Source organism: Mauremys mutica, chromosome 7, assembly GCF_020497125.1.
Source record: "Mauremys mutica isolate MM-2020 ecotype Southern chromosome 7, ASM2049712v1, whole genome shotgun sequence".
NCBI lineage: Eukaryota > Metazoa > Chordata > Testudines > Geoemydidae > Mauremys > Mauremys mutica.
In genome coordinates, this window is record NC_059078.1 from 29,389,375 (window position 1) to 29,504,869 (window position 115,495).

The following is a 115,495-nucleotide window of genomic DNA, read 5'->3' on the forward strand; positions in this document are numbered from 1 at the left end:
TTCCAGCACAACACCCCCCAGCATCTCAGCTCTGCCCAGCCTCCAGGTGGAGTTTGAGACATTGACACCCTGTGTGACTGAGCTCCTGGACAGACAGTGAAGGAATTAAAGTGGTGGGAGAGGAGGGGGGACAGAAGTGCCCCTGGCATGGGTGGAAATAAGGGGGCTCTGGTGTAAGGGGAAGGCGGACAGCCAGACCCCTTGGCAGGGGGGGGGATAATGGGGGCCCCTGGTATGGGGGAGGGAGAGCAGACAGCCCCTGGCAAGGAGGAGCTTGGGGGAGGGGCAGGGAACCCGTGAACGAGAGGGGGATGGAGGGTGGCACCCTGGCAGCTGGGGACAGGGGAAGGAAGGATGCCGGGAATCCTGGTGGGGACGATGAGCTCGGCTGACACAAGCTGTGAAGTGGGCGCCCTGGTGGGTTTCACTGCGGTTTTCCCCCAAGGCGCCGTGCCCGGCTCTGTCTGTGGCTGGACACTGAGGCTCTGCGCCCAGCTCCCCGGCCCGGGGCGGCCTGCCTGTTGGGCGAGGGCCTTGCAGCAATGCCACAGCCTCAGGGACGGGCCTAGCACCCGGGGCAGAACCCAGTGGGAGGGAAATCAGGTCCAACTGGCGTGGCAGGCAGAGGGGGGATACTAGTGCCCCCTGCTGCTGCTGCTGCTTAGCACATCACAGGCAGCAGCAGCCTGCACTGAGTGGGGCACTGGCCTGGAGTCTGGCAGAAGGTGAGGCTTTTGGGGGGAAGTAGGGCTCCGGGGGGCGAGGAGGAGTGTGGGGATGGGGGAGGCAGCCAGACTGGAGGGATGGGCCCCACTGACTGCACGCAGCTGGCACAGGCTGTGAGGCCAGGTCCCCCTGGCCTGAGCACTGCCCCCCCTTTGGAGACAGACAAGTCATGAGTCATCGGCTGACTCCTAGCCGAAGGGCCCTGAGTCATCACTCCGCTGTCCTAGAGCCCAGCCCCAGACATGAGTTCAGAGCGGTTCTCTCGGGTATCCCAGTGCTCCCGGGACAGGGACTTTCATGCTCCCCAAAGCCCCCGTTACTCCGTCCCCGGGGCCCTTCTAATCCAAACAGTGCCCCACAGTGGCCCAGTTGGGATCCCTGGGGCCCATCTATCGGACACGTCCTCGGGTGCTCAGCTCTCTGAGGGCTAGGCCAGGCCCCCGCCCTCCTCCTCGGGATAAGGAAATATTTGGAGTCAGAGCCTTTCCCTCTGGGCTGTATCTGAACACTTCTATCGCCGGGCTGAGGAGTCTCTCATGAGCTACTGCGGGGCCTGGCACAAGGCAGGGATGCTGCCAGAAGGCTGGCCGAAGGCCTCAGCCCCCGCCAAGCCATGCCAGATGGATTCTAGGGCTGCCGGCGCGGACTTGGCTCACGACTGATACGTCCGTCCTCTTCGCTCCACAATGACGGGACTCTGCTGGGTCACGCAGCCTCTTGCACTTTTGTGACGCCGCCTGCCAAACTGCATCTACGTTGCATGCAAGCTCAGCTGGGGACAACCCGCAGCCCAGACTGGATGGGAACACTCCCACCCAGGGTTCCCCCCTCTCTCAACTGGGGAAGCACCCGGCTGCAGTTTGGCTAGGAGTCCCCTTCGCCCCAGCCCTTCCGACAGGAACTATATTGCTGGAGGCATCTGTGCTTGGTTGAGGAGCCCACCTGGACCATCACGTAGTTCAGGGCAAGAAGAGTTGCTCTGCTGGAACTCAGAGCAGGGCACAATGCAGCCATGTTCTCCAGACTGGCCATTCCAACCAGTCCGTTCCCATCACCACAGACAATATGACCATGCTGTAAACGAGCCGGGGAAGGGAGCTCCTCTCTTTCCCATCCCCTTGGCCACAACAGATGTCAATCCACCCACCCCGTTGCTTCCCAGAGTACTAGGACACAGCAAACAGGAGAGCGTGATAGTTCTCCTACTGGCACGCACACGGCCGAGGCAATAGTGGTTCCTAGATCCTCTTGGTTTGTCCACTTGTCGTCCCATCCCATTCCCTCTGCTGCCAGGGCTCCTCTCACAGAACAAGAGAAGGGCTCGTTCCCCCAAGCTGTCCTCTCTCCACCTGACCACTTGGTTCTCGGCTGGGTGTCGGAGCTAGAAAGAATAGGCAGTGCACAAACAGGGACACAAACTCTCTTGCTCAGCAGTAGAAAGGACTGCATAAGAATGGGCCACACTGGGGCAAACCAATGGTCCACCTAGCCCAGTAGCCTGTCTCTGATAGGGGCCAGTGCCAGATGTGTCAGTGGGAATGAAAAGAACAGAGCAATTATCAAGTGATCCATCCCCTGTTGCCTAGTCCAGCTTCTGGCAAACAGAGGGTTAGAGACACCCATGTGATGGGGCTGTGTCCCTGACCTTCTTGGCTAATAGCCACTGATAGACCTATCCTCCATGAACATACCTATTTCTTTTTTAACCCAGATATCCTTTTGGCCTTCACAACATCCCCGACAATGAGTTCCACAGGCTGATTCCACGAGGAAAGTGGGCAGCTCCGAGTGGAAAGGATCTGTGGCTTGGTGGGACCAGCTCAAGCTTGTACCAGGGCAGTCTTAGGTACCTGACAGCCTGGACTCTACGACTGCTGAAGAACTCGGGTCTCTGATGCTGCTCTCTCAGGGTGCCCTGGGCAGCGATCAGTGCCCCCCATCATGTAGACATTTTGTTGGTATTCTCCCACCATACCAACTCCCCATTTCCCTGAGAGTATTTCCACCTGGAGTGGAACCTGCCCCAGTCTGGGACCTCAGTGCAGTGTGAACAGGTCTGATGAAGTCACTCTTTGAACCATGCTCTTTTCTTCACTTACCCAGGAAAGCCCCCTGTCCTGACGCGATAACACTAGCAGGAATGGTGGGGGAACTAGGGGCTCTTACAGTTGACCCTCCTTATACAGTTTTGTTCCCAGACAAGGACTGGCTCAGGCCACACCCTAAGTTCATACCCAGAATTGTGTCTGAATCCCATCAGTCCAACTCACGCCATCCATTTACCCAAGTGTCACACCAGGGCCTACCCCTTTAAGGCCCAGGAGGCCTTGGGCCAGTCAGCCCTGTTCAGTTAGCTGCAGCCTGCTGTGTGTGGGACTTAAGAGGCAGGAAGCCCAGCAGAGCAGAGTGGAGTGTAAGGTGGTGGCGGCAGCGGCAAGGTGTCTGGGTGTGGCTGCTTGGGGAGGACCCCTCCTGGTGTGGGGGCAGATGGGAAGCATGGCTGGCCTGGAAGCTGAGCACAGCAGGTGGGTAGAAGTGTATGTGAATTAGAGGACAGATCCCTTGAGAAGGAAGGAGTGGGTCCAGTTGGGAACTGGGGCAAAGGCTCATTGGGGGTGGGGGGGTTGTTTTGGATGTTGAGTCCCAGAACAGGATGGATGTCTGTTAATGAGTTAGCTGGAAGGTCACATCACTGCAGCCTGTCATCCCTATGGCTGGAGAAGGCTGAAGATTGTTGTGGGGAAACTGAGGCAGAGTGTGCTGCCATGCAGGGCCTCGCTGTGAGGGGCTGCTCTGCGGTGGTGAGTCTTGGAATGCTGTGTGGTATCTGAAACATCACGCAAACGGGTGAGGCCAAGTTACACACGTCATGGGTTTGGAGCCCTTTAGCCTTTTCCCTCCAGACACAAAACCATGAGGCTCTCCCTGAGCCAATCTGCCTCGTTGGCTGGGGGAATGGGGTGCTATGGTCTGAGCTGCATCTGACGTGTTTTGAGGCTGTCACACAAGATCCCCCAAGCCCGGTTAGAGCTCATTTGACAAGGGCTCAAGGTGGGCTGCCTGAGGAGCTTTCCCGGAGCTGAGCCACCACATGGGGATCTATCTATACCCTTCCCAGGTACTTCAGATTGGGCAGGTGATTCTGCTGTCGGTGGCAGGCAGGGCTCGGAGCCCTGCTCGGGAGGCCCCTAGAACGCAGCATGCATTGGGACAAGCACTTGAGGAAGATAGGGCAGTTACCTGCAGTGGCAGGGATTCTTTGCAATGTGTTGTCCCTGTGTCTGTTCCACATCCTGTCCCCTTTCCCCTCTGCTGTGGAGCCAGCTGTCTGCTCTGGGAGCCCTGGTGGTGAAGGCACTGGTCCACTCCACCTCCTGTGGCCTCGAAACGGGGCATGGGGTAGTTGGGGTGCAGGTGCGGACCAGAGGGGCCCTGCTGGCAAAAATATCTGCTCTGGGAGGACTGTGGCACAGGGGCACCTCTAGTGGAATATGCCCGGGGCAGCACTTCTCAAAAGCCCACAGCTGCTGTCCAAGGAAGGAACCTTCCCATGGCTTCCCTAAGGTGCTGGGGGTAGGTACGGCAGCGCAGGAGCCAGTCAGCACACACACGTGGTCCGGCTGGAGCACTCCTAGTCTCGTTTCAGCACTAGGATACTTCCTGCCCCTGCTGAGGGTGCAGCTGTACCAGGATACAGGATAGCTGTACACAAGGGGAATAAGATAAGTGGGGTTAAAGCACCTTTATCCTGGGATAACAGGATCCACCTGAGGGGCTGTCCTGGGTTAACTGTATCACTACAAAATCAGACTCTGTGTGTGCCCCCACTCCCAACATTGTTCTACTGAGGAAATCCACTGTGTGAAGAGCAGGGCCTGGAGTGGTTTGGTGTCAGAAAGACATGGTCATGGTCTGTGCCCCTGAGCCAGCCGGTGGGAACCGGCACCCAATAGACATTAATTGAAATGTTAAATTCATCATTGAATCAACTGAATGGAGTCCAGGTGTAGTGCTGCGATAACGCCTGCAGGGGGCAACATCACTCCACCCGTATTCTTAATCAGTCAGATTGTAACTCAGTTATGAATTTGGAGTGTTGGGGGGACAGCCCAGGTCTGGGACAGCAGAGGCTGTGGGCTGGGATTGAGGGGCTCTGGAGGGAGCCTGGGGCTGGGATTGAGGGGCTCTGGCGGAGCCGAGGGGGGAGCCCGGGGCTGGGATTGAGGGGCTCTGGCGGAGCTGGGGCGGGGGCACGGGGCTGGGATTGAGGGGCTCTGGCGGAGCCAAGTGGGGAGCCCGGGGCTGGGATTGAGGGACTCTGGAGGAGCTGCGGGGGGAGCCCAGGGCTGGGATTGAGGGGCTCTGGTGGAGCCGAGGGTGGGGGAGCCAGGGGCTGGGATTGAGGGGCTCTGGCGGAGCCGAGGGGGGAGCCTGGGGCTGGGATTGAGGGGCTCTGGCGGAGCCAAGTGGGGAGCCCGGGGCTGGGATTGAGGGGCTCTGGCGGAGCCAAATGGGGAGCCCGGGGCTGGGATTGAGGGGCTCTGGAGGAGCCGAGGGGGGGGAGCCTGGGGCTGGGATTGAGGGGCTCTGGCAGAGCTGGGGGGGAGCCCGAGGCTGGGTTAGGGGCTCTGGAGGAGCCAGGGGGGGAGCCCGGGGCTGGGATTGAGGGGCTCTGGCGGAGCCAAATGGGGAGCCCGGGGCTGGGATTGAGGGGCTCTGGCGGAGCCGAGGGGGGAGCCCGGGGCTGGGATTGAGGGGCTCTGCTCTGGCGGAGCCGAGGGGGGAGCCCGGGGCTGGGATTGAGGGGCTCTGGAGGAGCCGGGGGGGAGCCCGGGGCTGGGATTGAGGGGCTCTGGTGGAGCCAAGTGGGGAGCCCGGGGCTGGGATTGAGGGGCTCTGGCGGAGCCAAGTGGGGAGCCCGGGGCTGGGATTGAGGGGCTCTGCTCTGGCGGAGCCGAGGGGGGAGCCCGGGGCTGGGATTGAGGGGCTCTGCTCTGGCAGAGCCGAGGGGGAGCCTGGGGCTGGGATTGAGGGGCTCTGGTGGAGCTGGGGGGGAGCCCAGGGCTGGGATACAGAGGGGCTGCAAGCTGGGCTGGAAGAGCATCGGCAGAGCTGTGCATTGGGCCAGGCTGCAGGATCTTTGGCAGCACCGGCTACAGCAGCTGACGCCCCGTGACTGGCCCAGTTCTATCCCTGGGCACTGACCCCTGTCCCCGTCCCACCCACCCTCGTGCTCCGGCCCCAATTCCCTGCCCTTGCGTCAGCCTGTCCATGGGCCAGCGGGGCCGGGAGCAGCTGGGGCTGCTGTGAGCTCATGTGGGGTGTGAGAGAGTGTGGAGCTCTTCCCCACCCCTGATTGCTGCACTCACCCTGCACCGTGGGGCCTTTCCCCTCTGGCACCAGCTCCCATCCAGCCCAAGCTGGGGGACGGAAGGGGGAACAGGACTGGCTGGCTGGTGGGGGGGTGGGGGGGGTGGGAAATGGCACATGGGGCCTTTGCCTTCTAGTTCATTTGCCCCATAAGAGGCAAGTTTGCCAGGTCACAGCCTGGTCCCTAGCAAGGCAGGATCTGCCCTCCACAGGGGCAGTAGCCACCCTTGTGCCTCCTGGAGTGGGGAGAGGGTGACTGAGGGGTGGGGATGGCTGTGGGGGTGTTGCTCTGAGCAGGTAAGACTAGGGCACGTTGGGTGGAGGGGGTTCCTGCAGGGTGGGGAGGGGGCACATTAGATTGAGGGAGGGGGTATGAGTATTAGGGGGTCTTCTGTGCAGTTAGGGATGTGGGGTTCCTGCAGATGTGCTGGGGGGGCAGGTTTCCTGCCAGTGGGGTATGTAGGCTGTGGGGGAAGATGCTCTGTGTATGTCTCTCCCCCACCAGGCTACGGGGAGGGGTGGGTGGTCTGGTGAGTGGCAGCCGTGTCGGGGAGGAACTCTGTGTCCTCCCCTCTCACTCCCTGCTTCTCTCATCCCTCGGTCCCACCACAACTTTGCCCCCGCCCAGGAGACAGCCCCCTACATCTGTGGGGAATGGGACACAGGTCCTTTCCCTCGGGGGGGGGGGGGTGAGCTGTTGTGGGACAGGATGGAAGGACTGTCTGGCTCGGGCCCGTAGGGTTTATTGCAGGGGTGGGGGGAGTCTCGGTTCCTGTCTCTGCTGTACCCCCCCCCCCCACTGTTTCAGCAAGCTCCTGGCAGCCCAGATGCTGGGTGCCTGTGTGGGAGGAGGAATCATGGGGTTGTGTCAGTGTCGCTGTGGGTCACTCAAGGACAGAGAGGGTTGGCCGGAAGCTGCCACCCTGTTCCTTCCTGTCTGTGACCCCCTGCCCACCCCTGAGCTATATTTATCCACTCTGGGAAGAGGTTGCTTGCTTTCCTTTCCTGCTGGGGCCACATTCCCTGGGAACTCGGGCCCCAGGGGGCTGGGAATCGAGCCTGGACCACGCTCTCCCAGCTGCTAAGCAGGGTCTGTCCCACACTGCACAGGGCTGAGGGACCAAACCACTGGACTGCAGGAAGAAAACGATGGGGCCTAGTACTTCAAGGGAACCAGGACTCCTGGGTTCTATGTCCTGGCTCTGGGAGGGGAGTGTGTCCAGTGGTTAGAGCAGGACTCCTGGGTTCCAGTCCCTGATCTGTAATATTAGACTCTATTTCACTCCCAGACAGCTCTGAAGGGGTCCATATAGAGGGGAGTCCCAGTTAGTGGCACCCAGTGTGTTCTGGGGTGCACTGACCCAGCTTGGGTTAGAGGAAGGGAGCTCCAGGCCCAGCAAAGCCTGGCACATGATCCCATTCTCGCTCTCACTGCTGCCGCCGCCGCCCCCCCATGGGCGCTCCAGCTGCTGAGCAGATCCAGATGTTGTTGTGGGTCCAGCCGGCTTGTGTCGGGTGGGGTGGGTGTGAGCAGGGAACGCGTGAGCCCATCACATTCCTGCTGTGATGACTCACTTTCCCTGGGGTGCTGGGGTGTCCTGAACCACCTCTCCCCTTAACACTCCACCCCTCCTAGAGCTGGGTTAGAACCCAGGAGTCCGGGCCAGGTCGGTGCTGGCTCTGTGCGGGAGAGGCAAGGCTGCGAGTGCCCCTCTCAGCTTGTCGGCTTGGTTAGCATGGCAACGCGTCTGAGTGTGACCAGATACAGGCAGGGAGGGGATGTTTAATGCACTGTTTGCTCATACACACCCGTGCATACACGTACACCAACATGGACACAGAGCCACTCACCGATACGCACTCTCACCTGCACTAGCCTGCCCAGTGCACTAGTTGTGGGGCACATGCTGTATCTCTTGCACGCCAACCCCGTGAAGGCTGGGAGCAGGTCTCTGGGCCTGGAGGTGCTGGGACAGCTGAGCAGAACCAGGGCTGGGTCATACAAGAACAGGGTACGTTCAAAGGGGACACACACACACGTTCAGCCTCCAGGTCTGCCTGGCTCCCAGGGGGAGTTTCCCCCAGGTCTCACCAAGGGCACTGGAACAATTTGTACAGTGGGGGAGCTGAGAGCCATTGAACCAAACTAAACCCTGGGTATGATGGAAACCGCTTCAAGCCAGGGGGTGCTGCAGCACCCCTAGTTCCAGCACCTCTGGGTCTCACCTGTAGCCACTCATAGGCCTCTTGCCCCCACCACACCGCCCTGCACCAGGGGCTCTCCTCTAAGAGGAGGGTAGATTGGAGTCAGCACCCCAAGAGAGAGAAAGCCCCCTATCCCATTCCCCATCCCCTGGGAGCCAGTCTTCCCCCCCCACACACGCAAATCCTGGGGTCAGATGGGAGCTGGCACCCCCTGGAGGGGAAAGGCCCCGATGTCCCATGCAAAGCTTGGCCCTGCTCTCCCGTCCCATCCTTTGGCTCTTTGCTCAGATACTTTCCTGGTGACGTGCAAGTCCTGGCCTGGCTCCTCCCAGACTGTCAAGCCTCAAATATTCCCCACTCCACCCCCCCCACCCGGAGATAGACAAGGGGGGGCTTCTCCAGGGCCTCCTTCTTCCTCCGACCACCACAGCTGCATCCTTCCCCCAGAGAAGGGACAGAGACAGGACAGAGGCAGGGTTGGGCTGCAGAGCTGGAGTGAGGGGCAGTGGGGGGGAGGCTGGGAGTCAGGGCTCCTGGGTTCTGTTCCAGCTCGGTTGGGCAACCCCCTGTGAGCAGCGTGTGGGCAGTGCTGGGGTGGGGTGAGCTGTTGGGGGACAGGATGGCTGCACGGCTGCTGGGCTCTGGGGCAGCAGTGGGGGCACGGTGCCACATGGCGCTCGTGCCCCCCTCTGGCTGCTGATGGCTCCACCAGGCGCCGGAGCGGGTCTCATAGGGCTGAGGCAGGAAATGGGTTTAGCAGGGAATGGGTCTTGCTCCTGGCAGAGCCAGCGCTTTCTCCTGAGCAGGGGCTCAACCCCCAGCTCAATGCTGCCCCTCAGTCCCAACCGCCAGCCCCCTGTTGCCCCAGCCCTGGGCTCCCCCACAGCTCTGCTGCCCCTCAGATATCCCACTATGACACGCTGATCTCTGAGAGACCCTACAAAAACAAAGCCTGACGGAGGGCTAGCGGAAGCGTCCTTAGCTCTGAGCTGAGGGGGTTAAACGCAGTCGAACAGGACGGTACAAAGTGGGAGCTGGCAGCGTGCCCAGCCCTTCCCAGCCTCACTTTGGGCTTCTCTTCCCCACGGTCAGCCCCCATCTCCCCTCCATGCATACTGTCACCTCCCCCAGTACCCACTGCACCCTTCCTCCCCCATAGCTGGTAATTTGCAGTCCCTATGATGGGATGGGGGCTGGACACTCATTAATCCCCCTCACCCTAAGGAGGCAGCGCCTGCTCCTGCCCCACCAGCGATCCTGTCGCTGAGACAAAAGATAGCCCCTCCCTGAGCCAAAGGGAACCCAGGAGTCCTGGCTCTCAGACTCAGGGCCGCCCAGAGGGGGGGGCAAGAGGGGCAATTTGCCCCAGGCCCCGAGCCCCACGGGGGCCCCCACCAGAGTTTTTCGGGGGCCCTGGAGCGGGGTCCCTCACTCGCTCCGGGGTGCCCGGCAAACTCTTGTGCGGCCGGACACAGGACCTTCTGCTGCTCCCGGTCTTCGCCGGCGGGGGGTCCTTCCGCTCCGGGGTGGAAGGACCCCCCGCCGGCGAATTACCGCCGAAGACGGAGCGGGACCCGCCGCCGAAGCGCAGCCCGGTCTTCGGCGGTAATTCGGCGGCGGGGGGCCCTTCCGTTCTGGGACCCGCCGCCGAAGTGCCCCGAAGACCCGCGGCGGGGCCCCCCCTCTGCCGAATTACCGCCGAAGACCAGGCTGCGCTTCGGCGGCGGGGGAGCCCCCGCTGCGGGTCTTCGGGGCACTTCAGCGGCGGGTCCAGGAACGGAAGGGCCCCCCGCCGCCGAAGACCCCGGGCCCCCGGAATCCTCTGGGCGGCCCTGCTCAGACTTTCCCCTCTAACGCACTAGACCCCACTCCCCTTCCAGAGCTGAGGATAAGGGAGGGGAGGGTAGAGCTGGGGTCACTCAGCTTCCCTTCTGTTGTGTCCAGGGCCTGTTTTCACACTCACTCCCACACGCCCTCACAGGCGTGAGCCAGCCCCTGATTCCCTCCCACGCCGCCTGCATCCCTCCTACCACCACAGCCCCCAGCTGGCTAGCCAAACTCTGACCGGTTGGGTGTGCCTCGCACACCCATCTGGGTGCACACCCACACTTGTGCACAGGCACTAACCCCCTGCACACTCAAACGGCACTGGCACACACACAGACATTTCCCTGCACCTGGCTGTGGACACTCACACTGCGCTCTCTCTCACACACACACGCTCTCCCACACCTGACTGTGCACACTCACACTACACTGACACACACGCACTCCCCCGCACCTGGCTGTGCACACTCACTGCACTCACACACACACTCCCCCTGCACCTGGCTGTGCACACTCACACTGCACTGACACACACACACTCCCCCTGCACCTGGCTGTGCACACTCACATCGAACCAGCCTGCTTTTCCCATCAGGCTCACACACAGAACCAGCACACACTCCCTATGAACTCACAAACACACACTCACCCTGTATGCTTCCCCAGCACTGGAGCTGAGCTGGGACAAGAGTGATGGGCACAGCAAGGGCTCCTGTACCCCCATACTCAGACAGCCCCTGGGGTCCCCCTCCCCCAGCTGTGCTGATGACCCTCAATCCCAACCCACACACCCCTGCTATCCCCACTCTGGGATCCTGTAAGATGAGCCTGTGCCTCCCCCATATCTCCGCTCTGTGGGGGAGGTGGCAGGAAGCTTGGGGGGGAGAGGGGGCTGTAGCTCCAGCCAAGACAAACAGACTGCCTGGGCTGCTCCTCTGCAGAAGCCTGAGGCCTGGGCCTGGCTGATTTCCAGGGACCATCCACTCTGTGGCACAGGGATGGGCCAGGCTACCCTACCTGGGTCTCTGCCTCAGGTGGGCAGCTCAGGGCTGGGGTAGCAGGGGGCTGTGGGTCAGGAGTGAGGGGCACTGGCAGAGCTAGAGGGCAGGACTGCGATATCCGGGGGCTCTGGGTCAGGACTGAGGGGCACTTGCCGAGCTGAGGGGGAGCCCAGGGCTGGGCTAGCAGGGGGCTGAAGGTCAGGAGTGAGGGGCATTGGCAGAGCTGGGCGGGAGGTTTCCCCAGTTCCTCTGTGCCTCTTTCTGGCTCCCACTGCTGAGCCATGGCTGGGACTCACTGGGTGGTCCCAGCACTTCCTTCCCCCCTTCAGCTCTGCCCCCTGCCCGACCTGGATCGCTGCTCCCCACCCCCACTGCCAGGCTTCTGCAGAGGAGCAGCCCAGGCAGTCTGTGGGTCCATGCAGTGGGGGAGGGGTACGGGGGGGCTGCAGGCTGGCTTATTGCACCCCTCAGCCAGGGGTCACGAGTGACTTGGGGGGAGCCAGGACACATGTTCAGAACAAGTCCTTGGGGACCACATGGGTCCTCAGGCTTCTGCACGTGTGTGAGATCTCTGCATGGGCACACTTACGGCCCTGCTCCTCCTGTCATGCCCACTTGCCCACACGGGCGTCCGCCCGGCCCCTCGTGCTCACGATGCACCCGCTCGCATGGGAATCCACCCGGCCCCTCATGCTCACAACACACCTACCCTCACAGGCCCGGCCCCTCGTGCTCATGACACACCTGCCATCACAGGCGTCTGCCCGGCCCCTTGTGCTCACGATGCACCCGCTCGCATGGGAATCCACCCGGCCCCTCATGCTCACGACACACTTACCCTCACAGGCCCGGCCCCTCGTGCTCATGACACACCTGCCATCACAGGCGTCTGCCCAGCCCCTCGTGCTCACGATGCACCCGCCCTCACAGGCATCCACCCGGCCCCTTGTGCTCATGACACACCCCCTCGCACCGGCGTCCGCCCGGCCCCTTCTGCACACGACGCACCCACCTGCACAGGCGTCTGCCCAGCTCCTTGTGCACACGATCCACCCGCCCTCATGGGCATCCACCCGGCTCCTCATGCTCACGACGCACCCGCTCGCACGGTCATCCGCCCAGCCCCTCGTGCTCATGACATGCCCGCACGGGCATCAACTTGGCCCCTTATGTTTCGATGAGGACATCCTCCCACACAGGTTTCTGCCTGGCCGCCGGGCAAGCATCTCCCCACCATGGTGGACAGGGACAGATCCTCTTTAAACCCGCCGCTGGTGAAGGACACCCCGTCCCCCAAGAGCAGAGCACCGGTATGGGTCACTCTCTGCAAGTGCTTGGGGGGGACCCTGCGGGTCTCGGAGGGGGAAAGATATGGGGTCACCACACGGGGGATGACAAGGATTAGGGGCAATGGGCTGGGGAGAACTGGGGGGAAAGGATTACAAGGCACCATAGAAAGGGTATCAAGGAATGGGGGCCTGTACTGAAGGAGGGTAGTGCTGTGGGGGGCCCTGGGGGCAGGTCTTGGGGCTGTGCTGGGTGAATGGTGGGGGCAGAGTGGGGGTGTCATGGTCGATGGGGGAGGCAGGGGACTGTAGGAGTGGATAGTGGGGCTGTGCCAGGCCAAGGGGGGGGGCTGTGCTGTGGGGGAGGCCAGGAGGGGTCTTTGGGACAATGGGGGGCCATGCTACAGGGGGAGAGGGGAGCCAGGCCGTGGAGGGGTCCCAGTCCCAACCACACAGCCCCATCTGCTCTTCATTAGGCCCCACAGAGCCGGGATTCTTCTGGCTTCTCCGCCCGTCTGGCTCTAATTAACCCTTCTCAACACTCCCCCCTCTCCCCGGCACATTCCTGTCCATCTTGGGGGGTGGGGGGCAAACGCAGGGAACTGGGGGAAACGGGGTGGGGGGACAGTATGTTGGGGTTCAACCTGCCTGCCCCCAAATACACCCCCCCATAAACATGCAGAGTCAGTCCTGCCCCCACCCCACAACTCTGCCTCTGCCAGTGCCCCCTAGGCCTGACCCACAGCCCCCTGCTATCCCAGGCCTGGGTCTGTCCCCCATGCAGGCTGTGTCAGGAGGGGGTACGTGTGAGGGTGCCATGTTGTCGGCACCTGAAGGCTGCAAACCCCCTTAGCTGACCATAGCTGGGGGATGCCGGCTCCCCCCAGCAGGGCCCAGGGCCTGTGCAGCTCCCTGATCCAGCCAGCAGGGGGCAGGGCAAGCACACACTTACACTAACACTTGCACAGACACACAATGCGCACACACACGCACACACCGCCTAGCCTGCTCACTGTCGCATTTATAGCGTTTGCTCAGCCCCGACCCAGGGAAATCCATGGGGGGAACCATCAGCAGGGGGGAGAGTGCATGAGCACATGTACAGCTCGGGAGTGAGGGTGTTCACCTTGGTGTGTGTGTGTGTGTGCTTGCACCAGTGTGTGTGTGTGTGTATGTGTGTGTGTGTGTGCATGTGTCTCGAGGGGGGAAAAGCATGTGTCTGTGTGCATGTGTGTTCACACTGGCATGTGTGCATGTTTGTATGTGCATGTCTGTCTGTGTGTGAATGCTCGCACCAGCGTGTGCACATGTCTCTCCAGGGTGGGGTGCACGTGTCTCTGGGGGTGTGTGGGCGCGTGTCTCTGGGTGTGTGGGTGCATGTTGGTATATTGCATGTGAGCGTGTCTCGGGGGGGGGCAGTGTGCGGAAATGTCTCTGGGTGTCCGTGTGTCTTGGCACGTGGGGGAGCTGGAGTTCAATTGGGCACAGACATTGGGAAACTCAATCAGCTGAAGGAGCCAAAATCTCCTTCGCTTCCCCCCTGCCCCTTTCCTCTCCCGGCCCCCCCCCATGCTCCCAGCACCCCTCCCATTCTGCCCCCCCCCAAGGTGCCTGGGGGCCATTGTTTGCCAAGTGTTTGCGTCAGGCCAGAGTCTGTTTCCAGTTTGTGCTAACAGGCCGGGCGGCTCTGGGGCAGGGAGCCCAGGAAACCTTCCTCCATCCGGCTGGGGTGGGGGGCTCCCTGGGCCTCCGCAGTATTAACCCTTCACTGCACAGTGGGCTGGGGCTGAGGAAGCCTAGGCCTGAGATAGCAGAGGGCTGTGGGTCAGGACTGGCAGAGGGGGAGGGGGTAGCCCAGGGCTGGGACAACAGGGCGTATTTCCCGCCTAAGAAGCTGTAGAACATTTAATCCATAGCCAGACTCAGTTTAAAATATTTACTAATGGTTTGTACACATTGTATACAGAGAAATCACTTCTCTGCCTCTGAGATGCAGCCACCTCTGGGGTGGCGCTTGGGGGCTGTTTACGCAGGGATGCCTCACCTGGCACTGAGATGAAGCCACTGCTGGGGCTGAGCATGGGGCAGGGATCCCTCACCCAGCGCAGAGATGCAGCCACCTCTGGAGTGAGGCGCAGCGACTGGGTAACTGCTCATTGCAGGATCCTTTAGGGCGGGAAGTGAGCCTCAACCTCTTCTCACAGCCTCCTGGAGGTCTCTCATCCACAGACCTGCCCCCGCTTAGTGTAAGAGCTGAAGACAGCCCAGCTTACCACAGGACAGGGGGGTGGGACGCTCCTGGCTTTAGTGAAGGGTTAAGTGGGGGAGCCATGTCCCAGCCCACCCCAGTGGGACACAGACTCTGGGGGACCATCGCTCACTTGGTGGGAAAGCCCCAGGGGAGAGCGGAGTTGGTACAGGGAGCTTCCTGCCACCAGGGGCTTTAATTACAGAGGCAACAGCAGATTCAAACATCCCTGCCTGCTCCCAGGGGGACCCATGAGTAGTGGCCTCCCCCGCACTCTAACCCACCAGCCCCCACTCCCCTCCCAGGGCTGGGATCGACTCAGGAGTCCTGGATGGCTAGGGGGCTGAGTGTGGGGCTCAGTAGCCAATGACCCCACAGATTTCGCACACAATGCCAATTCCAAGGTTTCCATCATGGAGTCAGGGGTTGACTCCCTCCCTCTCAGTAAAACTGTTTGGGAACAGAACCCAGGAGTCCTGACTCCCAGCCCCCACCCCAGTAAAGCTGTCCAGCTGCAGGCAGTGCGGGCTCCACCCCTTTATTGTGAGAGCAACACACGTTAAGAATGGAACAGCATCTGGAGGCCCCCTGAACCTCCACGCCCCCAGAGGCCCCCCACATTCTCTCCCTGAGACCACCCACAACCCCTATCCTGAGCCTCCCATGACTCCCCCTTCCCCTAGCTCCAGGCCCCCACTTCCCTCCCCTCTTGGCTCCGTGACCCCTAATTCCAGAGGTCTCTCAAGTCCTGCGGGCACTTCTCCATCCCTGTCAGTTTCTCGAAGCTTTTCTGGGGTGGGGGTAGCAATGGGTCCCATCAGAGGTTCCCCACTATCAGAGGGGGCCCTGGAGCAGTGGGGGCGGCTCCTGTGTCCATTTAGCAGAAGTCCAAGGAGCAAGATAAGGAGGAACCCAGCCCTGGAGATGGGAGGGGGGCGTGTCCCAGGCAGCGTGTAGGGGATCCATATCTCTGCCCTGGATCGTGGGGCCCTGTCCTAGTCCTAGTGCCAGCCCTGGGGTGAGGGTGATTCCATCTCCAGGACAGCCACTGCGCAATTCCAGGCTGATGGAGGCAGGACAGTTGTGGGGGGACCATGCTCCAGCTGGGGAGTTGGGAAATAAATGGGGGTCCATGTCCCAGCCAGGGGGTAGGGTGGCTGCAGGGCCCTTGCTCCAGTCAGGGCGTCGGCCTCCATGTCCCAGCCAGGGGCTACGGGGTGGCTCTAGGGTCTCAGCTGGGGAGGGTTGCAGGCCAGTCCTGGCATCCCAGCCAGGGGGTGTCATCTCCCGGCTGAGGAGGGGGCGAGTCCTGGTTCCTTTGTGTTCTGGGCCCCCACAGTCTCAGACGCTGGTCCGGCAGGTGGTCAGGTGGGCCCCTGCAGAGGGGTGGGGGGGGCCCTTGCCGCCCGCACTGGTGACCCAGCGGTAGCACTGTGTGACGCTGCGGCTCTTGGCTCTGGCGCCGCAGCGGGTGCAGTACACGATGCCCAATGCCATCATGATCACCAGGAAGACACAGAGGGGCACCAGCAGTGCCACCAGCAGCCACCGGTCATCCCGCTTCCTCCGTGCCCGCTCCCCACCTGGAGAGGTGCTGGGGTCTTCTGAAGGGGGCAGCGGCGCCCTGGCCCTGTCTGCCGCAGGGTCCCCCTCCCCCCCACTGTAGGGTGAGGCAGGAGCACCAGGGGACCTTGGAGATTTGGAGCTTGGGGGGCTGGGGCTGGGGGTTGGGGGGCCAATTGTGGGACTGATAGCGGGGCTGGTGTGAGGAACTGTGGGGGCATTGGTGGGCTCTGGGGGAGCAGTGGATGTGGGAGGGATCAGGATGGTGCTACTGGGGATGGGGGGGCCAGTGGTGGGGTCTGGGGGACCAGTGGTTGTGGAAGAGATTGGGGGGCTGGTGGTGGGGTCTGGGGGACCAGTGGTTGTGGAAGGGATTGGGGGGCTGGTGGTGGATGCTGGTGGGATAGTGGAGGGGCGAGGGGCTGAGTGGCCAGTGCTGGGGTCGGGGAACTCCTGGGTCAGGCTGAAAGGCTCATCCGTCCCCAAAACCTGCAGCACCTCCGCCCCCCACTCCTGTTGGTCCCTGAAGTGTGGGTAGAAGGTCTGCTGCCTGGTGGCCAGTGCGGGGGGCTCTGCCAGGGGGGCACAGCTGATGCCGTCAGCCTCCAGCTCGTAGCCCTCGGTGCAGTAGCACTCGAAGCCGCCCACGTAGTTGACGCACATCTGCTGGCAGACGCCAGGGATCTGGCACTCGTCGTTGTCGACACAGTGCTGCGGCGCCTCCTCGGCTGGGCTGAAGCCCAGGTGGCACAGGCACAGGTAGGAGCCCTCAGTGTTCTCGCACTGGTGCTCGCACGGGGCGGAGCTGCATTCATCCAGGTCGGCGCAGCCCCCGGCCCCGTCGTCCTCGTAGCCCAGCTGGCAGCGGCACTGGAAGCCGCCAGGGAAGTTGTCACACAGCTGCTCACATGGGTCCGTGGCACACTCATCCGTGTCCTCGCACGCGTGCCCGTCGCTGGCCAACCTGTAGCCCACGGGGCACAAGCACCGGTACCCTCCGTCCTCTCCAGTCACGCACTCAAACTGGCAGGGGTGGTTCTGGCAGCCATCGGCTGGGGCACAGGAGCGCCCGTCGGGCAGCAAGGCGTGGCCAGCGTGACACTCGCAGGAGTAGCTGGGACCCTCGTCCACGCACAGCTGCTGGCAGCCCCCATTGTCACCCTCGCACCAGTCCCCCTGCTCCTCCCCACACAGGGGCTCCTCCTTGGACCAGCCCACGGAGCCGTCGTCCCGCTGCATGCACAGCACCGAGACTGGGGCTGCGCTGCCACAGGCCACGGATGCCACCGTGCCGAAGGGGATGTGGCTCAGGGTGCTGCTGACCTGGCCGAAGGGCGTCGTATAGCTCACGGGCCCTGTCTCCTCCGTGGCCAGCCCATGGCACATGCCGGCAAAGCTGAAGCGGCACAAGAAGCCGTCCACGGGCAGGGTGCACGAACCCTCCAGCCACTGGAAATTCTCCTGCGTGGCCGGGCCATAGCTCAGCACAACGCAGCGCGAGGCCGAGCAAGCGGTGCCCCCAGCCGGCTCAGCCTGCGCCCAGTTGGTGTAGAGCGTGTCTTGGTCGCCGGTGGTCCAGGTGAAACCACGCAGTGGGCGCTGGGGGAAGCACTGGCGTGGCTGGCGCTGCAACCCGATCCAGAAGAGCCGCTGCTGCCCTGTACCTGGGCCCGTGGCCTGCAGAAGCTCTGCCACCTGGGCGGCCTCCTCATGGCGCTTGAGCGTGGCCAGGTTCCCGCCACGCTCCCGGCAGTTCCGCCAGGACTCCAGGAAGCTGCGGCGCTGGAAGAAGACAACGTAGCAGCCCTCAGGACCACAGGCAGCCTCGGGCCCCGGCCAGGCAGCCTCGGGCCCTGGCCAGGCGCCCCGCGCCGGCCCCACCAACCCAGTGAGGAGCAGCCAGAGACGCAGCATCGTCCTGGCGCCCACGGCTGCCTGCTCGGCTCTGTGCCTCCGCACGGAGCCCCTGCCCTTCTCTTCCCCTCGGCGGGGAGGGGCAGGATGGGACAGTGCCCGCCCCTGCCCTTGTAAGGCAAAGAATTGGTCCCAGGCCCAGGGAGAGGGGGAGACAAGCTGGGAGGGGCAGCTGGGGGGATCCTGGATGGCCTGACCCAGAGGATGGAGGCAGGGTATGTGTGTGTGAGACCTTCCCTTGTGTGCAGCTGGATGAGAAATGCAGATCCCACTCCTCTCCGAGAACTGGGATAGATCCCTGGAGTCCTGGCTCCCAGCCCCCCTGCTCTAACCACTAGACCCCACTCCCCTCCTAGGGCTGGGGATAGATCCCAGAGTCCTGTCTCCCAGCCCCCCTGCTCTAACCACTAGACCCCACTTTTCTCCTGGGGTTGGGGCTAGAACCCAGGAATCCAGACTCCCTGCCCCACCACCCTGCCTTCCTCTAGTAGTTGCTGAAAGGGACAGACAGTGAATCTGCAGAGAATGGGTGTGTACAGTGACCATATGCTGCGGCTCACACTGACACACACATACAAAGACACGTGCATATGCACACAACACACACACACACACTCTGCATACACTGCTACTCGGACCTAGTTCAGCCCTTTGTTCCAGAAACCTGGAGGCTGGAACACTGGGCTGGAATTTGGCTCCTCACTCCCCCCGCCCCCATGCCCTGCTGGGAGCGGGGAGAGGCTCAGTGTGAGTTTCCTCCCCGCCATCCTCTCCAGGCCCTCATGCTGCTCAGGGCGATTCCCACGGGGAGCTGGTCCCAGATTGGGGGAAGTCAGTGTGCACATGGGTGTGCATGCACAGGAGAGTGAGTGCACACAAAGGTGCACATTGCATGGGAGAGAGGGAGAGCGTGGGGGGACATAGACCAGAATTGTTCCTAGCCCTCACTTTCCCACATGTGTGAGTACCCCCATGTGCAGCTTAGTTTGACATGCATGCACATGTGCACACCCATGTGCACACTTGTGTGTTCATGCTGTGCACGCGTACACCAGGGCCGCCCAGAGGATTCTGGGGGCCTGGGGTCTTCAGCGGCGGGGGGCCCCCGCTTCGGCGGTAATTCGGAGGCAGAGGGTCATTCCGATCCGGGACCCGCCGCCGAAGTCCCCCGAAGACCCGTGGTGGGGGCCCCCTGCCTCCGAATTACCGCCGAAGCGGGATCCGCCGCCGAAGTGCAGCCAGGTATTCGGTGGTAATTCGGCGGCGGGGGGTTCCCGCCACGGGTCTTCGGGCACTTCGGAGGCAGGTCCCGGAACGGAAGGGCCCCCCGCCGCCGAATTACCGCCGAAAACCCGGCTGCACTTCCCAGAGCGGAAGGACCCCCCGCCGCCGAAGACCGGGAGCAGAAGAAGCTCCAGGGGCCCGGGCCCCGCGAGAGTTTTCCGGGGCCCCCAGAGCGAGTGAAGGACCCCGCTCCAGGGGCCCCAAAAAACTCTCCTGGGGGCCCCTGCGGGGCCCGGGGCAAATTGCCCCACTTGCCCCCCCCCGGGCGGCCCTGGCGTACACACACACACACAAGCTCTCCTGTGCAAGCTCAGTTTCTTGTGCCTTCTCACTTTCCCATGAAAGCATACCCCCGTGTGTACACATATTCCTGGGCATGCACACCTGTCTGTACACACACCCTCCCGTGCATGCATTTTCCTGTGCATGTGTATACATACCCTCCTGTTCATGCACGTGTTCCTTACTTCGTCATACACACATTGGGGTGACCATCGTCCCATTGCACACCTGCACATACACATGCATCCTCCCATGCTGCCACACGCCCGTGCCACCACATTGTCTTCGCTGCTCCCACACTCACAAATGTGTGTGCCATGCATGTGCATGCACACCTGAGCATTTGCACATGTGCACTCACTTGTGGGAACACCCCTGGGCATTTGCACATGTGCTGTTCCACGCACTCCTACCTGCTCACCCTGTCTGCTAAGCCAACTGGCAGTCCCTAGGGGGCTCCATTCCTGGGGAGGCCGAGGCCAGCAGCACAGGTTCGCTAGGCTCTGGAGCACCCCCTCCCCTCCCCCCCCCCATGGCCATGCGAGGGGACACAGGGAAGGGTCGGAGCTCTGCAATCCAGGAATCCCGGCCTGCAGCCTCGACTAGGGGGCAGGGATCCCAGCTGTCTCTGCTGTGAACCAGGTGTGCGTGTCGGGGTCGTGGTGTGCATCTCTGCACGGGGGGGTTGTGTGTGTTTGGCGGGCTTTGTGGCGGGTGTGTGTTGTGCATCTCCGGGGGGTTGTGTGTTTCGGTGTGTGTGGTGTGAGCCGAGCAGGGGAGGGTACAGTGGGCCCAGCCGCGGGGGCTGCAGGTCGGATGGAGACGCAGCGCGGAAATGCATGGAATTCCTTGTGTGTGGGAACGGGGAGCGGGGGGCGGGACGCGGGGCCTTTCCCCGCTAGGGGGCGCCAGGTCCGCTCCCCTCCAGCCCCAGCTGGGGGGAATGGCTGGGTCAGGGAGGTGGGGCACAGCCCCCCCCCCCCCCCCGCACACCGGCTCCGATCCAGCGCCCGCCGAGAGGTGAGTTTTCTGGGTCTCAGCCTTGTCCCTGTTGGGGCAGGAGCACCCGCCCCATAGATAGTAACCACACCCCGTGCTAGCGGCCCCACGGGGATCCCCGCGAGGGGCTGGGGGGCATCCCAGGCAGACGCTATGGGAGCTCTCCCGCCCCCACCCCCTGTTCTAATCACCCCCCCCCCCGGTTTCTGCTTAGTTGTTTTAAGAGATTCCAGAAACACTGGCCTGTGGCTGATGGAGCTGGGCCCCGCTGGAGCTGCTGGGGGAGACACTGACCCCCCCCCCCCCCGCCCGGCCCCAATCCCTGTGGGAAGGGAGGGAGGGGGCCAGCCCCTTCCCCATTTCCATCCCCTCTCTGGACTCTCCCAGGCCGGGGGGAGGCTCTGTACTGGGCGGGGGGGGGTGATTCTGCCCTGATTCCAGGCTCGGGGGTGGGCGGGGACAGGGGCTCCCCAGCTAAGGGGCCTCTGTGCTGGGATAGAGAGATCCTAGCGCAGTGATGTGGGTTGAGCACCACCTGGTGGCAATGTGAGGAACTAAGAGCCAAGGCTCCTGGCTTCTGTCCCCAGCTCCGAGAGGGCAGTGGGGTCTAACGGTCAGAGCTGGCAACCTCTGCACTCAGTGACTCCAGATTTACCACGGGGCAGACAGGGAGCTGTGCGTGTGAATCACCCCGGCCTAGTTAGTCTTGAAGGCCTGTGCTGCCCCCTGGCAGCCTGGGGCTGACACTGCCCAGGCCCTATGGTCCGTAAGGGCAGGCAGGATTCCTGTGTCGCAACAAGGATTATTCCTGGCATTTGTCGTCCCCATGGCCTTGCCACCCCAGGGCCTCACAGCCCCGACAGACCCCAGGGACCTGAGCCACAGCGCAGGACGGGGGGGACAGGACCAGTAATGCTCAGATTGATCCTTTAGACAAAGGGCCACACTGGGGGCTGGGTGAGCATCCCCCACAGCTGGGGATAGACCCCAGGAGCCCCAGCTCCTCTGCTCTAACCACCAGACCCCACTCCTCACCCAGAGCTCGATCGGGATAGACCCCAGGAGTCCCAGCTCCTCTGCTCTAACCACCAGACCCCACTCCCCACCCAGAGCTCGATCGGGATAGACCCCAGGAGTCCCAGCTCCTCTGCTCTAACCACCAGACCCCACTCCCCACCCAGAGCTCGATCGGGATAGACCCCAGGAGTCCCAGCTCCTCTGCTCTAACCACCAGACCCCACCCAGAGCTGGGGATAGACTCCAGGAGTCTATTTACACACATGAAATTCCCCCCTTCATCACAGGGGCCCTGTGTGCAGCGCAAGACAGGGGGAGCTGAGGGCCTGGGCACTTCCTACATAAATTGAGGTCCCCTCCACCAGTCACTTTCACCCCAGCCGCAGCAGGCATCTGTTGCCATGGCAACCCAATGGCTGTGGATGGCAGTAATCAGAAAAACATCCCTCTCTCCCCTCACCCCCAGTCACACACTTAAAAAGGTCCCCTTGGCCAGGAAACAATCATGGGGGGCTCAGGGTTCCAGATCTGGACATGCCCCCGTGCCCCACGCCTGGCAGCCCTAGGGACTCTGTGTCATCACAGCACCCCCCAGCCTAGAGCATCTCCCGTTATGTGTATGGAGGGAGCAGGGGAGCCACCCTGAGGCCTGACTCCTGCCCGCTCACGGTTACATCGCTGCTTGGCCCCACTAGGAACTGGGCCCTCCCCCACAGTCAATCCACTCATGGGCCACAGAACAGGGACAAGCACCCCATAGAGGGGAAAGGCCCCATATCTGAGCCAGCCTGTGGTTGAACCAGAGCTGGGACAAACGCTTCTTCTCACCCCTCCCTCCCCAGCAGAGACAGGAGACAGAGAGACACTAAGAAGCAAAAACAATTTAAAAATCAGGGTAAAAAACCCACTTACAGGTTTGTGCCTGTGCGGGGGGTGATTTTCCTCCGGCACGTTTAATACAGAAAATGCGTCGCATGGGAATCCTGCCCCAGGCCCAGCAAACACTCCCCCATGTCTGTGCCCCAGCACTGCAGTGTGGAGAGAGGGGGGCATGGAAAGAAGTGCCCCCCTCCCCCAATGCAGTCAGGCTCCTGCAAAGCTTGTGAATAACCCCTTACGGCCAGCCATGTGCTTGGGAAAGGGTGGGGCCAGTTGGGGCCCCACCCCCTGAACCTGGCTACACCCCCCACCCCAATCCAGTTTGTTGTGTCATTGATGCTGGGGGGTGTCATTGATCCCTTTATTCCTCCCTCAAATTCCCCCCCCCCAACACTCCCTTATTTGCTTCCCAAGGGCCAATCCCACAGGGATGGGGGGGGGGGGGGAAGTGAGCTAGCCCCTCCCCCTGGTCCCTAGAGCACATTCCCCAGGGTGTTAGCCAGGCTTGGGAGTGGGGGACTACCTGGCCTCACTGATCCCTCCCCAGCAGGGGCATCTCCCTGAGATCCAGCCCGAGACAGCTTTGTGTGAACCCCACCCATCCTGTCTCTAGCAGGCTGCTGCAGGGGCCCGCTTGGCCCCTAGGGGGAGGAAAGACGTCACTGGCATGGCCAGGGCAGAGCCCAGGAATTGGGACCGAGAGTGCCCTGGGCCTATGAGAGAGACACCTCCTCCCTTTTCCCACTACACCCGGACCCAATCCCCTGGTACCATGATTATTCCCTCCCCCCGGGGGAAAAAAGTTCCCAAAAGAAGCCCTGTGATTGGTTGGCCCGTTAGAAAGGCAGAATCAAGGCGATATTGACAGGGAGGAAAGGGTTAATGAAGAGATGGGGCAGCTGAGATAGTGGGGGGGGGGAGACGGGGGCATCCCTATCGCACAGTGACCCCCAGCTTCTCCAGGATGCGCGTCCCCTTTTCCAGGTACTCGGCTCGCTGCAGCCAGAAGGTATCCTTGTCCTTCATGATGTCGGCCAACACAGCGCCCCCCAGGAACACCATGTGCTTCCGCCGCGGTGGGTCCTCGATCCGGATCTTGAATTTCTGCAGGGGGAGAGAAGACCATTTATTAAAAACGGGATCCCCAGGATTCAAACCCACAGCCAGGAGAAGAGGCTCTGCCCCCTTGGCTATGGGAGGAGCCCAAGTGGTCTCAGGCACAGGGTCAATGGGATCAGGATTTCACCCCTGGATTTTCAGGCCAGAAGAGCTTTTTCTGAACCCTTGCATCACCCCTGGGCAAATCCACCTCACACAGCAGGGGCCTCCTTGGCCCCCCACACAGGTCAGCTGCAATGGATTGTGGGTGGCACTGGGGAGCTGAGCTGGCCTGTCCCATCCAGGGAGGAGACTGTAGGCCCCATGCCCATTGCAAGGGCTAGGGTCTAGTGGGGCAGTGCCCATGCACCCCACAAGGTGCCCACTCACCGACAGCTTCTCCACATCGCCCTTGAGCACCCGCTCCAGGTAGAGCTGTTTGATCTCACGCTCCAGCCGGGAAGGCAGGCCCGGGTACATGGTGGAGCCGCCTGACAGCACAATGTGCTTGTAGAACTCTGCCCTGGGGAGAGGGATGGAGTGAGACAGACAATACCCCGTGGGAGGGGTCCTCGAGGCTCAGCCCCACTGCACCCCTAGGATCTCCACTCACCCTCCCAACTCCCAGCTCCCCACTCAACCCCCAAACAACTTCCACCAGGATCCCTCCCAACAGGCTTACCCCAGTGATTGCCTCCACTCACCTCCCAACACCCTAGGATCTCCCCAGCAAACCCCTCCAATCAGCCCCCTGGGATCCGCCAACAACCTCTCAATCCCCAATAATACCATCACCTCCCCTACCATCTCACACACACACAAAATCCCCACCAATGGTCTCGCCTTCTAGGGCGGCAGCCCCCCTGCAGTGGCCCAGTGTCAGGGGAAAGGCTCCAGGCTCCACCTCCTGCCCCCTTGCTCACCTGGTGTCGATATCAGCCGCCTGGATGGTGTTGAAGAGCAGCTCAGCCACACCCACACCCTCCACATTGATGAGGTGGGGCTGGAATAGGGCCTCAGGTGCCTCAAATCGCTCACCCCCCACCTTGATCACGCGCCCATCCGGCAGCTGGGGGAGGAGCAGAGGGAGAGCCCATCAGCAACACTGCCTGAGTCTGCGGAGAGCCTGAGCTGATCGCTTGAAGTGGGCGAATCGCCCCAGGCATTCCAATGGGGTGTTAACTCCCAGCCCCACTATGCTAAGGTCCCCACCATCCCAGCAAGGGTCTCTCAATGGGGAAGGAGTGACCCACCCATCCACCAAGCAGAAACACACCCCTAGCAGCTCCCTTACCATGTAGGACTCCACCAGCACTGTGGTCTCGTGAGCCAGCTTCTGCTCCTGCTCAATGTTGTACCCCACGTAGCAAAGCTTCTCCTTCATCATCCGCACCGTCTCAAAATCCGCAGAGTGGTTAAAGGCATAACCCCGCAGCAACAGGAGCTGCCAGGAGGGGGAGACAGAGTCATTGGGGGAACCTACAGTACCAGCAACTGCCAAAGGGGGAGACCATAGTCACTGGAGCTGCTGGGACCCCTCCCCCTCCCATAAAGGTCCCACCCCTCACTCTGGCCTCCTGGGAGGATCTGGGGATGATCTAGGCACTCCGAGTGGGGGCAGGTACTGGCTATCTGGCTCCTTCCCATGCAGGATGCTCCCTTTGAGGTGCAGCTTTTCACTTGTGCGGCACCGTGTTCGCCCCCACGGTGGGCAGAGAGTCCGAAGGCCGGGGGCAAAGGGGTAACACAGAGCGGCGTCAACGTGAGGCACTAGGTCACAGCAATCGACTCGCCCTAGACAGCAGACTGGCCCCCCCAGGAGAGCTGGGTAGCGGGGGGAGGAGGCCTGGGCAGCGAGGTCACTGGGCCAGGCTCCCCTGTGCAGCTGATGAGGGAGTCACCTGTCAGAGGAGGCTGCAGGGTTATAAAGGGGAGGAGCTGAGCTCTTGGGAGGTTTGGGCCATTTTTGACAGAGTAGCCTTGAGGCAGGGCCCTGCCTGAGCCCAGCTGGGTGGAGGCCTCCCCGGGGAAGGGGAGCTAGCGGCAGGCGCCGCGCGCAGGAGGTCGGGTCTGCAGGATCTGAGCTCTCTCTGCTGCGTGTGATGAGGTAAAAGAGCAGCAGGTGAGTCTCGGGGTGGGGGCCGGGTGTGATATCTGCTTCACAGCTGCCACAGGGGTCCTGCAAGAGCTGAGCTGGGCCCGGAAAGCTCACACCTCGGGATAGGGGCTGGACTCCATTTAGGTTCCAGGAGGTGTAAGACATCCAGGAACCCTGGGGCGTGGATTCCCCTCACAGCAGTCCAACGGGCAGCTAGCAAATCTATGACACACCCTCACCCGGCTCTCACCTTGATGAGGTAGCGGGTGATGTCCCGTCCTGCAATGTCCAACCGCCGAGTGAGGTGGGGCAGGGAGAAGCCCTCGTAGACAGGGCAGATGTGGGTCACACCATCCCCAGAGTCCACCACCACCCCAGTCAGCAGGCCTGAAACGGGAGGGAGAGGTGACTGTGCTGAGAGGCAATACGCCCAGCTACCCTGGTATCCCACCTCCAAAGGCACCAGGACTGGCCACTTCCGAGGAAAGGTGAAAATGGCCCCTTAGTGGTGAAACAGGAAATAACATGCCCAGAGGGGATGTCTCTCCTGCCCGCCCTCCCGAAGCAGGGCCCCCCCTGGTTATTCCCTGCACTTCCCACCCCAAACCCTGCTCAGCTCTCAGCCTCCAGGACATCCACTGGCAGGAAGTTCCTCAGGCCAGCAACCCGAGCAACTGCTTCACTCACCTGCCATACGGCAGGGTAGATTTCACCAGGGGTGAGCTGGAGCCGGTTCACACGAACCGGTTGTTAAATTTAGAAGCGGTTTTAGAACCGCTTGTTAACTGGCTTCCCTGCAAGGGAAGCTTTGATGGGCTCTGGCTGGGAAGCCTGTAATTCCTTCTCCTGGCCGCCGGGGGGCGCTGAGCTGTGCTGTGGGAGCCATGTGAGCTGCCTCCTGGCCCTGTTGCTGCTGCCCCTTGGACCTCTGGCCCTGGGGCTCCGGCTGCTGCCCCGTGAGTCCCTGGCTGCATCCTGCTGCTCGGGCTGCTCCCAGCCACTCTGCCCGTGTGAGTACCGCCAGCCCATGCCCGCAGCCCCTGCCTGCAGCCAGCCCATGCCCGCAGCAGCCAGCCCCTGCCCACAGCCAGTCCCTGCCCACAGTCACCCCCAGCCAGCCCCTGTCTGCATCGCCAGCCCGTGTCACACTCCCTGCCTCCAGCTAGCCCTGCCCCACGCCCCTGTCTGTTGTCCACTGGTGCCCTGCAGTTCTCAGGGCAGTAACCCTGCACACCTGTTTCAATGAGGGGGGGCAGGGAGCAGCTGGGACCCACATGCTGTCTGGTCACCCTAGGGTGTGCACAAGTGTGAAAAATCGGGACGGGGTGAGGGGTAATAGGAGCCTATATAAGAGAGACCCAAAAATTGAGACTGTCCCTATAAAATGGGGACATCTGGTCACCCTAGCACACCCCAAGGGAGTGGCAAGGACCCACACATGTGAAACGGAGCTCATTTCTAGTTCAGCCCCATCTTTTTAAAAAAGAACTTTAGGTAGGGTTAACATACATCTGTATTTTCCTGGACATGTCAGGCTTTTCAGTTCTTAAATCGCTTTTCAGTTCTTAAAAATTCCTCCCAGGAAAATACGGATGTATGGTAACCCTATTGGTACACAAAATACATGCTGTGGCACATCCCTTAAATCAGAACTTTTTATAGGGAACCAGTTGTTAAGATTTTAGCAGCTCATCACTGGATTTCACCACTGTAACACCTTCCCCTGCATTCTCTCTACTGCCTCTGCCTTCCCCTCTCCTCTCCCCAGACCTCTCGCACCCTCTCCCTCTGGCCCTCCCATACCTCACCTGCGCCGTCCCTTCCATTTCCCTTCATGCCCCCACTCCCACTCTAGCCCCAGTGCCCTCTTACCCTGGGCGTAGAGAGTCAGCACGGCCTGGATGGCGATATACACGCCTTCGAACTGGTACGTCTCGAACATCACCTGGGGGGGAAGAGGAGAAATCATAGGCACAGCCCTGCCGCTGCCCTTCAGCCCCAACCTCCTGCTCCTGCGACCCAGCCCTGGGCTCCCCACCAACGTCCCTCACGCTCTGCCAGTGCCCCTCAATCCCCCCGGGCTGTGCTGATGCCCCTCAATCCCACCCTGCAGCCCCATCCCCTCTGGGCTGTGCTGGTGCCCCTCAATCCCACCCTGCAGCCCCATCCCCTCTGGGCTGTGCTGGTGCCCCTCAATCCCAACCTTCAGCCCCATCCCCTCTGGGCTGTGCTGATGCCCCCTCAATCCCAACCTGCAGGTCCCCCCCCCCCCCCGGCTGTGTTGATGCCCTGCAGCCCCACCCCCCAGGCTGTGCTGATCCCCCTCAGTCCTGCCCCACAGCCCCCTTCCCCCCTCGGGCTGTGCTGATCCCCCTCAGTCCCGCCCCACAGCCCCCCCCTCAGGCTGTGCTGATGCCCCTCAGTCCCGCCCCACAGCCCAGCCTGACCTCGATGATCTTCTCACGGTTCTTGGTGGGGTTCATGGGGGGCTCGGTGAGTAGGATCTTGCAGCTGCGGGGGTCAACGTTGAGTTTCTCGGGCCCGAAGGTGTAGTCCCACAGGTATTTCATGTCGTCCCAGTTGCGCACGATGCCATTCTCCATGGGGTAGTTCACCTCCAGCATGGAGCGCAGCTCACTGGCCTCATCCCCTACCATCAGGTCCTGGGATGGGCAGAGGGCAGATTTGAGACACCAGCACTTTGCCTAAGCCACCACCAGAGGCCAGGGCCCCTCCCTCCAAGGAAAGGCTCCCCTTCAAAGCCCCCCTCCCCTTACCTGACCCCTGTGGGACATGCCCCCCCTGCCAGAGCCTGACCTTGATCTCGATGTTGCCCACGCGGGCGGTGGAGCGGATGATGGGGCGCCCGACCAGGGCAGGAAAGATGTGCTCAGGGAAGTTGGAGCCGGCAAAGCCGCACTTAACGAACTGGAGGGAGGGAGAGAGAGAGAGGGAAATGAACCAGGTGACAATCCCCCCCGCATCTCCGCCCAGCCACACAAGATCCTGCCGACCTGGGGACAGGCCAACCTGGGAAGAGAACTGCCCCATTCCTCCATCCAGCTGGCTTAAGGGCATGACATGCAGGGCCACCTGGCTGCTACCGTTACCCTTGCAACACCTAGAGGGTGTTCTGAGGTGGGGGGGGGGGTGTCCCAGGCTAGCTGGGCCCACCAGGATGAGCGGGGGTAGGGAGCAGAAGGATACCAGGCTGGGTGGTCACTGGAAGTATCACTCTTTAAATCCCTACTGAATTTCTCCCCTCAGCCCCAAATCCTCTTGGCACAGCCCTGAGCCACAGACACCCCTGCCCCAGGGGGAGGGAGCCAAATTGTGGCAAGAACTGTGTCCAATGCCCCCTGGCCTGGCCTAACCCTCCCTGTCTGCATCCCAAGCGCCAGCAGGAGGTGCTACATGCATACAGTCTCACTAGGCCCACCTCCCTCCCCCTCCTCCTCCTCCTCATCCCCCCCAGCCATGGAGGGAAGTAGCCTCGGGTGCAAAGTCTAGAGGAAGTGACACTTCTGCTTTTGTAGACACTCATCACTCCCTCGCTCCCCATTCCCCCCCACCACCATGGCATGGGAGAGGATCCACCAGTATCCCCATGCAGGGAGATGTGTATGCCCTGCTATTAGGAGTATTAGGGTAGTGCCAAGAGGCCCTGTAAAGCAGTGGTTCTCAACCGGGGGGCCACAAGCAGGATTCAGGGGGGCTGCCAGACAGGGCCGGCGTTAGACTCGCTAGGGCCCAGGGCAGAAAGTCAAAGCCCTGCTGCAAGGGTAACGGTAGCAGCCAGGTGGCCCTGCATGTCACGCCTGGGCAGCACGAGCCTGGGGCCACGAGCCCCACCTCACGGGGCTGAAACCAGAGTCTGAGCAACTTAGTTTTGCGGTGGCCCCTGTGGAGTGGAGCCCCAGGCAATGGCCCTGCTTGCTACCCCTTAATACCAGCCCTGCAGAAAACAGTTGTTGTGGCCCAGGAGGGCCGTGGAGCTTTTATAGCATGTTGGGGGGGCCTGCGAAAGTAAAAGTTTGAGAACCCCTGCTGTAACGGCCTAAGACAATATCCCTTTAAATAGTGTGTGAGTCCTTTAGGGGTGCTCACCGCGTTCTATGCTTCAGAAGTGAGAGCAGAGCCCCCATCGTGCCAGGTACTACCTAGACATACAGTGAGAGAGAGGCCCTGCCCCGAAGAGCTCTGTCTGAACAGATAGGGGAAACTGAGGCCCAAAGAGGGGAAAGCTCCCACCCAAGGTCACACAGGAAGATGTTGGCATAGCTACAATTAGAGTCCTGAGTCCAAGTCCCACCCCCACCCCCACTATTCACTCAACCACACTGCTTAATTTTGTTCTGATCTGTGGATGACCTCATTACCCATCTCAGTGCCCTGCCACCTCTCCAAGCCTGGTCTCCTGTACACCCAATGACAGCGAGCTCTGCAAGTTAATTAGAGTTTGTGTAAAAGCACTGGGCCTGATCCTCTCACCTGCCCCAGGGGACTGGGCCCTCCAGGGTGGCAGGCAATGGACCCATTACTCCCTCTGAGCAGTGTAAGTTTCACCCAATGCTCCTTGGCTTCCCAGATTAGGCAAGTGTGTCCCCTAGGCCTTCCTCGCTCCCATTAACCTGTGGAACCCTCTGCCACTGGACACACCTTGCAGGTTAATTCTGCCTCATGTTGAAAAGCAGGCCCAAGCAATCATAGCAGAAGCACTGGCCCTGCCTGCTTTGGGAGTGTGAAACCTGCAGCGAGCGAGTGGGAGCGAGCGGATGTAGAGAAAGAGGAAATGCAAGAGCTGAGCCTGCTTCTGCTAGCACAACACATGCAGTCGCACCAGCAGACCCAGCCTGCAGGAGACAGGCACATCCCCTCTGGCCCTATCGCTCCTGGCAGCACCCTGTATTTCTGGGCAATCTCCCCTTCTGGCTACACACTCTGCATGGCCAAAGCCTCTGAGCAACAGCCCTTAGAGAGGAATCTCATTTCTGATTCCTTTTACAGGCACTCTCCTGGCGTCCTCCCTGCAAAGGGGGTTTTGCTTCATGTTTCATTTCCAATTTACCTTCCGCTTTGGCACAATGCAGGCCTGTCTCCCGTTTAACTTACAAGTCAGCAAGTGTGGGCAGAGCTGCCATCCTGCCAGGCACTGCACAGACCCCGACTGAGATCAGGGCCCCATTGTGCCAAATGCTGCACAGAGCCCCTCCCCCCAGCTGAATTGGGACCCCTTGTGTTGGGTGCTGCAGGGAGCTGAGATCGGGGCCCTGCTGAGAACAGCCAGGTTGCAGACATTTCTGACAAACACTTGGATAGACCCAGTGTGCAGTGCCAGAGTTCCCTGTCGAACACACAGCATAGCTGTTAACCTGCAGAACTCACACGGAAGATGTAAGACTCCTGCAGTAGGCAATGGGGAATGGCCTCACATTAGCCTCCCTCTGCTCTCTCACTAATGGGTAGAGATTAGATCAAGTCCTGGAGCCTGAGGTTTCATCCCCTGCCAGGATTTTTGTCAGCATCAACAATTCCAACTCTGCAGATTCTGCTTCTCCACAGAAATGACCAATCCCTTCTTGGACTTTGCTGACCAATGACCAATCCCTTCTTGGACTTTTCAGCCTCAACAATGTCCTGTGGCAGTGAGTCCCACAGGCTAAATATGCCTTGTGTGAACCAGCATTGCCTTCTCTCAGCCCTGACCTCATGGCAAAGCTCTCCAATGAAGCAGGTTAAAAGGAGTTTCTCGCTTGGAAATATTGAAGAAAAGGCTCTTATGATGTTTGCTGTAATGTATATCACACACAGAGGCTTCTTTACAGACAGGCAGAGGAGTGCCTATGGAAGTGGGGATCTGCCCCACACAGGTGATGAAAGGGTTAATGTGGGCCTGAGAGCCCAATTAACACAGCTGGCTGGACCTGGAAGGTGGGCCAGGCCTCAGTGAAGATCAAACTCCGCTGGGGAGGAGCCGATGGAGCTATAAAAAGAGGAAGTGGGGGTGGAGCTAAAAAAAAGGGGGAAGAACTCTACATCCTGGTGGGGGAGGGGGAGAGAAAAGAGAGTGCCTTGAGTGGCCTAGTAAGGATCTGATTGGGGATGGGGGTGCCTGGAGGGCACCAGATTGATGCAAGTTCATGTGGCTGACCTGACCTAAGGGTAGGGCCCAGATCTCTGGGAGCTTGTTAAAGAGCCCAGAGGGGAGCTGGGGATGGGGCCTGAAGAAAGGCTAAGGGGTAGGATAGAGACGGAGGAGACAGTGACAAGGCATCTGATAGCACAGAGCTTGGCTGCACGTGCTAGGGGCCCTGGACTGAACCCAGCACATAGAGGGTGGGCCTGGGCCCCCCAACCAGCCCCTGGGGGAGGTAGCGTGAGGCCTCTGAGAAGGGGATAAAGGTGACTGGACGAGAGGCTGGTGTACAGGGCTGTAGGGACCACAGGGCCTGGCATTGAGGGCCAAAGATCCAGCATGAGGACGAGGACTGCTTTTGGCACCCAAAAAGGGTAGAACCGAGGTGTGAGCCAGCTGAGAGGTGAGGAGAGGAACTCCACCACGGTTGGGCAGGGGAAGTAGGAAGGAAAGAGCTGTTACCCCTCAGTGCTCCACAAGGGGGAGCATCAGGGGGAGCCCACTCGCCTACAGGGCTAGACAGGACTGGAAGGAGACTTGCTAGCCAAGGAGGTCATCACTACCCCCCACCCCGCCCTGAGAATCCCGCTCCAGGAGGGGTGTTCGCCCCCCACTGCTGGGGGAGGCTGTTTCAGAACCTCCCTCCTGTGAGAGGCACAAACCTTCTTCTCACTTCTAGCCTCAGCTGATCCCTGGCCAGTTTAACCCCATTTGTTCTTGTGCCAACTTAAACTTCAGTAGCTCTTCTCCCTTGGGGGTTTCTGCCATGTATTTAGAGGGAGCACCCAGATCCCTTCTCTGCCTAGGCTGAAGAGACTCAGCTCTTTCAGGCTCCTCCCCTAAGAGCGGCTCTTCATTCCCCTGATCAGCCTAGGAGCCAGTTTCCCTGTTGAATGGGGTGAACGGAACTGCACACAGTATTCCTGATGTGGTCTTACCACTGCCTTGTCTAACAGTACTAATGCTCCGCTCTCTCCAATGGAGGTGCCTTGCTTATACTGGATATACAAACTTCCCCCTACACAAAGCAATTCAGCAGAGGGGATGAGTCAGGGTGGGATGACAGCTGAGATTCCTGGGTTCTATTCGCGGCTCTGCCAGTGAGCTGCTTTGTGACCCCCCAGCAAGTCCCTTTTCCTGCCTCAGTTTCCCTTCCTACCCTTTGTCTATTTAGATGGCGAGTTCTGCAGGGCAAGGACTGTCTCTCACTGAGTGGCTGGGCAGCACCGGGCACAAGGGGGCTCTAAGCTTGGTCAGTGGGTCTGGCACAAGGGCCCTTGATTTCAGGCTGGGAGTGCAGCTCCCACCGTAATGCAAATAAGAAACAGAAATTGGCAAGCCGGAAGCGCCAACGCTGAGATGCTGGAGGAGTCGCTGGGCCCCTTCCGCACCCAGGCCAAGCGAACCCTGTCCGGCCAGGGGAACTGCCGACCAAGCCGGAGCAGTCACCGGCCACACTGGCCCATAGTTACTCCACCTGCTCCTCCACCTCCCTCACTGGAGATCCGGGACCCCGCACTGCACCCCGGGGAGCGGAGCTGGGCGAGGCTTTTCCGGCGGCTGCAAACCCCTTTAAGACAATTGCTTCTTGCCGGTGCCAGTGGGAAGGCCCGATCCCCCTGCTCCTCCCGGGGCCCGATCCCCACCCCGGGCAGCGGGGCTGGGCCGGGTCTAGGTCCCGAGCCGCGGCTCTCGGCCGCCCTTGCTCCCAGCCAGGGGTGGGGCCGGGGCTGCACACTCACCCCCGTGCCATTGTCGCACACCACCACCCTGCGGCCTTGGCTGTCCATGGGGGCTCCGCCTCTCGCTGCCCTGCGCCGTCTGAGCCACGGAACCGCGGTACCAGCCCAGTGACCCGGCTCCCAGCGCAGGAAACCAGCCCCGCTGATGTAACGTCCTGGGCTGGGACCGCGTCGGGGGCGGGGTGTGTCTGTGTGCGACGCGCTGCTGCCCCCTGCTGGGGAGACTCAGGAAAGTGTGTGGGGCGGGGCAGGGGGGTCCCCACTGCCTCTCCCTCCGCGGGAAAAGCTGCTTTCAGCAGCACCAACCTTGCAGTTAGAGCCACCCACGCAGCGACAGCCCGGGGACTCCTGGCGGCTCATGACGGGGCTCTGCTGCTTGGGGCAGTCACTGGGTCAAGGGGGGAGAGGTCAGACTGTCAGGATTGCCCCCATCACCGCAGGGCTCAGCAACTCTCTCTCCCCCCTCCCCCCAGGAGGCAGGGCAGCGCTGTGAGCCCACTGCACAGAGAGGGAACTGAGGCCCAGTCTTTACACCCCGGTCTGGCTTGGGCTATTGGGGCTCTGGTTGCAGGGCTGTAAAATTGCTGTGTAAACATTCAGGTTTGGGCTGGAGCCGAAGCTCCAGGACTCCAGGAGGGGGAGGCTCCCCTGGCTCCAGCTGGAGCCGGAATGTCTGCCCAGCAAGTTTACAGGCCTGCGGCCCTTGGGCGTCTGCTTGCTGTGCAGACATACCCGCGGGGCTCTAGATTCCTAGCGCTTAAGGCCAGCAGGGACCGACAGATCATCCAGCCCGATCTCCCCCGTCAAGCACAGGCCTGATCGCTCACCTAATTCCCCCTCTAATGAGCCCCAAGCCCTTAGTTAAACCAAAGCATTTCAGTCTCCAGAGACTAACCTGTTGTGAGGCTGAGGGGCCCCCAATGCCCGGGCTCCTGCAGTGGCAGGGAATTGCTGAGGTGAGTCATGCCCAGGGGATCCCAGCAGGTGACCTGTGCCCCATGCTGCAGAGGGAGGTGAAATCCGCCCAAGGTCCCTGCCAATCTGACCTGGGGGGAAATTCCTTCCCAGCCCGGTGATCAGCTGGACCCTGAACAACTGGGCAGCATGCACCAGCTTGGCAGCTAGAGAAAAGATTCTGTGAACAGGCTCAGAGCCCAGCACCTACTTTTCCTCACCCTCCGGTGTCCTGTTTCCAGCTGTGGCCAGCCCTGATGCTTCAGAGGAAGATGGGGGTGGGGTGGGAGGGGAACCAACCATTCAACCAACCCAGAATAGATCTGGCAAAAAAGTGACTTGGCCAAGGGGACACCAGGAGGCTGGTGGGGAAAGGAAGTGAACCCAGGCCAGTGCCCTGGCCCCTGAACCAGCCTTCACTGTCCTGCTCCTAATGGGCAAAGAAGGATACAAGAGGCCAAGGAAATTTTGAGGCACAATTAAGAGTTTGCAGAGGCCACTGGCCCCTCAATGTCTCCCCAGGCCCCATAGTGGAGATAGGGCAGAAACCCAGTTCGAAGTCCAGGGGGAATTCCTAGTGTGTGGGGGAGGGTCCATATACCGCCCCAATGCAGACTCTCATGCGCCCCAACCCACAACAAGCGCCCTGCCCCTGAGTCCAGCTCTGCTCCCCACATCCAGCTCTGATCAGCTCAGTCCCATAATTCAGTCCCCTCAATACAGCTCTAACCGCCACCCCCCCAGCTTCCCTCCTCCGGATCAGCTCAGCCCCCCAATCCAACTCTAATCCAGCTTCAGTGCCCCCGTCCGGCGCTCCTTCCTCCGCTCAGCCCCCCCGCCCGCTTCCGATCCCCCAGTTCTAGCCTTTTCCATCCCTTCTCGCACCTGCATAGTAATAAAAGGGCCTCGCCCCATCCCCCCACGAGTGACGCAGCGGCTGCGGGCAGGGGGTGCACGCGTGGCTGGGGGGATCCCTGCCTGCGATGGGGTGGGGAGGAGGCGGGAGCAGGGCAGGGAGGGGCGGGGGCGGCTGTGGTGGTCTCGGGGCCTCCCCCGCTCACACCCCGCCCCGCGGGGAGGGCAGTTCCGCTCCAGCACTGCCGGCGGAGACAGCAGCAATGCAGGGCTATTCATCCTGGCGGCGCGACGCAGGCGGCTGCTGAGCCAGGCTGCGGGGGAGCTGGGGCCGCGCCGAGGGGTAAGCGGGGGGCTGCTGGGGGGATTAAATGGGGGGAGACAGAAGCAGAGGGGCGGCTGGAGATGAGAACCTCAGTGTCATCCAGTCCTGTGACCATCCCTCCCTCCCCACCCCTGTAACCATCCTTCCCTTCCCAGTCCTGTAACCATCCTTCCATCCCTCCCACCCCAGCCCTGTAACCATCTCTTCATCTCTCCTTCCACAGCCATCTATCTATCTATCTATCTATCTATCTATCTATCTATCTATCTATCTATCTCCATACACTCCATCGGTTTCTCTCTCTCCTTGAGATCTGACTGCACCATCAGTTCCCCTCCTTGTCTCACTCACACGCGCGTTTGTTGGCTGGAGGGGAGGGGGTTGTTTCTTGTACACGGTGTGTCAGATAGGGACACCTCCACAGCTACACCCCCTCCCGCCTCCCAGCAGCCCCCAGTCACTTAATCCCCAGCCCCTGATCCCGGCCCCCCTCTCTCCTATCTCACCCCTGACACACACACCCATCTGTGGCTCTCTGCGCACCCAAACCGGGGCTGCAGTCTGTGTCTGGCTGGAGGAGGTGCAGGGATCACCTGGCTCCCAGGCAATTGCTGCCAGCAGCTGCAGCAGCAGCCACCGCCCCCTCCCTGCCTGTGTGTGTTTGGGGAGCCGGTTGTGTTGCTGGGGGGCGGTGCCTGGGAGGGGAGCCCCTTGCTCTTCTCCATGTGAGTTGTGTTGGTGGGAAGGGAAGCGCCTGCTCACCCCATTCCGGTGTGTGCTGGGAGGGAGTTGTGGTGGCGTTGTGTTGGAAGGGGATCCCCTGCCATTTGTGTGTGTTTGGGAGTTGTGTTGGGTGGGAGGGCAGCCCTTATCCCTTCCCTGTCTGTTTGTGTTTGGGGAAAAGAGGTTGTGTTGTCCTTGTGCACGTGTGGGGAGCCCCTTGCAGCCTTGTGTGTGTGTTGGGATAGAGTTGTGTTGTGGAGTTAGGATGTCTCTCCCTGTGATGACACCAGGAATTGTTGTGTTATGTTGTTTTGGTGAGGGTTGTTTGGCTTCTTGCTTTTCAAAGGGGGTGGGGTGAAGGATGTTTATCCTGCATGTGTGTAAGGGATGGGTATGTGTGGTGTCAGGGGTGGTGTTACCAGGTGTGTCTGTCTGCCGTTTCAGGTGTGTAGTGTCAGGGGTATGTGTCTGCGTCATTTCAGGTATGTCTGTGTGTAGTGACAGGGTGTCTGTGTGTTATGTCAGGTGTGTGTGTGGATGGTTGATGTTACAGTTGAGATATTAGAAACAGATGTTTCCTCTCCCCATATAACTATGTACAGACTGAAGAAACCAGTCCGTAGACTCTCGCCCTCCCTCCCAGCCATTGGGCCTCTCCTGTCCCTGGGCTGGGTGGGATGATGGTTGGGAGGCACTGCATTCTGGTACCCGATGAGTCCCCGCAGCTACCCACATCCCGAGCCTCAATGCCCACAGCTGCCCCTACATCTCAGGGAACCCCACAGACCAGCAATTCCTTCTGCGTCCCCTGCATCTTATGCTGCTCTGGGGAGATGAGAAAACTCGCTATCCTCGTTCCTTCCCCAGGTTCTCCTGTCTCGCTTAGGTTTCACTGCCTGGCACAGCTGGCCTTGTGTGCCATGGATCCCATTGCAGGGGAAGGCCAGAGGGCCAGCATCTGGGGGCTGCACAGGCCTCTGCACATGGGCAACCCATGGCAATCCATAGGGGCAACTCAGAGCAGGGAGGGTTTTGGCCTTCAGGATCAGCTGGTGAGGGGGCGAGGGGGAATAGGATGTGGGGTCTTTCCCTTCTAGGGGGCAGGCTCTGACCCGGCCTGAGTTGGGGGGACCGACTGAAGGGAAAGTGTTTTCCTGGTAACAAGAGGGGTATTAAAGATCTAAAATGTCACTGTGGTGACAGGGATTCCAGTTCAGGAATGTTGCCATGGAAACAATGGGGTTGTTATGGTCTGGAGCCTCGCCATGATGCCAGGTGGATGTCAGAAATCAGGAGTGTTGCCATGGTAACATGAGGTTGGGAGCTCTCCGGAGTGTTGCCATAGTGACAAGGGGTTAAGTGTTAGGGGCATTGTCATGGCAATGTCAGGGTGGGGATGGACAAGGGGGGGGGGCAGAGTCCTGAGCTGCCCAGCTTTCTGTGTTCCTGTTGGACATAGGGGAAGTGGGAGGAGAAAGGGGCGGGGAGGTTAACACTTCACCTGCCTTGTGGTTGGGACCCACTTCCTTCCTCCCCCCAGACACACACCATCCACCCATCCAAATACAGTGGATAATCAGCTGAACATGAGCTCCCAGTGCAAAGCTGTGTTCACAAGGGCTAAGGGGATGCTGGGATGTGTAAACAGGACAGTCTGAAAGAGGAGAAGGGAAGTTCTGTTACCTCCATGTGTGGTGCTGGTGTGGCTGCTGCTGGAATCCTGGTGCCCACAATGCAAGAGGGATGCTGATAAATTGGAGAGGGCTCAGAGAAGAGCCACCCAGAATGAATAAAGGGCTGGAAAACAGGCCTTGTAGTGAGTGACTCCATAAGCGGAATCTGTTTAGCTTAACAAAGAGAAGGTTAAGGGGTGACTTGACCCCAGTCTAGAAGTACCTAGGTGGGAAACAGCAATGTGATAATAGAGAGCTCTTCAGCCTTGCAGCCAATGATCTAAAAAGAACCAAGGGCTGGAAGTTGAAGCTAGACAAATTCAGAGCAGAAATAAAGTGCAAATGTTTAACAGTGAAGGTAATTAACCATTGGAACAACAACTAGATGGGGGTGTAGGGGGGTGGATGGACAGAAGGGTAGAGAGATGGGATCTAAGCCCCAGGTTGCATTAATTACCACTTCATCCCCTTTTCTCTCTCTGCAGGATGGTGCTGGAGGGCAGCCCCGAGGCCGTCAGCTCCCAGTCCCTGGATCTGCGGCGATCCTCCCCCAAGGGCTCCCGGATCTTCCCCTCTGCTGGAGAGGGCTCCCTGCTGCACAAAGAGGCTGTGAAGTATGGAGAGCTCATTGTGCTGGGGTGAGTGGGGACTAGGGATGAGGTCTGATGGAGGGGAGCCCTGGGGATATGCAGGTTGGTTTGTTAGTCTAGAGTCTCTAGGAACATTGGGGCTGTGCAGGCCAGCTTGTTGTAGCGTCTCCAGGGGTGCTCGGTGTGCACGCTGGTTTGTTATTGTAGGGTCTCTTGGGGATGCTGGGGCTGGTTTATTATGGAGGGATGAGGCAAACAAGAGCCCTCTCTGGTAACACAGAGCCAGCTGAAGTGGGCACCTTGCCTGGACAGGACTCAGGATACCTGGGTTCTATTCCTGGGTCTGCCACTGACCTTGGGCAAGTCCCACCCCCTTTTGGAGCCTCAGTTTCCCTCCCACTCCTTGGCTATTCAGACTGTGAGCTCTTTGGGGCAGAGACTCTCTCTCATTGTGTGTCTGCAACACCCAGCACCACGTATCTTTGGCGGTGCTGGGAGTGCTGACTTCCTTAGAAGCACTGTTTAACACTTTGTATGCTGCTAAGGTGCCAGTCAGGGAGCAGGCAGGGCTGGGCTCCCAGACCCATTCCCGGCTATCCCAGAATTCTTTGCTCATTGGTGTTGCTGTTCTGGCCCCGGGGGTAGGGGTTCGGCACTGCCATGACACCTGGTTTCTCTTGCTTGTGTTGCCATCCTGGGCCCAGAGAGGAGTGTCTGGCAGGGTGGGGGCTGGGCCTTGTGCTGGCTCAGGCGGGGAGGGTGGTGTGTGTGGGGGGGACAGTGTCTCTATGGGACTAACCTCCCCACACACACAGATACAATGGCTCCCTGGCCAGTGGGGACAAGGGCCGACGCCGCAGCCGCATCGCACTCTTCAAGAGGCCAAAGGCCAATGGGGTGAAGCCGGACGTGATACACCACATCTCCACCCCCCTTGTCTCCAAGGTGAGCCATGCCCCTGCAACCACTGCCCCACGGCCATGGCTTCCAGCAGGCTCCCAGGCAGTGCTGCTGCCTGCTTTGACCACCAAGGGGAGATACTGCATATAGACACAGCACTGGGGGGCGCCAGGGCAGGGGACACTGGCTGGCTCGGGAGGGGTGGGGAGGGGGAGACAGGGAATGGGATATGGGCCCTTTCCCCACTAGGGGGCTCCAGCTCTGATCTGACTTGGGGGGACAGGGAATGGGGCATGGGGGTGGTGCTGGGGCCATCTGGCTCAGGTAATGCTCTCTGCTCCCCCAGGCGCTCAGTAACAAGGGCCAGCACAGCATCTCCTACACGCTGTCCCGCAGCCACTCCGTGATTGTGGAATATACGCATGACTGTGATACGGACATGTTCCAGGTACTGCACCGCAGCTACCCACAATGCACTGTGGCTCCCCCTCTCTCTCCCCCATGGCCACTTGCCCATGACATCTTAGCTCAGCCGCTGCCCCTTCCACCACTGCTTAACCCAGTCTGGGGTCAGGGTGCCCCCTTGTGGCAACATCAGGCAGTACAGGATAGGAGCCAAGGCTTGGCTAGAGCCTCCACTTTGTGCCCATCAAAGCCCTTGTCTGGCTCAGACTCTATGGATCCCATTTTGCCTCACTGAAGCCTCCACCTGCAGTTCTCACTCACATCCTCTCCTAGACTGTTGGGCATTATTGCTGTGTAGCCCCCATGCCCCCCCCCAGAGGTGGCTGCATCTCACTGGTGGGTAAGGGATTCCTGTATCACCAGTCTCCATGCCCACCCCAGAGGTGGCTGCATCTCAGCGCCAGGTGAGGGGGATCTCTGTATAAACAGCCCTCACACCCTCCTCCAGAGGTGTCTGCACGTCAGTATTAGGTGAGGGATCCCTGTATAAGCAGCCCGCACATCCCACCCCAGAGGTAGCTGCATCTCAGCCCGGAGGGGGCAGGAGGAAGCTGGTCGCTCAGAACTAGTGTCTGTACAGATTGGCCGCTCCACGGAGAACATGATTGACTTTGTGGTGACGGACACGGCACCTGGGGGAAGCTGCACCAGTGACGGGCAGTCTGCCCAAAGCACTATCTCGCGCTATGCCTGCCGCATCATCTGCGAGCGCAGCCCTCCCTACACCGCCCGGATCTACGCTGCAGGCTTCGACTCCTCGCGCAACATCTTCCTTGGAGTGAGTGAGTCCTGACAGTGTCGAGAGGGGACCTCCCCTCTCAGGGGCGCTGGCTGCAATCCAGCCCCAGACCAGGGGCACTGCCTGGCTCGGGGGTCAGGGAATGGGACACAGGGCCTTTCCGTCTAGATGGTGCTGGCTTCAATCCAGCCCCAGGGCAGCTGGTCCTCAGGGCACTTGTTCAGGGAAACAGGTGCCCGAGGTCCCTGTCCTCAGCGGCTGTGAACCCCAAGGGAATACTGGAGGGGGAGCAGGAGCCATGGGTCATCGCTGGGCAGGGTGCTGGTCCAGGCTGGTGCCCTGTGGCTGAGGGTCTTCTCCTGGGTATGATGGGAGTCCAAGCATGGGGGACAGCAAGGCTCAAGCCCTGGGGAATGGACTGTAAGGGGCGCCCTTGCCCTGGATCACTGGGAATAATGCGGGGGCCTGGGACCCATGAGTAACGGTTACTTGGCTCTGGTGAAGGTACTGGGAGCCTCTGGGTCCTGGGGGGTGCTGAGTGCATGTGTTGGGCATGGAGGAGAATGGGGCAGGTGGCCCACTTGGCGGGGGAACAAGGAGCTGGGTCCAGATGGGGGGATTCAGGGGAGGAGCTGTAAGGAGCCCCTCCCCCCCCACGTTGCCATGACCCCTGGCTGCTCTCATTGGCAGGAGAGGGCGGCCAAGTGGAGGACGCCGGATGGGCTGATGGATGGGCTGACGACCAATGGGGTGCTGGTGATGCACCCCACAGGGGGCTTCAGTGAGGACTCGGCGCCTGGGGTCTGGCGCGAGATCTCAGTGTGTGGGAATGTGTACGCCCTGCGCGACAGCCGCTCCGCGCAACAGCGGGGGAAGCTGGTACGTGGGGCCCATGTCATCCCTCCTGGGGGTCCCCCATTCCCTGCACGGCCCAGGGAGCTCCAACCTGCACCGGGGCAAGCTGGTACCTGGGGCCCCAACACCCTGCTGGGGTGCCCCGTTCACTGCCATAGGGGGGGCCCTGCCCCACCCCTCCAGGAGGTTCCTCCTGTCCAGGGGGTGCCCCCACACCCAGCGAGGGGGTTGCAGGGACCTGATATAGGTCCGTGGGAGGCCCCGGTCCCCTTGGTGGTCATAGAGGAAATCTCCCCCCTGCCAATCCCGGATGGACTCAGTGCCCAGAGGGATGCCCCTGGTTTGGAACAAACCCCCAGCCCTTTGGCCTGGTGTTCTTGCCCTCTCATGTGTCATGCCGCCTGGCCTTGGATCCTCCCCCAGCCTGAGCCCCCTCCCCCACATGCCCCCAGTCTGGTGATCCTTCCCCCAGTGCCCCTCCAGCTTGACCCTGCCCCACCTGTCTGGAGCAGATATCTCCCTCCTTTGGTCCATCCCCTCCGGCCTGACTTCCCCCTTTCCCCTCCCCAGCCCCCACAGCTTAACCTCCCTCCCTTAGAACTGATGCTTTTACGCCCCCGGCTCCCCGCCCCCGGTTCCCATGTCCTGCAGGTGCAGACCGAGTCCAACGTGCTGCAGGACGGCTCGCTCATCGACCTGTGCGGGGCCACGCTGCTGTGGCGGACCACAGCGGGGCTGCTGCTGACGCCCACCCTCAAGCAGCTGGAGGCACTGCGCCAGGAGACCAATGCTGCCCGCCCCCAGTGCCCCGTGGGCTTCAACACGCTGGCCTTCCCCAGCCTGGCCCAGCGCGGCGTAGTGGACAAACAGCAGCCCTGGGTCTATGTCAACTGCGGCCACGTCCACGGCTACCACAACTGGGGCTTCCGCAAGGAGAAGGGGGGGCTGGAGCGGGAGTGCCCCATGTGCCGCCGAGCTGGGCCCTACGTGCCGCTCTGGCTGGGCTGCGAGGCCGGGTTGTACCTGGACGCAGGCCGGCCCACCCACGCCTTCTGCCCCTGCGGCCACGTCTGCTCCCAAAAGACTGTGCAGTACTGGGCCCAGATCCCGCTGCCCCACGGCACCCACGCCTTCCATGCTGCCTGCCCCTTCTGTGGCACCTGGCTCACAGGCGAGCGGGGATTTGTGCGTCTCATCTTCCAGGGCCCCATGGACTGAGCCTGGGGACTCAGCAGGGGGACGTGGACTGAGCAGATGGGGTGGGGCGGGGCCCAGGGACTCAGCAGGGGCGGGGCCCATGGACTGAGTCGGCATACCTGGCAGGGGCTGTGGACTGAATGGGGAGCCAGGCAGGAGCATAAGTGGAGGAGGAGCCTGTGGCCAAAGCGTGCGTGTGCGTGTGGTGAGGTGAAGCCTGTGGCCTGAGCGGGGGGACATGGCATGGCTCTTTGGACAGAGTGGGGGCTGGGCAGGTGCGCGGGGGTGCCCATGGACTGAGTGCGAGTGACCAATAAAACAGCAAAAAACCTGGGGGGGAGGAAACTATCTACAAAGACTAAACAGGGGTGTGTCCGTGTGTCACTTACTGCCTGCCCCCAGATGGACCCAACTGCCCTGTCCTGCTGTGCAGGTCCCTGTCTCCCCCCGCATCCAGCCCAGTATCCGTCCCCGCCCCAGCAGGAGCAATGGCATACCCCCTGCAGGCTGTTATCTCAGCCAATGCCCCCTGCTGCAAGAAGTCCCACAGGTGAGAAGTAATGGGAGCCCCAGGAATGGGTGCCCCAGCTCCTCAGGGTCCCTAAGTCTAGTGCCCAAGGGTCCTGAGAGGCAGGCTGGGGCAGTGATGTCAGCCCAGCTCCTGCTAGCGAACGTGGCTCACGTGGGCAGCCCCCTAGATGCAGCTGCCCTAGCAAGGACCCAGGAGTGCTGGAGGAAACCAGCTGGCCGGGCGCTCCCTGCAGGATGCAGGGGCTGAGAACTAAGGCATCCCTGGGTGTATAACCAGTGGGGAGAGGGAGGTCCCCTCCACATACTGCAGTGAGGCGACTGCACCCAGTTGTGGGGCACGACGTGTCAGAGAGGAGCTATGAGAACAAGGCTAGTCTGGACTCAGGGAGCCCCTTGGAAGAGCTCCTCCGAAGGAGGATCCCAAAGGGGCTCAATCCCAGTCTCTTTTCCCCTCCCCTTCTGGGAGCAAGGGGTTCCTCCATCCCACAGATAAAGGCCGAGCCAGAACCCCAGGGCCGGGAGCCGATGCTGGTCACATTTGGCCTGGAATGGAGGGGCAGATGGGGTAGAGCTGACTGACACTCCATCACTCAGTGGCTGGGGGGCATTGTCAGCCTGGGTGATGCAGGGGTCGGAACAGCCGTTTCTGGCCTTGAAATCTATGGAGCAGGATATGGAACAAGAGGTTCTTGGGGACAATTGACTCTTGCTGTCACTGGTGTGTCCCACGCTAACCCAGTGTGTGGCTCTCTGGCTCCTCCTAGTGGTCAGTTGTGAGTGGCCTGTAGCCTTGGAGCTGCCACAGCCGCTTCTTTAGCTCAGACAGGGATCCTGGGCTCTGTTCCTGAGATGCGGAGGGGAGTTACATTTATTCTGTGACAGCTAAAGGCTCAAACCGTCCCTGTCGCGCCAGGTGCTGCACAGACCTTGACTGAGGTCAGGGCCCATCGCGCCAGGTGCTGCACAGACCCTGACTCAGATCAGGGCCCTGTCGCACCAGGTGCTGCACAGACCCTGACTCAGATCAGGCTCCGTCATGCCAGGTGCTGCACAGACCCTGACTCAGAGCAGGGCCTCATCGCGCCAGGTGCTGCACAGACCCTGACTCAGATCAGGGCCCCATCGCGCTGGGTGCTGCACAGACCCTGACTCAGATCAGGCTCCGTCATGCCAGGTGCTGCACAGACCCTGACTGAGATCAGGGCCTCGTTGTGCCGGGTGCTGCGCAGACCTTGACTGAGATTGGGATCCCATCACACTGCACAGACCCCAGCAGAGATACGGGCACCCTCAGGCTGGGAGCTGCACAGACACACGGTGAGAGACAGTCCCAGACCCAAAGAGCACTGTCTGGGACTCTGATTATTGGGCATGCAAAGCAAGGCCACACCCTTTGTTGCTTCTGTAGACCAAGCTGTATTCCCAGCTGGGTCCCTCGCCCCCACTATGGTCAGCCCCTCGCCCCATTCCAACCAGGTCCCCCAGCCAGGCCTTTATTTGCATTTTAAAAGCTGGATAACACAGAGTTCAGCCTCTCTGAGCAATGACCTGTGAAGTAAACTGGGGCACCGGCTTTGTCTGGGAATGGGACACGGGAGCTTGCCCCTAAAGGGGGTACCGGCTCCAGTCTGGCCCCAGGGTGGGGGACTGGCTGGTTCAGGTGGGCAGGACCCTCTCCTTTGTGGGCAGGCCCAATAGAGAAGCTGAGGACTGAATGGCCACCAGCCCAACCCAGGGCCATCCATTGGGATGGGGGCAGTGCATCCCTGGGGGTGCTGGGAGGGGGAAGTGTAGCTGGCTTCAGCTTCCAGCTGTTGGTTCTTGTCCTGCCTTTCTTCGTGAGCCTAAAGAGCCCTTTAGTAATAAGTACTGTCTCCCTGTGACATCATCATCAAGTCACCTCTCTACTTTCTCTTTGAGAAGCTCAACGGATGGAGTTCTTTAAGTCACACTCTAAGGCACTTTTTCCAGCCCCTCGATCATTTTTGTGGCTCTTCTCTGCACCCTCTCCAATTGTTCAACACCCTTTTTAAAACATGGCTCCTCATGAGCTGGATGCATCATTCCAGCACTGGTCTCCCTTGTGCCGTATGCAAAGGTAAAATTCCCTCCCTGCTCCTAGTCACTATGCCCTGGTCTACAGGGCCAAGGATTGCACTGGCCCTTTTTGCCACAGCATGGCACTGGGAGCTCCTGTGGAGTTGCTTGTACACTGAGACCCCTAAATCCTTCCAGAGTCACTGCTCTCCAGGATATAGTCCCCATTCTGTAGGCGTGGCCTGCAGCCCTTGTTCCTAGACTTGATCAAGTTTGCAGACGACACACATATTGGGGGAGTGATAAGTAATGAAGAGGACAAGTCACTGATTCTGAGTGATCTGGATTGCTTGGTAAACTGGGCGCAAGCAAGCAAATTGTGTTTTAGTACAGCTCAATGTCAATGTATAGATCTGGGAACAAAGAGCATGGGGCATGCTTACAGGATGGGGGACTCTATCCTGGCAAGCAGTGACTCTGCAAAAGATTTGGGGGTCGTGGTGTGTAATCAGCCTCACATGAGCTACCGGTGTGACGCTGTGGTCAAAATAGCTAATCTGATCTTGGGATGCATAAACAGGGGAATCTCGAGTAGGAGTAAAGAGGTTCTTTTACCTCTGTATTGGACAGTGGTGAGATTCCTGCTGGAATCCTGTGTCCGGTTCTGGTGCCCACAATTCAAGAAGGATGTTGATAAATAGGAGAGGGTTTGGAGAAGTCACAAGAATGATTTAAGGATTAGAAAACATTCCTTATAGTGAGAGACTCCAGGACCTGAATCTGTTTAGCTTAACAAAGCAAAGGTTGAAGGGTGACTTGATCTCAGTCACCTACATGTAGAATAAATATTTAATGGGCTCTTCAATTTAGCAGGGAAAGGTAGAACATGATCCAATGGCTGGAAGTTGAAGCTAGACTAATTCAGACTGGAAATCAGGCATAAATATTTAATGGTGAGAGTAATTAGCCATTAGGACAATTTACTAAGGGCTGTGGTGGATTCTCCATCACTGACAATTTTAAAATCAAGACTGGATGTTTTTCTAAAAGATCTGTTTTCCTAAAGAACTTCCAGTTTTCATTCACATTTTTTCCATCTGAATTTTTCCTCCCAATCAATTTCACATATAATGTTCCTCAACTTTGGGAAATTAGCCCTTCTGAAGAATCAAGTTTATGTTCCTGGTTGGGACTATTTTCTGTTTGCCCATTTTGAATGTAATCGGGTCATGATCTCTGGTCCCTAGGCAACCAGCAACTTCCAGGCCAGTGATTCATTCATCTTTATCTGTGCATGGTGGAACACCTCTGGGGCTGATGCCAATGGCCTTCAGACCCTGCAGTACCTGCCAAAAGGTGTGGCAAGGTGGCTGGAGAGCTCATTTAGCTCAACACAGCAGAACCCATTTGTGACATCCCATGCAGTGTTGTTTGCAGTGTTGATGTAGCTGTGTTGGGCCCAGAAGATTAAAGAAACAAGGTGGGTGAGGGTCATATCTTTTATTGGACCCACTTCTGTTGGTGAGAGAGACAAGTGTTGAGATACACAAATGTAGCTTGGAAGCTTGTCTCTTTCACCTACAGAAGGTGGTCTCTGCATTTTGGTTGTCTCACAAGCTGCACATGAAGGTATGTTTCTATTTTCGGCTTGCCCGCTTGGTGTTCATCTCCCTGAAATATGTCTTTCCTAATTGCCGAAAGCCCATGCTGTCACATAGGTGTTGCAGAGGGCCAAGATGGTACCATCTGTGCCATCTCCCTCATACGACCAATGAAACTGTTGCATGCAAGTTAGCTGTAGAGCAAGGGTGGTGATTGATTGAGTTACCTCTGATCTGACAATGGTCTAGAACTCTTGGCCTGGCATGGATACATGCCTTACTGTAGCTGTACACAATACAGGTGTAATTTGTAAAGTCAAAATGGCTGAGAACTTAACAAATGGATGGTAACAAACTGTGAAAACCAGTGATGATCGAACCTGGTGATATTCTGAACCCAAAGAGCTCACAGCCATGCTTGTAGCTGCTTCCATCCCTTCACGCTGACTCCACAGACAGTCTAGGCCTCCAAGTGACACACACACACACGTGACAATTGTGGAATCTTATTATATAGATATTCTGATATAGTGCTGGATAGGGCTCCCAGTGACTGTTCTCCCTCCTCTCTCACATTGAAGGTATTCCCGTGTTGTGCTATTATCAGATCCATGGCTTGTACTGCCCAGCTGCCCAGCAGCGGGTGGTGCTTCTGTATATCAACTACTGTGAGCTCCAAGCAATGTCTCTTGTCTTGTGGGTTTCTTAGCAAGCTCCTGCATTTGTCCACTAGCCTCAGAATGTATATCTCCAGCACTTAGTCACATTCCTCCAGTCTAATATTGGTGCTCATCATTGTTACTGGGATTACATTGCAGCTGGCTCTGCAGTCCAAATGGAGTCCAATTGGTTGTTGATCCAAGAGCATAGTTGCAAATATGGCATGTGCAGTGCATGGACATTGAGTGAATGTCTCTGGACCTGCTAAAGTCATACCACAGATCTCCTCTTCCCCACTGGAAGGCTCCACATCCTCAGTCACTACATATACTGGCATTGAGAGATAAAGAGGTTCTATATTCCACATCCCTTGCACCATTGTCCATAGGCTGGGCATTTTCCTTTCTGCCTTTCATGCCACTCACTGGACCATGATGGCTGCTTTCTTGGCTCTGTGTCTCTGTCCTGCTTCCCTGGTTCCTTTAGCTTGAGCCTGTGTACTTGGTCTGCACCAGTGACTGTCACTGTTTTGCTCCTTCCCCAGTTTATTTGCCCTTGCTGTTTGGAGGCATTTCTCTAGGGTTAGCGCTGTTCCTTTCCACAATCTTTCCAGTACGCTGGAATCATGTGTCCCACAAATGATCCTGTCTCTACTTAGGGAATCTTTAATGTTTCCAGAGTTACATATGGATGCCTGTGTTCTCAATTTAACATAATTATCTATTTCCCTTTCTGATTCTTGTTTCCAGGTTTAAAAAGGTCTCTCTCTACAATCACTTTCTCTTCTGGGGTTGCCATATTCAGTCCTGGCTCCCAGCCCCTCCTGCTCTAACCACTAGATTCCACTCCCCTCACCTGAGTTCTGTCCCTGGCTCTGGGAGGCGAATGGGGTATAGTTAAGGCTAAGTTTTAGTCATGGGTATTTTTAGTAAAAGTCATGGACAAGTCACAGGCAGTAAGCAAGAATTCATGGCCTGTGACCTGTCCATGACTTGTACTACTGAGTAAATCTTGGGTGCTCTGGGGGTGGCAGCTCAGGGACACGTGGGTGCTCGGGTGGGGACAGCGGCATGCAGCTTGGACCCCCGCTGCTATTCGGGGGTGGGTGCACAGTGGCTCGAGACTGCCCCAGCAGTGGCTGGTGTGGCTGGCCCACAGACTGCCTGAGCTGCTTGGGTGGCCCCCAGGCCAGCCACACCAGCTACTGCAGAAGTCACAGAGATCCCAGAAAGTCTCAGAATCTGTGACAGACTTGCAGCCCTAGGTATAGTGTGTTGGGGGGTGGGCAGGGGCTGGTCATCAGGACTCTTGGGTTCTATTCCTGGCTCTGGAAGAGGAGAGAGGAGGAAAGTTAAAGGGAGGGGATGTTAATTAGATTAATTATGATATTTGCATAGAGGTTCCCTGCAGCCCTGAAAGTCAGGGTGGAACACTGGCTAGAGCACTAGACTGCAATTTCAGAAACCTGAGTTCTGATCCTTGCTCTGTCACAGACCCATCCTTGCTCTGTGCCTCAGTTTCTCCATCTGTAAAACAGGGATAATGATACTGACCTCTTTTGTACAGTGCTTTGAGATCCACTGATTGAAAGTGCTATATAAGAGCTATGGATTATTTTATAACTCAAACTTATATTATATATAAAGGGGATATGATACAGTGGATGATATCCCAAGGAGTAGAAGCTAAGCTCTATCTTGGTATTGGTAGCAGCATTATGCTGAAAATGAATTTTTGGAAAGGAAAAGGCCTGGCTGATATTGCTCTTGGTACAGGCACTGATGGAGCAGGTGAACAGAACAGTGGCAGACATGCCTGCAGGAGTTTGTGTTGTGTTTTGATGAGTACACTGGACCAGCTTCACATAGTCCCCAGAGCACCAAGTCCTGGGAGCTCCATCGCTGGGGCTGGATGACCAGAAATGGAGCTAAGAGCCACTTTCCTTTGCTTTGGGCTTGGGCTGGGACAGTTCAGGAGTCGCAGCGGCTCCTGTTATCCAAAGTTGTCGCTGACATTGGCCAACGTGAACCTGCACCCAGATGCACATGCCATATAGAGCCCTTTCTGGGACCCAAAGATGTGATGGGATTACACTGGACCTTGGATTCAGTTATCAAGCAATACAAACTAGAAAGAAGATGAAACTAACGAAGCAGCGAAGACAAGAAGAGGAGTGGCTTGGATGATTCCCCAACCAGAGGTAGCTGCGGTGGCGGTGACACCTAGAAACAACTTGACAGGGGTGAGGCTGCAGGTGTGCTGAGACCAGACAGCCTCTCATGCTGACCACTACTGTCTCACTGTTACCTTGTGCTCCCCCATCTCTGTCTCTCTATCCCTCTGTTGTCTCTTGGCTTGTACCTAGATTGTAGGGCCGCTCTCCGGAGCCAGGTCTGTGTGTTCTGCATTTCTACAATGCCTAGCACAATGTGAAGCGGGGTCCTAGGCGCTGTGGTTGCAGTAACACACATAATAAATAATCATAATCCTGTAAAGTTGCCAGCAGACACAGGCCGTCCATAGACTCTCGCTGCATGGTTTGGTTGCGAGCTTTCTGGAAAATTGGAAAAGCCACTTGCACTTAAACATCAGGCTGACCCCCTTCTGACATTCTGCAGGGCTGCCCAGAGGATTCAGGGAGCCTGGGGCAAAGCAATTTCGGGGGCCACTTCCATAAAAAAAAGTTGCAATACTATAGAATATTATATTCTCGTGGGGGCCCCTGCGGGGCCCGGGGCAAATTGCCCCACTTGACCCCCGGGGCAGCCCTGACCTTCTGGGAAAGTAAAGCAGCAGGGTCCAATCCGGTTTGTCAGGGAATGGGAGCCGGGGCCTGTCCCCTCTCAGGGCACCGACTCCGATCCAGCCCCAGGGCAGGTGGATTGGCAGGCTCGGGGGTGGGCAATGGGATTTGGGACCTTTCCCCTCCCGTTAGTTACATGACAACAGCACCTGAGGGCGCAGAGCACGGACCAGCCCTTTAGGGTAACGCGTGTGGCAGCGGAGGAGCTCGGAAAGCGAAGTCCTCCCCATCCCGAAGCATGATTGGCTGCAAAGAGTGTCCGTCTCCCCGGCAGAGCGCACGGATTGGTGGGTGGGCGAGGGCCGAGGTTATGAATGGAAAGCCGCTGGGGGGTGGGGCTGCAAGCAGGAAGTGGCGGCAGGTGGGGGCTCTGGGCGCGTGCTGTACCGTGAGTTGGGTGCAGGGCGGATCTCGCGCACCCTGCCGGGGGGAGGGGCGTGCATGGGGGTCTCGGGGGAATCCTCAGAGCAGTGGGAGTTCTGGGGGTGGTGAAGGCCCCCCCGCGGTGCAGGGGCCATAGGCCTTGCCCGGACTGGGGAGGGACCAGGTGTGAGCTGGGGGCTGGGCACAGGGGGAGTGGGAGGGGGTGCACTAGGGTGTGCAGGCACTTGTGGGTGTAGATGTTGCTGCAATATAAGGGTGCCCCGTGCAATGAGGGCACTGTCATCGGGTGGGGGGGTGATGCTGAGATGCAGCTGCCTCTAGGGTGAGGCATGGGGGCAGTTTATACAGGATCCCTTACCTAGCGTCCTCTGGGGTGCTGCATCTTGGGGTGGATGTGTCATTGTACAGTTGTGCTTGGGAGGGCAATTGTGTGGTTGCGTAGGTCAGTCAGATAGGCCATTGATGAGTGTGTGGTTGTGATGAGTATGTGGTTGTGCATGTGGCTGTGTCCCTGGTTGTGCACATGCCACTTTGGCTCAGCTGTGAGGCAATAGCCCTGTCTGTCCTTGCTGACCTTCAGCTGTAGCTATTGGGGGGGGGGGAATAATCAGCCTAGGGATGAATATGGAAGTGGGAGGGGAGTGGGATCTTGTGGTTAGAACACGGGCTGTGGGTTGGGACTGAGGGGCACCTATGCTCTCCCCACAGGCTGGCCAGCAAGATGGTGGACTCGCAGTATGTGCTGCCCAATGATGTGGGGCTGGCGCTCCTGGACTGCAGCGAGGCCTTCCGGCTGCTGCTGCGGAGCGAGCGGCTCTATGCCCACTACCTGTCACGTGCCTGTTGGTATGGGGGGCTGGTTGTGCTGCTCCAGACTTCACCTGAGGCACCAGCCATCTATGTGCTGCTCTCCCGGCTCTTCCGCGCCCAGGACCCTGACCAGCTGGGGGAATTGGCACGCTCCACTGGCCTCACTGACCAGGAGTACCAGGTACCACCATACCCAGATACCTGGGTTCTGTCTCTAGCTCCAGAAGGGGAGTGGGGTCTAGTGGGTTAGAGCACTGGGGAGGGGCTGGGAGGCTGGTCTCCTGGGTTTCTTTGGCTATGGGGGGGGATTGTGTGTTAGTAGGTTAGAGTGAGGGGAAGGGAGGGTGGGAGCCAGGACTCCTGGGTTCTCCCTGGCACTGGAGTGCCTGGCTGGACCCTGATCATTCCTCTCCCCACCTAGGCATTCCTGGTTTATGCTGCTGGCGTCTTCTCCAACATGGGGAACTACAAATCTTTTGGGGACACCAAGTTTGTGCCCAACTTGCCCAAGGTGAGTCTGTGGACGCAGGGGGCAGAGGGAGGGACCACATGCCAGAGTCATGGGGATGGAACATGTTTTGGAGTTTCCATGGGGAGACACTGCTCCCCAGTCACAGCATCATCCTCTTGCCAAGAGCTCTGTGCCAGATGCCTTCCCTCTCATTGGCTATAGGGCAGGTCCCTGATTGAGTTGAATGTTCCATGGAGGGAGGCTGTTTGGCCCTCCCTCACCCCGTGGCTCCAGCCCACTTATTCCCCCCTCCATCACAGCTCAGTCCCTGTATCCCCTTTCCCCCCAGGACAAGCTCCGGCAGCTGATCTGGCAGAGCCAGGCATTCCAGGAGCAGCCGGAGGAGATGAAGTCGCTGTGGGATAGGTGTGGGGAGCTGATGTTCTCGCTGGACCGGCAGCAGAGACAGTTGGGGCTTAGAGAGAAGGTAATGCCCCATGCAGACACACATGATGATTCTGGTCTGGGGGAGGGGTGGGGGTTGGGAGCAACCAGGATAGATTGATTTAAATCAGTGATTAAACCACTGATTTGAATCATGATTTAAATAATCTATTGTCATCTTGTTTTGCCTTTATACTTTTTAGTTGTTTTCCTAAAGAAAGGTTTATTCTCATTGGTTATTATAAATCATTCATAGACTCATAGACTTTAAGGTCAGAAGGGACCATTATGATCATCTAGTCCGACCTCCTGCACAGTGCAGGCCACAGAATCTCACCCACCCACTCCTGTAATAACCCCCTAACCTACGTCTGAGTTATTGAAGTCCTCAAATTGTGGTTTGAAGACCTCAAGCTGCAGAGAATCCTCCAGCAAGTGACCCATGTCCCATGCTGCAGAGGAAGGCGAAAAACCTCCAGGGCCTCTGCCAATCTGCCCTGGAGGAAAATTCCTTCCCGACCCCAAATATGGTGATCATGACTCAGCAGCCAGCACCCAGGAAAGAATTCTCTGTAGTAACTCAGATCCCATCCCATCTAACATCCCATCACAGACCACTGGGCATACTTACCTGCTGATAATCAAAGATCAGTTGCCAAATTAATTGCCAAAATTAGGCTATCCCATCATACCATCCCCTCCATAAACTTATCAAGCTTAGTCTTGAAGCCAGATATGTCTTTTGCCCCCACTACTCCCCTTGGAAGGCTGTTCCAGAACTTCACTCCTCTAATGGTTAGAAACCTTCGTCTAATTTCAAGTCTAAACTTCCTAGTGTCCAGATTATATCCATTTGTTCTTGTGTCCACATTGGTATTAAGCTTAAATAATTCCTCTCCCTCCCTAATATTTATCCCTCTGATATATTTATAAAGAGCAATCGTATCACCCCTCAACCTTCTTTTGGTTAGGCTAAACAAGCCAAGCTCTTTGAGTCTCCTTTCATAAGACAGGTTTTCCATTCGTCGGATCATCCTAGTAGCCCTTCTCTATACCTGTTCCAGTTTTAATTCATCCTTCTTAAACATGGGAGACCAGAACTGCACACAGTATTCCAGATGAGATCTCACCAGTGCCTTGTATAACGGTACTAACACCTCCTTATCTTTGCTGGAAATACCTCGCCTGATGCATACTAAAACTGCATTAGCTTTTTTAACGGCCATATCACATTGGCGGCTCATAGTCATTCTGTGATCAACCAATACGCCGAGGTCGTCGTCCTCTTCTGTTACTTCCAACTGATGTGTCCCCAATTTATAACTAAAATTCTTGTTATTAATCCCTAAATGCATGACCTTGCACTTTTCACGATTAAATTTCATCCTATTACTATTACTCCAGTTTACAAGGTCATCCAGATCTTCCTGTATGATATCCCGGTCCTTCTCTGTGTTAGCAATACCTCCCAGCTTTGTGTCATCCGCAGACTTTATTAGCACATTCCCGCTTTTTGTGCCAAGGTCAGTAATAAAAAGGTTAAATAAGATTGGTCCCAAAACTGATCCCTGAGAAACTCTACTAGTAACCTCCTTCCAGCCTGACAGTTCACCTTTCAGTACGACCCGTTGTAGTCTCCCCTTTAACCAGTTCCTTATCCACCTTTCAATTTTCATATTGATCCCCATCTTTTCCAATGTAACTAATAATTCCCCATGTGGAACCGTATCAAATGCCTTACTGAAATCGAGGTAAATTAGATCCACTGCGTTTCCTTTGTCTAAAAAATCTGTTACCTTCTCAAAGAAGGAGATCAGGTTGATTTGGCACGATCTACCTTTTGTAAAACCATGTTGTATTTTGTCCCAATTACCATTGACCTCAATGTCCTTAACTACTTCCTCCTTCAAAGTTTTTTCCAAGACCTTACATACTACAGATGTCAAACTAACAGGCCTGTAGTTACTCGGATCACTTTTTTTTCCTTTCTTCAAAAAAGGAACTATGTTAGCAATTCTCCAGTCGTACGGTACAACCCCTGAGTTTACTGATTCATTAAAAATTCTTGCTCATGGGCTTGCAATTTCATGTGCCAGTTCCTTTAATATTCTTGGATGAAGATTATCTGGGCCCTCCGATTTTGTCCCATTAAGCTGTTCGAGTTTGTCTTCTACCTCGGATGTGGTAATATCTACCTCCATATCCTCATTCCCATTTGTCATCCTACCATTATCCTTAAGCTCCTCATTAGCCTTATTAAAGACTGAGGCAAAGTATTTGTTTAGATATTGGGCCATACCTAGATTATCCTTAACCTCCACTCCATCCTCAGCATTTAGCGGTCCCACTTCTTCTTTCTTTGTTTTCTTCTTATTTATATGGCTATAGAACCTTTTACTATTGGTTTTAATTCCCTTTGCAAGGTGTCCAACTCTACATGGCTTTTGGCCTTTCTCACTTTATCCCTACATGTTCTGACCTCAATAAGGTAGCTTTCCTTGCTGATCACTCCCATCTTCCACTCCTTGTAGGCTTTCTGCTTTTTCTTAATCACCTCTCTGAGATGCTTGCTCATCCAGCTTGGTCTACAACTCCTGCCTATGATTTTTTCCCCTTTCTTGGGATGCAGGCTTCTGATAGTTTCTGCAACTTTGACTTGAAGTAATTCCAGGCCTCCTCCGCCTTTAGATCCACAAGTTCTTCAGTCCAATCCACTTCCCTAACTAATTTCCTTAATTCTTTAAAGTTAGCCCTTTTGAAATAAAAAACCCTAGTCCCAGATCTATTTTTGTTTATCCTTCCATCTAGTTTGAACTGAATTAGCTCACGATCACTCGAACCAAGGTTGTCCCCTACAACCATTTCTTCTATGAAGTCCCCACTACTCACCAAAACCAAATCTAAAATGGCATCCCCTCTTGTTGGTTCTTCAACTATTTGGTGAAGAAATCCATCAGCTATTACATCCAGAAAAATCTGAGCCCTATTATTATTACTAGCACTTGTCCTCCAGTCTATATCTGGGAAGTTAGTCTCCCATGATCACACAATTCCCATTAGTGTTTACTTCATTAAAAACATTAAAGAGGTCTCTATCCATATCCAAATCAGATCCCGGCGGTCTGTAGCACACCCCAAGCACTATCTCAGGGTAGGTTCTAGTAGCTTTCTTTCCCAATGTGATTTTTGCCCAGACAGACTCTCTCTGTGTCTCTGACTCTTCCATCACTTCTTATTTCTTTACAGTTAACCTCATCATTGATATACAATGCTACTCCACCATCTTTGCCTTTATTTCTGTCTTTCCTAAACAGCACGTAGCCTTCAATACCTGTACTCCAGTCATGACTACTATTCCACCATGTTTCTGTTATCCCTATAATATCCGGTTTCACTTCCTGCACCAGTAGCTCTAGTTCCTCCATTTTCTTACCTAGGCTCCTCGCATTAGTGTACAAACATCTTAATTTTTGCCGTTTGGCTTCACTGACATTCTTTACCCGATTAGGCACAGACATTCTACCACCAGTATCACCAAACAGGTTGATTTATAGATTCATGAATTCTAAGGCTACGAGGAACTACTGCAGTCATCTAGTCTGATCTCTTGTCTAACACAGGCCACAGGACTGCCCTGAATTAATTCCTGGTTGAACTAGAGCAATGGTTTTCAAACTTTTTTCTGGGGACCCAACTGAAGAAAATTGTTGATGCCTGTGACCCAACGGAGCTGGGGATGAGGGGTTTGGGGTGTGGGAGGGGCTCAGGGCTGGGGCAGAGGGTTGGGGTGTGTAGGTGGGGCTGGGAATGAGGGGCTCAGGGTGTGGGAAGGGGCTCTGGGCTGGAGCAGGGGGTTGGGGTGCAGGAGGGAGTCAGGGATCTGGGCTGGGGATGCAGGCTCTGGGCTGGGGCTGTGGATGAGGAGTTTGGGGTGCTGGAAGAGCTCTGGGTTTGGGGGAGCTCAGGGCGGGGATTGGGGTGCGAGGGTGTCAGGGATCTGGACTGGGGGTGCAGGCTCTAGGGTGGGGCTGGGGATTAAGGGTTTAGGGTTCAGGAAGGGGTTCCAGGTGGGGGGGGGCTCAGGGCTGAGGTAGGGGATTGGGCCACGGATTTACCTCTGGTGGCTCCCGGTCAGCAGCGCAGCTGTGGTGCAGAGGCAGGCTTCCCACCAGTCCTGGCACCACGTACCATGCTGCACCTAAAGTGGCCAGCAGCAAGTCCGGCTCTTAGGCAGAGGTACGCAAGTGGCTCTGCGCAGCTCTTGCCTGCAGGCACCACCCCTCCCCCAGCTCCCATTGGCTGGGAACTGGCCAATGGAAGTGTGGAGCCGGTGCTCGGGGCAGAGGCAGTGCATGGAGCCCCCCTGCCTAGAAGCCGGACCCCCTGCTTGCCACTTCTGGGGCACAGCGCAGTGTCAGAACAGGTAAGCACTAGCCCAGTGGGTCTGAAACTTTTGTACTGGTGACCCCTTTCACACAGCAAGCCTCTGAGTGTGACCCCCCTCTTATAAATTAAAAACATGTTTTTATATATTTAACAGCATTATAAATGCAGGAGGCAAAGCAGGGTTTGGGGTGGAGGTTGACAGCTTGCGACCCTCCCATGTAATAACCTCGTGACCCCCTGAGGGGTCCTGACTCCCAGTTTGAGAACCCCTACACTAGCCTGTCTTAGCTGGACAGCACCGCCGACAGGACTTTTAACGTCCTGGTCGGCAGTGCTGACCAGAGCGACCCAGTGCCTTCCATGCTGTGATCCAACTCAAACTTTGAAAAACGCTGAACTAGAGCACTAAATTAAGGCAGAAGCTTTTGTGCAGAACAGAAACTGAAAGAGCTGTGGTTTGAGGTAATGCAGATAGCAAAGTTTGCTCATTGTCAAACTAATGGCGTGCCCAGGTCTCTCTCTGCTCCAGCCTCGGGATACGCAGGCCATTGTGACATGTATAAAGCTTGACTCGTCCTCAGCCGTTAAAGATGGTTTAGCCCCAATTGCTCATATAATTACACAAGCCGTGCACGTCCCCCCTTAAAGATCTGAGGAGGACTCATCCATGCAGCATATCCTATTATTGTTTATTTCTTTCAGTGTTTCTAATGGTTTGCGGTAAGTTTTGGCCTTGCCAGAGCCTGTCAGGAGTTCAAACTGAATTTGAAACACATTGAAGAACAGTTAGCCAAAGAATCAAAAAGTTAATAGCATGGTTTTTTTTTAAGTACATCAGAAGCAAAAAGCCTGCTAAACAACCAGTGGGGCCACTGGACAATCGAGCTGCTAAAGGAGCACTCAAGGATAATAAGGTCATTGCAGAGAAACTAAATGAATTCTTTGCATTGGTCTTCACGGCTGAGAATGTGAGGGAAATTCCCGAACCTGAGCCGTTCTTTTTAGGTGACAAAGCCGAGGAACTCTCACAGATTGAGGTGTCCTTAGAGGATGTTTTGGAACAAATTGATAAACTAAACAGTAATAAGTCACCAGGACCAGCTGGTATTCACCCAAGAGTTCTGAAGGAACTCAAATGTGAAATTGCAGAACTATTAACTGTACTTTGTATCATTTAAATCAAATGACTGGGGGATAGCTAATATGATCAGTTAACTCACGCGATTAACTCAAAAAAATTACTCGCCATTACTCGCTCTATTAAACAGCAGAAATACCAATTGAAATGTATTTAAATATTTTTGGATGTTTTTCTACATTTTCAAATATATCAATTTAAATTACAACACAGAATACAGAGGGTACAGTGCTCACTTTATATTATTTTTTATTACAAATTTTGCACTGTAAAAACGATAAAAGAAATAGTATTTTTTCAATTCACCTCATACAAGTACTGTAGTGCAATCTCTTTATCATGAAAGTGCAACTTACAAATGTAGGGTTTTTTGTGACATAACTCCACTCAAAACCAAAACAATGTAAAACTTTAGAACAGGGTAGGCAAACTTTGTGGCACAAGGGCCACATTGGGAAATAGAAGTTGTATGGCAGGCCAGGACTGCTTATAAAATTGGGGGTGCTGGCTCTGGGGTGGGGCTGGGGATGAGGAGTTTGGGGTGTAGGAGGGTGCTCTGGGCTGGGACTGAAGGGTTCAGAGGGCGGGAGGGGATCAGGGCTGGGGGAGGGGTGCAGGAAGGGGCGCAGGGTTCCGGCTGAGGGTGCAGCTCTGGGGTGGGGCTGGGGATGAGAGGTTTGGGGTGCAGGAGAGTGCTCCGAGCTGGGATCAAGGGGTTTGGAGAGTGGAAAGGGGATCAGGGCTGGGGCAGGGGGTTGGGGTGTGGGGAGAGGTTCAGGGAGTGCAGGCTCCAAGTGGTGCTTACCACAAGCGGCTCCAAGAAGTAGTGGCAAGTCCCTTCTCCGGCTCCTATGTGGAGCTGGAGCGGGGCCATGCTGCAGCTTCCGGGAGCAGCATGGTGTGGCCCTGGCCGGAGCAAGACCAAGCCGCATGGTGAGGCCATGACCGAGCACCCCAGCCGGAACAGGGCCAAGCCACTGATGCAGCTCACGGGCCGCCTTAAAATGGCTCCGTCCCGCAGGCTGTAGTTTGCTTATCCCTGCTTTAGAGCTTACAAGTCCACTCAGTCCTACTTCTTGTTCAGCCAATCGGTAAGAGAAACAAGTTTGTTTACATTTGTGGGAGATAATGCTGCCCACTTCTTAATTACAATGTCACCTGAAAGTGAGAACAGGTGTTCAGATGGCACTGTTGTAGCTGGTGTCACAAAATACTTGCGTGCCAGGTGTGCTAAAGATTCATATACCTCTTCATCTTCTGCCGTCGTTCCAGAGGACATGCTTCCATTCTGATGACACTCATTAAAAAATAATGTGTTAATTAAATTTGTGACTGAACTCCTTGGGGGAGAATTGTATGTCCCCTGCTCTGTTTTAACCGGATTCTGCCATATATTTCATGTTATAGCAGTCTTGGATGATGACCCAGCACATGTTGTTTGTTTTAAGAACACTTTGGTATCTTTTTCCATTTTGTCAATGTGAAATTTCTAAAGATAGTTACAGCACTCGACCCAAGATTTAAGAATCTAAAGTGCCTTCCAAAATCTGAGAGGGACAAGGTGTGGAGCATGCTTTCAGAAGTCTTAAAAGAGCAACACTCTGATGTGGAAACTACAGAACCCAAACCACCAAAAAAGAAAATCAGCCTTCTGCTGGTGACATCTGACTCAGATGGTGAAAATGAACTTGCATCAGTCCGTATTGCTTTGGATCATTATCGAGCAGAACTCGTCATCAGCATGAAATGATGGTTGAAGCATCAAGGGACATATGAATCTTTAGCGCATCTGGCATGTAAATATCTTGCAACGCCGACTACAACAGTGTCATGCAAAAACCTGTTCTCACTTTCAGGTGACATTGTAAACAAGAAGCTGACAGCATCATCTTCTGCAAATGTAAATGAATTTTTTCAAATGATTGAACGAGAAGTAGGACTGATTGAACTTGTAGGCTTGAAAGTTTCACATTGTTTTATTTTTGAATGCAGGTTTTTTTGTACATAATTCTACATTTGTAAGTTCAACTTTAATGATGAAGAGATTACACTACAGTTCTTGTATTAGGTGCATTGAAAAATACTATTTCTTTTGTGTTTTTACAGTGCAAATATTGGTAATAAAAAATAAAGTGGGCACTGTAAACTTTGTATTTTGTGTTATAATTGAAATCAATATATTTTAAAATGTAGAAAACATCCAAAAATATTTAAATTAATGGTATTCTATTATTGTTTAACAGCACAATTAATTGCAATTAATTTTTTAATCGCTTGACAGCCCTAGTTGAAACTATAGTAAAGAACAAAATTGTCAGACACACAGATGAGCATAATTTGTTGGGGAAGAGTCAGCATGGTTTTTGTAAAAGGAAATCGTGTCTCACCAATCTACTAGAATTCTTTGAGGGGGTCAACGAGCACGTGGACAAGGGGGATCCAGTGGATACAGTGTACTTAGATTTTCAGAAAGTCTTTGACAAAGTTCCTTACCAAAGGCTCTTAAGCAAAGTAAGTTGTCTTGGGATAAGAGGGAAGGTCCTCTCATGGATTGGTAACTGGTTAAAAGATAGGAAACAAAGGGTAGGAATAAATGATCAGTTTTCAGAAAGGGGAGAGGTAAATAGTGGTGTCCCCCAGGGGACTGTATTGGGACCAGTACTATTCAACATATTCATAAATGATCTGGAAAAAGGATTAAATAGTGAGGTAGCAAAATTTTACTTATGATACAAAACTAGTCAAGATAGTTAAGTCCCAAGCAGGCTGTGAAGAGCTACAAAAGGATCTCACAAAACTGGGTGACTGGGCAACAAAATGGCCGATGAAATTCAATGTTGATAAATGCAAAGTAATGCACATTGGAAAACATAATCCCAACTATATAAAATAAGGGAGTATAAATTAGCTGTTACCACTCAAGAAAGAGGTCTTGGAGTCATTGTGGATAGTTCTCTGAAAACATCTACTCACTGTGCAGCAGCAATCAGAAAAGCAAACAATGTTGGGAATAATTAAGAAAGGGATAGATAATAAGACAGAAAATATCATATTGCCTCTATATAAATCCATAGTACGCGCACATCTTGAATACTGTGTGCAGATCTGGTCACTCCATCCCAAAAAAGATATATTGGAATTGGAAACGTTTCAGAAAAGGGCAACAAAAATTATTAGAGGTACGGAACGGCTTCCCTGTGAGGAGAGATTAATAAGCCTGGGACTTTTCAGCTTGGAAAAGAGATGACTAAGGGTGCTATGATAGAGGGCTATAAAATCATGACTGGTGTGGAGAAAGTAAGTGTTATTTACTACTTCTCATAACACAAACTAGAGGTCGCTAAATGAAATGAATAGGCAGCAGGTTTAAAAGAAACAAAAGGAAGTATGTTTTTCACACAATGCACAGTCAAACTGTGGAACTCTTTGCAGAGGATGTTGTGAAGGCCGAGACTATAACAGGATTTAAAAAAAGAACTAGATAAGTTCATGGAGGATAAGGTCCATCAATGGCTGTTAGCCAGGATGGGCAGGGATGGTGTCCCTAGACCAGGGGTGGGCAAACCACGGCCCACGGGATGGATCCGGCCCCTCAGGGCTACGGATCCGGCCCCTCAGGGCTTTGGATCCGGCCCGTGGGATTGCCCCCTGTGGTGCTGCAGGCCCCACACCGGTCTCAGAAGCGGCCGGCACCACTTCTCTGCAGCCCCCCAGGGGCGGGGGGGGCAGAGGGCTCCATGTGTTGCTCTTGCCGCCAGGCACTGCCTCCCGCAGCTCCCATTGGTTGGGAACGGGGAACCATGGCCAATGGGAGCTTTGGGGGAGGTACCTGGAGGCACAGCAAGGGCAGCGCATGCGGAGCCCTCCACCTCCCCTTCCCCCAGGGGCCACAGCGCTTTCCGGAACGGCGCAGCGTGGGGCCAGGGCAGGCGTGCAGGGAGCCTACCCTGGCCCCGGTTCGCACCGCTGCCACCCCAGAGCCGCTTTAGGTAAGTGGCACGGGCCGGAGCCCGAACCCCTCCTGCACCCCGCCCCCCAACTCCCTGTCCTAAGCCCTCTGCCTGCACCTCCCACCCCTCCTGCACCCCTGCCCTGAGCCCCCTCTCGCACTCAGCACCCCTCCTGCACGCCAACCCCCTTCCGAGCTCCCTCATATGCCCTGCACCCCTCCTCTGCCCCAATCCCTTACCCTGAGCCCCTTCCTGCACACCACACCCCCTCCCACATCCCATACTCCCTCTTGCACCCCAACCCCCGCCCCGGCCCTGCATACAATTTCCCCACCCAGATGTGGCCCTCGGCCCAAAAAGTTTGCCCACCCCTGCCCTAGACTGTGTTTGCCAGAAGCTGGGAATGGGCGACAGGGGATGGATCACTTGATGATTACCTGCTCTGTTCATTCCCTCTGGGGCACCTGGCATTGGCCACTGTTGGCAGACAGGATACTGGGCTAGATGGACCTTTGGTTTGACCCAGGAGGGCTGTTCTTATGTTCTTATTTTCTTTGGAAAGAGAAATGGATATCATGATCAAAAATTGGATGTAAATTAAAAAATGATTTTCTATCTGCCCTGGCTGCCGGGGGAGATGAGGGGTTAGTGGGTGTGGCTGGTGGCAGGGAGACGGGGTCAATGGGCGTGACTGGTGGCAGGGAGATGGCAGGTCATTGGGCATGGCTGGCAGCAGGGAGATGGGGGGGTCAGTGGGCGTGACTGATGGCAGGGAGACGGGGTCAGTGGGCGTGGCTGACGGCAGGGGGCTATGTCCCCATGGGCGTGGCTGGTGGCAGGAAGACGGGGGGTCTCAGTGGGCATGGCTGACACCAGGGTGACAGAGGGGTCAGTGGGCATGGCTGGTGGTAGGGAGATGGGGGGGTCAGTGGGCGTGGCTAGCGGCAGGGAGATGGGGGGTCAGTGGGTGTGGCTAGCGGCAGGGAGATGGGGGGTCGGTGGGCATGGCTGGTGGCAGGGAGATGGGGGGGTCAGTGGGCGTGGCTAGCGGCAGGGAGATGGGGGGGTCAGTGGGCGTGGCTAGCGGCAGGGAGATGGGGGGGTCGGTGGGCATGGCTGGCAGCGGGGAGGGGGTGGGTGAGCGGTCTTGGTGGCGGGGAGGGGGGATTAGCAGTCTCTCTGTAACACCATGCCCTCCCCCTCAGGGCACCACCACCTATTTCTCTGGGAACTGCTGTTTGGAGGATGCCCAGCTAGCCCAGAAATTCCTCGATTCTCAGGTACTTGCTGGCGCGCTGACATGGGACATTTCACCGGGTCCCCCCAGACAGCCCTGCACAGGGCAGCCCCAAGCCTGACCACCTCCGTGGGGTGTGTCTGCTGCCTCTGCATTGCTACGGCCCTTGTGCCCATAGGGCAGTGCCCAGCATCAGAGCTCCTGGGGTCTGCGCCCTCCAGGTTTCCCATCCCCCACTCTGATTCCAGTGCCTGTGCATGGGGTTGTAGGGTGCCCACTGAAGTGGGGGGTCAGATGGGGTAAATCTCCTACCCCCTCCAACACCATCTCTGCATCTCTCTCAGAACATCAGTGCCTACAACACACGGCTCTTCAAGGAGAAGGACAAGGCAGGGCAGACATGCTATGAGGTGCGGCTGGCATCAGTGCTGGGCACTGGTAAGACTCCCTCTTCTCTGCCCCTCACTGCTTGGATCCCCCTGATCTGTGCTCCCCACAGTGCCCACCTCCCTGAGTTCCTCTGACCTGTGCTCCCTACGCTGCCTGGAACTCTCCCTAATCCCCCAGCCTGTACTCCCCCCTCACCTGCTGCCTGGATCCCACCCCAATGCTTAGCTCCCGGCCTGTGCTCCCCACTCTCTCCCTTCCCCCATTGAATTATCTGTCTCTCTGGGTCTCTCCCCAGATGCACCCGTCGACCATGAGCTGGCCCCCAAGCTACGCAGCTTTGAGTTTGAGGGCTCCACATTCCGTGTGACCCGCGGGGACTACGCACCCCTGCTGGAGAGAGTGGTGGAGAACCTAAAGCGCACCAAGGCATGTGTCCCCCTGCCGCCCCCTGTGTGTGCACTGAGCTGTGGGGGGCTCTGTTGTGGGGGGAGGGAGGTCTCTCCCAGTGGCTTATGTAGGTTTTAAACCCTAACTCTGCCACCAAGGGGAAACCTTAGTTTTATATCCAGAGAGAGAAGATAGTCTTAGGGACAAAGGACTGAGAGCCTGGACTCCTGGGTTCTGTTCCCAGTTTTGGGTGGAGAGTGGGGAGGGGCTGGGAGCCAGGACTCCTGGGTTCTCACTTTCTGGGGTTGAGATGGTGATGGGGGCAAAGGAATTTATTGGGGGGGGTGGGGAGAGGAATGGCTGAAGCCAGATGAATAGTCGATGATGATCTAGGTGTCTGCCCCTCTTCTCTCCCAGACTCATGCTGCCAACACCAACCAGGAGCACATGCTGGAGCATTACATCCGTAGCTTCTCCCAAGGTTCCATTGCGGCCCACAAGGAAGGTTCCCGCTGCTGGATCCGTGACAAGGGGCCTATTGTCGAAAGGTGGGGGCTGGGAACCAGGACTCCTGGGTTCTGTCCCCAGCTGTGGCAAGGAAGTGGGGTTCGGTGGGTTAGAGCAGGGAGGGCTGGCAGCCAGGAGTTTTGAGAGAAGTCAGGTGCCAGCCAGGGGGGCAGGTGCCAGCCGGAGGGGTGGGGGCAGGGGCTGGGAGAGAAGGGAGTTTGTTGGTATGGACATTTGCCTCCTGGGATCAGCGTACCGGGGTCTTGTCTCTTAGAGCCCCCCCAGTCCAGGTAGGCCAGGCCATTTAATGTGCTCTCTCCTTCCACAGTTACATCGGCTTTATTGAAAGCTACCGAGACCCCTATGGCTCCCGGGGGGAGTTTGAAGGTAAAACACGAGGCCCCCAGATCCCAGCCTCAAAGGACCCTGGGGGACCAGGAGGGGTTGGAGTAGTGGGAGGGAGGGGATGGGTTGGCTGTGTGTGTGTGGGTGTGTTTTTCTGGGTGTGCTTTTGTACTGTAACTGGTAGGGTGTGGCTGACTGCTGGGGGGAGTTGGTTGTGTGGTCGTGTAGTGTCATTCTTTCAGTGGGGGGTGTGGCTGTGTGTCCCTTGCAATTGTATACTGTAGGTGTGTTTTGGAGATGGTGGTCATATATTGTAATTGCTTTGTGGGAGTTGTAGCGGAGGGGTGTAGTTCTGTGTGACTGTTGGGGTGTTCTGTGTGGGGTTGCGTTCTGCAGTGGGCTTGGGGGTGTGTGGTGGTGGTGGGCAGAGGGTGGCTGGCTGGCAGGGGTGGGGCAGTACTAGCCAGCCCCGTCCACAGCACCCGCTCTCCCCCCCTAGGATTTGTGGCCGTCGTGAACAAGGCCATGAGCGCCAAGTTTGCGCAGCTGGTGGAGTCGGCTGAGCAGCTGCTGTTGGAGCTGCCCTGGCCCCGTGCCTTCGAGAAGGACACCTTCCTCACACCGGACTTCACCTCACTGGACGTGCTGACATTCGCAGGCAGTGGGATCCCGGCTGGCATCAACATCCCCAACTGTGAGCACTACCCACAATCCTCTGTGCCTGCGGTCCTGCCCACAGTGCTCTGCACCTCCCCGGGGGCTACCTACAATCCTCCCTGCCTGCATCCCTTCCCAGAATCCCAGGTGCCTCCCAGGAGCTATCCACAATCCCCTTCCACCCTGGCACTCAGGGGCGGCTCTAGGCACCAGCAAAACAAGCTGGTGCCTAGGGCGGCAAAATGTAGGGGGCGTCCCCTGCCACCGGGGAGGGCGGGAGGCTGGGCTGGCGGACCTGCCGCAGTCATGCCTGCGGGAGGTCCACCGGAGCCCCGGGACGAGTGGACCTGCCGCAGGCATGACTGCGGAGGGGGCGCTCGTCCCGCGGCTCGGCTGGGCCAACCCCACGCCTGGCTGCGGCAGGTCCACCGGAGCCCGGGACGAGCGGCCCAGCCGCAGGCATGACTGCAGCGGGTCCCCTCTTCCCGCGGCTCCGGTTGAGCTCCCGCAGGCATGCCTGCGGGAGCTTAACCGGAGCCGCGGGACCACGGCTCGTCCCGGGCTCCGGTTGACCTGCCGCAGTCATGCCTGCGGGAGCTTAACCGGAGCCGCGGGAAGAGGGGACCCGCCGCAGGACCGGGGAAGGGCGGCGCAGCGCACCGCGCTGCTTGGGGCAGCCTGATTTCTAGAGCCGCCCCTGCTGGCACTATCCACAATCCCGTGCATCTGCATCCCAGTCACTGGGGTGGGAGACCAGACCACATGTAAGGCCCGCTGGTCTGTCCCCTTGACATGCTCTCGCCTCATGGTGAGTGCTGGCCTCAATGCCCTAGTAAGGCCCTATGGGGCACTGTGCTGCAGGGAGGATTCAGTAGGGGGTGTTTTCCCCTTGCAATCAGTTCTGACCCCAATGCAGCACTAGGGGGCACTGTGCTGCAGCGAGCAGGGTAGAAGGTACAATAGTTGCTCTTGTTACACTCCAGTCCAGGGACAGCTTTAAAACTGGAGTTTTATTAAGCTCTGTATCAAAACCCAGACACGGCCACACACGTTGCACAAGCCCCATTACTGCTCAGTGCTTTCAGAGCACAGATGCTGCTGCTGCTGTAACCAGAGCTTCCCCTTGGGACCCCCTTGGCAGACCTTCAATCTTTAAAGGGACATGGCACAGGCAACTCTAACCCTGACATTCCCTTTGGAGTACTACACTCCCTCCAGTTCATGTAATGTCTTCCCGAGCAAAACAGAACCCAGTCCATCCGTTTGAGTTATTAGCAATAGTCCCAGCACATCACTGTCATTGTCATTTGAGCCTCTCGTCAGTCACAAGTTCTGGGATTGACGGTGGGACCTTCTGCAGCTCTCTCCCATTTATTTCACATTCAGCAGAAAGTTTCTGCAGCAATTTTAGTTCCGCTGTCCAATGGAATAGTCAGTTCTGAACACCTTCAATTAGGGTGACCAGATGTCCTGATTTCATAGAGACAGTCCTGGTATTTGGGGCTTTGTCTTATATAGGCGCCTATTACTCCCCACCCCCTGTCCCAATTTTTCACACTTGCTGGTCGCCCTACCTTCAGTCCCCAAAGATGTTCATATCTTATGGAATAACAGTTCCTATGTGATCAGTGGCATCACCATGTAACTCCAAGTCACTGGGCATATGGCAAGCTACGTAGGGAAACACACTAAATTAGGAGAATTACAAACTATCCAGAGCCATAAAACGCTGTAGATCGACATCCACAGTGTGAGTCAATATCCCCTACATCAGGCTTGGATAGAATGCCGAATAAGGTGCAGGAATAGGTACTGGGTATGGCATGTGACAAACACGAGGACACCCTCCTGGTGCATTCACTGGTCTAATAGTTCGATTTAGACATTGATAAGTAGGTGCCCTAACTGTTCCTATATCAGCATCTGCGGGGCTCTTCTCTTCCTAGTCAGCCGACCTTGTGTGTCAGTGATCTGTCCTCCAGGGCACTGCTGGTTTCAGGTTCCATGGTCACATTTTGATAATCCCGTTGTTCAGCGGCTGTTGCAAACGTCCCATCAATGTGACCAGCAGTTTCCAAATGTACAGGGTCAACGGGATCCTCATTTCCCAGCTGGAGAAGAAATATTTGTGGATTCAGAGTCCCTGTGCCATGGGCAGCATTGGATACCATCAGCAATGTAGTTCATCTTCACTCTCACTTTCAGAGTCCCTGGAGTCCGAATTCCTGTCCTCATCTTCATTTCCCTCGGTGTTAGTTTGCCTTGTCCTGTGTGTCTTCTGTAGTGGTGTTACATCCAAGGGGAAGTCATAGGGAAGTAGAAGATAGGGTTCTTCACTGCCAACACTTCCTTTCCTGTCTTCTGCTTGTGCTTCATACACTAGACCGGGGTAGTCAACAGGTGGATCACAGGCCCAATCCAGATTGCCAGATGCTTTTGAATGGACCCCAACATCTTTTTATTTACTTATTATCATTATTATTGTTGTTGGGTTTTATTATTTTCCCTGGAGTCCGGACCTTGACTATACCTTGACCAAGAACTAGACTAGACTGTCTCCTTCCCTGTGAAGTACTACATGATTTTTTTATCTTCCCACTACAATCTTAATTTGTCTGGTCCCCTTCTCTCTGGGAGACTCTGGACAAGTACTGGTGTACCTGGCAAGAGGGCAGCACCGTGCACTTTCTAATCACAGTGATTCCTTTTGTGAGTAGCAGATTTTTGAGAACATGTTGATTCTGGTTTGTAAGATTCTTTCGTCTGCTGTTTCCATTTCTCAACATAATCTTTACAGTTCCCAGGTGCAGACTGAGAGTTTATAGGTCAACCAAGTGCAATGTCAATGGGCAAATATGCTGAACTTCCCTATAATAAACAGAAGGATGAGAAGAGTAGCTCATTTCATGTACAGTTATAGGCAAAAATCACTTTATTAAGGGAATCCTACCAATTTGACTTTTGTTCTTCCGGCAAGGTTTTCGACCTACCCAGCAGAGCCTGATTCAGCCTTTCCACATGTCCTTTGCCCCATGGAGTTGTGCAAGGAGTTTGTTTTACTGTAGTGCTATAACCTTTGGAATAAATGATTTTCAAACTCTGCCTCTTGGATCCTTTTGGGGAAACCAAATTTTAAAACAAAGTCACCGAAGATCTAGTCTGCCATGGTGTTTCCTGACTCAGTGGTGGGAGGGTAGGCTTGGACATATCTAGTGAAGTGATCCCTTATGACTAAGATATATTCATATCCTCCTTTGCTTCTGTCTAGATGCAAGAAGTCTCTTGATACAAACCCAGATGGTTCTGTTGTAACTGTGAGTTAATGGTGCTCTGGTAGGCTGGTGAGGGTTCTTTTGCTTGTCGCGTGGACAGACTCTAGTGACAATGTCTGTCTCTCTTCATCTGTGGCCAATAAAACCAATTTCTTGCAAGACTGATTACTTGCTCTGCTCCTCAATGTCCCATCTCTTCATGTGGTTCTTGATCTACCTGCTTTTGGATTTTTCAAGTAATACCAGGTAGCTTGGTTTCCAGTAAAGTCATGTCTGTAGCACAGCATCATATTTTCAGTGAGAATCAGCTTCTTGTGAGGCATACAGTACTTTCTGTCTCAGATCAAGGGCTGGGAGTAGCAAATCCTGAGATGTCATCTTGTGCTGCTCTTGAGAGCTGCCGGGAGAGTTCAGTTGCATCTTTTTCCTGGTAATAGGACCTTAATATACCCTCAGTTTTGGCAGGCTCTGATTAGTTTTTCCCTCCAAGTAACTCCTGAAGCTCAGTCCTGGGCAAACTGCCTTGATCACAGCTTCCATTGTCTCTCCCTCAGCGTACCCCTTGTGAATTCCACTTTCAGTTTGATAAACCAGACTGTTTAGGCTTAGCCTGTCCTCTTGGTTGGCATTCCCAGTCTGCCCTGTTTTAAAATCTTTCCTTAGACTTGGTTCTGTTTTCTGGGCTGGGAGTGGCAGATTTTCCACAGGGGTTTGGCTTGTTAATTTCATTCATGCTTTCCTAAGACTGAATTTCAAGCCATTTAAATATTTCAGCACTCTGTGTCTGAATTGTCTCCTCTTCAGTTGTTTCTGTTTGCTCCTCGTTTGGTGCAGCAATTATCTTATCTTGTAATGCCAGCAACGTAGACAGTCCCTGATCCTCCAACTCTTCCTGCAATGGTTTACATATTTGATTAAAGCAAGTCGACATTTTGCTGCAGTTTCACTGCGACTTGTCCCAGAAATGCCCAGAGAGTCGCAGACCATCCTTTGGCTGGTATAAAAGTCCTCCTTCCTCCATGTGACAGTCCTCTAATGCTCTCCCAGCCAAAGTGTTTGTAAATAATGAAATCTTCCCTGGCAGCTGTCCCTGGAACAATCTACAGCAGCTTCTAGGGAGGTTCATCTCCTGGAGAGGTCAGATCACTGCAGTTCAGCCTGTCCTGGCTGGGAGTGTAACTCTCCCCTCTCCTAGTGCATCCGATGAAGTGGGTATTCACCCACGAAAGCTCATGCTGCAATACGTCTGTTAGTCTATAAGGTGCCACAGGACTCTTTGCTGCTTCTCCCCTCTCCTAGTCACTGCTGACCCTAGTGCAGTGCTAGGGGGCGCTGTGCTGCAGGGAGAAGGTTTGTGGCCACAGTGTGGGGCAGGTGGGGGGGCTGAGCCGAGTGTCTGCTTCCCCCACCTCTCCAGATGACGACATCCGCCAGACCGAAGGTTTCAAGAACGTGTCCCTGGGCAACGTGCTGTCAGTGGCCTATGCCACCCAGAAGGACAAACTGACCTTCCTCGCTGAGGAGGACAAGGTGTGTGGGAGCCTAGAGCTGTGGGTCGGGGTTGAGGGGCATTGGCGGAGCTGTGGGGGTTGGGGGAAGGCCAGGGCTGGGATAGCAGCGGTTCTGGGTTTGGACTGAGGGGCACTGGGAGAGCTGGTCAGGAGCCTGTAGCTGGGATAGCAGGGGGGCAGTGGGTTGGGATTGAGGGGCACTGACAGAGCTGTGGGGGTCAGGAGAACCCAGGGCTGGGATAGCAGGGGGGCAGTGGGTCAGGATTGAGGGGCACTGGCACGGCTGGAGGGGTCGGGAACTCAGGGCTGGGATAGCAGGAGGGCAGTGGGTCGGGATTGAGGGGCACTGACAGAGCAATGAGGGTCGGGGGAACCCAGGGCTGGGATAGCAGGGGGGCACTGGGTCGGGATTGAGGGGCACTGACAGAGCTGTGGGGGTCGGGGGAACCCAGGGCTGGGATAGCAGGGGGGCACTGGGTCGGGATTGAGGGGCACTGACAGAGCTGTGGGGGTCGGGGGAACCCAGGGCTGGGATAGCAGGGGGGCACTGGGTCGGGATTGAGGGGCACTGACAGAGCTGTGGGGGTCGGGGGAACCCAGGGCTGGGATAGCAGGGGGGCAGTGGGTCGGGATTGAGGGGCACTGGCAGAGCTGTGGGGGTCAGGGGAACCCAGGGCTGGGATAGCAGGGGGGCAGTGGGTCGGGATTGAGGGGCACTGGAAGAGCTGGGGGGGGGGGGGGTTGAGAGAAGGCCAAGGCTGGGGAAGCATGGATTGTGGGTTGGGAGGAAGGGGCACCGCACACCATAGCTGGCTGAGGCTGTGGGTCTCTTGCAGGACCTGTACATTAAGTGGAAGGGGCCATCATTTGAGGTGCAGGTCGGGCTTCACGAGCTGCTGGGGCACGGCAGTGGGAAGCTCTTTGTGCAGGTAAGCACCCCCTTGGCAGGGGATGGGTGGGGAGGGGGAAAGGATCCCTGTATAAACAGCCCCTGCGCTCCACCCCAGAGGAGGCTGCATCTCCACTGAAGGTGAGGGATCCCTGTACGCAGTGTTTGGGATGATGCTTCTCCCCATGGACTAGCTCGGCTGGTGCGGCGCGGCAGTGCTGGCTGAGGGTGGATGCTAACGTCTCCCCCATTCCACAGGAGGAGAAGGGCACCTGCAACTTTGACAGAGAGGCTGTGATCAACCCGGAGACGGGGGAACTGGTAAGGGGGCTGGGAAGGGAAGTGGTGGTAATGGGGGAGGATGGGGAGAGCAATGATCTTAATGGGGGAAGGGAAGTGGCAAAGCCAGCTTACACTGAACATCTGTGATCACCTTGGGGTGCCCCCCACCTGCCAGCCCTGCACCCCAACCCCTATAATGTCCCCATGCGTGTCTTCCCCAGACCCCTCCTCCCCACATTATCTATAGGGTCCCATTGGATATCAGTCCCAGCCCCCTAGCCCTGCCCCCCACATTGCCTATGGGGTTCCCTCAGGTGTCAGCCCTGCCCCCTAACTTTTTCCCCCCACAGATCCAGAGCTGGTACCATGGTGGTGAGACGTGGGACAGCAAGTTCTCCACCATCGCATCGAGCTACGAGGAGTGTCGGGCCGAGTGCGTGGGGCTCTACCTCTGCCTCAACAAGGACGTGCTCCGGTGAGGGGACTGGGTGGGGGGGACAAGGCCTATCGCCAGGGCTGGGGACAGCAGGCGGATGGGGAGGGTCACTTGGGTGATGGGGGTGGCTGTCATGGGGAGGGTCATATTACCTGGGTATGGACAGAGTGGGGAGGTGGGGGCTGTCACTGGGGACTGAGACACAGTGGCAGGAGGCTGGAGGATGGCCGGGTCTGGGGCTCAGGAGAATGCTGCTGTCCTGCAGATACCCCTGGGGGGGGGGGTGTCCTTGCACTTGTTGCTGCCCTCCACTGTCAGCAAGTGTCATCCCCCCTGGCTTTTGTATCCGGGCCCCCCACATCCAGACACATCCCCTGTTCCCAGGTCTACGGTGTGGGACCTGGTGTATTTTCAGAGGGCTCATTGGGGGTGGATCACAGATGGGGGAACCTTGCGGAGTTTTGCGGGGTCATGGCTGGGGGGAAGGAGGGGGTACCCTGCAGAGTTTGGGACAGTTGGTCCAGGAATTCAGCAACAATCCCCCCAGTGGGGGGGATGGGAGGTTGGGGGTTCCCCAGTGGGCCTCCCTCACTCCCTCCTGCCCCCCACAGAATTTTTGAGCTGGAAGGCGAGGATGCGGAAGACGTGATCTACATCAACTGGCTGAACATGGTGCGGGCCGGGCTGCTAGGGCTGGAGTTCTACACCCCTGAGACCGGCACCTGGCGCCAGGTGAGTTGGGGAAGAGGGGGGCAGGGCACTGGCCCTTTAAAAGGAGGCAGCGCAGCCTTTGACTCCTCCTCTGGGGGCTGGGGGTAGGGCTGTAGTGTATAGGGGGAGCCAGGGTTCTATCCCAGCCCTGGGTGGAGAGTGGGATCCAGTGGATTAGAGGGAGGGGGGCTGGGAGCCAGGATTCCTGGGCTCATCACTGCACCTTGCTGCTCTCCCCCAGGCTCACATGCAGGCACGCTTCGTGATCCTGCGGGTGCTGCTGGAGGCGGGCGAGGGGCTGGTGTCGCTGCAACACACCACAGGTGCTGACGGCAAACCCGATGCACTCATCACTCTTGACCGCAACAAGATCCTGCCCGTGGGGAAGCCGGCCATCAAGCGGTTCCTGCGAAGGCTGCAGGTGAGGCGGGGCAGGGCTGCAGTGAGCAAGCTGGGGGCTCAGTAGGGGGCGCTCTCCTCTCACAGTCAGTGCTGGCCCCAATGGGGGTGCTGTGCTACTCGACAATGGGGCTCAGTGAGGCAGTGCTTGTTTTTGTGAGGGGGACCATAGTGGGGGGGGGGGGCCGTGGCTGTGTTGTGGGGGCATGGGGCGGTTCTGCCGGGGGGGCTTGGCTTGGTCTCAGCCCCCTTTGTGTTGCAGGTGCTGAAGTCGACGGCGGATGTGGCGGGGGGCCGGGCGCTCTACGGGGGTTTCTCAGCCGTGACAGATGAGGGGCCTGAGCGTTTCCTGAGCCTGCGTGACACCGTGCTGCTACGCAAGGAGGCACGCAAGATGTTTGTGCAGGCCAACACCCGCCTGGAAGGTATGGAATCCCCCGGCACTGCCCAGCCTTCTATCTACCTCACTACGGGGTAACACTGCCTGGAGGGTATGAGGTCCCCCTGATTCCCTCATGCACCCTGCTCTGGGGTGACACTCATGTGGCGGGTACAGTTCTGCCCCACAACTCCCACCCCAGCTGCCCCCCTCGGGTAACTGAGCCCTGGTTTACCCCAGTCCTATGCCAGCTGGGAGTTCAGACCTGTGGGGCCTTGGTGCCAGGTGCAGGGTGGAGAGGGTGCCGAGAAAGTGTGGTGGGCTAAGATTGGAGCCCATGAGGAGTGATTGATGTGGGGTAACAAGGTGTAGGGGCAGGTGGAAGGGTACAGGAGCAGGGGGTGGGTGCAATACAGTGGGCTGTGATGGAGCAGGGTGTGGTGGCAACACGGTGACCCTGTCTCATCCCCTCTCCCTCTGCAGGCAAGGACATGAGACATGACACGTGTGTGTGTGTGTGTGTGTGAGAGAGAGAGAGAGAGAGAGAGAGGAGGGGGATGGCGGTGAGGTGGGGGGCTGTGATGAGGGCAATGCCATGACCCTGTCTCCCCCCTCCTCCGCAGGCGAGGATGTGACCCTGGTGCAGTACGAGGGTACTGCAGCCGGACTGATCCGCTCCTTCTCCGAGCGATTCCCTGAGGATGCTGAGCTCTTGGAGCGCCATCTGCTGGAGCTGTCGGACGCCGATGCCCACTTCTGGGCAAGCCAGGGCTGAGAACAGGGAGACCCAACCCCCCCACTGCACAGGGGACTCAATACACTCAGCTTTTGTACCTGCCTCTCGTCTCTTTCTGCTGCGTCCGATGTGTCAAACAAGGGTGGGGGAGCTCGTCCCACATGAGCATTAATGGGGCTCACCACAGCCTCAGCAAAATGGCAGTAGGTTTAATGGGCCTTAGTGTCTGACACCCCTCACCCCCAACTTCTACCAGGAGTCCTGGCTCCCATTCCCTTCCACCAGCACAAGGCACCAAAACAACTTCCTTGCCAGAGTCAGGCATTGAACCTATGAGTCCTGGCTCCCAGTTCCCCCTGCTCTAACCACTAGACCCCACTCCATTCCCAGAGAACCCAGAGACAGGTAGACAGAGTGACAGTGACTCAGAGAAATTTCAGTACATCCAAATTCAAGGTAATATGTCTGGAAGCCAACAGTGCAGGTTCAGGCAGTGACTCAGAAAAGGATGTAGCTGGCATAAAAAATAATTGCCTCAATATGAGCTCCCAGTGCAGCCCTGTGGCCAAAAGGTGTACGAGCCAGGATAGCGAGTAGCAGGGAATGGGCTTGCCTGTGCCCCCAGTGTCAGTGTGACTGCTGCTCGAATGCTGCGTCCTGTTCAGGCGTACACGCTTCTAGCAGGGTGTGGAACGTTCAAAGGAGGGCCACAAAAATGAGCCAGAGTTGCATGCTGGGTTCAGTCTATTCAGCTGATCAAAGCAAAGGGTGAGAGCTGACTTGATCGCTGGGTGCAGGTACTTACACTTGGAAAAGAGAGCAGGTGGTGGAGACTTTTCACCACAGCTGCAAAGACAGCAAGACCCAACGGCTGGAAGTTGAATTTAGACCGATTTAACCTTGACCTCAGATGCAATTTCCACAGCCATTCAAAGGGCTTCCCCAAGGAGGAGGAGGGATTCACCATCGCTTGGAGCCTTTAACGAGGCATCTTACTTGAATCCAGCACCTGGGAGAAATTATACAGCCAGTGTGTGCTGGAGGGGTTGGGCTGAATGGGTGAGGTCGTCTGTTTTGGCCATGGAATCTCTGAATCCCCCTGTTCATTCCCTTTCTTATCATGTCACAGGGGGGTGATCTTCCTGCAGAACCATATGAAGCATCTGGGCCCGGGACTCAGCTCAGCCTGGATCTCCAGGACCCAAACCAGTGCATTTCAGTCTCTCCTTTTCAAAGGAGAGCGGCCCAGTTGGCTTAGGGGGCAGGGGAAGGGGCTGTTGGCTCTGATCTGGGCCCAGGGCTTGGGCGGGACTGGCTGCTGCAGGGGTATGGGATACAGGGCCTTTCCCCTCCTGGGGGCACTGGCACTGGTGCCTGTACTGTGGGTCAGTCAAGTTGGGGGTCCCAGCATGGCTCCTAGGGGAACCATCTCCCCTGCAGGCTGGATCCAGGAGGAAGTCAGGTTCTTGGAGTGACTCCTCCCTTGTAGGAGCTGCTCTGCTTCCTCCCCCCGGCGCCGCGCGCCCCACATTCAGTGGGGGTGGATGTGGGGTGGGAGGCGGGGCGGAGACAGTCCCCACCCATCCGGAACCCTGAGTTGCTAGGGTTAGTCTCCCCCGGAAGGACCCTTTTGAGTGCGACACCGTATCTGGCTCGGGGACTGTTTTCCGGTTGCTCCCATTCACAGCCATTGGGTTGCCGTAGCAACGGATCCTGCCAGTCCTGTAGAAAGACATGGCGGCGGCCTCCTCTTCCAGCAGCGAGAGGTGTGTGTGTGTGTGGGGCGGTGTTGGTGATCCCTGAACCCCTCTTTCCTGGGCCTGGTTAACTGGGGGTGGCAATGACTGGGATCCTCTTCCCAGCGGGGGGAGGGGCTGGGAGCCAGGAGCCAGGACTCCTGGGTTCTAGCCCAGCTCTAGGAGGGGGGTGGGGTCCAGTGGTTAGAGTAGGGGCGGCGCTGAGAGCCAGGACTCCTGGGTTCTAGCCCAGCTCTAGGAGGGGAGTGGGGTCCAGTGGTTAGAGTAGGGGCGGCGCTGGGAGCCAGGACTCCTGGGTTCTAGCCCAGCTCTAGGAGGGGAGTGGGGTCTAGTGGTTAGAGCAGATGGGGGCGGGGTTGGGGCGGCTGGAATTTCTGTTCCATGTGTTGATTGATTGAAATATATCCCAGTTTCTCACTGTCGCTCTGTCTACCTGTCTCTTTGTGTCCCCACCCTGTCCATGTCCCTCTCCAGTAATGAAGCCAACTCCAAATGGCTGGATGCCCATTACGACCCCATGGCCAATCTCTACACCTTCTCCTCGTCCATCGGTAAGTCCAGGATCCTCCCATAAAGTGCCCTGAGCTGAGAGAGCTGGGGAATGGTCTAGTGGGATTCTCCTGGGTGAGGCCCATTGAGTGGTTAGAGGCGGGGAGGGAGGGGGAAAAGGGCCAGGAGTTCTGGCTCTGCGAAGTGAGTGAGGGCTAGTGGTTAGATTGGAGGGGGGCTGGGAATCGGGACTTTTTGTTTCTATTCCAGTGGTTATGATGTGTGGGCAGTGGGGTGCTGAGAATCCAATTCTGTTCCTGCCCTTGCTATGTTGTCTCTGTAGGTGCTTAGATAAGTTCCTTCCCTTATCTGCCCTCTCCCCCCCATTCTCCATCAATAACTTAGTGAGGTACCTCGCAAAGGAAGCTCTTCTCAAGGTCACTTAAGCACGTGTGGTGCTGGCGTATGGCAAAGCATAGTTGTGTACAGAGCCATGGCATCCCAACCCTGGGAATACGAAATAAACCCTCCCACCCACCCAGGTTTGTTAACACTCACGGGGATGGGAGCTCTTGTTCTCTCCATAGTCTCCTGTCTCTCAAGGTGAGTGTGTGAGACGCACAGCCACAGCAAACAGGACGTGGAACTTAAAAACGCAGGGAAAGGCAATGAAGGGGACAGTCTGACGCTTATTTAACTATGAGGCCTGATGCTTGGTTGGCAGGAAGGTGTTCTCCCTCCCGCCCTTCAGTGACAGAACCCCAGCTCCACATCTCTAGGTCCTCCAAGGAGAACCCACTGGAAAGCAGCTATTGCATTCCTGATAGTGCTGGGAAGAAAACTTTATAACTGTGTTCATTATCTCCTCCCAGAACTGGGGATAAACCCAGGAGTCCTAGGCCCCAGCCCTAACCTCCTGGACCCCACTCCCCTCCCAAAGCTGAGGTTAGAAGCTTGGTTCCCAGCCTGCCTCGGATCACCATTAAATAACTAACTGCAGCGCGTAGCAAGCAGCCCCGGATTCCAGGGCCCTCTGTAATCCGTTCTAATTGTTGTCTGCAGTGTAGTTGTAGCTGTGTCAGTCCCGGGATATTAGCGAGACAAGATGGGGGAGGGAATTTTTTATTGGACCAACTTCTGCCAGTGAGAGAGAGAGACACTTTCAGAGTACTTTCCCCACACCTGAGGAAAAGCTCTGTGTAGCTTGAAAACTTGTCTCTCTCACCAACAGAAGTTGGTCCAATTCCTTGTCTCTCTAATCCCTTCTATGGCACCTTGCCTTCATCATGTCCACCACTAACGTCCCTGGAGGGGGAGCTAGATGGGAGCTGTGCTGCTAGGGATAATGACTAATACTGCTGGGCTCATGCTAGCTAGGACCTGAGGAGGACCATCCATTACAGGGGTTTCCCCTAGGGCATCTCCCCCAACCTTTCATGCCACTATGGACTTTTATGAGACCCTGCTGAGAGCATCTCAGAGGGGAACTGGATGCACAGCAGTGATAGACACAGCCCTGTGGTTACAGAGCACTGAGCATAGTGGTTAGATAATCTGCCTTACAGAGCTGGGGATAGAACCCAGGAGTCCCGGCTCCCAGCCCCTCTGCTCTAACCACTAGTTCCCACTCCTCTCGCAGAGTTGGGGATAGAACCCAGGAGTCCTGACTCCCAGTCATGCTCTTACACTCCATGTTTCCAGAGCTGCTTTCATCTCAAAGTCCTTCAAATTATTACATGGCTCTGGAGCACAAGCCTCCTCAGTTGGTATGGAATGAGCCAGCACATCTGCGAGGAGAGAACGCCTCTTACTAATCCCTCCCCCACCCCCACACACACACGTACTGCAGTACAGTGACCCCTGACACCATGCTGGAGCACTGTGGTCAGCATTAACTGGGAGGGGAGAGCGTCCCCCTGGTCTCCCATACAGATACCGGGCATGGCTGGACCTGCTTAGTGTGGGGGGAGGTTGTCAGGGGTGCTGACTCCACATCTCTCTTTTATTCCAGCCCTGGCTGACCTGCATGGCGATGGAGAGTACAAGGTGAGGAAGGCTGGCCTGGTCCCCCCTCCCCCACCCACCCCGATCAGCCCCCTGGGCCTGGTATCCCCTACACTCCACCCTGGCTTTGGCTAATCCGCCAGGGGCAAACAGCATCTGGATGTGGTGTGTGTATCTTGGGTGGGGTGAGGGCAGGGGGTTGTTCAGGGTGGGGGTTGTCTCTCGGGGTGGGAGTGAGCATTCTGGGCTGGTTGTCCCTCTGGGCAGGAGGTAGTGAGGGTGCCTGTGCCCAGCCCAGCAGGTGGAAGCTGCCCTGGGGTTGGGGGTGAGGACCCCCCAGCACTGCCCTTCTGTCTCTGTCTACCCCCCCAGCTGGTGGTGGGTGACCTGGGCATGGCTGGGCACACCATGAGGCTGAAGGTGTACCGGGGCACGGGGCTGGCCAGTGAGAGCACCTTGTTGGACCTGCCGTCTGCCGTCTCCACCTTCCTGATGGACCAGAATGAGCCACGCACGCCTGCCGTGGCTGTGGCCTCCGGCCCATTCGTCTATGTCTACAAGAACCTGCGGCCCTACTTCAAATTCACCCTGCCCCCCCTGGATGCCAACCCCCTGGAGCAGGATGTCTGGGAGCAGGCCAAAGAGGTGAGCAGGTGTGGGGTGGAATGGCCAGCCCAGGGTACCTGTCCACACCCCTGCCCCCCACCTCAAACCAATGGGCCCACCCCTCCCTGGCACTCCACATCAGACCCAGCTGTGGGAGTGGGGTCTAGTGATTAAAATGGAGGGGCTTGGAGCCAGGACTCCTGGCTTCTATTCCCAGCTTATAGCCATGTGCCTTCCCATCTCTCTCCATCTGCATCTCGTTCCAGGACATGATCGACCCCCTGACTCTGAAGGAAATGCTGGAGGGGATCCGGTGAGTGGCTCTTCCCTCCCCCCATGGACTGTCACATCACCATACACATCCCTGAAACTCCATCCTGGTCCTTGGATTAGCAAGTGCTGGGAGCTAATGCCAGAGGCATTTAACATTCGATCCCTGGGTGTGGACTCTGGGGAGATCCTTGAGGTTAGAGCCGGGCATTCTAAGAGCCAGGACTCCCGGGTTCTATCCCCAGCTCTGGGAGGGGAGTGGGATCTAGTGGTTACAGTAGAAGGGGTGGGAAATCAGGACTCCTATGATCTGTTCTGGGTTGTGGATGGCAGGGTCTGTGAAGGTGAATGTATTGTACTGAGTTTCTGTCCAATGTCTTCCTCTCTGTTCAACATCTTCCTTTCCTGGTGTGTGTCAGGGAGAAGGCGGAGATCCCCCTGTCAGTACGATCACTGAGGTAAGGCCATATGGTACCACTGAGGGCAAGGAGTGGCATGAGCACCTCACCCTCCAGCGATTTCCTGGCTAGCACCAAAAGCGTGGGCTGGGAGCTCTAGGAACTTGGCTTTTTTAGGGGATTGGAGCAGGGAGATTGAGGCTGGTGGCCAAGGGAGAGTGTGTGAAGGGGTCAGGGATGGATCCTGGCAGTGGGGAAGGCAGATGGTGTAGGGAGCACAGGCTGGGGGTTGGGGATCAGGGAGGGATCTTGGCAGCGGGGGGACAGAAGGCATGGGGAGCACAAGCCAGGGGGTGGGGATCGGGGAGGGATCTCGGCAGTGGGGGAGGCGGGTAGTGTGGGAAGCATAAGCTCGCGGGGGTGGGGATCGGGGAGGGATCTCGGCAGTGGGGGAGGCGGGTGGTGTGGGGAGCACAAGCTGGGGGGGGATCGGGGAGGGATCTCGGCAGTGGGGGAGGCGGGTGGTGTGGGGAGCACAAGCTGGGGGGGGATCGGGGAGGGATCTTAGCAGTGGAGGGGAGAGGCTGGTGGTGTGCAGAGCACAGGCTCCAGGGCGTGGGGTCGGGGAGGGATCTCGGCAGTGGGGGAGGCAGGTGGTGTGGGGAGCATAGCCTGGGAGCGGGGACGTTTTCCCAAAGCTTGGAAGGCTGTCAGAAGCAGAGCTCCTGTTCTAACGGGTAGCGGGGACGCTGTGGGCCAGAGCAGGCTGTGTCACTATCCCACAATCCTCTTCTCTGTCTTCCCCACCCCCAGGTTCCTGGCCCAAGATGTACCAGAAATGGAGAATTTTGTGAACCTACATAAGGGGCAACCGATCAAGCGCCAGGTGGGTCCCTGCCCTGCCCTAGGTCTGGGGGAAACTCCCCAGTGGACTCTCCCAGAGTAGGGGACTTGGTGTGGTGGGGGTTAGAAAAAGGGGGTATTCTAGCATTGCCAGTTCCTCACCGATGTCTAGTGGGTCCCAGCAGGGCCATGCAGGTACCCTTACTTCCCAGCATGCCCTGGGGTGACTGGCACTGCCCTCCCTGGGTAGAGAGGGGGAGTGGGGAAGGGGGAGGTCCATGCCCCTCTCATGCCCATCTCCCTGTCCAGACTGTCATCACCTGCATGAGCACGCTGAAGAAGAACATGGCGGATGAGGATGCAGTCAGCTGCCTGGTGATCGGGACGGAGAGCGCCGATGTCCTCATCCTGGACCCTGAGGCCTTCACTATCCTGGCCAAGGTGAGTGGGGTGCCGGGTGAGGGGGTCCCTATATAAACAGTCCCTGCATCCCACCCCAGAGGTGGCTGCATCTCAGCACCAGGCGAGGGACCCCTGCTCATATATAGCTCGTTCCCATGGGTGTGGGGCTGCCCCAGCTCTCCATTTGCTGTCGCAGATGACGTTGCCGAGCGTGCCAGCCTTCCTGGACGTGATGGGGCAGTTCGATGTGGAGTACCGGGTCACGGTGGCCTGCCGGGATGGGAGCATCTACATCCTGCGCAGGTGACAGCCAGCTGTGAGGGATGCCTGGGGCTGGAATGGGGCAAAGGGGAAGGCAGGGGAGTGCTGAGGAACATAAGATAAGGAACCGGGTATGTCTCCGCCTCCCCCCGGATCAGACCTATGGTCCTTTCCAGCTTGGTATTCCCTTCCCTCGCCGATCAGACCCATGGGCCCATTCCAATACTCTGCCTCTCTGCTGCCCCACTGCCCAACAGCCACCCATGCCAGTTGCCCATAATGCACCTCTCTTTGTAGCGCTCTCCCACAGGGGTGATTCCCTCCATGCAAGGGCTCAGCCCAGGTCCCGGTGCCTGAAGGTTTGGTCTTGCTGTAACATCCCTACAGGTGAGGCCTGTCTGTGCCCATTTCCTGGGCGCAGGGGGTGGGGGAGGGTGACGGGAGCCCACAAGGCAGGGTGTGAGGAGGGAGCTGGGTGGGGCAGCAAGCACTGTGCGGGGCTGGCACTGACCTGTCTGCCCTCCCTTCCCACTCCAGGGAGTCCAAGCGGCCCAAGTACTGCATCGAGCTGAGTGCCCAACCCGTGGGGCTGGTGCGGGTACACAAGAATATCGTGGCCGGCTGCTCTGATGAAACCCTGCAGGGCTATACACAGAAGGTGGGAGTGGGTGAGGGCACCCGCTATGGGGCACTAGGGGTGGGGCAGCTGGGCAGGTCTTGGAACCTATGTGCCCCCAGATCTGCTCCCTACACCACCTATTACCAAGGCGCCTCTCCCTGGGGGGACCAGCGGGAGATCGCCATGGCTCCATTCTAGGTCTGGTCTGCTAAGGGGGCCAGTGTCACAGGGGGGCCACACAACGGATCCTTGTATAAATAGCCCCCCTGCCCCACCCCAGAGACAGATAAACAGCCTTGCACCTCACCCCAGAGATGGCTACATCTGAGTGCCAGATCTCTCTCTCTTACAGGGGAAGAAGCTGTGGACAGTCTATCTGCCAGCCCCACTGATGACCATGAGCCTCCTAGACCAGAAATCACGCGGCTTCCAGGCCGTGATGGTAGGTCTGGCCAACCAGGTGGTGCACATGTACCGGGACAAAAACCTTGTGGACGTCATCCGCACCCAGGTAACTCCCCACCAAGCAAAGCCAGTGCCAGGGTTAATGCAGGACTCCTGGGTTCTATCCCAGGTTTGGAAGGAGAGTAGGGTCTCATGGGTTAGAGCAGGGGGCTGGGAGCTAGGCTCTTGAGTTCTTTCTCTGGTTCTGAGAAGGGAGTGGGGTCTAGCCGGTTAGAGTGAGGAGGCTAGGAGCCAGGATTGTGGGTCTGGTAGTTATGGGGGAGCCAGGGCACTGGCCGAGCTGCCTGATACCCCATTACCCCTCTCACTCCCCCACAGGATGTGGTCACCAGTATTTGCTTTGGCCGTTATGGGCGTGAGGACAACACCCTGATCATGACGACTAAAGGTAGGCAAGGGGCATGCCGGGTGGGCACCTTTAGTTCCATGCAATTGCTTCTGTGCAATACTGAATGCACCCTGCAAGGGATGCTGCTGGCTGTGTGCAGGACACCCTGACCCTACGTTAGAAATTCTACCCTCAAACATCTGGGCATCAGCTGGATTCCAGCTGGTGGGTCAGGAAGGAATTCAACTCCTGTGGGACAGTGCAGTGCAGCAAGGGACATTAAGGAGACCGGCCACTATTGGAGACAGTACACCATGGGGGATGGGCCCACAGGTCTGATCCAGGGAGAGGGGATTCAGGACCTTTGTGCTCATTTGTACTCTATCCTGGTGGTCCCACCCCCCAGGAGGGGGGCTGATCATTAAGATCCTGAAGCGCACGGCCGTGTTTGAGGAGAAGGACACGTCTCTGGGGCCTCCCGTGGCCCAGAGCATCCGACTCAGCGTGCCCAAGAAGACCAGGCTGTACGTGGACCAGACGCTGCGGGAGCGCGAGAATGCCGTGGGTGAGTAGGGCAGGAATGGTGGGTTGAGGAGGGGGACTGCTTGTGGGCAGGTTGGGGATGGAGCAGTTGGAGGTGTAGGGGAATGAGGAGGGGGAGTGGAGATTGGGGGTGGGAGGTGAGTTGGGGCATCTCCCACCATTTCCCTGCCCCCCCAGCCATGGGTCTCTGCCCATGCGCCCAGCCATAGAGCCACCAGTCCCACTCTGAGCATCAACCATGGGAAAGAGAGAAGCCTCTGGATTGGGATTTACTTACCAACTCAGCATGTCAGTGCAAATGCACTGACCAGCCACTGGGGGTACTGTGCTGCACGGAGCAGGATGGGGACTCAGTGGGGGGAACTCTCTTCTTGCAGTCCCTGCTGCCCCTATGCCCCAGGGAGCAGTGCAGTGAACCACCAGCTGCCCCCAGGGAGCAGTGCAGGGCTTCAGTGCTGATCCTGGTGCCGCGATGCCACACTAAAGGGCCCTGTGGTACAGATAAGGCATAAAGCCAAGATCCGTTGTGATTAGTAGAGATCCCCCGTGTTGTCTGGCTGCTGGCCCCAGGCTGACTTTCTGTCCTCGCTGTCCCTTCACCCCTTGCCAGCCATGCACCGCGTGTTCCAGATGGACCTGTACCGGCTGCGGCTCATGGCAGCCCGGGCCTATGTCAAGGCGCTGGAGTCCAGCCTGGCGCCCATCACATCCACACTGCAGGAGCCCCTTAAGATGAATGCAGTGGTGAGTTGGTCATGGGGACACCAGGGTGAGAAAATTCAGGATTGTGCAGGCAAAGGCTGGGAGCCAGGACTCTTGGGTTCTCCACAGCTCTAGGAGGGGAGGGGGTCTAGTGGGTGTGGGGCTGGGCAGGTTTTTTTTATCCTGCTTGTGGTATTATGGCAGCAGGACCCATGAGATCCCAGTCCTGCTGCAGAGCTCTGAAATTGCCCCGGCAATGTCTGAACATTGGGGGAGGGGTAGATCAGTGGTTTGAGCATTGGCCTACTAAACCCTGGGTTGTGAGTTCAGTCCTTGAGGGGGCCATTTAGGGATCTGTGGCAAAAATTGGAAGTTGGTCCTGGTTTGAGCAGGGGGTTGGACTAGATGACTTCCTGAGGTCCCTTCCAACCCTGATATTCTATGATTCTATGAATGTGCTGCTATCAGCAAATGTCTCCCCACCAGCACCCATCCACTCTGTGTACCCCCATGCAATGGGATGGGCACCCCCTGACCCTCTCAGCTGCATCTCCCCTTTCCCCCACACAGGGATTAGAAACCTCTACCCCTCCCTGCAAATGGCTGGAAAGCCCCTGCATCATCATGCAAAGGGGACAGGAAGCCATCCCCAGGCACAGGCAGGGAGATTTCCCATTGTCACCCTTAGTTCTGCGCTGCTGCTGGCAGCAGAGCTGGGTGGCCAGAGAACAGTGCCTGCTGGCTGGAGCATTTGTGTGGTTTGCGATACAGAAGCACTATTTTTTTAATCCTGCTCCCGCATTGTTTCTTGAATTTTTCTGCCACTCCCACTGTTATGTCAGCAGGAGCCTCGGGATCCCAGTCCCACTGCAGGGCTCTAGGTTGAAGCACGTGGTCTAACCACTAGACTAAGCTGCCTGCTTTGGCAGGGTCACTGGTGGGGGAGAAGCATCTGATTTCTCTGCTGCCCAGGGTGGAGGTGCTGGAAGCCGAGCAGGCAGCGTCTGCGAGGCCATTACAGGATGTTGCATGCACCTGGGGGGCTGCTCTTCCACGAGGATACTGACCCACTGGGGAGGGGTCAGTGAGGGGCCACACGAACAATGGAAACCCTGGGCCTCAGGGAGCCCTAGTGGAAGAGTTCCTCTGAGAGAAGGTCCTGAGGGGGCTTGTCCCAGTCTCTCTGCATGGTGGGGGGATTTGTGGGAGCAGGGGGCTCACGAAGATCTCAGACAAAGTCTGAACAAGAGCCAGGAGCCACCGTCAGCCACAGCCAGTGTTTAACAGGGAGAGGGATTTGCCCTTCGAACAAGAGGGGGGAAGTCTCCATTGCTTGGGGGCTTCCAATCTAGAGAGTGTGTCTAGTTCAGTGAGCAGATCTGGGCCAAACTCAGGAATGGAGGGGGTGAGATTTGGGATTCAATCATCTCTTTAGATTTCCAGGGGTCCCTTCTTGTGGCTCCTGTGGTGGAGAATCCCCCCCTCCCCAACCCCAGGCTGGCTGGATAGGCTGAGGGATTAAGGACTTCTCACCCCTTTGCACTGAACCTGTGCTCAGGATCTACCCCGCATCCCCTTCCCCAGGTCCAGGGCATCGGCCCCACCTTCAAACTGACCCTCCACATTCAGAACACATCAGCTGGGTGCCCCTCCATCAACCTGCTGGTGAGCTTCCTCTACGATCAGAGCCTCTATGCCATGAAGAGAGCCTTCTTCAAGGTACCCCCACCCCCCAGCACCTCTGACCACCCCTACAGGCCCCTGCACTCTCACTGACTCAGCTTCATCTCCCTACAGGCCCCCATGCTGGTCCCGGGACTGAACTACCCCATTGAAACCTTTGTGGAGTGTCTGAGCGACAAGGGGATCTCGGACGTCATCAAGGTTTGTACAGGGACACCCCACCCCAGAGAGAAGCCTCACCCTTTAAAATGTTCCCACCTCCATCCTGGGGTGGGTGGGTGGGTGGGGGTAGGACCCAGAGGTGGCTGCATATCAGTGCCAAGGGAGGGATCCATGTATAAAGAGTCCCTGCACCCCACCCCAGAGGTGGCTGCATCTCAGTGCTGGGCTCTCTGTCTTCTCTCTTGCAGGTGTTTGTACTGCGGGAGGGCCAGAGCATGCCCTTGCTGACTGCCCATATCAACATGCCAGTGAGTGAGGGCCTGGCTGCTGCCTGAACCGCCTCTCGGGGGTGATAGAGATCAGAGCTGCAATAGATCCCGTAGGAGCCCTCACTGGATCAGAGCCAGGACTGGGAGCTGAGGCCCCCTGCTGTGCAGTGAACCACCAGCTGCCCCCAGGGTGCACACTGCTGACTTGGGACCATGCAGAGGGGGGCGTCAGGGCTGCTGTCCCCACCCCCACCCTGGGGTGCAGACCCAGCTGCATTGTCTGGGATCAGGCCAGCTCCTTCCATGAGAGGGGGTGGGGGGAGGACTTATGCCCATTTTGGTATCAAGAGCTGCTGGGGGAAGGGGTGTTTCTCCCCCATCCATGGCCCTGGGGGCAGCACCTGGAAACCCCCTTAGCTGTGATTGTAGCATCCCAATAAAGCCAGCACCGTTACTGTACCGAGCGTGCTGGTGTGTGGAGTGCGCAGCACAGGGGTGGTACACTCAGGTTAACAATTAACAACCTCCCCCAATCAAAGCGGCCACACACCCAGCACATAAAAGCAGTTTAATGGCAGTTTCACGGGTCCCTTTCGCTGCTGCAGCAAAGGGAAGGAGCACTCGCATAGAGGCAGTGTTGCTGGAAGCGCGGAGCCCAGCTCTGGGTACCGAAGCTATTGCAATCTGAGTATCCAGTTCATTCCCCCATCACACAGCAAAGGCCCGGGGCCCCCGTTATTTCTGTCTTAGTGGTAGCAGGGGAGTCCGCAGGCTCTCTGCAGCAGCAGCACCCCCTTCAGGTGGGGCAGTGGACTTCATGTCCTGGGGCCCCAACCCGGGTGACAGTGGCTGTTACAGGGAACGTGGTGATGCCGCAGGCGTTCCTGCCGCGATACAGACGGTAATAGCCCTGCCGAGGGGGACACGGCGTTAGGGACAGATGGTACTGGCCAGCCTTTCCTCATCCAGGGCTGCTCTACACTGGGAACTGACATTGCCATAGCTCTGTCTCTCGGGGGTGTAAAAATCCACACACCCCGGGAGACGTAGCAGTGCCGACCTGCCCCCGCAGAAGCCTGCGCTAGGTGGATGGAAGAATTCTTCCGTCAGCCCAGCTCCTGCCTTTCTGGGAGGTGGATGAACTTCAGGGACAGGAGAACCCCTGCCATTGGTGGAAGTGGCGGTGCAGCTGTCTTGTAGCAGTTTAAGTGTAGACAAACCCTCACTCCGCCTTTGCATCAAACTGGAACGGGGTCAGAACTTGGACAGGGAGTGTATAAGAAAAGCCCACACCTCACTCCAGTGGTGGCTGTGTCAGCATTGGGCAGGGGATCCCTGTATAATCAGTCCCTGCACCCCACCCAGAGGCCACCTCTAAGATCCCACAGCACAGTGTCCTTCAGACAAAACCAGCCCACATCTCCATGGACAGCACTGCCCTGGGGCAGCCCCATACACTCCCCACTCACCTCCTCTCCCCAGTCTTCCCCCCAGGAGTTCTTGATGACCCAGTAGCGCCTTTTCTTCTCTGCAATGAATTGGTGAAGAGACGGGCACAGTGGTCTTAGTGCTTTTGACAGTTGAGCCTCCTGCCAAACCCCCCGTTTGTTTAACCCCATCTCACCCAAACCCAAACCCTTGCACTGCCCACCCCCACTCACCATCCTCCCCGTAGCCAACCAGCAGGACAACATGATCCACGTGCTCTGGACTGCAGTTATCCATTGAGGGCGCCGAGATGCCATTTTGATAATGCTGAAGAGGCACAAAAAAGAGCAGAAAGTGAATCGGGGGGTTAGTGGGTGGGTCACCATGGGATGGGCTGAGTAGCCAGAGGGCTTCTCCCGCATTGCTAATTGGGAGGCACGTACCTTCATGGCAGCTGAGTTCAGGGTAACTGTGATTGGGCCCTTGGTTGCGACGTGTGCAGCTATTTCTACAAGAGGAAACCCAAATGTGCTGGGTGAGGACAGTGCCCCAGGAACAAACACCCCTGACCCAGGCCTGGCCCTACCAGGCTGCTGCTGTTCCCACACACTGGCTACATTGGCCCTTGCCCCTCCCTGTGTCCTCTGGGCCCCGAGCACCCCTCACATTCCCCCTCTGCTGCTCAGAGCTCCCCCAGGGGGAAGCATGAAACTAACCAGCCCCTTGCTGGTTTCACACACCTCACCTCATGCACCCTCCTGCCCATGCACAGCTGCCTGGAAACTGACCAAGTCTTGATCAGTTCTGGCCCTACCCTGGCCCTGCTTCCCTCCTTACCCCCTCAGCCCTTTTTGTCAACCCCTAATCCTGTTCTACTGCCCCTCACTTGCTCCCTTTGCCCCCAGAACTCAACCCTGGATGGCCCACTCCTGGCCCCAGTACTGACCCCACCCCAACCCCTCTCCCCCCAGGCCTCACCCTTCTCATCTCCACATAGTGTCTGGAAGCCCTGGATATAGGCTGCCGGCTCATTGAGGTTGCGGCATGTCTCCTTTCTCCCTGTGTAGGGGTAAGCATCCTCGCTGGTCAGACCACCTGGGAGGGAGTGTATGTGAAAGTCTGGGATGGGCCCAGAGCACCTCAGTCCCTGCTCCATCCTTCCCCTGTTCTGGACTCAAGGGTCAGAGTAAACCCCCTCCCCGCAAATTCAGCCTGTCACAGAGTGTGGCCAGAGCAGGGTCTAGGGGTGAGGAGGGGTCTCCCTTCTGTATACAGTATTGGGAAGATTGCTCCCAGTCTGGGTCAGGGTCCATGCAGCACCGGGCATGACGGGGGCTCCAATCTCAGTCAGGGACTGCGCAGCGTCCGGTGATGGGGGCTGCAGACTGGGCTGGGGGCCCCAATCTCAGTCAAGGGGTCTGTGCAGCACCTGTGGTGAGAGGGGCCCCAATCTGGGTCGGGATCTGTGCAGTGCCTGACACGATGGGGGTGGGGGGGCCAGTATGAGTCAGAGTGACTCTCCATGCACTAAAGTATCCTCACAGTAAACAGTTGTGAGGGGTGAATAGAAGACAGTCCTGGGGGTTGAGGGGGGTTTGTTGTCTGCAGGGCAAAGGACCCCACGTCGCTCCAGTGCCTACGTACGCCTTTGTAGCACCGTAGTGAAAGCGTCCCACACGTAGCCCCCTCCACACCCCGCTCCGCACCAGCTGCAGTCCAACACCTCTGCAAGGGAAGTAGTGGATGAGCACCAAGCCAGCTCCCCATCACCCCAGTCACACCCTGGGATCCTGCTCCTGCTGGGTGGCACACACTGACCAGGAAAGACCGCAGTAGGCACTGGCTCATCCAACAGACAAGACATCCCACAGTGGCTCCCACCGGGGTGATCAACCCACTCCTGGATGGAGAGACTCAGCACTTGCCACCCCCCCCTTTAACATCTGGTGGGGGAGAGTTCCACAGGCAGGGCTCAGCTGATAATAGACTGTGGGGGAGAGTTGAGGGGATCCTAGCGTACCAGGAGGGCAAGTCTGGTGGGGCTGTCCCCCCACCCCAGGGAGTGCTAATGGGGTGCAAATATGTGAACCCCCATGCATGGAGACAGGGTCCCGTATACCCCACACACCCAGCCTGCTCCCAGGCCCGTGAAGGGTTACAAACTTCCAGTTTGGGACAGAAGCGAAGGGGGTACTTACTCTCTCTCACTCTCAAACACACACACTCTCCTTCCCTCACAGCTGGGAAGGGGATGGAGCTTAGAACAGTCCCAGGTCCCCCCTCTCAGTCCTTTGTGCCCCATTCACCCCAGCCTGTGGGGCTGCTGCACACAGCAGGGCAGCGCTGGGGTGCCCCGCCCTGTTCCAGTCCAGGGGGCAGGGCTCCCCCCACCCCTACCTTGCACCGAGAGGTTCCGGGGCTGGTGGAAGTGGATGTTCCAGAGGGACTCGATGTTGGCGACGGCAGCGAAGGCCCAGCAGGAGCCGCACTTCTTGCCCTGCGGAGAGAGGGGTGAGGCCCAGCGTGGCGCTAGGGGCAGTGGTGAGCTGGGGTCCCACCGGTTCGCGGGAACCGGTTGTTACATTTAGAGGCACTTTTAGAACCGGTTGTCCCGCAAGAGATAACCGGTTGGAAAAAGGAGCTTTTGTTAAATTTAAAAGCCAGCAGCTCCCTGCCCTTCCCCCAGCCCCAGCTTACCTCACTCCGCCTCTGCCTTCTCCCCTGAACGCTCCCCCGGCTTCTCCTCCCTGGCTTCCCGCGAATCAGCTGTTGGCAGGGGAAGCCTGGGAGGGTTGAGAAGGAAGCAGCAGCTTCCTGCAGGTGAGCTGGGGCGGGGGCGCCGCAGGGCTCCGGCCTGGCCCCGACCCTGACCCCAATCCCGGCCGGCGCGTATCCGGCCCCAGCTCCAACTGCGGCCCGCTGGGCGGTGCAGCTCCGGCCCAGCCCCGGGCCCGGCCGGCCGGACACCTCTTCTCCGGGTGCCCTGGCTCCGGACCCTGGGCCCGGCCCTGGCCAAGCGGCTCCGGTCCCAACCCCGGGCCCGGCCCCTACCTCCAGGCAGCACGGTAAGGGGGCAGGGAAGGGGTGTTGGCTAGAGGGCAGGGGAGTTGGGGCGGTGGATTAGTGTCGGGGCGGTCAGAGGGCAGGGAACAGGGGGATTGAATGGGGGCAAGGGTTCTGGGGGGCAGTCAGGAAGGAGCAGGGGTTGGATGGGGTGGTGAGGGGCAGTCGGGGTAGGGATTCCAGGGACAGTCAGGGGACAGAGAGAAGGGGTGGTTGGATGGGGCAGGGGTCCCGGGGTGCCATCAGGAATGAGAGGAGGGGTTGGATGGGGCGGCAGGGGGCAGTCAGGGGACAGGGAAGGGGGGTGAATGGGGCAGGGGCCCGGGGGGGGGGGCTGTCAAGGAACATGGGGGGTTGGATGGGGCAGGAATCCCGGGGAGGTGGGGGGGGCACAACCCCCTCATGGGGTGAGGAGGAGGGAACCGGTTGTTAATATTTTGGCAGCTCATCACTGGCCAGGGGGCGCTGTGCTGCAGGGCAGGAGGGGGCGCTCTCCCTGGCCTCAGCGCTGACCCTAGTGCCCCAGCTGAGGGAGGGGGCACCGGCTGGTGTTTGCAGTGGGGAGGGGGGCTGGCGGTGGAACGATTTTGTCATTAGAGCCCCCCCATGGCTCCCCCTGTCCTGCCCCATCTAACTGCCTGTCTGGGGGTTCCCAGCCTGCCCCTCCCACAACTACCTGGTTCTTCACGGCGGTCACGGCCCCCGCCTTCCTCCAATCGCAGGACGGGGGCAGCTTCTTCCTCGGGAGCCGGGGGGCCTGGTGCATGGTGGGGGGCGGGGAGCTCCGGAACATCCCCCGGAACTCCTCATCTGCGGAGATGGAGGGAGATGGTGCTGCGGGGGTGCTGGCAGGGGGAGTGAGGGGTGCAAAGCAGTGGGGGGCTGGCAAAAGGGTACAGAGTGATGGGGGTGGGAAAGGGAGGGAATGCAGAGTAGGGGGGCAGGGGAAGGGGCCAGAGCAGTGGGGGCAGAGAAGGTGCATGGGAGGGGGGCAGGGTGGGGAAGGGGAATGAAGAGGGGGGGCTGGGAAGGGAGGGAGTGCAGAGAAGGTGCATGGAGGGGTGCAGAGTGGTTGGGGGCAGGGGAAGAGATGGGTGCAGAGCAGTGCAGTCAGGGAAAGGAGGGGTGCACAGGAGGGGGTGCAAAGCGGTGGGGGAAGGGGAAGCGAGGGGTGCACAGGAGGGGGTGCAGAGCAGTGGGTGAAGGGGAAGGGAGGGGTGCAGAGCGGTAGGGCAAGGGGGTGCACGGGACGGGGTGCAGAGCTGCAGGGGAGAGGGATGCAGCGCTCGGAGGCACTGGGCGTTGGGGGTCGCTCCCCACCTGTCCAGTCGCTGAAGCGGGTCACCCCGTACTGCCCCGTGCCCAGTTCCGTCTCCTGCAGCCGCCGTGCCGCAAGCAGGCTCCGCGTGAAGATCCCAAAGCGTCTGTGCTGCTCTGGAGGGGGATGGGGGGGTCACGGGCACTGGGGGGCACGACACCCTCCTCCTCCACTCCCCAGCACAAATTGGGGCGGGGATTTTCCACCCTTCCCGCGCCTCTTTCCGCTGCCAGCTACAGAGCTGAGCCCCAGGGGCTGGGTGTGAAACCACCGTGACAGAAAGAGCGAGACAGCAGCAGAGCCCCTCCGCGCCCTGCTCTGGGACCTGGGGGGAGGGGAGCATGCGGGGCCCAGGGAAGGTGGCTCACACCAGCCGCGGGGAGGCCGGGCTCAGAGGTGGCTGGTCACAGAGGCGGGGAGAAGGGGATCTGGCTGGTCTGTCCACCCCGGCCTCAGGCCCATCCATCCCCCTGCTGCCCCCACGTTCTCCCCACGGTAACAGCCTCCAGAAAGAGCCATCTGCCCCCCACATCAACAGCCCCCCCAATCCTTCCTGTCCGTCACCTGCGGGGCTCCTGTAGGTTCTGTTGAACTGAATCATAAAATCCTTGAACATTCGAGTCACTTCAGCCTGAAATGGACAAGGCAGGATGGTGGGGAACGAAGGGGCGTCCCAGCAGCCAGGGCCCCTGCCTCAATCCCCACTCCCAGCCCCTGGCTACCCACAGCCCTGCTAGTGCCCCCCTCCGCACCCACGGCCCCCTGCTACTCCTGCCTAGGGCTCCCCTTGCCTACAGCCCTGCTGGTGCCCCCTCATCCACACCCACAGCCCCCTGCTACCCCTGCCCTAATCTCCCTCTGCCCATAGCCCTGCTAGTCGTCCTCCCAATCCGCCCCCACAGCCCCCTGCTACTTCTGCCCCGGGCTCCTCCTGCCCACAGCCCTGCTGGTGTCCCCCAATCCACACCCACAGCCCCGTTAACACAACCCTGGGCTCTGCACCCCTTCAATCCCCAGCCCCTAGCTGTCCCTGCTTTGGGGTGTAGGGTGGAGCCTGCTGCTGTCTGGGATGGATGGGGGGGACATGCCCGTCTGGGTGGGTGGGCGTTGGTGTCTGTGCGCAGTTTGGGTGTCGGGGGGGTGGGGAGCAGCACGTGGAGCATGGGGGAGCGTCCCAGGAGTGTGAGGCACAGACTGGCCCTACAGGACCTTCCCCTCTCACAGATGCTGGTTCCAATCCCCGTCCCTGGATTCTCCACACATGCACCAAATGCTGGGTCTCAGCACAGTAGCCAGTGGCTCTTGGCACAGACACTCGGTGTCTTCTCTGGCTTTCAGGCCCACTCCACCCCAAAACTGCTCCCTCCAGCCCTTACCTTGCTGAGTTCAGGGGGCAGGACAGAGCCAGCTGGGAGGGCACAGACCCAGACCCACAGCAGCAGGAGACAGGGATGCAGGACTCCAGGCCCCATGGTAGTAGCTGCTCACTGCCTGCCCAGGCATCCGCGGGGGCCTAAAAGTGTGGGGGGGGGGCAGGCAGAAGAGTGACGGAAACCACAGAGCAGAGGAGCTACAGGTGTGAGATCCGGGGATGGGGGGCAGATGTGTGTGTGGGGGGAGGGAATCCGAGGTGTGGGGGTTGGGCTTTAGACATCCAAGCAGCCTCAAACCTGCGCCTGTGCCCTCAGGGTCTGCACCACGGAGGGGGACAGATTTGGGGACAATGGGGTGTCGGGGACTCGAACCCCAACAGCGAAGTTCGTTGTCTGACCGCAGAGAGACCAGGCAACACCAGCAAGGTCCGATCAAAAGTTCTTTATTGATAAGTGCACGTATCAGTAAAGAACAGCTCGTATCCGAAAAGAACCAGCCCCCCCCTTTACAGCTTAGTATAGCTTATATAGACAGTTTTATTACGTCATAAATTATTCACTTCACACAACCCATATCCCACCCCCCTTTGGTTAGTAACAAACCCTAATAACAAAGCACATCTGTCTTTCTTTATAATGTAAGCAAGTTGTGATGCCCCAGCAACTTTCTTATCAGCATAGTTGCCAAGCACCAGACACTGGAAGACAGGAGTTAACGCAGCTGGTAACTTGAGGAATGCACCTCCCTTTCGTATCTCACTTTTTCCCAGGGCTTTATGAAACATGCTGACTTCAGTCAGATTGACATAACTGGTTTTTGTGCTACATCTTTATTCAGGCCTAACAATCCCCCCTTTGTCCCTAGAGGACCAACGGGACTCTTGGGACAACAAATGATCGCTTGGCAGGGCACAACCGGGTTACGGTTTCTTCAGTTGCAGACGAAGCTACAAATCGCCTTCAGGGGTAACAGTTCATTGGTCTGGGGCACTGACTATAAATCAGTTAGGTATACCAAGGGGTCTAATGTCCCAGATGTCTCGGTAAATAATTCAGTCCCACACGCCTCCTCCCCATGGACCCGGCAGGATCTGGTATGTGGGAGCCCACACCCACCCTAACCGGTCCAAATGCTTGGAAGGAGCACTGTGAATGTCCACACTTCCATCCAGAAAGTGTCCAAGTATGTCTTCATGACCACAGATCAGATGGTACTCCTGTGTGTCTGTAAGGGCAGTGGGCCAAGTCCAGTGCTCAGGATCAATTTAAACATATTAGATCCCACTGCAATGCCTTTCCAGCCTCAGTGATATTTAGTACCATCTCTGTCAGTAACTTCTGGGTCACAGAACTAAGGGTGGAAATGACATGTAACTCACCAACTCCAGCTTGTACTTAAGATAGCTGAGCATCAAAAATAAGTCTAGTGGCCTTTTCTAGTTGGCCCAATTTCTCATGATTTTCTTGGCCTTTAAGAATATTCCAAATGGCAGTGTACCATTGGCCCCTAGACCACAGGGATTTGGTCAATTCTCTTTCTTTCCAGAGGAAATAACCCAGGCCCGCTGTTGTGCTAATCTAATGGCAGCCCCTTGTGAGCAATCTGGGTATGTAAAAGCGATCTGAAAACTGGATAAGGACAATGCTATTCAAAATGCAATGAGGGAGGGCAATACATGCTGAAGGAGTTATCCAAAACACAGGGCACAGCCTGTAGAATAAACCCCAAAATCCAATTAATACCACAGTTCCAAACATAAGTCCCACAAATTTCTTCCTGCCAGTGTGTAATTGTTTGTTTCTTCACCAGGGTCAGTTCTTAATGTTCTTTTTGGTCAGGAATTCCTGGACTGTGGCAATGTCAGTGGAGTGAGTGTTTTTTTTTCTTCTTTCCCAAAACAGATGTAGTTTAGCATTCTACAGGAAAGAGATGATGAGTACATCACCCTGTAATGGTTTTGCTTCTTTTAGAAAAATTCAAAGGCACAATAGATTTGTCCGTGGACAAGGGAGAGGTTCAACCAGCACGTTACCTTGTCCTTTTGCCATGCTGTTCAGAAGCACAATAGAACTAGAAAAAAAAATAGGCTTATCATCAGTAGGAGAATTCTTCTGAGGTGGAGGGGTCTTTTTGCAGAGAGAATCCTGGGTCCAAACAGTCAGTCTTTGGCACTTCACAGCGGTGTTGGTAGTCAGCAGGACTCAATACGGGCCTTTCCAGCATGGAGCCAAGGCAGTCTTTCGTTGAAGGATCTTTATGTAGACCCAGTCTCCTGGTTCCAAGGGGTGAGAGGGCTGCTAGGATCTTTGGGTTGTTTCTTCTTTACCTGTGAGAAAAGAAACCTAACACATTGCATTAGTGTCTTTGCAGAGTTTACAAATTTTATAGCTGCATGGGCAAATTTAAGTCCCCCCCTTGTTCCTTTTGAGGGTTAGCCAAGTCTTAGCTGTGAGGAGTGTCCTTGAACAAAGTCAGTGTCTCAGCTTTAAACTGAGCATGTTATCTATTTTTTTTTTCAGTCAACTTGTTTTTTTTTTTCGCTTCCCTTCTCAGCTTTTTTTTTTTTTTGTTTTAACCTACAAAAAAAACTTTCATGTTTTACGTATACACCTGGTGTTAACAATGAACACATACACATTGCTGTTATACAGTACATTAGTCTTATCTAATATATGCCACATATACCCTTTAACTAAAATAACCTTATTAGAGAGCTTTAAAACAACAAACCAGGACAAGCACACCCACTTTGATGAGTTCATTCAATACAAACTCTAGTCCAATAGCTTTCCACCATCCCCAGCCCTCTGGCTAGAAGTCTGAGGTAGCCAGAAGGATCCCATGTACAATATGGGGAGTGGGTTAACTTTCCATGCCCTTGCTTTCAAAGACTGTTAATATGCAAATTTCAATAACAATTGTCAATTAAAAGTTTTGGCCAATGTAGTATCTTTCTCTTACTTAAGAAAATGTATAAGACTTTAGTATATCACATTTTTCTGATGTATCCAAACACTTTGTATTCTAAGTTGAACAAAACAAATATCTGCATTTTAATCCAACACTGCTGCTTGATTTTAAATCAGACCATCCCATAAAAATATTAAACACATCAATTTTGGCCACAAGACAACACCACAAGACAGAACATAGAACACAAAACACAATTTTTACTGTGCCAGCAAATCATGGTACGTTGAATGCTGTTCAGCCGGCATCAGTGTTCTCTGATTATCTGAAAGACAAAACAGAAGTCTACCTCTTCTGGGCAGGCAATCATTACTAAAAATATACAATTACTCTTGTTGATTTTAGGCAAAACAAGGGAATTACCCCATATTAATTAGATAATTTGCATTAATACAGATGCTTGCTGGCTCACTTTTTACTTGTAACTCCTGCTTGTAAACACTGAAAGAAAACATCATCACTCACAGTGCTCTTAGAGCCTAATACAATTTTAATGACATAGCACTGGATACATTCTTCAGCTAATTTAACAAAATTGTTCATAGCCAAATGATTGCAATCTAATAATTTCTTTGCCTGAATTTATTTACAAACATTTCAAAGACACCAAGAACTTTTTACTTTAGTACATTTACAAAATTCAACTGCTGTTCCCTCCAGCAACTATAGAGTTAACTTTTCACTGTGCCTTAAATCACTTGCTTGTCCTTTCAACAACCACTTACCAACTCAGATCACCATTCCAAATATTCTTCTGAGTATTTGAACCCACATGCGTATACTTACTTACCCTGTTCTTGTTTTTTTTTTTTCACTACACCCTAAAAGTTTCCAACCTGTTCTCCAAGCTCTCTGTCTGTTGCCTGGCCGCCTGGGCCCGATCCTTTTTTTTTTTTTTTTTTTTCTGAACCGTTTCTTTCCATGGGTACCAACGCATTCCACTACCAGTTAGCTAGGAGGGTGGGCTTTTTAAGTAGCCCCCACCCGTCTGGTCCTTTCCCTAAAACATTTCTACTCACAAAACTACTTGAGTCCTCCCCTGTGAGGCTTGCCACCTGGGCAAAACACATGGCCCACTGGCGTTGAACTATTTAATTTCCTCTTGTAGCAAACACACTGCTGTTACGACATATGCTGAGCACAAATGGTTAAATTTTAACAAGTCCCTGAAGGACTGGTACTTGCTTAGCCAGGGCTTCCTTTTCTAACTGGAAATCCTGTCTCAAGGCCTGCAACTTGCCCTGGCGCAGGTTTGAGTTGCCGCCTGGTTCATGATCCATGCTCTTAATTGCTCAATTCTAGTTATCAAGTACACATCTCGGCCCTTTTTCTCCAACTACTCTATTGCCCAGTCCTGCTACGACTGGGGGCAGATCCACCTGCCACCCTTCCGGTCAACCAGGGTGGAGAGAAAAATGCTAAACCCCTCTCCAGTTCTCAGACTTACTGCAGCTGAGAGTAGGCTCACCTTTAATCATGCAATCCTCAACATATAACACCAAAAGTACCAAACAAAAGAAACACAAAACAAGGGTAAAACAGATAGATGGTGTAAATTCTATAGGGCTCCCCTATTCTCAATTGCTCACCAAACTGTGACAAATTTGTTACCAATTCATCTACTGCAGGACGTTGGGGGAACACACCATATAATCAAATTTTAAAGCTTAATTAAAAATAATAAAACAACAATGAAGAGTGTTGGGAACGCTCCCACATTACTCAGGAAGAACATGAATACTTTAACCCTTAAGCCACTTTAATACTCACACATGTCCAAACTGGCCACGTCTGTATAACGTTCAGAGAAGGGGAATAGGCAGACGGGAGATTATCCTGTATACAGCTTGTCCAGAATTTCCAACATGCTTCTGCTCTTGGGAGAGCTGTTTTTTACACCCTGGAATCTCCTGCAGTGTCTCTTTTAGAGAGTTCAGTTCAGATTCCAGCCCGTGGCTTCTCCAGTTTCACCAAGGCAAGCTGAATTTCAAATTAACCCGTTCCTAGACAAATTGCTCACACTGTGTCAGAGGCTTTACTTTGGTGATTAAAAGCTCCTTTGAGATATATGATCTTATCTAGATTGAAGGTACCTTCTAATGGGCATTGTTTAGATAGATTTTCACGCGTGTAAAGATTCCAATTCTTTAAATACCTGCAGGTTTTAAGACCATAATGTACGTACATGTAACATGCTGGGGTACCCTTAGGGGGTGAGGTGGAATATTTAGACTGTCCCTCCCCCATTTTCCACACACACACACACACACACACACCAAGGCCATTATTTCCTATTACCACGATGCATCATATCTTGCTGCACAGTCAATAAATTCAGATGGCGTGAGCCCAAGAGAGACAGACGTCCCCACGGACAGTCTTCCTCGCAGTGTGGCTCTGGGGCATATGCTGGGGGATTTTTACAAGAGCTCTCCATACAGCTTTAAACATACAGCTCCAAAAGCTACCTGGTTCCAGAAATCTTCTTTCAATCTTTAAGTATTAGAGACAATGGGGCGTCCCCCAGACACTTACTGCCAACTTGTTCCATTTTGTAAGGGGACTCTAACCCCTCTTCCCCGCGTCAAGGTAAAGGGACTCTAACCCCCACCTCCCGCGTCGAGCGCTCACTTACCTCTCCAGGGGACTCGAACACCTGGACTGGGACTCAAACCCAGGCTGGGACTCTAACCCAGACTACTTGGATCCTGTGCAAACCTGGACTGGGACTCTAACCCAGACCTGGACTGGGACTCTAACCCAGACCTAAGTTGTCAGGGACTCAAACCCCGACAATCTGCACTGGGACTCTAACCCAGGCAACCTTAACCCTACTCAACGGGTAGGTGGATGTTGCTGGATTTCTACGAGCTTCAGCTGGTTCACAGAACTCGCCTTATCGCCGACGCAGAGATCAGATTACCAGGCAAGGCTCCTCTAAATCAGAGGATGCGCGCTGCGTTGCCTCAAAGTCTGATCCCCCGCCGGAGAGTCAGACAAAGTCCCGGCGGAGTCGCCAAAGATGTCGGGGACTCGAACCCCAACAGCGAAGTTCGTTGTCTGACCGCAGAGAGACCAGGCAACACCAGCAAGGTCCGATCAAAAGTTCTTTATTGATAAGTGCACGTATCAGTAAAGAACAGCTCGTATCCGAAAAGAACCAGCCCCCCCCTTTACAGCTTAGTATAGCTTATATAGACAGTTTTATTACGTCATAAATTATTCACTTCACACAACCCATATCCCACCCCCCTTTGGTTAGTAACAAACCCTAATAACAAAGCACATCTGTCTTTCTTTATAATGTAAGCAAGTTGTGATGCCCCAGCAACTTTCTTATCAGCATAGTTGCCAAGCACCAGACACTGGAAGACAGGAGTTAACGCAGCTGGTAACTTGAGGAATGCACCTCCCTTTCGTATCTCACTTTTTCCCAGGGCTTTATGAAACATGCTGACTTCAGTCAGATTGACATAACTGGTTTTTGTGCTACATCTTTATTCAGGCCTAACAGGGGCATTGTTCCATCCATTCCCATCGCTCATCTGCTCTACAACATTTATCCCGAGGCACCAGCCCCTGGTGACCACCCTCCCCCCATGGGAGGTAACAGTCCCCCAGACTCCAGGGACCTCGGGAGCAAAGACGCTTCTGGGAGCCACAGCACAGTGAGCCTCCGTCTGGGGCTGGCCTGGCCATGCTGCACCGAGTCCAGGGGAAAGGAACAGCCGTGGCCTCTAAGTAACACTGCAGTGTATAGGTGAGGCACATAGCGCCCCCTACTGAGCCCCCCGCAGCTCAGCACCCCCCGAGGGCTGCTCTAGGGCTGGGGCCAGCACTGACTGTGAGGGGAGAGTGCCCCCTTCTAAATCCCCACCCTACGGCCTGTCGAGCTAGCGAGGCAGGACCTGATCAGAGACAAGGCTGGCTGAGTCCCCCCAACCCAGTTTCCGCCCCCCCACCCCCGCGAGACTTTGAACAGGTGCAGGCGCTGAGTTTGCAAGCAGCTAATCACCTGACAGATTTAAATCCGTCAGGGCCCCACCCCCAGACCCAGCACCACAGTGCTCTGTGCTTCATGCTGATACAAGCAACCCCCTGCTAGCCCAGCCCTGGGCTCCCCCTGACTGCCACTGTCCCTCCATCCTGACTTGCAGCCCCCCCACCCCCCCATGACAACTCCTCACCTTTAGACTGGATTTATTCCCAGGCTCCCAATCCCTCCTCCTCCCCCCAACTTGGGCTCATTTAGTTGAACAGCTGTTGTGTTTTAAGGGTCCCAGACCCAAGGCCTGTGTGGAAAGGCAGAGGGATCATTAGTGTGAAAGGTCTGAAATCTTGGTCACTTAAGGAAACATGGTGCCGGCTTGACCGGTGAGTGGGGAGCCCAGGGCTGGGAGAGCAGGGGGCTGTGGGTTGGGATAGGGTCCAGGGGTGGGGATGGGGATTGGGAGGGATCTCAGCAGTGGGAGAGGGGGGTGGTGTGAGGAGCACAAGTACGGGGGGGTCGGGGAGGGATCTTGGCAGTGGGGGGAGGCGGGGGGTGCGGGAGCCCGGGAGCGGGGACGTTTCCCCAAAGCTTGGAAGGTTCTCAGAAGCAGAGTTCCTCTTCTAAGGGGTAAGGGGGACTCTGTGGGCCAGAGCAGGCTGTGTCACTATCCCACAATCCCCTTCTCTGTCGTCCCCACCCCCAGGTTCCTGGCCCAAGATGTACCAGAGATGGAGAATTTTGTGAACCTACATAAGGTGCAACTGATCAAGCGCCAGGTGGGTCCCTGTCCGGCCCTGGGTGAAACTCCCCAGTGGACCCTCCTAGAGTAGGGGACTCAGTGGGGTGGGATTAGAGGAGATAGTGGGTATTCTAGCATTGCCAGTTCCTCACCGATGTCTAGTGGGTCCCAGCAGGGCCATGCAAGTACCGTTACTTTCCAGCATGCCCTGGGGAGACTGGCACTGCCCTCACTGGGTAGAGAGGGGGAGTGGGGAAGGGGGAGGTCCATGCCCCTCTCATGCCCATCTCCCTGTCCAGACTGTCATCACCTGCATGAGCACGCTGAAGAAGAACATGGCGGATGAGGACGCAGTCAGCTGCCTGGTGATCGGGACGGAGAGCGCCGATGTCCTCATCCTGGACCCTGAGGCCTTCACTATCCTGGCCAAGGTGAGTGGGGTGCCGGGTGAGGGGGTCCCTATATAAACAGTCCCTGCATCCCACCCCAGAGGTGGCTGCATCTCAGCACCAGGCGAGGGACCCCTGCTCATATATAGCTCGTTCCCATGGGTGTGGGGCTGCCCCAGCTCTCCATTTGCTGTCGCAGATGACGTTGCCGAGCGTGCCAGCCTTCCTGGACGTGATGGGGCAGTTCGATGTGGAGTACCGGGTCACGGTGGCCTGCCGGGACGGGAGCATCTACATCCTCTGCAGGTGACAGCCAACCGTGAGGGATGCCTGGGGCTGGAATGGGGCAAAGGGGAAGGCAGGGGAGTGCTGAGGAACATAAGATAAGGAACCGGGTATGTCTCCGCCTCCCCCCGGATCAGACCTATGGTCCTTTCCAGCTTGGTATTCCCTTCCCTCGCCGATCAGACCCATGGGCCCATTCCAATACTCTGCCTCTCTGCTGCCCAACTGCCCAACAGATACCCATGCCAGTTGCCCATAATGCACCTCTCTTTGTAGCGCTCTCCCACAGGGGTGATTCCCTCCATACAAGGGCTCAGCCCAGGCCCCGAGGCCTGAAGGTTTGGTCTTGTTGTAACATCCCTACAGGTGAGGCCTGTCTGTGTCCATTCCCTATGGGGCACTAGGGTTGGGGCAACTGGGCAGGTCTTGGAACCTATGTGCCCCCAGATCTGCTCCCTACACCACCTGTTACCAAGGCGCCTCTCCCTGTGGGGACCAGCGGGAGATCTCCATGGCTCCATTCTAAGTCTGATCTGCTAAGTGGGCCAGTGTCAGAGGGGTGCCACACAACGGATCCTTGTATAAATAGCCCCCCTGCCCCACCCCAGAGACAGATAAATAGCCTGGCACCTCACCCCAGAGATGGCTACATCTGAGTGCCGGATCTCTTTCTCTTACAGGGGAAGAAGCTGTGGACAGTCTATCTGCCAGCCCCACTGGTGACCATGAGCCTCCTAGACCAGAAATCACACGGCTTCCAGACAGTGATGGTAGGTCTGGCCAACCAGGTGGTGCACATGTACCGGGACAAAAACCTTGTGGACGTCATCCGCACCCAGGTAACTTCCTCACCAAGCAAAGCCAATGCAGGACTCCTGGGTTCTATCCCAGGTTTGGGAGGAGAGTAGGGTCTCATGGGTTAGAGTGAGGAGGCTAGGAGCCAGGATTGTGGGTCTGGTGGTTATGGGGGAGCCAGGACACTGGCTGAGCTGCCTGATACCCCATTACCCTCCTCGCTCCGCCACAGGACTTGGTCACCAGCATTTTGGCCGCTATGGGCATTAGGAAAACACCCTGATCATGATAACTAAATGTAGGCAAGGGCCGTGCCGGGTGGGCACCATTCAGTTCCGCGTGCTTCTCTGCAATACTGAATGCACCCTGGAGCGGATGCTGCCGGCTGTGTGCAGGACACCCTGCCCAGCCCCATCTGTAAGAACACCCTGATCCTACGTTAGAAATTCTACCCTCAGACATCTGGGCATCAGGTGGGCTCCAGCTGGTGCGTCAGGAAGGAATTCAACTCCCATGGGACAGTGCAGTGCAGCAAGGGGAATTAAGGAGACCGGCCACTATTGGAGACAGTACATCATGGGGGATGGGCCCATGGGTCTGATGCAAGCAGAGGGGATTCAGGAACTTTTGTGCCCATTTGTATTCTATCCTGGCTGATCATTAAGATCCTGAAGCGCACGGCCGTGTTTGAGGAGAAGGACACGTTGCTGGGGCCTCCCGTGGCCCAGAGCATCCGACTCAGCGTGCCCAAGAAGACCAGGCTGTATGTGGACCAAACGCTGCGGGAGCGCGAGAATGCCGTGGGTGAGTAGGGCAGGAATGGTGGGTTGAGGAGGGGGACTGCTTGTGGGCAGGTTGGGGATGGAGCAGCTGGAGGTGTAGGGGAATGAGGAGGGGGAGTGGAGATTGGGGGTGGGAGGTGAGGTGGGGCATCTCCCACCATTTCCCATGCTCCCCCGGCTATGGGTCTCCGCCCATGCGCCCAGCCATAGAGCCACCAGTCCCACTCTGAGCATCAACCATGGGAAAGAGAGAAGCCTCTGGACTGGGATTTACTTATCAACTAAGCATGTCAGTGCAAATGCACTCTCTTCTCACAAGGGGAACTGTGCTGTGGGGAGGGGCTCAATTAGGGGTGCTCTGTCCTCCCATTCAATGCTGCCCCAATGCCCCAGGAAGCACTGTGCTGCAGGGAGCAGGGTGGGGGTTCAGTGGGGAACACTCTCTTCTCAGTCAGTGCTGCCCCAGTGTCCCAGGGAGCAGTGCAGTGAACCACCAGCTGCAGCCCCTGCTGCCCCTATGCCCCAGGGAGCAGTGCAGTGAACCACCAGCTGCCCCCAGGGAGCAGTGCAGGGCTTCAGTGCTGATCCTGGTGCCGCGATGCCACATTAAAGGGCCCTGTGGTACAGATAAGGCATAAAGCCAAGATCCGTTGTGATTGGTAGAGATCCCCCGTGTTGTCTGGCTGCTGGCCCCAGGCTGACTTTCTGTCCTCGCTGTCCCTTCACCCCTCGCCAGCCATGCACCGCGTGTTCCAGATGGACCTGTACCGGCTGCGGCTCATGGCAGCCCGGGCCTATGTCAAGGCGCTGGAGTCCAGCCTGGCGCCAGGGAAGGCTCTAGCAATTTGGCCGCCCCAAGCAGTCATGCCTGTGGGAGGTGCACCGGAGCCGGGGGACCAGCGGACCTCCCGCAGGCATGACTGCGGAGGATCCGCTGGTCCCACGGCTCCAGTGGACCTCCCGCAGCTGCGGAGGGTTCGCTGGTCGGGCGGCTCCGGTGGAGCTTCCACAAGTCATGCCTGTGGGAGGTCCATCCGAGCCGTGGGACTAGCTAACCGACCGCAGTCATGCCTGCGGGAGGTCCACTGGAGCCGCGGGACGAGTGCCCCCTCCGCAGTCATGCCTGCGGGAGGTCCGCTGGTCCCCCAGCTCCAGTGCACCTCCCGTAGGCATGACTGCGGAAGGTCCGCCAGACCCACCTGCTGCCCTTCCGGGAAAATGCCGCCCCACGCGCGCGCTTGGCGCGCTGGGGTCTGGAGCCGGCCCTGACTGGCATCCATCACATCCACACTGCAGGAGCCCCTTAAGATGAATGCAGTGGTGAGTGGGTCATGGGGACACCAGACCCTTGGAATGAGAAGGGTATGGGGCATTTGGAGGGAGCCAGGAGACAGGGTGAGAAAATTCAGGATTGGCAGGCGGAGGCTGGGAGCCAGGACTCTTGGGTTCTCCACAGCTCTAGGGGGAGAGGGGATCTTGTGGGTGTGGCGCTGAGCAGGGTTTTTTTTATCCTGCTCCTGCTATTATGGCAGCAGGACCCATGGGATCCCAGTCCCACTGCAGGGCTCTGAAATTGCCCCAGCAATGTCTGAATGTGCTGCTTTCAGCAAATGTCTCCCCACCAGCACCCATCCACTCCATGTACCCCCGTGCAATGGGATGGGAACCCCCTGACCCTCTCAGCTGCATCTCCCCTTCCCCACACACAGGGATTAGAAACCTCTACCCCTCCCTGCAAATGGCTGGAGAGCCCCTGCATCATCATGCAAAGGTTACAGGAAGCCATCCCCAGGCACAGGCAGGGAGATTTCCCATTGTCACCCTTAGTTCTGTGCTGCTGCTGCCTTCAGAGCTGGATGGCCAGAGAGCGGTACCTGCTGGCTGGGGCATTTGTGTGGTTTGCAGTACAGAAGCACTATTTTTTTAATCCTGCTTCCGCATTGTTTCTTGAATTTTTCTGCCACTCCCACTGTTATGTAAGCAGGAGCCTCGGGATCCCAGTCCCACTGCAGGGCTCTAGGTTGAAGCATGTGGTCTAACCACTAGACTAAGCTGCCTGCTTTGGCAGGGTCACTGGTGGGGGAGAAGCATCTGATTTCTCTGCTGCCCAGGGTGGAGGTGCTGGAAGCCGAGCAGGCAGCGCCTGTGAGGCCATTACAGGATGTTGCATGCACCTGGGGGGCTGCTCTGCCACGAGGATACTGACCCACTGGGGAGGGGTCAGCGAGGAGCCACAAGAACAATGGAAACCCTGGGCCTCAGGGAGCCCTAGTGGAAGAGTTCCTCTGAGAGAAGGTCCTGAGGGGGCTTGTCCCAGTCTCTCTGCATGGTGGGGGGATTTGTGGGAGCAGGGGGCTCACGAAGGTCTCAGACAAAGTCTGAACAAGAGCCAGGAGCCACCGTCAGCCACAGCCAGTGTTTAACAGGGAGAGGGATTTGCCCTTCGAACAACAGGGGGCAGGGAACTCTCCATTGCTTGGGGGCTTCCAATCCAGAGTGGCTGTGTCTCTAGTTCAGTGAGCAAATCTGGGCTGAATTCAGGAACGGAGGGGGTGAGATTTGGGATTCAATCATCTCTTTAGATTTCCAGGGGTCCCTTCTTGTGGTTCCTGTAATGGAGAAGCACCCCACAACCCCAGGCTGGCTGGATTGGCTGAGGGATTAAGGACTTCTCACCCCTTTGCACTGAACCTGTGCTCAGGATCTACCCCGCATACCCTTCCCCAGGTCCAGGGCATCAGCCCCACCTTCAAACTGACCCTCCACATTCAGAACACATCAGCTGGGCGCCCCTCCATCAACCTGCTGGTGAGCTTCCTCTACGATCAGAGCCTCTATGCCATGAAGAGAGCCTTCTTCAAGGTACCCCCACCCCCCAACACCTCTGACCACCCCTACAGGCCCCTGCACTCTCACTGACTCAGCTTCATCTCCCTGCAGGCTCCCATGCTGGTCCCGGGACTGAACTACCCCATTGAAACCTTTGTGGAGTGTCTGAGCGACAAGGGGATCTCGGACGTCATCAAGGTTTGTACAGGGACACCCCACTCCAGAGAAAAGCCTCACCCTTTAAAATGTTCCCACCTCCCTCCTGGTGTGGGTGGGTGGGGGTAGGACCCAGAAGTGGCTGCATATCAGTGCCAAGGGAGGGATCCGTGTATAAAGAGTCCCTGCGCCCCACCCCAGAGGTGGCTGCATCTCAGCGCTGGGCTCTGTCTTCTCTCGTGCAGGTGTTTGTACTGCGGGAGGGCCAGAGCATGCCCTTGCTGACTGCCCATATCAACATGCCAGTGAGTGAGGGCCTGGCTGCTGCCTGAACCGCCTCTCGGGGGTGATAGAGACCAGAGCTGCAATAGATCCCGTAGGAGCCCTCACTGGATCAGAGCCAGGACTGGGAGCCAAGGCCCCCTGCTGTGCAGTGAACCACCAGCTGCCCCCAGGGTGCACACTGCTGACTTGGGACCATGTAGAGGGGGGCGTCAGGGCTGCTGTCCCCGTCCCCATCCCCACCCTGGGGTGCAGACCCAGCTGCGTTGTCTGGGATCAGGCCAGCTCCTTCCATGAGAGGGGGTGGGGGGAGGACTTATGCCCATTTTGGTATCAAGAGCTGCTGGGGGAAGGGGTGTTTCTCCCCCATCCATGGCCCTGGGGGCAGCACCTGGAAACCCCCTTAGCTGTGATTGTAGCATCCCAATAAAGCCAGCACCGTTACTGTACCAACCGTGCTGGTGTGTGGAATGCGCAGCACAGGGGTGGTACACTCAGGTTAACAATTAACAACCTCCCCCAATCAAAGGGGCCACACACACAGCACATAAAAGCAGTTTAATGCAGTTTCACGGGCCCCTTTCGCTGCTGCAGCAAAGGGAAGGAACATTCGCATAGAGGCAGTGTTGCTGGAAGGGCGGAGCCCAGCTCTGGGTACCGAAGCTATTGCAATCTGAGTATCCAGTTCATTCCCCCATCACACAGCAAAGGTCCGGGGCCCCCGTTATTTCTGTCTTAGTGGTAGCAGGGGAGTCCGCAGGCTCTCTGCAGCAGCAGCACCCCCTTCAGGTGGGGCAGTGGACTTCATGTCCCGGGGCCCCAACCCGGGTGACAGTGGCTGTTACAGGGAAAGTGGTGATGCCGCAGGCGTTCCTGCCGCGATACAGACGGTAATAGCCCTGCCGAGGGGACACGGCGTTAGGGACAGATGGTACTGGCCAGCCTTTCCTCATCCAGGGCTGCTCTACACTGGGAACTGACATTGCCATAGCTCTGTCTCTCGGGGGTGTAAAAATCCACACACCCCGGGAGACGTAGCAGTGCCGACCTGCCCCCGCAGTAGCCTGCGCTAGGTGGATGGAAGAATTCTTCCGTCAGCCCAGCTCCTGCCTCTCAGGGAGGTGGATGAACTTCAGGGACAGGAGAACCCCTGCCATTGGCAGAGGTGGCGGTGCAGCTGTGTGGTGGTAGCGGTTTAAGTGTAGACGTACCCTCACTCCACCTTTGTGTCAAACTGGAACGGGGTCTGAACCTGGCCAGGGAATGTCTAATACAGGGGTGGCCAACCTGGGGCTCCGGAGCCACATGCAGCTCTTCAGAAGTTAATATGCGGCTCCTTGTATAGGCACCGACTCCGGGGCTGGAGCTACAGGTGCCAACTTTCCAATGTGCTGGGAGCGGGGGGGGGTGTCTCACTGCTCAACCCCTGGCTCTGCCACAGGCCCTGCCCCCACTCCACCCCTTCCCACCCCCTCCCCTCAACCTGCAGTGCCCTCGCTCCTCCCCCTCACCCCCAGAGCCCCCTGCATGCCACGAAACAGCTAATCAGGAGGTGCGGGGAGGCGCTGATCGGTGGAGCTGCCGGTGGGTGGGAGGCACTGGGAATGGGGTGGGGGGGAAGCTGATTGGGGGCTGCTGATGTCTTACTGTCACTCTTTGGCAATGTACAGTGATAAACTCTGGCTCCTGCTCAGGCTCAGGTTGGCCACCCCTGGTATAAGAAAAGCCCACACCTCACCCCAGCAGTGGTGTGCCTTAGCGTTAGGCAGGGGATCCCCGTATAAACAGTCCCTGCACCCCACCCAGAGGCCTTCTCTGTAGGATCCCAGGCTGCCTCCTTCAGACTTAAAACCAGCCCACACCCCCACAGACAGCACTGCCATGGGGCAGCCCCATACACTCCCCACTCACCTTCTCTCCCCAGCTTTCCCCCCAGGAGTTCTGGATGACCCAGTAGCGCCTTTTCTTCACTGTAATGAGTTGGTGAAGAGAAAGGCACAGTGGTCTTAGTGCTTCTGGCAGCTGAGCCCCTGCCAAACCCCCGGTTCATTTAACCCCATCTCACCCAAACCCAACCCCTTGCACCGCCCACCCCCACTCACCATGCCCGTAGCCAACCAGCAGGACAACGTGATCCACATGCTCTGGACTGCAGCTCTTCACCAGGGGCTGGGAGATGCCCTTTTTATAATGCTGCAGAGGCACAAAATAGAGCGGAAAGTGAGTCGGGTGGGGGGGCTCAGTGGGTGGGTCACCATGGGATGGGCTGAGTAGCCAGAGGGCTTCTCCCGCATTGCTAATTGGGAGGCACGTACCTTCATGACAGCTGAGTTCAGGGTAACTGTGATTGGGCCCTTGGTTGCGACGTGTGCAGCTATTTCTACAAGAGGAAACCCAAATGTGCTGGGTGAGGACAGTGCCCCAGGAACAAACACCCCTGATCCAGGCCTGGCCCTACCAGGCTGCTGCTGTCCCCACACACTGGCTACATTGGCCCTTGCCCCTCCCTGTGTCCTCTGGGCCCCCTGCACCCCTCACATTCCCCCTCTGCTGCTCAGAGCTCCCCCAGGGGGAAGCATGAAACTAACCAGCCCCTTGGTGGTTTCACACACATCACCCTATGCACCCTCCTGCCCATGCACAGCTGCCTGGAAACTGACCAGGTCTTGATCAGTTCTGCCCCCACCCTGGCCCTGCTTCCCCCCTCTTTCCCCCAGCCCTCTTTGTCAACCCCTAATTCTGTTCTACTGCCCCTCACTTGCTCCCTTTGCCCCCACCACTCCCCCCTGGATGGCCCACTCCCCCCTGGATGGCCCCACCCAACCCCTCTCCCCCCAGGCCTCACCAGTCTCATCTTCACGTAGTGTCTGGAAGCCCTGGATATAGGCTGCCGGCTCATTGAGGTTGCGGCATGTCTCCTTTCTCCCTGTGTAGGGGTAGGCATCCTCGCTGGTCAGACCACCTGGGAGGGAGTGTATGTGAAAGTCTGGGATGGGCCCAGAGCACCTCAGTCCCTGCTCCATCCTTCCCCTGTTCTGGACTCAAGGGTCAGAGTAAACCCTCTCCCCGCAAATTCAGCCTGTCACAGAGTGTGGCCAGAGCAGGGTCTAGGGGTGAGGAGGGGTCTCCCTTCTGTATACAGTATTGGGAAGATTGCTCCCAGTCTGGGTCAGGGTCCATGCAGCACCTGGCGTGATGGGGGCTCCAATCTCAGTCAGGGACTGCGCAGTGTCCGGTGATGGGGGCTGCAGACTGGGCTGGGGGCCCCAATCTCAGTCAAGGGGTCTGTGCAGCACCTGTGGTGAGAGGGGCCCCAATCTGGGTCGGGATCTGTGCAGTGCCTGGCACGATGGGGGTGGGTGGGCCAGTATGAGTCAGAGTGAGTCTCCATGCACTAAAGTATCCTCAGTAAACAGTTGTGAGGGGTGAATAGGGGACAGTCCTGGGGGCTGAGGGGGGTTTGTTGTCTGCCGGGCAAAGGACCCCACGTCGCTCCAGTGCCTACGTACGCCTTTGTAGCACCGTAGTGAAAGCGTCCCACACGTAGCCCCCTCCACACCCCGCTCCGCACCAGCTGCAGTCCAACACCTCTGCAAGGGAAGAAGTGAGTGAGCACCAAGCCAGCTCCCCATCACCCCAGTCACACCCTGGGATCCTGCTCCTGCTGGGTGGCACACACTGACCAGGAAAGACCGCAGTAGGCACTGGCTCATCCAACAGACAAGACGTCCCACTGTGGCTCCCACCGGGGTGATCAACCCACTCCTGGATGGAGAGACTCAGCACCTGCCACCCCCTCCTTTAACATCTGGTGGGGGAGAGTTCCAGAGGCAGGGCTCAGCTGATAATAGACTGGTGGGGGGGGGAGGTTGGTGGTGGGATCCTAGCCTACCAGGAGGCAAGTCTGTGGTGGAACTGTCCCCCCACCCCAGGGAGTGCTAATGGAGTGCAAATATGTGAACCCCCGTGCATGGAGACAGGGTCCCGTATACCCCACACACCCAGCCTGCTCCCAGGCCAGTCAAAGGTTACAAACTCCCAGTTTGGGACAAAAAGAACAGGAGTATTTGTGGTACCTTAGAGACTAACAAATTTATCTAAGCATAAGCTTTCGTGGGCTACAGCCCACTTCATCGGATGCATTCAGTGGAAAATACAGTAGGAAGATCTATATATACACAGAGAACATTAACAATGGGCGTTACCATACACACTGTAAGGAGAGTGATCAATTAAGGTGAGCTATTATCAGCAGGAGAGAAAAAGAACTGTTTGTAGTGGTAATTAAAATGGCCCTTTTCCAGCAATTGACAAGATGATGTGAGGAACTGCGCGGGGGGGGGCCCGGAGGGAGCTAATAAGCATGGGGAAATTGTTTTACTTTGTGTAATGTCTTGTTTGGGACAGGAAGTGAAGGGGATACTTTACTCTCTCCCTCTCCTTCCCCCCCCCCCTCCCATGGCTGGGAAGGGGATGGAGCTTAGAAAAGCCCCAGGCACCTCCTCCTCTGTGCCCCATTCACCCCAGCCTGTGGGGCTGCTGCACACAGCAGGGCAGCGCTGGGGTGCCCCGCCCTGTTCCAGTCCAGGGGGCAGGGCTCCCCCCACCCCTACCTTGCACCGAGAGGTTCCGGGGCTGGTGGAAGTGGATGTTCCAGAGGGACTCGATGTTGGCGACGGCAGCGAAGGCCCAGCAGGAGCTGCATTTCTCGCCCTGCGGAGAGAGGGGTGAGGCCCAGCATGGCGCTAGGGGGCGCTTTCCCCAGCCTCAGCGCTGACCCCAATGCCCCACTGAGGGAGGGGGCACCGGCTGGGGTTAGCAGTGGGGAGAGAGGGTGGGGTTGGAAAGATTTTGTAGTTACTGAGCTGCCCCATGGCTCCCCCTGTCCCGCCCCAACTAACTGCCCATCTGGGGGAGGTTCCCAACCCATCCCTCCCACAACTACCTGGTCCTTCACGGCGGTCACGGCCCCCGCCTTCCTCCAATCGCAGGACGGGGGCAGCTTCTTCCTCGGGAGCCGGGGGGCCTGGTGCATGGTGGGGGGCGGGGAGCTCTGGAACATCCCCCGGAACTCCTCATCTGCGGAGATGGAGGAAGATGGTGCTGGAAGGGGGAGTGAGGGGTGCAGAGCAATGGGGGTGGGGAAAGGAGGGGGCAAAGTGGTTGGTGTGACGAAGTGTGACTGGTTTTAATGGTCCCTCTGGATACTGTGGGGGGGCCTCAGCTCTGGCCGACCCGCTGTCGCCTAGCAACTAATGACCAAGCCTTTCCCCCCTGCAAGGGGATGCTAAAGGTGTTGGAGACAGAGAGATCAGGTGACCTCCTGGCCCGGGAAAGAGACAAAGCCCAGAGAGGAGGGGCTGGAGGGGGGTTTTGGTAGTTTTTGGTAGCTGGCTGGAAAATGGAGGGGAGCCCCGAGGACTCTCAGGCATCCCTGGGGCCCCAGATGGACCTAACTAAGGGGAGGTCTTGTTGTCTGTACTGGCAAGACCTGTTTTGGACTGTGTTCCTGTCATCTGAATAAACCTCTGATTTTCTGGCTGGTTGAGAGTCCCGTCTGACTGCAAGGTGGGGGGTGCAGGACCCTGTGGTTTCCCCAGCACCCCGACTGGGTGGACTCGCTGTGGGAAGCACACGGAGGGGCACATGCTGAATGCTACGTGTGAGCTTCCTGCCCTAAAGATAGTCTGCTCCAAGGGAGAGGAGGCTCCCCAAAGTCCTGACTGGCTTTGTGGGGAGCAGTTCCAGAGCATCGCCCGGGGACTCCGTGACAGTTGGGGTCAGGGGAAGGAGGTGCATAGTGGTGGGGGTGGGGAAGGGAGAAGGTGCATGGGAGGGGCACAGAGCGGTGGGGTGGGTGAAGTGGGGTGCAGAGCAGTCAGGGCAGGAAAAGGGGTGCAGAGCAGTGGGCGGAGAAGAGGGGTTCAGAGCGGTGGGGCGGGGAAGGGGGGGAAGGGGGTGCAGAGCAGGAGGGCAGAGAGGGTGCATGGGAGGGGTGCAGGATGGGTAAGGAGGGGTGAAGTGTGGTGGGGGCCAGAAAAGGAGGGGTGCAGAGCAGTGGGGGCAGGAGAAGGGGGTTGCACGGGAGGGGCGCAGAGCAGTGGGCGAAGGGGAAGGGAGGGGTGCACGGGAGGGGGTGCAGAGCAGTAGGGGAAGGGAGGGGTGCAGAGTTGCAGGGGAGAGGGATGCAGCACTAAGAGGCACTGGGGGTCGCTCCCCACCTGTCCAATCGCTGAAGCGGGTCACCCCGTACTGCCCTGTGCCCAGCTCTGTCTCCTGCAGCCGCCGCGCCGCGAGCAGGCTCTGCATGAAGATCCCGAAGCGTCTGCGCTGCTCTGGAGGGGGATGGGGGGATCACGGGCAGTGGGGGGCACAACACCCCCAGCCAGTGGCATCGGACACCCTCCCCCCCCCATCCCCCAGCACAAATCAGGGTGGGGATTTTTGACCCTCCCCACGCCTCTTTCCGCTGCCAGCTACAGAGCTGAGCCTTGGGGTCTGGGTGTGAAACCACCATGACAGAAAGAGCGAGACATCAGCGGAGCCCCCCGCGCCCCGCCCTGGGACCTGGGGGGAGGGGAGCATGCGGGGCCCAGGGAAGGCAGCTTGCACCAGCCGCGGGCAGACCAGGCTCAGAGGTGGCTGGTCACAGAGGCGGGGAGCAGGGAGTCGGTCTGGTCTGTCCACCCCCTCCTCAGCCCCATCCATTCCCTGCTGCCCCCACGTTCTCCCCATGGTAACAGCCCCCAGGAAGAGCCGCCTGCCCCCCACCCAGCAGCCCCCTCCCCCCAATTCCTCCTGTCCATCACCTGCGGGGCTCCTGTAGGTTCTGTTGAACTGAATCATAAAATCCTTGAACATTCGAGTCACTTCAGCCTGAAATGGACAAGGCAGGATGGTGGGGAGCGAAGGGGCATCCCAGCAGCCAGTGCCCCTGCCTCAACCCCCACTCCCAGCCCCTGGCTACCCACAGCCCTGCTAGTGCCCCCCCCCACATCCTCACCCACAGCCCCCTGCTACTCCTACCTTGGGCTCCCCCTGCCCACAGCCCTGGCGCCCCCCCAATCGGCACGCACAGCCTCCTGCTATCCTACCACTGGACGCTGCACCCCCTCCCAGCTCTGCTCATGGCCCTCAATCCCCAGCCCCCAGCTATTCCTGCTTTGGGGTGTAGGGTGGAGCCTGCTGCTGTCTGGGATGGATGGGGGGGACATGCCTGTCTGGGTGGGTGGGCATTGGTGTCTGTGCGCAGTTCAAGTGTCCGGGACATGGGAGCACGTGGAGCATGGTATGCAAGGAACGTGAGGCACAGACTGCCCTATGGTGGTGGGGAATGGCTACAGGACCTTCCCCTCTCACAGATGCTGGTTCCAATCCCCGTCCCTGGATTCTCCACACATGCACCAAGACACTGGGCAGCACAGTAGCCAGTGGCTCTTGGCACAGACACTCGGTCCCTTCTCTGGCTTTCAGGCCCACTCCACCCCAAAACTGCTCCCTCCAGGTGCATCCTCCATCGCTTACCTTGCTGAGTTCAGGGGGCAGGACAGAGCCAGCTGGGAGGGCACAGACCCAGACCCACAGCAGCAGGAGACAGGGATGCAGGATTTCAGGCCCCATGGCGGTAGCTGCTCACTGCCTGCCCAAGCATCCTGTGTGTGTGGGGGCGTTATATGGGCAGGGGCAGGCAGAAGAGTGACGGAAACCACAGAGCAGAGGAGCTGCAGGTGTGAGATCCGGGGATGGGGGGCAGATGTGTGTGGGGGGGGAATCCAAGTTGTGGGGGTTGGGCTTCAGACATCCAAGCAGCCTCAAACCTGCTCCTGTGCCCTCAGGGTCTGCACCACGGAGGGGGACAGATTTGGGGACAATGGGGCATTGTTCCATCCATTCCCATCGCTCATCTGCTCTACAACATTTCGCGAGAAGCACCAGCCCCTGGTGACCACCCTCCCCCCATGGGAGGTAACAGTCCCCCAGACTCCAGGGACCTCGGGAGCAAAGACGCTTCTGGAAGCCACAGCACAGTGAACCTCCGTCTGGGGCTGGCCTGGCCATGCTGGAATCTGGCCCGGATGCCTGGGTCTGCACCGAGTCCAGGGGAAAGGAACAGTCGTGCCCTCCAGGTAACGCTGCACTGGAGAGGTGAGGCAGCTCAGCACCCCTTGGGGCTGCACTAGGGCTGGGGCCAGCACTGACTGTGAGGGGAGAGTGCCCCTCTTGGCCACTGGCGACAGACAGGATCCTGGGCTGGATGGACCTTTGGTCTGACACAGTACGGCCATTTTTGTGTTATGTTCTTATGCCCCCTACTGAATCCTGACCCTGTGGCCTGTCTAGCTAGCGAGGCAGGAGCTGATCAGAGACATCATTGAGTCCACCCCACCCAGTCCCCTGCCCTCCACGGCCTTGAACAGGTGCAGGCGCTGAGCTTGCAAACAGCAAATCACCTGACAGATTTCAGCCCTGCAGGGCCCCACCCCCGGCTCATTGTACCCAGCCATGGGGGTCTGTGCTACATCATGATACAAGCAGCCCCCTGCTAGCCCAGCCCTGGGCTCCCTCTGACTCTGCCCCTCCATCCCACCACACAGCCCTGCCCCCCACCCATGACAACTCCTCAGCTTTAGACCCGATTTATCCTCAGGACCCCAATCCCTCCTCCTGCCCCCCACGTGGGCTCATTTAGTTGAGCAGTTGCTGTGTTTTAAGGGTCCCAGACCCAGGGCCTGTGTGGGAAGGGAGAGGGATCATTAGTGTGAAAGGTTTGAAATCTCAGTCACTTCAGAAAACGTGGTGCCTGAGTCTCTAGTGAGTGGGGAGCAGAGGCTTGGAAGGCGGGATTGGGCGCAGGGGTGGGAGCAGGCCCAAGTGTGTGTGTGTGTTGGGAGGGGGCAGGGATGTTGTGTTGTGTAGGGAGTTCTGGTGTGTTTGTGTTGTTGCAGTGTTTTCTCTCTCCAGCTGGTGGGGGTATTGTGGTGTTGTGTAGCAGAGATGTGCTGATTGGGT

General features: G+C 57.2%; 8 protein-coding genes across 14 annotated transcripts; 4 read left to right on the forward strand and 4 right to left on the reverse strand.

The window, feature by feature from the left end:
• Positions 1-14,404: 14,404 nt before the first annotated feature.
• Positions 14,405-18,179, reverse strand: CD248 (CD248 molecule). The gene has a single exon (XM_045022831.1). It carries the CDS (start codon positions 18,138-18,140, stop codon positions 16,005-16,007), a length of 2,136 nt encoding a protein of 711 aa, XP_044878766.1. The 5' UTR covers positions 18,141-18,179; the 3' UTR covers positions 14,405-16,004.
• Positions 18,180-22,583: 4,404 nt separating this feature from the next.
• On the reverse strand, positions 22,584-33,833 carry LOC123374443 (actin-related protein 2-B-like). The gene is made up of 9 exons (XM_045024448.1): positions 33,676-33,833; positions 28,615-28,725; positions 28,245-28,460; positions 27,670-27,742; positions 26,048-26,184; positions 24,994-25,143; positions 24,623-24,768; positions 24,090-24,222; positions 22,584-23,705 (listed from the first exon to the last, which is right to left on the reverse strand). Exons 1-9 carry the CDS (start codon positions 33,721-33,723, stop codon positions 23,535-23,537), a joined length of 1,185 nt encoding a protein of 394 aa, XP_044880383.1. The 5' UTR covers positions 33,724-33,833; the 3' UTR covers positions 22,584-23,534.
• PELI3 (pellino E3 ubiquitin protein ligase family member 3) lies at positions 31,831-42,972 on the forward strand. 5 transcript variants are annotated; one of them, XM_045024445.1, is made up of 7 exons: positions 31,831-32,336; positions 38,691-38,843; positions 39,611-39,740; positions 40,042-40,143; positions 40,741-40,938; positions 41,590-41,778; positions 42,406-42,972. In XM_045024445.1, exons 2-7 carry the CDS (start codon positions 38,692-38,694, stop codon positions 42,970-42,972), a joined length of 1,338 nt encoding a protein of 445 aa, XP_044880380.1. In that variant the 5' UTR covers positions 31,831-32,336; position 38,691. The 5 variants fall into 5 exon arrangements, with proteins under 5 accessions (XP_044880380.1, XP_044880379.1, XP_044880378.1 ...); XM_045024444.1 differs by lacking the exon at positions 31,831-32,336 and adding an exon at positions 35,724-35,827; XM_045024443.1 differs by lacking the exon at positions 31,831-32,336 and adding an exon at positions 37,794-37,848.
• Positions 42,973-50,918: 7,946 nt separating this feature from the next.
• DPP3 (dipeptidyl peptidase 3) lies at positions 50,919-74,684 on the forward strand. Of its 3 annotated transcripts, none has more exons than XM_045022915.1 (18): positions 50,919-50,944; positions 51,676-51,958; positions 52,199-52,288; positions 52,578-52,715; positions 63,352-63,426; positions 63,728-63,821; positions 64,069-64,199; positions 64,578-64,708; positions 64,996-65,054; positions 65,512-65,706; positions 70,359-70,471; positions 71,289-71,381; positions 71,600-71,662; positions 71,974-72,098; positions 72,671-72,791; positions 73,012-73,191; positions 73,432-73,594; positions 74,172-74,684. In XM_045022915.1, the coding sequence occupies exons 2-18, from the start codon at positions 51,689-51,691 to the stop codon at positions 74,321-74,323; spliced, it is 2,193 nt and encodes a 730-aa protein (XP_044878850.1). In that variant the 5' UTR covers positions 50,919-50,944; positions 51,676-51,688; the 3' UTR covers positions 74,324-74,684. The 3 variants fall into 3 exon arrangements, with proteins under 3 accessions (XP_044878850.1, XP_044878851.1, XP_044878849.1); XM_045022916.1 differs by lacking the exon at positions 50,919-50,944 and adding an exon at positions 50,951-50,971; XM_045022914.1 differs by lacking the exon at positions 50,919-50,944 and adding an exon at positions 51,044-51,130.
• A 1,222-nt stretch (positions 74,685-75,906) lies between these two features.
• BBS1 (Bardet-Biedl syndrome 1) lies at positions 75,907-86,684 on the forward strand. The gene is made up of 17 exons (XM_045022917.1): positions 75,907-76,050; positions 76,516-76,592; positions 78,542-78,576; positions 78,907-79,179; positions 79,407-79,453; positions 79,830-79,868; positions 80,622-80,694; positions 80,961-81,092; positions 81,250-81,356; positions 81,852-81,972; positions 82,286-82,444; positions 82,717-82,786; positions 83,133-83,291; positions 83,880-84,013; positions 85,556-85,690; positions 85,769-85,855; positions 86,065-86,684. The coding sequence occupies exons 1-17, from the start codon at positions 76,019-76,021 to the stop codon at positions 86,149-86,151; spliced, it is 1,767 nt and encodes a 588-aa protein (XP_044878852.1). The 5' UTR covers positions 75,907-76,018; the 3' UTR covers positions 86,152-86,684.
• LOC123373780 (cathepsin W-like) lies at positions 86,664-101,545 on the reverse strand. The gene is made up of 12 exons (XM_045022918.1): positions 101,279-101,545; positions 93,271-93,407; positions 92,459-92,525; positions 91,897-92,010; positions 91,253-91,386; positions 89,911-90,010; positions 89,158-89,238; positions 88,492-88,608; positions 87,957-88,021; positions 87,747-87,840; positions 87,555-87,613; positions 86,664-86,995 (listed from the first exon to the last, which is right to left on the reverse strand). Exons 2-12 carry the CDS (start codon positions 93,364-93,366, stop codon positions 86,882-86,884), a joined length of 1,041 nt encoding a protein of 346 aa, XP_044878853.1. The 5' UTR covers positions 93,367-93,407; positions 101,279-101,545; the 3' UTR covers positions 86,664-86,881.
• On the forward strand, positions 100,679-107,055 carry LOC123374026 (Bardet-Biedl syndrome 1 protein homolog). The gene is made up of 11 exons (XM_045023423.1): positions 100,679-101,005; positions 101,268-101,399; positions 101,557-101,663; positions 101,932-101,980; positions 102,323-102,481; positions 103,103-103,241; positions 103,956-104,045; positions 104,496-104,539; positions 105,947-106,081; positions 106,160-106,246; positions 106,450-107,055. Exons 1-11 carry the CDS (start codon positions 100,679-100,681, stop codon positions 106,534-106,536), a joined length of 1,356 nt encoding a protein of 451 aa, XP_044879358.1. The 3' UTR covers positions 106,537-107,055.
• Positions 107,056-107,249: 194 nt separating this feature from the next.
• On the reverse strand, positions 107,250-114,130 carry LOC123373781 (cathepsin W-like). The gene is made up of 11 exons (XM_045022919.1): positions 114,011-114,130; positions 113,296-113,362; positions 112,708-112,821; positions 111,432-111,565; positions 111,100-111,199; positions 109,996-110,076; positions 109,332-109,448; positions 108,802-108,866; positions 108,589-108,679; positions 108,398-108,456; positions 107,250-107,385 (listed from the first exon to the last, which is right to left on the reverse strand). Exons 1-11 carry the CDS (start codon positions 114,104-114,106, stop codon positions 107,272-107,274), a joined length of 1,038 nt encoding a protein of 345 aa, XP_044878854.1. The 5' UTR covers positions 114,107-114,130; the 3' UTR covers positions 107,250-107,271.
• Between the last annotated feature and the right edge of the window lie 1,365 nt (positions 114,131-115,495).

Excerpts from the sequence above, each read along its gene's own strand:
- CD248 (XM_045022831.1), bottom strand. The coding sequence starts at position 18,140 with ATGCTGCGTCTCTGGCTGCTCCTCACTGGGTTGGTGGGGCCGGCGCGG.
- LOC123374026 (XM_045023423.1), top strand. The coding sequence starts at position 100,679 with ATGGGGATTGGGAGGGATCTCAGCAGTGGGAGAGGGGGGTGGTGTGAG. Across the intron at positions 101,006-101,267 it reads TGCAACTGATCAAGCGCCAG|ACTGTCATCACCTGCATGAG; the intron begins GTGGGTCCCTGT and ends CTCCCTGTCCAG. Across the intron at positions 106,082-106,159 it reads TGAAGAGAGCCTTCTTCAAG|GCTCCCATGCTGGTCCCGGG; the intron begins GTACCCCCACCC and ends ATCTCCCTGCAG.
- DPP3 (XM_045022915.1), top strand. The coding sequence starts at position 51,689 with ATGGTGGACTCGCAGTATGTGCTGCCCAATGATGTGGGGCTGGCGCTC. Across the intron at positions 52,289-52,577 it reads TTGTGCCCAACTTGCCCAAG|GACAAGCTCCGGCAGCTGAT; the intron begins GTGAGTCTGTGG and ends CTTTCCCCCCAG. Across the intron at positions 64,709-64,995 it reads AAGGGGCCTATTGTCGAAAG|TTACATCGGCTTTATTGAAA; the intron begins GTGGGGGCTGGG and ends CTCCTTCCACAG.
- LOC123373781 (XM_045022919.1), bottom strand. The coding sequence starts at position 114,106 with ATGGGGCCTGAAATCCTGCATCCCTGTCTCCTGCTGCTGTGGGTCTGG. Across the intron at positions 110,077-111,099 it reads CCGGAACCTCTCGGTGCAAG|AGGTGTTGGACTGCAGCTGG; the intron begins GTAGGGGTGGGG and ends CTTCCCTTGCAG. Across the intron at positions 108,867-109,331 it reads ACTACGTGAAGATGAGACTG|AAATAGCTGCACACGTCGCA; the intron begins GTGAGGCCTGGG and ends TTCCTCTTGTAG.
- PELI3 (XM_045024443.1), top strand. Across the intron at positions 38,844-39,610 it reads GGAGAGCTCATTGTGCTGGG|ATACAATGGCTCCCTGGCCA; the intron begins GTGAGTGGGGAC and ends CCACACACACAG. Across the intron at positions 40,939-41,589 it reads CGCGCAACATCTTCCTTGGA|GAGAGGGCGGCCAAGTGGAG; the intron begins GTGAGTGAGTCC and ends TCTCATTGGCAG.
- LOC123374443 (XM_045024448.1), bottom strand. The coding sequence starts at position 33,723 with ATGGACAGCCAAGGCCGCAGGGTGGTGGTGTGCGACAATGGCACGGGG. Across the intron at positions 28,461-28,614 it reads TGGGCAACATCGAGATCAAG|GACCTGATGGTAGGGGATGA; the intron begins GTCAGGCTCTGG and ends TGCCCATCCCAG. Across the intron at positions 27,743-28,244 it reads ACCGTGAGAAGATCATCGAG|GTGATGTTCGAGACGTACCA; the intron begins GTCAGGCTGGGC and ends CTTCCCCCCCAG.
- LOC123373780 (XM_045022918.1), bottom strand. The coding sequence starts at position 93,366 with ATGGGGCCTGGAGTCCTGCATCCCTGTCTCCTGCTGCTGTGGGTCTGG. Across the intron at positions 91,387-91,896 it reads CCGCTTCAGCGACTGGACAG|ATGAGGAGTTCCGGGGGATG; the intron begins GTGGGGAGCGAC and ends CCATCTCCGCAG. Across the intron at positions 87,614-87,746 it reads GGTTGGCTACGGGGAGGATG|AGAAGAAAAGGCGCTACTGG; the intron begins GTGAGTGGGGGT and ends AATTCATTGCAG.
- BBS1 (XM_045022917.1), top strand. The coding sequence starts at position 76,019 with ATGGCGGCGGCCTCCTCTTCCAGCAGCGAGAG. Across the intron at positions 83,292-83,879 it reads GGAGCGCGAGAATGCCGTGG|CCATGCACCGCGTGTTCCAG; the intron begins GTGAGTAGGGCA and ends ACCCCTTGCCAG. Across the intron at positions 85,691-85,768 it reads TGAAGAGAGCCTTCTTCAAG|GCCCCCATGCTGGTCCCGGG; the intron begins GTACCCCCACCC and ends ATCTCCCTACAG.